This window comes from Schistocerca americana, chromosome 3 (assembly GCF_021461395.2).
Source record: "Schistocerca americana isolate TAMUIC-IGC-003095 chromosome 3, iqSchAmer2.1, whole genome shotgun sequence".
Classification (NCBI taxonomy): domain Eukaryota; kingdom Metazoa; phylum Arthropoda; class Insecta; order Orthoptera; family Acrididae; genus Schistocerca; species Schistocerca americana.
In genome coordinates this window covers 33,330,971-33,475,149 of record NC_060121.1, presented here as the reverse complement: position 1 = coordinate 33,475,149, position 144,179 = coordinate 33,330,971, and positions in this window count along the sequence as shown.

Here is a 144,179-nt window from a genome sequence, read left to right as displayed (position 1 = left end):
ACAAGAGAAGTGACTCTTCTTACTGTGTATGTTTTGAACCATTCCTGTGACACTAGTTATGGATTCCGATGCTTCACTTCATGTTTACTGTATAACTCTGACCTTCTTATTGACGAGGAAACACAGAAATTGCATCGGAATTAAATACAAAAGGCACAATGCCGACTTAAGTACAAGAAAACTTACTTTTCTTACTGTCTTTGTTTTGAACCGTTCCTGTGACACTAGTTACAGATTCCGATCCTTCACTTAAGGTTCACTGTATCCCTCTGACCTCCATATTGACGATGAAACACAGAAATTGCATCGGAATTAAATACAAAAGGCACAATGCCGACTTGAGTACAAGACAACTGACTCTTCTTACTGTTTATGTTTGAACCATTCCAGTGACACTAGTTATAGATTCCGAAGCTTCACTTCAGGTTTACTGTATCCCTCTGACCTTCTTATTGACGATGAAACACAGAAATTGCATCCGAATTATATACAAAAGACACAATGCCAACTTAAGTACAGGGAAACTGACTCTTCTTACTGTCTATGTTTTGAACCATTCCTGTGACACTAGTTATAGATTCCGAAGCTTCACTTCAGGTTTACTGTATCCTTCTGACATTCTTATTGACGAGGAAACACAGAAATTGCATCGGAATTAAATACAAAAGGCACAATGCCACTAAAGTACAAGAAAACTGACTCTTCTTACTGTTTATGTTTTGAACCATTCCTGTGACACTAGTTATAGATTTCGATGCTTCACTTCAGGTTTACTGTATCCTTCTGACCTTCTTATTGACGATGAAACACAGAAATTGCATCGGAATTAAATACAAAAGGCACAATGCCGACTCAAGTACAAGAAGACTAGCTCTTCTTACTGTCTATGTTTTGAACCATTCCTGTGAGACAGGTTTTAGATTCCGATGCTTCACTTCAGGTTTACTGTATCCCTTGGACCTTCGTATTGACAACGAAACAAAGAAATTGCATCGGAATTAAATACAAATGCACAATATCGTCTAAAGTTCAAGAAAACTGACCCTTCTTACTGTCTATGTTTGAACCACTCCTGTGACACTAGATATGGATTCCGATCCTTCACTTCAGGTTTACTGTATCACTCTGACCTCCCTATTGACGATGAAACACAGAAATTGCATCGGAATTTAATACAAAAGGCACAATGCCGACTTAAGTACAAGGAAACTCACTCATCCTACTGTCTATGTTTGAACAATTCCTGTGACACTAGTTATAGATGTCGATGCTTCACTTCAGGTTTACTGTTTCCCTCTGACGTTTTTATTGACGATGAAACACAGAAATTGCATCGGAATTAAATACAAAAGGCACAATGCCGAATTAAGTACAAGAGAAGTGACTCTTCTTACTGTGTATGTTTTTAACCAATCCAGTGACACTAGTTATGGATTCCGATGCTTCACTTCAGGTTTACTGTATAACTCTGACCTTCTTATTGACGATGAAACACAGAAATTGCATCGGAATTAAATATAAAAGGCACATTGCCGACTTAAGTACAAGAAAGCCGACTCTTCTTACAGACTATGTTTTGAAGACTGGCTCTTCTTACTGTCTATGTTTTGAACTTTTACTGTGAGACCGGTTTTAGATTTCGATGCTTCACTTCAGGTTTACTGAATTTCTCTGACATTTTAATTGACGATGAAACACAGAGATTGCATCGGGATTAAATACCAAAGGTACAATGCCGACTTAAGTACAAGGAAACGGACTCTTCTTACTTTCTATGTTTTGAACCATTCCTGTGACACTAGTTATAGATTCCGATGCTTTACTTCAGGTTTACTCTATCCCTCTGACCCTCTTATTGACGATGAAACACAGAAAGTGCATCGGAATGAAACTCAAAAGGCACAATGCCGACTTCAATTCAAGAAAACGGACTCTTCTTACTGTCTATGTTTTGAACCATTCCAGTGACACTAGTTATACATTCCGATGCTTCACTTCAGGTTTACTGTATCCCTCTCACCTTCTTATTGACGATGAAACACAGAAATTGCATCGGAATTAAATACAAAAGGCACAATGCCGACTCGAGTACAGGATGACTGGCTCTTCTTACTGTCTATGTTTTGAACCATTCCTGTGACACTAGTTATAGATTCCGATGCTTCACTTCAGGTTTACTGTATCCCTCTGAGCTCCTTATTGACGATGAAACTCAGATATTGCATCGGATTTAAATACAAAAGGCACAATGCCGACTTAAGTACAAGAAAACTGACTCTTCTTACTGTCTATGTTTTGAACCTTTCCTGTGAGACAGGTTTTCGATTCCGATGCTACACTTCAGGTTTACTGTATCCTTTGGACCTTCTTATTGATGACGAATCAAAGAAATTGCATCGGAATTAAATACAAATGCACAATATCGACTAAGTTCAAGAAACTGACACTTCTTACTGTCTATGTTTGGAACCATTCCTGTGACACTAGTTACAGATTCCTATGCTTCACTTTAGGTTTACTGTATCCCTCTCACCTTCTTATTGACGATGAAACAGAGAAATTGCATCGGAAATAAATACAAAAGGCACAATGCCGACTCAAGTACAGGAAGACTGGCTCTTCTTACTGTCTATGTTTTGAACCATTCCTGTGACACTAGTTATAGATTCCGATGCTTCACTTCAGGTTTACTGTATCCCGTGAACCTTCTTATTGACGACGAAACGCAGAAATTGCATCGGAACTGAATACAAAAGACACAATGCCGACTTAAGTACAAGAAAACTGACACTTCTTACTGTCTATGCTTTGAACCATTCCTGTGACACTAGTTATACATTCCGATGCTTCACTTCAGCTTTACTGTATCCCTCTGACCTTTGTATTGACGATAAAACACAGATATTGCATCGGAATTAAATACAAAAGGCACCATGCCGATTCAAGTACAAGAAGACTGGCTCTTCTTACTGTCTATGATTTGAACCTTTCCTCTGAGACCGGTTTAAGATTCCGATGCTTCAATTAAGGTTTACTGTATCCCTCTGACCTTCTTAATGACGATGAAACATAGAAATTGCATCGGGTGTTAAATACAAAAGGCACAATGCCGACATAAGTACAAGAAAACGGACTCTTCTTACCGTCTATGTTTTGAACCATTCCTGTGACACTAGTTATAGATTCCGATGCTTCACGTCAGGTTTACAGTACCCCTCTGACCTTCTTATTGACGATGAAACACAGTAAGTGCATCGGAACTAAACTCAAAAGGCACAATGCCGACTTAAGTACAAGAAAACTTACTTTTCTTACTGTCTTTGTTTTGAACCATTCCTGTGACACTAGTTCTAGATTCCGATGCTTCACCTCAAGCTTACTGTATCCCTCTGACCTTCTTATTGACGATGAAACACAGAAATTGCATCGGCATTAAATACAAAAGGCACAAGGCCGACTTATGTACAAGAAAACTGATTCTTCTTACTGTGTAGGTTTTGAACCATTCCTGTGACACTAGTTATGGATTCCGATGCTTCACTTCAGGTTTACTGTATAACTCTGACCTTCTTACTGACGATGAAATACAGAAATTGCGTCGGAATTAAACTCAAAAGGCACAATGCCGACTTAAGTACAAGAAAACGGACTGTTCTTACTGTCTATGTTTTGAAACATTCCTGGGACACTAGTTATAGATTCCGATGCTTCACTTCAGGTTTACTGTATCCCTCTGACCTTCTTATTGACGATGAAACACAGAAATTGCATCGGAATTAAGTACAAAAGGCACAATGCCGACTCAAGTACAAGAAAAGTGGCTCTTCTTACGGTCTATGATTGAACCTTTCCTGTGAGACAGGTTTTAGATTCCGATGCTTCACTTCAGGTTTACTGTATCCCATGGACCTTATTATTGACGACGAAACAAAGAAATTGCATCGGAATTAAATACAAATGCACAATATCGACTTAAGTTCAAGAAAACTGACTCTTCTTACTGTCTAAGTTTGAACCGTTCCTGTGACACTAGTTACGGATTCCGATCCTTCACTTCTGGTTTACTGTATCCCTGTGACCTTCTTATTGACGATGAAACACAGAAATTGCATCGGAATTATATACAAAAGACACAATGCCAACTTATGTACAGGAAAACTACCTCTTCTTACTGTCTATGTTTTGAACCATTCCTGTGACACTAGTTATAGATTCCGATGCTTCACTTCAGGTTTACTGTATCCTTCTGACCTTCTTATTGACGAGGAAACACAGAAATTGCATCGGAATTAAATACAAAAGGCACAATGCCACTAAAGTACAAGAAAACTGACTCTTCTTACTGTTTATGTTTTGAACCATACCTGTGACACTAGTTATAGATTTCGATGCTTCACTTCAGGTTTACTGTATCCCTCTGACCTTCTTATTGACGATGAAACACAGAAATTGCATCGGAATTAAATACAAAAGGCACAATGCCGACTCAAGTACAAGAAGACTAGCTTTTCTTACTGTCTATGTTTTGAACCATTCCTGTGAGACAGGTTTTAGATTCCGATGCTTCACTTCAGGTTTACTGTATGCCTTGGACCTTCTTATTGACGATGAAACAAAGAAATTGCATCGGAATTAAATACAAATGCACAATATCGTCTTAAGTTCAAGAAAACTGACCCTTCTTACTGTCTATGTTTGAACCACTCCTGTGACACTAGATATGGATTCCGATCCTTCACTTCAGGTTTACTGTATCACTCTGACCTCCCTATTGACGATGAAACACAGAAATTGCATCGGAATTATATACAAAAGACATAATGCCGACTTAAGCACAAGAAAACTGACTCTTCTTACTGCCTATGTTTGAACCATTCCTGTGACACTAGTTATAGATGTCGATGCTTCACTTCAGGTTTACTGTTTCCCTCTGACGTTTTTATTGACGATGAAACACAGAAATTGCATCGGAATTAAATACAAAAGGCACAATGCCGAATTAAGTACAAGACAAGTGACTCTTCTTACTGTGTACGTTTTTAACCAATCCAGTGCCACTAGTTATGGATTCCGATGCTTCACTTCAGGTTTACTGTATAACTCCGACCTTCTTATAGACGATGAAACACAGAAATTGCATCGGAATTAAATCCAAAAGGCACATTGCCGACTTAAGTACAAGAAAACTGACTCTTCTTACAGACTATGTTTTGAACATTTCCTGTGACAATAGTTATGGATTCCGATGCTTCACTTCAGGTTTACTGTATAACTCTGACCTTCTTACTGACGATGAAATACAGAAATTGCGTCGGAATTAACCCTGCTGTTCTGTTCACTTTTACTTGACATATATACTGTTCGGGTCAATATGACCCGACATATCAAAATGCTTTAGAAACATAAATTTTGGTACAGTTTTAGCTATCGACATTGTTGTTCTATTCCAGTACCTTGTTAGTAATAATAATAATAATAATAATAATAATAATAATGGTAATAATAATAATAATAACAATGCATACAACTTTATTGAGGGATATTTTTCATTTAAATATGCACATAAATTTGAAACAACAGACAGTTTCCATTACAGGCATTCAACTTAGAAAGCACTACAGTTTTTCCATACTTCTATTCTTATTGTTGACAGTTTAGACGTAAGTATTGACATTTTCTAACAACAGACAGTTGTCATTACAGATATTCATCTTAGAGCACACTACAGTACAGAACACACTACAGTTTTTTTATTACATTCCAACATAGAAAGCACTACAACTTTAGAATCCTCTCTTCTTACTGATTGTAGTTTAGGCACAAGTATTCACATAAATTTGAAACAACAGAATTTTCAATACAATCATCTTATAAAATACTACAGTTCTTTTCTTACTGCTTGCACTGTGGACACAAGTAGGTTACATGTTTCTTGCAAATATGTTTACTACATTTTCCACACACCATGTTTGTTTTATTGTCATTACTTGATGGACAGAACTTACAGCGTGCACGTTTTGTAGATTTTCTTGTTGTTACCGATTCTGACACACCACCCACATCATTCGGGTTTTGGATGCTTGTGACCATTCTCAAAGAATCTTCTGTTCTTGGGAAATGCGTTCTTGATGCAATATGTTCTTTTATCAGTGACTTTCCAAGTTCCTCCAAGAATATTCTCCTTCTAGTCAATTTGCTTGCATTCCAATTAGGGTCAACCGAAATCCACAAAACGTATGCATTATAAGCAGAAACATCAAGAATATTGTAGAAAACTATCATTGGCCACCTATTACTTTTTCGTTTGCATGTATATGTACCTAATAACTGATCAAGCGTGTCTACAGCACCTTTGGTTGAATTATAGTCCAAAATCATTTTTGGCTTCTTATCAGCCCTGTCACTGATTTCCGCATCATGGTGGAGAGTGCTCATAAGTACAACATTCTTGTGTCTCTTAGGAATATAATTAACCACAGTAGTGTCATTTGTGAAGTAAAATGAAGAGCTGTGTACCTCCTTGTTGGTCATTTTGTGTGGAAGCTCCGGCTTATTTTTCCGTATAGTTCCCAACATAGTCAATTTCCTTTTCAGAAGCAGCTGCCCCAAATTGTACGACGTAAAAAAGTTGTCACACGTGATATTCTGACCACGTAACTCAGAAGTGAGATCAGATACCACCCTCATTCCCTGATTTCTTTCTGGTGCCGCTCCACTCACCTTTCCTGTATAAATTTGGGCTTTCAGTACGTATGAAGTTTTGCTGTCACACATGGTCCATATTTTGATCCCATATTTTGCCGGTTTACTTGGGATATACTGCTTGAATGGACAGCGACCTCTAAATGCTACTAACTGCTCGTCAACAGTAACATTTTCTCCTGGATTATACAGTTTAGGAAGGACCTCTACCCACTTCTCCCAAATACTACGAATTGCGGCAAGTTTGTCAGTACGTCGTCTTTCCTCTCTAGTAGATTTCTTGTCAAATCGCAGGACACGTGATATCTTACAGAATGTTTCATGAGACATGGTTGCTCGAAATATGTTTCGCCCAGTATCTTTATCCCACAAACTTTTTGTAGACTCCCCATGAGATCGATATACACCCGCTAGGAGTAAGAGTCCTAAGTATGCATGGAAAACAGAACCATCAATATCTGTCCACTGTTCACCATAAACTCGCTGCCCTTCAATATTTGTCATCTCTATTATTTCATTTTGAAGCGCTGTGTGAAATACTGCTTCAAATGAACATTTTACATCAGATATTCTGCTGACTGCATACCTGGTAACTCCTGGGGTACTCTTGATGATGTTCGAAGCTGGTAGGCGACCATGTTGTGCTGGTGGATGCAACTGCCATTCTATATTCCCATTTTTAGAAAGAAAAGTCTCTACACTATTTTGTATGGGCTGTGGACTGTCGTAACTGTCATCGGAACACTCGCTTTCAGATGCATTGCTGATGTGATCTTCAAACTCAGAAAGTGATCCTTCATCTGGTGAGGCATTTACTATTTCTTCCAACTCACGATCATTCAATGGTCTCATCGCCATGGTGTCACAAGTCAAACTGGGCAGAAACAAAGCATTCCAATTATTGAGAACTGCCAATTATTATTTCCTGGGGAAAGCAACAAACAAGCCCATTGTTGTGAACGCATGGAGCTTTAGGTGATTGTTGAGAGTAAGTTGGAATGATGCAGTCACTATTCCCACACAACACAACAAAAATAATTTTCGCCATTTCCAGATTTTAGAAATAAATACGAGTTACACTAAACATATTTGTGTCGGGTCATTATGACCCGAACATTACATATGCAACTATTACAGTTGAAGCCCAAACTTCTTAAACTTTTTTAAAACCTTTTAAAACACATGCTGCTCATCCATTTTCAGACAAAGTCACAAAGTTTCATAAATATATATTGGTATTTACATAATGTAAAATAACGTTCATATTCGTTTCGGGTCATATAGACCCGAACAGAACAGCAGGGTTAAACTCAAAAGGCACAATGCCGACTTAAGTACAAGAAAACGGACTGTTCTTACTGTCTATGTTTTGAAACATTCCTGGGACACTAGTTATAGATTCCGATGCTTCACTTCAGGTTTACTGTATCCCTCTGACCTTCTTATTGACGATGAAACACAGAAATTGCATCGGAATTAAGTACAAAAGGCACAATGCCGACTCAAGTACAAGAAAAGTGGCTCTTCTTACGGTCTATGATTGAACCTTTCCTGTGAGACAAGTTTTAGATTCCGATGCTTCACTTCAGGTTTACTGTATCCCATGGACCTTATTATTGACGACGAAACAAAGAAATTGCATCGGAATTAAATACAAATGCACAATATCGACTTAAGTTCAAGAAAACTGACTCTTCTTACTGTCTAAGTTTGAACCGTTCCTGTGACACTAGTTACAGATTCCGATCCTTCACTTCTGGTTTACTGTATCCCTGTGACCTTCTTATTGACGATGAAACACAGAAATTGCATCGGAATTATATACAAAAGACACAATGCCAACTTATGTACAGGAAAACTGACTCTTCTTACTGTCTATGTTTTGAACCATTCCTGTGACACTAGTTATAGATTCCGATGCTTCACTTCAGGTTTACTGTATCCTTCTGACCTTCTTATTGACGAGGAAACACAGAAATTGCTCCGGAATTAAATACAAAAGGCACAATGCCACTAAAGTACAAGAAAACTGACTCTTCTTACTGTTTATGTTTTGAACCATACCTGTGACACTAGTTATAGATTTCGATTCTTCACTTCAGGTTTACTGTATCCCTCTGACCTTCTTATTGACGATGAAACACAGAAATTGCATCGGAATTAAATACAAAAGGCACAATGCCGACTCAAGTACAAGAAGACTAGCTCTTCTTACTGTCTATGTTTTGAACCATTCCTGTGAGACAGGTTTTAGATTCCGATGCTTCACTTCAGGTTTACTGTATCCCTTGGACCTTCTTATTGACGATGAAACAAAGAAATTGCATCGGAATTAAATGCAAATGCACAATATCGTCTTAAGTTCAAGAAAACTGACCCTTCTTACTGTCTATGTTTGAACCACTCCTGTGACACTAGATATGGATTCCGATCCTTCACTTCAGGTTTACTGTATCACTCTGACCTCCCTATTGACGATGAAACACAGAAATTGCATCGGAATTATATACAAAAGGCACAATGCCGACTCAAGAACAAGAAGAATGGCTCTTCTTACTGTCTATGTTTTGAACCGTTCCTGTGAGACAGGTTTTCGATTCCGATGCTACACTTCAGGTTTACTGTATCCCTTGGACATTCTCATTAAAGACGAAACACAGAAATTGCATCGGAATTAAATACAAAAGGCACAATGCCGAATTAATTACAAGATATCAGACTCATCTTACTGTCTATGTTTGAACCATTCCTGTGACACTAGTTATAGATTCCGATGCTTCACTTCAGGTTTACTGTATCCCTGTGATCTCCGTATTGACGATGAAACACAGAAATGGCTTCGGAATTAAATACAAAAGGCACATTACCGAATTAAGTACAAGAATCCTGACTCTTCTTACTGTCTATGCTTTGAACCATTGCAGTGACACTAGTTATACATTCCGATGCTTCACTTCAGGTTTACTGTATCCCTCTCACCTTCTTATTGACGATGAAACACAGAAATTGCATCGGAATTAAATACAAAAGGCACAATGCCGACTCAAGTACAAGAAAACTGACTCTTCTTACTGTCTATGTTTTGAACCTTTCCTGTGAGACAGGTTTTCGATTCCGATGCTACACTTCAGGTTTACTGTATCCCTTGGACCTTCTTATTGATGACGAATCAAAGAAATTGCATCGGAATTAAATACAAATGCACAATATCGACTAAGTTCAAGAAACTGACTCTTCTTACTGTCTATGTTTGGAACCATTCCTGTGACACTAGTTATAGATTCCTATGCTTCACTTCAGGTTTACTGTATCCCTCTCACCTTCTTATTGACGATGAAACATAGAAATTGCATCGGAAATAAATACAAAAGGCACAATGCCGACTCAACTACAGGAAGACTGGCTCTTCTTACTGTCTATGTTTTGAACCATTCCTGTGACACTAGTTATAGATTCCGATGCTTCACTTCAGGTTTACTGTATCCCGTGAACCTTCTTATTGACGACGAAATGCAGAAATTGCATCGGAACTGAATACAAAAGACACAATGCCGACTTAAGTACAAGAAAACTGACACTTCTTACTGTCTATGCTTTGAACCATTCCTGTGACACTAGTTATACATTCCGATGCTTCACTTCAGCTTTACTGTATCCCTCTGACCTTTGTACTGACGATAAAACACAGATATTGCATCGGAATAAAATACAAAAGGCACCATGCCGACTCAAGTACAAGAAGACTGGCTCTTCTTACTGTCTATGTTTTGAACCTTTCCTCTGAGACCGGTTTAAGATTCCGATGCTTCAATTAAGGTTTACTGTATCCCTCTGACCTTCTTAATGACGATGAAACATAGAAATTGCATCGGGTATTAAATACAAAAGGCACAATGCCGACATAAGTACAAGAAAACGGACTCTTCTTGCCGTCTATGTTTTGAACCATTCCTGTGACACTAGTTATAAATTCCGATGCTTCACGTCAGGTTTACAGTATCCCTCTGACCTTCTTATTGACGATGAAACACAGTAAGTGCATCGGAACTAAACTCAAAAGGCACAATGCCGACATAGGTACAAGAAAACGGAATCTTCTTACTGTGTTTGTTTTGAACCATTCCTGTGACACAAGTTATAGATTTCGATGCTTCACTTCAGGTTTACTGTACCCCTCCGACCTTCTTATTGACGATGAAACACAGAAATTGCATCGGAATTAAATACAAAAAGCACAATGCCGACTCAATTACAAGAAGACTGGCCCTTCTTACTGTCGATGATTTGAACCTTTCCTGTGAGACAGGTTTTAGATTCCAATGCTTCACTTCAGGTTTGCTGTATCCGTTGGACCTTCTTATTGACGACGAAACACAGAAATTGCATCGGAATTAAATACAAATGCACAATATCAACTTAAGTTCAAGAAAACTGACTCTTACAACTGTCTATGTTTGAACCATTCCTGTGACACTAGTTATAGATACTGATGCTTCACTTCAGGTTAACTGTATCCCTCTGACCTTCTTATTGACGATGAAACACAGAAATAGCATCGGAATTATATACAAAAGGCACAATGCCGACTCAAGTACAAGAAGACTGGTTCTTCTTACTGTCTGTGTTATGAACCGTTCCTAGGAGCCCGGTTTTAGTTTCCGATGCATCACTTCAGGGTTACTGTACCCCTTGGACAATCTCATTGACGACGAAACACAGATATTGCATCAGAATTAAATACAAAAGGCACAATGCCGACTTAAGTACAAGAAAGCTGACTCTTCTTACTGTCTATGTTTTGAACCATTCCTGTGTCACTAGTTATAGATTCCGATGGTTCACTTCAAGCTTACTGTATCCCTCTGACCTTCTTATTGACGATGAAGCACAGAAATTGCATCGGAAGTAAATACAAAAGGCACAATGCCGACTTAAGTACAAGAAATCGGAGTCTTCTTACTGTCTATGCTTTGAACCATACCTGTGACACTAGTAATAGATTCCGATGCATCACTTTACGTTTACTGTATCCCTCTTACCTTCTTATTGACGTTGAAACACAGATATTGCATCGGAATTAAATACAAAAGGCACAATGCCGACTCAAGTACAAGCAGACGGGCTCTTCTTACTGTCTATGATTTGAACCTTTCCTTTGAGACAGGTTTTGGATTCCGATACTTCACTTCAGGTTTACTGTATCCCTTGGACCTTCTTATTGACAAGGAAACACAGAAATTGCATCGGATTTAAATACAAATACTCAATATCGACTTAAGTTCAAGAAAACTGACTCTTCTTACTGTCTATGTTTGAACAATTCCTGTGGCACTAGTTATAGATTCCGATGCTTCACTTCAGGTTTACTGAATCCCTCTGACCTCCTTAAAGACGATGAAACACAGAAATTGCTTCGGAATTAAATACAAAAGGCACAATGCCGACTTAAGTACAAGAAAACTGACTCTTCATACTGTTTATGTTTTGAACCATTCCTGTGACACTAGTTATAGATTCCGATGCTTCACTTCCGGTTTACTGTATCCCTCAGACCTTCTTATTGACGATGAAACACAGAAATTGCACTTTAATTAAATACAAAAGGCACAATGCCGACTTAAGTACAAGAAGACTGACTCTTCCTACTGTCTATGGTATGAACCATTCCTGTGACACTAGTTATAGATTCCGATGCTTCACTTCCGGTTTACTGTATCCCTCTGACCTTCTTATTGACGATGAAACACAGATATTGCATCGATATTATATACAAAAGGCACAATGCCGACTCAAGTACAAGAAGACTGGCTCTTCTTACTGTCTATGTTTTGAACCGTTCCTGTGAGCCCGGTTTTAGATTCCGATGCTTCACTTCAGGTTTACTGTATCCATTGTACATTCTCATTGACGACGAAACACAAAAATTGCATCGGAATAAAATACAAATAGCACAATGCAGACTTAAGTACAATAAAACTGACTCTTCTTACTTTCTATGTTTTGAACCATTCCTGTGACACTAGTTATAGATTCCGATGCTTTACTTCAGGTTTACTGTATCCCTCTGACCTATGTATTGACGATGAAACACAGAAATTGCGTCAGAATTAAATACAAAAGGCACAATGCCGACTTAAGTACAAGAAAGCTGACTCTTCTTACTGTCTATGGTTTGAACCATTCCTGTGACACTAGTTATAGATTCCGATGCTTCACTTCTCGGTTACTGTATCCCTCTGACCTTCTTATTGACGAAGAAACACAGAAATTGCATCGGAATTAAAAACAAAAGACACAATGATGACTCAAGTAAAAGAAGACTGGCTCTTCTTACTGTCTATATTTTGAACCTTTCCTGTGAGGCAGGTTTTAGATTCCGATGCTTCACTTCAGGTTTACTGTATCCCTTGTACCTTCTTATTGACGACGAAACACAGAAATTGCATCGGAATTAAATACAAATGCACAATATCTACTTAAGATCAAAGAAACTGACTCTTTTTACTGTCTACGTTTGAATCATTCCTGTGACACGAGTTATAGATTCCGATGCTTCACTGCAGGTTTACTGAATCCCTCCGACCTCCTTATTGACGATGAAACACAGAAATTGCATCGGAATTAAATACAAAATGCACAATGCCGACTTAAGTACAAGAAAACTGACTCTTCTTACTGTTTATGTTTTGATCCATTCCTGTTACACTAGTTATAGATTCCGAAGCTTCACTTCAGGTTTACTGTATCCCACTGACCTTCTTATTGACGATGAAACACAGAAATTGCATCGGAATTAAATACAAAAGGCACAATGCCGACTTAAGTACAAGATAACTGACCCTTCTTACTGTCTATGATTTGAACCATTCCTGTGACACTAGTTATGGATTCCGATGCTTCACTTCAGGTTTACTGTATCCCTCTGACCTTCGTATTGACGATGAGATACAGAAATTGCATCGGAATTAAATACAAAAGATACAATGCCGACTCAAGTACACGAAGACGGGCTCCTCTTACTGTCTATGATTAGAACTGTTCCTGTGAGCCCGGTTTTAGATTCCGATGCCTCACTTCAGGTTAACTGTAACCCTTGGACAATCTCATTGACGACGAAACACAGAAATTGCATCGGAATTAAATACAAAAGGCACAATGCCGACTTAAGTACAAGAAAACTGACTCTTCTTACTGTCTAAGTTTGAACCATTCCTGGGACACTAGTTATAGATTCTGGTGCTTTACTTCAGGTTTACTGTATCCCTCTGACCTCCTTATTGACGATGAAACACAGAAATTGCATCGGAATTAAATACAAAATACACAATTCCGAATTAAGTACAAGAAAACTGACTCTTCTTACTGTCTATGTTTTGAACCATTCCTGTGACACTAGGTATTGATTTTGATGCTTCACTTCAGGTTTACTGTATCCCTCTGACCTCCTTATTGACGATGAAACACAGAAATTGCATCGGAATTAAATACAAAAGGCACTATGCCGACTTAAGTACAAGAAAACTGACACTTCTTACTGTCTATGTTTTGAACCATTCCTGTGACACTAGTTATTGATTTCGATGCTTCACTTCAGGTTAAGTGTATCCCTCAGACCTTCGTATCGACGATAAAACACAGAAATTGCATCGGAATTAAATACAAAAGGCACAATGCCGACTCAAGTACAAGAAGACTGGATCTTCTTACTGTCTATGTCTTGAACCTTTCCTGTGAGACCGGTTTAAGATTCCGATGCTTCACTTCAGGTTTACTGTATCCCTCTGACCTTCTTAGTGACGATGAAACATAGAAATTGCATCGGGTGTTAAATACAAAATTCACAATGCCGACATAAGTACAAGAAAACGCACTCTTCCTACCGTCTATGATTTGAACCATTCCTGTGACACTAGTTATAGATTCCGATGCTTCACTTCAGGTTCACTGTATCCCTCGGACCTTCTTATTGACGATGAAACACAGATATTGCATCGGAATTAAATACAAAAGGCACAATGCCGACTTAAGTACAAGTAAACTGACTCTTCTTACTGTTTATGATTTGAACCATTCCTGTGACACTAGTTATAGATTTCGATACTACACTTCAGGTTTACTGTATCCCTCTGACCTTCTTATTGACGATGAAACACAGAAATTGCATCGGAATTATATACAAAAGGCACAATGCCGACTCAAGTACAAGAAGACTAGTTCTTCTTACTGTCTGTGTTTTGAACCGTTCCTGTGAGCCCGGTTTTAGTTTCCGACGCATCACTTCAGGTATACTGTACCCCTTGGACATTCTCATTGACGACGAAACACAGAAACTGCATCAGAACTAAATACAAAAGGCACAATGCCGGCTTAAGTACAAGAAAGCTGACTCTTCTTACTGTCTATGTTTTGAACCATTCCTGTGTCACTAGTTATAGATTCCGATGGTTCACTTCAAGCTTACTGTATCCCTCTGACCTTCTTATTGACGATGAAAAACAGAAATAGCATCGGAATTAAATACAAAATGCACAATGCCGACTTAAGAACAAGAAAATGGAGTCTTCTTACTGTCTATGCTTTGAACCATACCTGTGACACTAGTTATAGATTTTGATGCTTCACTTTACGTGTACTGTATCCCTCTGACCTTCTTATTGACGATGAAACACAGAAATTGCAACGGAATTAAATACAAATGCCACAATGCCGACTCAAGTACAAGAAGACTGGCTCTTCTTACTGTCTATGTTTTGAACCTTTCCTGTGACACTAGTTGTAGATTCCGATGCTTCACTTCAGGTGACTGTATCCCTCTGACCTTCATATTGACGATGAAACACAGAAATTGCATCGGAAATAAATACAAAAGGTACAATGCCGACTTAAGTACAAGAAAACTGACTCTTCTTACTGTCTATGTTTTGAATCATTCCTGTGACACTAGTTGTAGATTCCGATGTTCACTTCAGGTTTACTGTATCCCTTGGACCTTCTTATTGACGACGAAACACAGAAATTGCATCGGATTTAAATACAAATACTCAATATCGACTTAAGTTCAAGAAAACTGACTCTTCTTACTGTCTATGTTTGAACCATTCCTTTGACACTAGTTATAGATTCCGATGCTACACTTCAGGTTTACTGTATCCGTCTGACCTTCTTATTGACGATGAAACACAGATATTGTATCAATATTATATACAAATGATACAATGCCGACTCAAGTACAAGAAGACTTGCTCTTCTTACTGTCTATGTTGTGCACCGGTCCTGTGAGCCCGGTTTTAGATTCCGATGCATCACTTCAGGTTTACTGTATCCCTTGTACATTATCATTGACGACGAAACACAGAAATTGCATCGGAATAAAATGCAAAAAGCACAATGCAGTCTTGAGTACAATAAAACTGACTCTTCTTATTTTCTATGTTTTGAACCATTCCTGTGACACTAGTTATGGATTCCGATGCTTCACTTCAGGTTTACTGTATCCCTGTGACCTACGTATTGACGATGAAACAAAGAAATTGCATCAGAATTAAATACAAAAGGCACAATGCCGACTTAAGTACAAGAAAACTGACTCTTCTTACTGTCTATGCTTTGAACCATTCCTGTGACACTAGTTATAGATTCCGATGCTTCACTTCACGGTTACTGTTTCTCTCTGACCTTCTTATTGACGATGAAACACAGAAATTGCATCGGAATTAAATACAAAAGGCACAATGCCGACTCAAGTACAAGAAGACTAGCTCTTCTTACTGTCTATGCTTTGAACCTTTCCTGTGAGACAGGTTTTAGATTCCGATGCTTCACTTCAGGTTTACTGTATCCCTTGTACCTTCTTATTGACGACGAAACACAGAAATTGCATCGTAATTAAATACAAATACACAATACTACTTAAGTACAAGAAAACTGACTCTTCTTACTGTCTATGTTTGAATCATTCCTGTGACACTAGTTATAGATTCCGATGCTTCACTGCAGGTTTACTGAATCCCTCTGACCTCCTTATTGACGATGAAACACCGAAATTGCATCGGAATTAAATACAAAATGCACAATGCCGACTTAAGTACAAGAAAACTGACTCTTCTTACTGTCTATGATTTGAACCATTCCTGTGACACTAGTTATAGTTTCCGGTGCTTCACTTCAGGTTTACTGTATCCCTCTGACCTTCTTATTGCCGATGAAAGACAGAAATTGCATCGGAATTATATACAAAAGGCACAATGCCGACTCAAGTACAAGAAGACTGGCTCTTCTTACTGTCTATGATTTGAACCGTTCCTGTGAGCCCGGTTTTAGATTCCGATGCTTCACTTCAGGTTTACTTTATCCCTTGGACACTCTCATTGACGACGAAACACAGAAATTGCATCGGAATTAAATACAAAAGGCACAATGCTGACTTATGTAGAAGAAAACTGACTCTTCTTACTGTCTATGTTTTGAACCATTCCTGTGACACTAGTTATAGATTCCGATGCTTCACTTCAGGATTACTGTATCCCTCTGACCTTCTTATTGACGACAAAACACAGAAATTGCATCGGAATTAAATACAAAAGGCACAATGCCGACTCAAGTACAAGCAGACGGGCTCTTCTTACTGTCTATGTTTTGAACCTTTCCTTTGAGACAGGTTTTGGATTCCGATTCTTCACTTCAGGTTTACTGTATCCCTTGGACCTTCTTATTGACAAGGAAACACAGAAATTGCATCGGATTTAAATACAAATACTCAATATCGACTTAAGTTCAAGAAAACTGACTCTTCTTACTGTCTATGTTTGAACAATTCCTGTGGCACTAGTTATAGATTCCGATGCTTCACTTCAGATTTACTGAATCCCTCTGACCTCCTTAAAGACGATGAAACACAGAAATTGCTTCGGAATTAAATACAAAAGGCACAATGCCGACTTAGATACAAGAAAACTGACTCTTCACACTGTTTATGTTTTGAACCATTCCTGTGACACTAGTTATAGATTCCGATGCTTCACTTCCGGTTTACTGTATCCCTCAGACCTTCTTATTGACGATGAAACACAGAAATTGCACTTTAATTAAATACAAAAGGCACAATGCCGACTTAAGTACAAGAAAGCTGACTCTTCTTACTGTCTATGGTTTGAACCATTCCTGTGACACTAGTTATAGATTCCGATGCTTCACTTCTCGGTTACTGTATCCCTCTGACCTTCTTATTGACGAAGAAACACAGAAATTGCATCGGAATTAAAAACAAAAGACACAATGATGACTCAAGTAAAAGAAGACTGGCTCTTCTTACTGTCTATATTTTGAACCTTTCCTGTGAGGCAGGTTTTAGATTCCGATGCTTCACTTCAGGTTTACTGTATCCCTTGTACCTTCTTATTGACGACGAAACACAGAAATTGCATCGGAATTAAATACAAATGCACAATATCTACTTAAGATCAAAGAAACTAACTCTTTTTACTGTCTATGTTTGAATCATTCCTGTGACACGAGTTATAGATTCCGATGCTTCACTGCAGGTTTACTGAATCCCTCCGACCTCCTTATTGACGATGAAACACAGAAATTGCATCGGAATTAAATACAAAATGCACAATGCCGACTTAAGTACAAGAAAACTGACTCTTCTTACTGTTTATGTTTTGATCCATTCCTGTTACACTAGTTATAGATTCCGAAGCTTCACTTCAGGTTTACTGTATCCCACTGACCTTCTTATTGACGATGAAACACAGAAATTGCATCGGAATTAAATACAAAAGGCACAATGCCGACTTAAGTACAAGATAACTGACCCTTCTTACTGTCTATGATTTGAACCATTCCTGTGACACTAGTTATGGATTCCGATGCTTCACTTCAGGTTTACTGCATCCCTCTGACCTTCTTATTGACGATGAGACACAGAAATTGCATCGGAATTAAATACAAAAGATACAATGCCGACTCAAGTACAAGAAGACGGGCTCCTCTTACTGTCTATGATTAGAACTGTTCCTGTGAGCCCGGTTTTAGATTCCGATGCCTCACTTCAGGTTAACTGTAACCCTTGGACAATCTCATTGACGACGAAACACAGAAATTGCATCGGAATTAAATACAAAAGGCACAATGCCGACTTAAGTACAAGAAAACTGACTCTTCTTACTGTCTAAGTTTGAACCATTCCTGTGACACTAGTTATAGATTCTGGTGCTTTACTTCAGGTTTACTGTATCCCTCTGACCTCCTTATTGACGATGAAACACCGAAATTGCATCGGAATTAAATACAAAATACACAATTCCGAATTAAGTACAAGAAAACTGACTCTTCTTACTGTCTATGTTTTGAACCATTCCTGTGACACTAGTTATTGATTTTGATGCTTCACTTCAGGTTTACTGTATCCCTCTGACCTCCTTATTGACGATGAAACACAGAAATTGCATCGGAATTAAATACAAAAGGCACTATGCCGACTTAAGTACAAGAAAACTGACTCTTCTTACTGTCTATGTTTTGAACCATTCCTGTGACACTAGTTATTGATTTCGATGCTTCACTTCAGGTTAAGTGTATCTCTCAGACCTTCGTATCGACGATAAAACACAGAAATTGCATCGGAATTAAATACAAAAGGCACAATGCCGACTCAAGTACAAGAAGACTGGCTCTTCTTACTGTCTATGTCTTGAACCTTTCCTGTGAGACCGGTTTAAGATTCCGATGCTTCACTTCAGGTTTACTGTATCCCTCTGACCTTCTTAGTGACGATGAAACATAGAAATTGCATCGGGTGTTAAATACAAAATTCACAATGCCGACATAAGTACAAGAAAACGGACTCTTCTTACCGTCTATGATTTGAACCATTCCTGTGACACTAGTTATAGATTCCGATGCTTCACTTCAGGTTCACTGTATCCCTCGGACCTTCTTATTGACGATGAAACACAGATATTGCATCGGAATTAAATACAAAAGGCACAATGCCGACTTAAGTACAAGTAAACTGGCTCTTCTTACTGTTTATGTTTTGAACCATTCCTGTGACACTAGTTATAGATTTCGATACTACACTTCAGGTTTACTGTATCCCTCTGACCTTCTTATTGACGATGAAACACAGAAATTGCATCGGAATTATATACAAAAGGCACAATGCCGACTCAAGTACAAGAAGACTAGTTCTTCTTACTGTCTGTGTTTTGAACCGTTCCTGTGAGCCCGGTTTTAGTTTCCGACGCATCACTTCAGATATACTGTACCCCTTGGACATTCTCATTGACGACGAAACACAGAAACTGCATCAGAACTAAATACAAAAGGCACAATGCCGGCTTAAGTACAAGAAAGCTGACTCTTCTTACTGTCTATGTTTTGAACCATTCCTGTGTCACTAGTTATAGATTCCGATGGTTCACTTCAAGCTTACTGTATCCCTCTGACCTTCTTATTGACGATGAAAAACAGAAATTGCATCGGAATTAAATACAAAAGGCACAATGCCGACTTAAGAACAAGAAAATGGAGTCTTCTTACTATCTATGCTTTGAACCATACCTGTGACACTAATTATAGATTTTGATGCTTCACTTTACGTGTACTGTATCCCTCTGACCTTCTTATTGACGATGAAACACAGAAATTGCAACGGAATTAAATACAAATGCCACAATGCCGACTCAAGTACAAGAAGACTGGCTCTTCTTACTGTCTATGTTTTGAACCTTTCCTGTGACACTAGTTGTAGATTCCGATGCTTCACTTCAGGTGACTGTATCCCTCTGACCTTCTTATTGACGATGAAACACAGAAATTGCATCGGAAATAAATACAAAAGGTACAATGCCGACTTAAGTACAAGAAAACTGACTCTTCTTACTGTCTATGTTTTAATCATTCCTGTGACACTAGTTGTAGATTCCGATGCTTCACTTCAGGTTTACTGTATCCCTTGGACCTTCTTATTGACGACGAAACACAGAAATTGCATCGGATTTAAATACAAATACTCAATATCGACTTAAGTTCAAGAAAACTGACTCTTCTTACTGTCTATGTTTGAACCATTCCTTTGACACCAGTTATAGATTCCGATGCTACACTTCAGGTTTACTGTATCCGTCTGACCTTCTTATTGACGATGAAACACAGATATTGTATCAGTATTATATACAAATGATACAATGCCGACTCAAGTACAAGAAGACTTGCTCTTCTTACTGTCTATGTTGTGAACCGATCCTGTGAGCCCGGTTTTAGATTCCGATGCATCACTTCAGGTTTACTGTATCCCTTGTACATTATCATTGACGACGAAACACAGAAATTGCATCGGAATAAAATACAAAGAGCATAATGCAGTCTTGAGTACAATAAAACTGACTCTTCTTATTTTCTATGTTTTGAACCATTCCTGTGACACTAGTTATGGATTCCGATGCTTCACTTCAGGTTTACTGTATCCCTGTGACCTACGTATTGACGATGAAACAAAGAAATTGCATCAGAATTAAATACAAAAGGCACAATGCCGACTTAAGTACAAGAAAACTGACTCTTCTTACTGTCTATGCTTTGAACCATTCCTGTGACACTAGTTATAGATTCCGATGCTTCACTTCACGGTTACTGTATCTCTCTGACCTTCTTATTGACGATGAAACACAGAAATTGCATCGGAATTAAATACAAAAGGCACAATGCCGACTCAAGTACAAGAAGACTAGCTCTTCTTACTGTCTATGCTTTGAACCTTTCCTGTGAGACAGGTTTTAGATTCCGATGCTTCACTTCAGGTTTACTGTATCCCTTGTACCTTCTTATTGACGACGAAACACAGAAATTGCATCGTAATTAAATACAAATACACAATACTACTTAAGTACAAGAAAACTGACTCTTCTTACTGTCTATGTTTGAATCATTCCTGTGACACTAGTTATAGATTCCGATGCTTCACTGCAGGTTTACTGAATCCCTCTGACCTCCTTATTGACGATGAAACACCGAAATTGCATCGGAATTAAATACAAAATGCACAATGCCGACTTAAGTACAAGAAAACTGACTCTACTTACTGTCTATGATTTGAACCATTCCTGTGACACTAGTTATAGTTTCCGGTGCTTCACTTCAGGTTTACTGTATCCCTCTGACCTTGTTATTGCCGATGAAAGACAGAAATTGCATCGGAATTATATACAAAAGGCACAATGCCGACACAAGTACAAGAAGACTGGCTCTTCTTACTGTCTATGATTTGAACCGTTCCTGTGAGCCCGGTTTTAGATTCCGATGCTTCACTTCAGGTTTACTTTATCCCTTGGACACTCTCATTGACGACGAAACACAGAAATTGCATCGGAATTAAATACAAAAGGCACAATGCTGACTTATGTAGAAGAAAACTGACTCTTCTTACTGTTCATGTTTTGAACCATTCCTGTGACACTAGTTATAGATTCCGATGCTTCACTTCAGGATTACTGTATCCCTCTGACCTTCTTATTGACGACAAAACACAGAAATTGCATCGGAATTAAATACAAAAGGCACAATGCCGACTCAAGTACAAGAAGACTGGCTTTTCTTACTGTCTATGTTTACACCTTACATGTGAGACCGGTTTTAGATTCCGATCCTTCACATCAGCTTTACTGTATCCCTCTGACCTTCTTATTGACGACGAAACATAGAATTGGCATCGGTTGTTAAATACAAAAGCAACAATGCCGACTTAAGTACAAGAAAACGGACACTTCTTACTGTTTATGTTTTGAACCATTCCTGTGACACTAGATATGGATTCCGATGCTTCACTTCAGGTTTACTGTATCCCTCTGACCCTCTTATTGACGATGAAACACAGAAAGTGCATCGGAATTACACTCAAAGGGCACAATGCCGGCATAAGTACAAGTAAACGGACTCTTCTTACTGTCTATGTTTTGAACCATTCCTGTGACACTAGTTATGGATGTCGATGCTTCACTTCAGGATTACTGTATCCCTCTGACCTTCGTATTGACGATGAAACACAGAAATTGCATCGGAATTAATTACAAAAGGCACAATGCCGACTCAAGTACAAGAAGACTGAGTCTTCTTACCGCATATGTTTTGAACCATTCCTGTAAGACCGGTTTTAGTTTCCGATGCTCCACTTCAGGTTTACTGTATCCCTTTGACCTTCTTATTGACGATGAAACACAGAAATTGCATCGGAATTAAGTACAAAAGGCACAATGCCGACTTAAGTACAAGAAAACTGAATCTTCTTACTATGTTTTGAACCATTCCTGTGACAAAAGTTTTAGATTCCGATGCTTCACTTCAGGTTTACTGTATTCCTCTGACCATCGTATTGACCATGAAACACAGAAATTGCATCGGAATTATATGCAAAAGGCACAATGCCGACGCATGTACAAGAAGACTGGCTCTTCATACTGTCTATGTTTTGAACCGTTCCTGTGAGCCCGGTTTTAAATTCCGATGCTGCACTTCAAGTTTACTGTATCCCTCTGACCTCCGTATTGACGATGAAACACAGAAATTGCATCGGAATTAAATAAAAATTCACAATGCCGAATTTAGTACCAGAATACTGACTCTTCCTACTGTCTATGTTTGGAACCACTCCTGTGACACTAGTTATAGATTCCGATGCTTCACTTCAGGTTTACTGTATTCCTCTGACCTTCGTATTGACATAATACACAGAAATTGCATCGGAATTAAATACAAAGGCACAATGCCGACTCAAGTTTAAGAAGACTGGCTCATCTTACTTTCTATATTTTGAACCTTTCATGTGAGACCGGTTTTAGTTTCCGATGCTTCACTTCAAGTTTACAGTATCCCTCTGACATTCATATTGACGATGAAACATAGATATTGCATCGGGTGTTAAATACAAGAGGCACAATGCCGACTTAAGTACAAGAAAACGGACTCTTCTTACTGTCTATGTTTTGAACCATTCCTGTGACACAAGTTATAGATTCCGATGCTTCACTTCAGGTTTACTGTATCCCTCTGACCTTCTTATTGACGATGAAACACAGAAAGTGCATCGGATTTAACCTCAAAAGGCACAATGCCGACATAAGTACAAGAAAACGGAATCTTCTTACTGTCTATGTTTTTGATCATTCCTGTGACCCAAGTTACAGATTTCGATGCTTTACATCAGGTTTACTGTATCCCTCTGACCTTCTTATTGACGATGAAACACAGAAATTGCATCGGAATTAAATACAAAAGGCACAATGCCGACTTAAGTACATGAAAACTGACTCTACTTACTGTCTATGTTTGAACCATTCCTGTGACACTAGTTATAAATTCCGATGCTTCGCTTCAGGTTAACTGTATCCCTCTGACCTTCTTATTGACGATGAAACATAGAAATTGCACCTTAATTAAATACAAAAGGCACAATGCCGACTTAAGTACAAGAAGACTGACTCTTCTTACTGTCTATTGTATGAACCATTCCTGTGACACTAGTTATAGATTCCGATGCTTCACTTCAGGTTTACTGTATCCCTATGACCTTCTTATTGACGATGAAACACAAATATTGCATCGGAATTAAATACAGAAGGCACAATGCCGACTTATGTACAAGAAAACTGACTCTTCTTACTGTCTATGTTTTGAGCCATTCCTGTGTCACTAGTTATAGATTCCGATGCTTCACTTCAGGTTTACTGTATCCCTCTGCCCTTCTTATTGACGATGAACCATAGAAATTGCATCGGGTGTTAAATACAAAAGGCACAATGCCGACTAAAGTACAAGAAAACGGACACTTCTTACTGTCTATGTTTTGAACCCTTCCTGTGACACTAGTTATAGATTCAGATTATTCACTTCAGGTTTACTGTATCCCTTGGAGCTTGTTATTGACGACGAAACGCAGAAATTGCATCGGAAGTAAATACAAATGCACAATATCGACTTAAGGTCAAGAAAACTGACTCTTCTTACTGTCTATGTTTGAACCGTTCCTGTAACACTAGTTATAAGTACCGATGCTTAACTTCGGGTTTACTGTAACCCTGTGACCTTCTTATTGACGATGAAACACAGAAATTGCATCTTAATTAAATACGAAAGGCACAATGCGACTTAAGTACAAGAAAACTGACTCTTCTTACTGTTTATGTTTTGAACCATTCCTGTGACACTAGTTATAGATTCCGATGCTTCACTTCAGGTTTACTGTATCCCTCTTACCTTCTTATTGACGATGAAACACAGATAGAGCATCGGATTTAGACTTAATAGGCACAATGCCGACTCAAGTACAAGAAGACTGGCTCTTCTTACTGTCTATGTTTTGAACCGTTCCTGTGAGCCCGTTTTTAGATTCCGATGCTTCATCTCAGGTTCACTGTATCCCTTGGTGATTCTCATTGACGACGAAACACAGTATTTGCATCGGAATTAAATACAAAATACACAATGCCGACTTAAGTACAAGAAAACTGACTCTTCTTACTGTCTAAGTTTGAACCATTCGTGTGACACTAGTTATAGATTCCGATGCTTCACTTCAGGTTTACTGTATCCCTCTGACCTCCGTATTGACGATGAAACACAAAAATTGCATCGGAATTAAATACAAAAGGCACAATGCCGAATTAAGTACCAGAAAACAGACTCTTCTTACTGTCTATGTTTTGATCCATTCCTGTGACACTAGTTATAGATTCCAATGCTTCACTTCAGGTTTACTGTAACCCTCTGACCTTCTTATTGACGATGAAACACAGAAATTGCATCGGAATTAAATACAAAATGCACAGTGCCGAATGAAGTACAAGAAAACTGACTCTTCTAACTGTCTACGTTTGAACCGTTCCTGTGACACTAGTTATAGATTCCGATGCTTCACTTCAGGTTTACTGTATCCCTATGACCTTCTTATTGACGATGAAACACAGAAATTGTATCGGAATTACATACAAAAGGCACAATGCCGACTCAAGTACAAGAAGACTGGCTCCTCTTACTGTCTATGTTTTGAACCGTTCCTGTGAGCCCGGTTTTAGATTCCGTTGCTTCACTTCAGGTTTACTGTATCCCTTGGACATTCTCGTTGACGACGAAACACAGAAATTGCATCGGAATTAAATACAAAAGGCACAATGCCTACTTAAGTACAAGAAAACTGACTCTTCTTACTTTCTATGTTTTGAAGCATTCCTGTGACACTAGTTATAGATTCCGATGCTTCACTTCAAGTTAACTGTGTCCCTCTGACCTATTTATTGACGATGAAACACAAAAATTGCATCAGAATTAAATACAAAAGGCACAATGCCCACTCAAGTACGAGAAGACTGGCTCATCTCACTGTCTATGTTTAAACCATTCCTATGACACTAGTTATAGATTCCGATGCTTCAATTTAGGTTTACTGTATCCCTCTGACCTTCTTATTGACGATGAAACACAAATATTGCATCGGAATTAAATACAGAAGGCACAATGCCGACTTATGTACAAGAAAACTGACTCTTCTTACTGTCTATGTTTTGAACCATTCCTGTGTCACTAGTTATAGATTCCGATGCTTCACTTCAGGTTTACTGTATCCCTCTGCCCTTCTTATTGACGATGAAACATAGAAATTGCATCGGGTGTTAAATACAAAAGGCACAATGCCGACTAAAGTACAAGAAAACGGACACTTCTTACTGTCTATGTTTTGAACCCTTCCTGTGACACTAGTTATAGATTCCGATTATTCACTTCAGGTTTACTGTATCCCTTGGAGCTTGTTATTGACGACGAAACGCAGAAATTGCATCGGAAGTAAATACAAATGCACAATATCGACTTAAGTTCAAGAAAACTGACTCTTCTTACTGTCTATGTTTGAACCGTTCCTGTAACACTAGTTATAGATACCGATGCTTAACTTCGGGTTTACTGTAACCCTGTGACCTTCTTATTGACGATGAAACACAGAAATTGCATCTTAATTAAATACGAAAGGCACAATGCGACTTAAGTACAAGAAAACTGACTCTTCTTACTGTTTATTTTTTGAACCATTCCTGTGACACTAGTTACAGATTCCGATGCTTCACTTCAGGTTTACTGTATCCCTCTTACCTTCTTATTGACGATGAAACACAGATAGAGCATCGGAATTAGACTTAAAAGGCACAATGCCGACTCAAGTACAAGAAGACTGGCTCTTCTTACTGTCTATGTTTTGAACCGTTCCTGTGAGCCCGTTTTTAGATTCCGATGCTTCATCTCAGGTTCACTGTATCCCTTGGTGATTCTCATTGACGATGAAACACAGAATTTGCATCTGAATTAAATACAAAATACACAATGCCGACTTAAGTACAAGAAAACTGACTCTTCTTACTGTCTAAGTTTGAACCATTCGTGTGACACTAGTTATAGATTCCGATGCTTCACTTCAGGTTTACTGTATCCCTCTGACCTCCGTATTGACGATGAAACACAAAAATTGCATCGGAATTAAATACAAAAGGCACAATGCCGAATTAAGTACCAGAAAACAGACTCTTCTTACTGTCTATGTTTTGATCCATTCCTGTGACACTAGTTATAAATTCCAATGCTTCACTTCAGGTTTACTGTAACCCTCTGACCTTCTTATTGACGATGAAACACAGAAATTGCATCGGAATTAAATACAAAATGCACAGTGCCGAATGAAGTACAAGAAAACTGACTCTTCTTACTGTCTACGTTTGAACCGTTCCTGTGACACTAGTTATAGATACCGATGCTTAACTTCAGGTTTACTGTATCCCTGTGACCTTCTTATTGACGATGAAACACAGAAATTGCATCTTAATTAAATACAAAAGGCACAATGCGACTTAAGTACAAGAAAACTGACTCTTCTTACTGTTTATTTTTTGAACCATTCCTGTGACACTACTTACAGATTCCGATGCTTCACTTCAGGTTTACTGTATCCCTCTTACCTTCTTATTGACGATGAAACACAGATAGAGCATCGGAATTAGACTTAAAAGGCACAATGAGGACTCAAGTACAAGAAGACTGGCTCTTCTTACTGTCTATGTTTTGAACCGTTCCTGTGAGCCCGTTTTTAGATTCCGATGCTTCATCTCAGGTTTACTGTATCCCTTGGTGATTCTCATTGACGACGAAACACAGAATTTGCATCGGAATTAAATACAAAGTTGACAATGCCGACTTAAGTACAAGAAAACTGACTCTTCTTACTGTCTATGTTTAAACCATTCGTGTGACACTAGTTATAGATTCCGATGCTTCACTTCAGGTTTACTGTATTCCTGTGACCTCCGTATTGACGATGAAACACAAAAATTGCATCGGAATTAAATACAAAAGGCACAATGCCGAATTAAGTACCAGAAAACAGACTCTTCTTACTGTCTATGTTTTGATCCATTCCTGTGACACTAGTTATAGATTCCGATGCTTCACTTCAGGTTTACTGTAACCCTCTGACCTTCTTATTGAGGATGAGACACAGAAATTGCATCGGAATTAAATACAAAATGCACAGTGCCAAATGAAGTACAAGAAAACTGACTCTTCTTAATGTCTATGTTTTGAACCATTCCTGTGACACTAGTTATAGATTCCAATGCTTCACTTCAGGTTTACTGTATCCCTCTGACCTTCGTATTGACGATAAAACACAGAAATTGTATCGGAATCAAATACAAAAGGCACAATGCCGACTCAAGTACAAGAAGACTAGCTCTTCTTACTGTCTATGCTTTGAGCCTTTCCTGTGAGACCGGGTTTAGATTCCGATGCTTCACTTCAGGTTTACTGTATCCCTTGTACCTTCTTATTGATGACGAAACACAGAAATTGCATCGGAATTAAATACAAATGCACAATATCGCCTTAGGTTCAAGAAAACTGACTCTTCTTACTGTCTATGTTTGAACCATTCATGTCACACTAGTTATGGATACCGATGCTTCACTTCAGGTTTACTGTATCCCTCTGACCTTCTTATTGACGATGAAACACAGAAATAGCATCGGAAATCAACACAAAAGGCACAATGCCGACTTAAGTACAAGAAAACTGACTATTATTACTGTTTATATTCTGAACCACTCCTGTGACGCTGGTAATTGATTCCAATGCTTCACTTCAGGTTTACTGTATCCCTCTGACCTTCTTATTGACGATGAAACACAGAAATTGCACCTTAATTAAATACAAAAGGCACAATGCCGACTTAAGTACAAGAAGACTGACTCTTCTTACTGTCTATGGTATGAACCATTCCTGTGACACTAGTTATAGATTCCGATGCTTCAATTTTGGTTTACTGTATCCCTCTGACCTTCTTAATGGCGATGAAACACAAATATTGCATCGGAATGAAATGCAGAAGGCACATTGCCGACTTAAGTACAAGAAAACTGGCTCTTCTTACTGTCTATGATTTGAACCTTTCCTGTGAGACCGGTTTTAGATTCCGATGCTTCACCTCAGGTTTACTGTATCCCTCTGAGCTTCTTATTGACGATGAAACATAGAAATTGCATCGGGTGTTAAATACAAAAGGCACAATGCCGACTCAAGTACAAGAAGACTGGCTCTTCTTACTGTCTATGTTTTGAACCGTTCCTGTGAGCCCGTTTTTAGATTCCGATGCTTCATCTCAGGTTTACTGTATCCCTTGGTGATTCTCATTGACGACGAAACACAGAATTTGCATCGGAATTAAATACAAAGTTGACAATGCCGACTTAAGTACAAGAAAACTGACTCTTCTTACTGTCTATGTTTAAACCATTCGTGTGACACTAGTTATAGATTCCGATGCTTCACTTCAGGTTTACTGTATCCCTGTGACCTCCGTATTGACGATGAAACACAAAAATTGCATCGGAATTAAATACAAAAGGCACTATGCCGACTTAAGTACAAGAAAACTGACTCTTCTTACTGTCTATGTTTTGAACCATTCCTGTGACACTAGTTATTGATTTCGATGCTTCACTTCAGGTTAAGTGTATCCCTCAGACCTTCGTATCGACGATAAAACACAGAAATTGCATCGGAATTAAATACAAAAGGCACAATGCCGACTCAAGTACAAGAAGACTGGCTCTTCTTACTGTCTATGTCTTGAACCTTTCCTGTGAGACCGGTTTAAGATTCCGATGCTTCACTTCAGGTTTACTGTATCCCTCTGACCTTCTTAGTGCCGATGAAACATAGAAATTGCATCGGGTGTTAAATACAAAATTCACAATGCCGACATAAGTACAAGAAAGCGGACTCTTCTTACCGTTTATGATTTGAACCATTCCTGTGACACTAGTTATAGATTCCGATGCTTCACTTCAGGTTCACTGTATCCCTCGGACCTTCTTATTGACGATGAAACACAGATATTGCATCGGAATTAAATACAAAAGGCACAATGCCGACTTAAGTACAAGTAAACTGACTCTTCTTACTGTTTATGTTTTGAACCATTCCTGTGACACTAGTTATAGATTTCGATACTACACTTTAGGTTTACTGTATCCCTCTGACCTTCTTATTGACGATGAAACACAGAAATTGCATCGGAATTATATACAAAAGGCACAATGCCGACTCAAGTACAAGAAGACTAGTTCTTCTTACTGTCTGTGTTTTGAACCGTTCCTGTGAGCCCGGTTTTAGTTTCCGACGCATCACTTCAGGTATACTGTACCCCTTGGACATTCTCATTGACGACGAAACACAGAAACTGCATCAGAACTAAATACAAAAGGCACAATGCCGGCTTAAGTACAAGAAAGCTGACTCTTCTTACTGTCTATGTTTTGAACCATTCCTGTGTCACTAGTTATAGATTCCGATGGTTCACTTCAAGCTTACTGTATCCCTCTGACCTTCTTATTGACGATGAAAAACAGAAATTGCATCGGAATTAAATACAAAAGGCACAATGCCGACTTAAGAACAAGAAAATGGAGTCTTCTTACTGTCTATGCTTTGAACCATACCTGTGACACTAGTTATAGATTTTGATGCTTCACTTTACGTGTACTGTATCCCTCTGACCTTCTTATTGACGATGAAACACAGAAATTGCAACGGAATTAAATACAAATGCCACAATGCCGACTCAAGTACAAGAAGACTGGCTCTTCTTACTGTCTATGTTTTGAACCTTTCCTGTGACACTAGTTGTAGATTCCGATGCTTCACTTCAGGTGACTGTATCCCTCTGACCTTCTTATTGACGATGAAACACAGAAATTGCATCCGAAATAAATACAAAAGGTACAATGCCGACTTAAGTACAAGAAAACTGACTCTTCTTACTGTCTATGTTTTGAATCATTCCTGTGACACTAGTTGTAGATTCCGATGCTTCACTTCAGGTTTACTGCATCCCTTGGACCTTCTTATTGACGACGAAACACAGAAATTGCATCGGATGTAAATACAAATACTCAATATCGACTTAAGTTCAAGAAAACTGACTCTTCTTACTGTCTATGTTTGAATCATTCCTGTGACACTAGTTATAGATTCCGATGCCTCACTGCAGGTTTACTGAATCCCTCTGACCTCCTTATTGACGATGAAACACCGAAATTGCATCGGAATTAAATACAAAATGCACAATGCCGACTTAAGTACAAGAAAACTGACTCTTCTTACTGTCTATGATTTGAACCATTCCTGTGACACTAGTTATAGATTCCGATGCTTCACTTCACGGTTACTGTATCTCTCTGACCTTCTTATTGACGATGAAACACAGAAATTGCATCGGAATTAAATACAAAAGGCACAATGCCGACTCAAGTACAAGAAGACTAGCTCTTCTTACTGTCTATGCTTTGAACCTTTCCTGTGAGACAGGTTTTAGATTCCGATGCTTCACTTCAGGTTTACTGTATCCCTTGTACCTTCTTATTGACGACGAAACACAGAAATTGCATCGTAATTAAATACAAATACACAATACTACTTAAGTACAAGAAAACTGACTCTTCTCACTGTCTATGTTTGAATCATTCCTGTGACACTAGTTATAGATTCCGATGCCTCACTGCAGGTTTACTGAATCCCTCTGACCTCCTTATTGACGATGAAACACCGAAATTGCATCGGAATTAAATACAAAATGCACAATGCCGACTTAAGTACAAGAAAACTGACTCTTCTTACTGTCTATGATTTGAACCATTCCTGTGACACTAGTTATAGTTTCCGGTGCTTCACTTGTGGTTTACTGTATCCCTCTGACCTTCTTATTGCCGATGAAAGACAGAAATTGCATCGGAATTATATACAAAAGGCACAATGCCGACTCAAGTACAAGAAGACTGGCTCTTCTTACTGTCTATGATTTGAACCGTTCCTGTGAGCCCGGTTTTAGATTCCGATGCTTCACTTCAGGTTTACTTTATCCCTTGGACACTCTCATTGACGACGAAACACAGAAATTGCGTCGGAATTAAATACAAAAGGCACAATGCTGACTTATGTAGAAGAAAACTGTCTCTTCTTACTGTCTATGTTTTGAACCATTCCTGTGACACTAGTTATAGATTCCGATGCTTCACTTCAGGATTACTGTATCCCTCTGACCTTCGTATTGACGACAAAACACAGAAATTGCATCGGAATTAAATACAAAAGGCACAATGCCGACTCAAGTACAAGAAGACTGGCTTTTCTTACTGTCTATGTTCACACCTTTCATGTGAGACCGGTTTTAGATTCCGATCCTTCACATCAGCTTTACTGTATCCCTCTGACCTTCTTATTGACGACGAAACATAGAATTGGCATCGGTTGTTAAATACAAAAGCAACAATGCCGACTTAAGTACAAGAAAACGGACACTTCTTACTGTATATGTTTTGAACCATTCCTTTGACACTAGTTATGGATTCCGATGCTTCACTTCAGGTTTACTGTATCCCTCTGACCCTCTTATTGACGATGAAACACAGAAAGTGCATCGGAATTACACTCAAAGGGCACAATGCCGGCATAAGTACAAGTAAAGGACTCTTCTTACTGTCTATGTTTTGAACCATTCCTGTGACACTAGTTATGGATGTCGATGCTTCACTTCAGGATTACTGTATCCCTCTGACCTTCGTATTGACGATGAAACACAGAAATTGCATCGGAATTAATTACAAAAGGCACAATGCCGACTCAAGTACAAGAAGACTGAGTCTTCTTACCGCATATGTTTTGAACCATTCCTGTAAGACCGGTTTTAGTTTCCGATGCTCCACTTCAGGTTTACTGTATCCCTTTGACCTTCTTATTGACGATGAAACACAGAAATTGCATCGGAATTAAGTACAAAAGGCACAATGCCGACTTAAGTACAAGAAAACTGAATCTTCTTACTATGTTTTGAACCATTCCTGTGACAAAAGTTTTAGATTCCGATGCTTCACTTCAGGTTTACTGTATTCCTCTGACCATCGTATTGACCATGAAACACAGAAATTGCATTGGAATTATATACAAAAGGCACAATGCCGACGCATGTACAAGAAGACTGGCTCTTCATACTGTCTATGTTTTGAACCGTTCCTGTGAGCCCGGTTTTAAATTCCGATGCTGCACTTCAAGTTTACTGTATCCCTCTGACCTCCGTATTGACGATGAAACACAGAAATTGCATCGGAATTAAATAAAAATTCACAATGCCGAATTTAGTACCAGAATACTGACTCTTCCTACTGTCTATGTTTGGAACCACTCCTGTGACACTAGTTATAGATTCCGATGCTTCACTTCAGGTTTACTGTATTCCTCTGACCTTCGTATTGACATAATACACAGAAATTGCATCGGAATTAAATACAAAGGCACAATGCCGACTCAAGTTTAAGAAGACTGGCTCATCTTACTTTCTATATTTTGAACCTTTCCTGTGAGACCGGTTTTAGTTTCCGATGCTTCACTTCAAGTTTACTGTATCCCTCTGACCTTCATATTGACGATGAAACATAGATATTGCATCGGGTGTTAAATACAAGAGGCACAATGCCGACTTAAGTACAAGAAAACGGACTCTTCTTACTGTCTATGTTTTGAACCATTCCTGTGACACAAGTTATAGATTCCGATGCTTCACTTCAGGTTTACTGTATCCCTCTGACCTTCTTATTGACGATGAAACACAGAAAGTGCATCGGATTTAACCTCAAAAGGCACAATGCCGACATAAGTACAAGAAAACGGAATCTTCTTACTGTCTATGTTTTTGATCATTCCTGTGACCCAAGTTACAGATTTCGATGCTTTACTTCAGGTTTACTGTATCCCTCTGACCTTCTTATTGACGATGATAGACAGAAATTGCATCGGAATTAAATACAAAAGGCACAATGCCGACTCAAGTACAAGAAGACTGGCTCTTCTTACTGTCTATGATTTGAACCTTAGCTGTGAGACAGGTTTTAGATTCCGATGCTTCACTTCAGGTTCACTGTATCCCTTGGACCTTCTTATTGACGATGAAACACAGAAATTGCATCGGAATTAAATACAAAAGGCACAATGCCGACTTAAGTACATGAAAACTGACTCTACTTACTGTCTATGTTTGAACCATTCCTGTGACACTAGTTATAGATACCGATGCTTTACTTCAGGTTTACTGTATCCCTCTGACCTTCTTATTGACGATGAAACACAGATATTGCATCGGAATTAAATACAAAAGGCACAATGCCGATATAAGTACAAGAAAACTGACTCTTATTACTGTTTATGCTTTGAACCACTCCTGTGACACTAGTTATAGATTCCGATGCTTCGCTTCAGGTTAACTGTATCCCTCTGACCTTCTTATTGACGATGAAACACAGAAACTGCACCTTAATTAAATACAAAAGGCACAATGCCGACTCAAGTACAAGAAGACTGGCTCTTCTTACTGTCTATGATTTGAACCTTAGCTGTGAGACAGGTTTTAGATTCCGATGCTTCACTTCAGGTTCACTGTATCCCTTGGACCTTCTTATTGACGATGAAACACAGAAATTGCATCGGAATTAAATACAAAAGGCACAATGCCGACTCAAGTACAAGAAGACTGGCTCCTCTTACTGTCTATGTTTTGAACCGTTCCTGTGAGCCCGGTTTTAGATTCCGTTGCTTCACTTCAGGTTTACTGTAACCCTCTGACCTTCTTATTGACGATGAAACATAAATATTGCATCGGAATTAAATACAGAAGGCACAATGCCGACTTATGTACAAGAAAACTGACTCTTCTTACTGTCTATGTTTTGAACCATTCCTGTGTCACTAGTTATAGATTCCGATGCTTCACTTCAGGTTTACTGTATCCCTCTGCCCTTCTTATTGACGATGAAACATAGAAATTGCATCGGGTGTTAAATACAAAAGGCACAATGCCGACTAAAGTACAAGAAAACGGACACTTCTTACTGTCTATGTTTTGAACCCTTCCTGTGACACTAGTTATAGATTCCGATTATTCACTTCAGGTTTACTGTATCTCTTGGAGCTTGTTATTGACGACGAAACGCAGAAATTGCATCGGAAGTAAATACAAATGCACAATATCGACTTAAGTTCAAGAAAACTGACTCTTCTTACTGTCTATGTTTGAACCGTTCCTGTAACACTAGTTATAGATACCGATGCTTAACTTCGGGTTTACTGTAACCCTTGTGACCTTCTTATTGACGATGAAACACAGAAATTGCATCTTAATTAAATACGAAAGGCACAATGCGACTTAAGTACAAGAAAACTGACTCTTCTTACTGTTTATGTTTTGAAACATTCCTGTGACACTAGTTATAGATTCCGATGCTTCACTTCAGGTTTACTGTATCCCTCTTACCTTCTTATTGACGATGAAACGCAGATAGAGCATCGGATTTAGACTTAATAGGCACAATGCCGACTCAAGTACAAGAAGACTGGCTCTTCTTACTGTCTATGTTTTGAACCGTTCCTGTGAGCCCGTTTTTAGATTCCGATGCTTCATCTCAGGTTCACTGTATCCCTTGGTGATTCTCATTGACGACGAAACACAGAATTTGCATCGGAATTAAATACAAAATACACAATGCCGACTTAAGTACAAGAAAACTGACTCTTCTTACTGTCTAAGTTTGAACCATTCGTGTGAAACTAGTTATAGATTCCGATGCTTCACTTCAGGTATACTGTATCCCTCTGACCTCCGTATTGACGATGAAACACAAAAATTGCATCGGAATTAAATACAAAAGGCACAATGCCGAATTAAGTACCAGAAAACAGACTCTTCTTACTGTCTATGTTTTGATCCATTCCTGTGACACTAGTTATAGATTCCAATGCTTCACTTCAGGTTTACTGTAACCCTCTGACCTTCTTATTGACGATGAAACACAGAAATTGCATCGGAATGAAATACAAAATGCACAGTGCCGAATGAAGTACAAGAAAACTGACTCTTCTTACTGTCTACGTTTGAACCGTTCCTGTGACCCTAGTTATAGATTCCGATGCTTCACTTCGGGTTTACTGTATCCCTATGACCTTCTTATTGACGATGAAACACAGAAATTGTATCGGAATTACATACAAAAGGCACAATGCCGACTCAAGTACAAGAAGACTGGCTCCTCTTACTGTCTATGTTTTGAACCGTTCCTGTGAGCCCGGTTTTAGATTCCGTTGCTTCACTTCAGGTTTACTGTATCCCTTGGACATTCTCGTTGACGACGAAACACAGAAATTGCATCGGAATTAAATACAAAAGGCACAATGCCGACTTAAGTACAAGAAAACTGACTCTTCTAACTTTCTATGTTTTGAAGCATTCCTGTGACACTAGTTATAGATTCCGATGCTTCACTTCAAGTTTACTGTGTCCCTCTGACCTATTTATTGACGATGAAACACAAAAATTGCATCAGAATTAAATACAAAAGGCACAATGCCCACTCAAGTACGAGAAGACTGGCTCATCTCACTGTCTATGTTTAAACCATTCCTATGACACTAGTTATAGATTCCGATGCTTCAATTTAGGTTTACTGTATCCCTCTTACCTACTTATTGACGATGAAACACAAATATTGCATCGGAATTAAATACAGAAGGCACAATGCCGACTTATGTACAAGAAAACTGACTCTTCTTACTGTCTATGTTTTGAACCATTCCTGTGTCACTAGTTATAGATTCCGATGCTTCACTTCAGGTTTACTGTATCCCTCTGCCCTTCTTATTGACGATGAAACATAGAAATTGCATCGGGTGTTAAATACAAAAGGCACAATGCCGACTAAAGTACAAGAAAACGGACACTTCTTACTGTCTATGTTTTGAACCCTTCCTGTGACACTAGTTATAGATTCCGATTATTCACTTCAGGTTTACTGTATCCCTTGGAGCTTGTTATTGACGACGAAACGCAGAAATTGCATCGGAAGTAAATAAAAATGCACAATATCGACTTAAGTTCAAGAAAACTGACTCTTCTTACTGTCTATGTTTGAACCGTTCCTGTAACACTAGTTATAGATACCGATGCTTAACTTCGGGTTTACTGTAACCCTGTGACCTTCTTATTGACGATGAAACACAGAAATTGCATCTTAATTAAATACGAAAGGCACAATGCGACTTAAGTACAAGAAAACTGACTCTTCTTACTGTTTATGTTTTGAACCATTCCTGTGACACTAGTTATAGATTCCGATGCTTCACTTCAGGTTTACTGTATCCCTCTTACCTTCTTATTGACGATGAAACACAGATAGAGCATCGGAATTAGACTTAAAAGGCACAATGCCGACTCAAGTACAAGAAGACTGGCTCTTCTTACTGTCTATGTTTTGAACCGTTCCTGTGAGCCCGTTTTTAGATTCCGATGCTTCATCTCAGGTTTACTGTATCCCTTGGTGATTCTCATTGACGACGAAACACAGAATTTGCATCGGAATTAAATACAAAGTTGACAATGCCGACTTAAGTACAAGAAAACTGACTCTTCTTACTGTCTATGTTTAAACCATTCGTGTGACACTAGTTATAGATTCCGATGCTTCACTTCAGGTTTACTGTATCCCTGTGACCTCCGTATTGACGATGAAACACAAAAATTGCATCGGAATTAAATACAAAAGGCACAATGCCGAATTAAGTACCAGAAAACAGACTCTTCTTACTGTCTATGTTTTGATCCATTCCTGTGACACTAGTTATAGATTCCGATGCTTCACTTCAGGTTTACTGTAACCCTCTGACCTTCTTATTGACGATGAGACACAGAAATTGCATCGGAATTAAATACAAAATGCACAGTGCCAAATGAAGTACAAGAAAACTGACTCTTCTTAATGTCTATGTTTTGAACCATTCCTGTGACACTAGTTATAGATTCCAATGCTTCACTTCAGGTTTACTGTATCCCTCTGACCTTCGTATTGACGATAAAACACAGAAATTGTATCGGAATCAAATACAAAAGGCACAATGCCGACTCAAGTACAAGAAGACTAGCTCTTCTTACTGTCTATGCTTTGAGCCTTCCTGTGAGACCGGGTTTAGATTCCGATGCTTCACTTCAGGTTTACTGTATCCCTTGGACCTTCTTATTGATGACGAAACACAGAAATTGCATCGGAATTAAATACAAATGCACAATATCGACTTAGGTTCAAGAAAACTGACTCTTCTTACTGTCTATGTTTGAACCATTCATGTCACACTAGTTATGGATACCGATGCTTCACTTCAGGTTTACTGTATCCCTCTGACCTTCTTATTGACGATGAAACACAGAAATAGCATCGGAATTAAACACAAAAGGCACAATGCCGACTTAAGTACAAGAAAACTGACTATTATTACTGTTTATTTTCTGAACCACTCCTGTGACGCTGGTAATTGATTCCTATGCTTCACTTCAGGTTTACTGTATCCCTCTGACCTTCTTATTGACGATGAAACACAGAAATTGCACCTTAATTATATACAAAAGGCACAATGCCGACTTAAGTACAAGAAGACTGACTCTTCTTAATGTCTATGGTATGAACCATTCCTGTGACACTAGTTATAGATTCCGATGCTTCAATTTTGGTTTACTGTATCCCTCTGACCTTCTTAATGGCGATGAAACACAAATATTGCATCGGAATGAAATACAGAAGGCACATTGCCGACTTAAGTACAAGAAAACTGGCTCTTCTTACTGTCTATGATTTGAACCTTTCCTGTGAGACCGGTTTTAGATTCCGATGCTTCAGCTCAGGTTTACTGTATCCCTCTGAGCTTCTTATTGACGATGAAACATAGAAATTGCATCGGGTGTTAAATACAAAAGGCACAATGCCGACTTAAGTACAAGAAGACTGACTCTTCTTACTGTCTATGGTATGAACCATTCCTGTGACACTAGTTATAGATTCCGATGCTTCACTTCAGGTTCACTGTATCCCTATGACCTTCTTATTGACGATGAAACACAAATATTGCATCGGAATTAAATACAGAAGGCACAATGCCGACTTAAGTGCAAGAAAACAGACTCTTCTTACTGTCTATGTTTTGAACCATTCCTGTGTCACTAGTTATGGATTCCGATGCTTCACTTCAGGTTTACTGTATCCCTCTGACCTTCTGATTGACGATGAAACATAGATATTGCATTGGGTGTTAAATACAAAAGGCACAATGCCGACTTAAGTACTAGAAGACTGACTCTTATTACTGTCTATGTTTTAACCATTCCTGTGACACTAGTTATAGATTCCGATGCTTCACTTCAGGTTTACAGTATCAATCTGACCTCCGTATTGACGATGAAACACAGAAATTGCATCGTAATTAAATACAAAAGGCACAATGCCGAATTAAGTACCAGAAAACTGACTCTTCTTACTGTCTATGCTTTGAACCATTCCTGCGACACTAGTTATAGATTCCGATGCTTCACTTCAGGTTTACTGTATCCCTCTGACCTTCTTATAGACGATGGAACACAGAAATTGCATCGGAATTAGATACAAATGGCACAATGCCGACTAAAGTATAAGATGACTGGCTCTTCTTAATGTCTATGTTTTGAACCGTTCCTGTGAGCCCGGTTTTAGATTTCGATGCATCACATCAGGTTTAATGTATCCCTTGGACATTCTCATTGATGACGAAACACAGAAATTGCATCGGAATTAAATACAAAAGGCGCAATGCCGACTTAGGTACAAGAAAACTGACTCTTCTTACTGTCTATGTTTTGAACCATTCCTGTGACACTAGTTACAGATACCGATGCTTCACTTCAGGTTTACTGTATTCCTCTGACCTTCTTATAGACGATGAAACACAGAAATTGCATCGGAATTATATACAAATGGCACAATGCTGACTCAAGTATAAGATGACTGGCTCTTCTTACTGTCTATGTTTTGAACCGTTCCTGTGAGCCCGGTTTTAGATTTCGATGCATCACATCAGGTTTACTGTATCCCTTGGACATTCTCATTGACGACGAAACACAGAAATTGCATCGGAATTAAATACAAAAGGCGCAATGCCGACTTAAGTACAAGTAAACTGACTCTTCTTATTTTCTATGTTTTGAACCATTCCTGTGACACTAGTTATAGATTCCGGAGCTTCACTTCAGGTTTACTGTATTCCTCTGACCTATTTATTGACGATGAAACACAGAAATTGCTTCAGAATTAAGTACATAAGGCACAATGCCCACTCAAGTACAAGAAGACTTTCTCTTCTCACTGTCTATGTTTTAAACCATTCCTCTTACTCTAGTTATAGATTCCGATGCTTCAATTTAGGTTTACTGTATCCCTCTGACCTTCTTATTGACGATGAAACACAAATATTGCATCGGAATTAAATGCAAAATGCACAATGCCGACTTAAGTACAATTAAACTGACTCTTCTTACTTTCTATGTTTTGAACCATTCCTGTGACACTAGTTATAGATTCCGGAGCTTCACTTCTGGTTTACTGTATTCCTCTGACCTTCGTATTGACGATAAACCACAGAAATTGCATCGGAATTAAATACAAACGGCACAATGCCGACTCAAGTACAAGAAGACTGGCTCTTCTTCCTGTCTATGTTTTGAACCTTTCCTGTGAGACCGGTTTTAGATTCTGATGCTTCACTTCAGGTTTACTGTATCCCTCTGACCTTCTTATTGACGATGAAACATAGAAATTGCATCGGGTGTTAAATACAAAAGGCACAATGCCGACTTAAGTACAAGAAAACGGTTTCTTCTTACTGTCTATGTTTTGAACCATTCCTGTGACACTATTTATAGATTCCGATGCTTCACTTCAGGTTTACTGTATCCCTCTGTTCTTCTTATTGACGATGAAACACAGAAAGTGTATCGGAATTAAACTCAAAAGGCACAATGCCGACATAAGTACAAGAAAACGGAATCTTGTTACTGTCTATGCTTTTAATCATTCCTGTGACACAAGTTATAGATTTCGATGCTTCACTTTAAGTTTACTGTATCCCTCTGACCTTCTTATTGACGATGAAACACAGAAATTGCATCGGAATTAAATACAAAAGGCACAATGCCGACTCAAGTACAAGAAAACTGACTCTTATTACTGTATATGTTTTGAACCATTCCTGTGACACTAGTTATAGATTCCGATGCTTCACTTCAGGTTTACTGTATCCCTCTGACAGTCTTATTGACGATGAAACACAGAAATTGCATCGGAATTAAATACAAAAAGCACAATGCCGACTTAAGTACAAGAAAACTGACTCTTCTTACTGTCTATGTTTTGAACCATTCCTGTGACACTAGTTACAGATACCGATGCTTCACTTCAGGCTTACTGTATCCCTCTGACCTTCTTATAGACGATGAAACACAGAAATTGCATCGGAATTATATACAAATGGCACAATGCCGACTCATGTATAAGATGATTGGCTCTTCTTACTGTCTATGTTTTGAACCGTTCCTGTGAGCCCGGTTTTAGATTTCGATGCATCACATCAGGTTTACTGCATCCCTTGGACATTCTCATTGACGACGAAACACAGAAATTGCATCGGAATTAAATACAAAAGGCGCAATGCCGACTTAAGTACAAGTAAACTGACTCTTCTTATTTTCTGTGCTTTGAACCATTCCTGTGACAGTAGTTATAGATTCCGGAGCTTCACTTCAGGTTTACTGTATTCCTCTGACCTATTTATTGACGATGAAACACAGAAATTGCTTCAGAATTAAGTACATAAGGCACAATGCCCACTAAAGTACAAGAAGACTGGCTCTTCTCACTGTCTATGATTTAAACCATTCCTCTGACTCTAGTTATAAATTCCGATGCTTCAATTTAGGTTTACTGTATCCCTCTGACCTTGTTATTGACGATGAAACACAAATATTGCATCGGAATTAATTGCTAAATCCACAATGCCGACTCAAGTACAACAAGACTGGCTCTTCTTGCTGTCTATGTTTTGAACCTTTCCTGTGAGACCGGTTTTAGATTCCGATGCTTCACTTCAGGTTTACTGTATCCCTTGGACCTTCTTATTGACGACGAAACACAGAAATTGCATCGGTATTAAAGACAAATGCACAATATCGACTTAAGTTCAAGATAACTGGCTCTTCTTACTGTCTATGTTTGAACCATTCCAGTGACACTAGTTATAGATACCGATGCTTCACTTCAGGATTACTGTATCCCTCTGGTCTTCTTACTGACGATGAAACACAGAAATTGCACCTTAATTAAATAAAAAATGCACAATGCCGACTTAAGTACAAGAAGACTGACTCTTCTTACTGTCTATGTTTGAACCATTCCTGTGACACTAGGTATAGATACCGATGCTTCACTTCAGGTTTACTGTATCTCTCTGACCTTCTTATTGACGATGAAACATAGAAATTGCGTCGGGTGTTAAATACAAAAGGCGCAATGCCGACTTAAGTAAAAGAAATCGGACTCTTGTTACCGTCTATGCTTTGAACAATTCCTCTGACACTAGTTATAGATTCCGATGCTTCGCTTCAGGTTTACTGTATCCCTCTGACCTTCTTATTGACGATGAAACACACAAAGTGCATCGGAATTAAACTCAAAAGGCACAATGCCGACATAAGTACGAGAAAACGGAATCTTCTTACAGTCTTTGTTTTTAATCATTCCTGTGACACAAGTTATAGATTTCGAAGCTTCACTTCCGGTTTACTGTATCCCTCTGACCCTCTTATTGACAATGAAACACAGAAATTGCATCGGAACAAAATACAAAAGGCACAATGCCGACTCAATTACAAGAAGATTGGCTCTTCTTACTGTCTATGATTTGAACATTTCCTGTGAGACAGGTTTTAGATACCGATGCTTCACTTCAGGTTTACTGTATCCCTTGGACGTTCTTATTGACGACGAAACACAGAAATTGCATCGGAATTAAACTCAAACGGCACAATGCCGACATAAGTACAAGAAAACGGAATCTTCTTACTGTCTATGCTTTTAATCATTCCTCTGACACTAGTTATATATTCCGATCCTTCACTTCAGGTTTACTGTATCCCCCTGACCTTCATATTGACGATGAAACACAGAAATTGCGCCTTAATTAAATACAAAAGGCACAATGCCGACTTAAGTACAAGAATACTGACTCTTCTTACTGTCTATGGTATGAACCATTCCTGTGACACTAGTTATAGATTCCGATGCCGCACTTCAGGTTTACTGTATCCCTCTGACCTTCTTATTGACGATGAAACACAGAAATTGCATCGGAATTAAATACAAAAGGCACAATGCCGACTAAAGTACAAGAAAACTGACTCTTCTTACTGTCTATGTTCTGAACCATTCCTGTGACACTAGTTATAGATACCGATGCTTCACTTCAGATTTACTGTATCCCTCTGACCTTCTTAATGACGATGAAACACAGAAATAGCATTGGAATTTTATACAAAAGGCACAATGCCGACTCAAGTATAAGAAGACTGACTCTTCTTACTGTCTATGTTTTGAACCGTTCCTGTGAGCCCGGTTTTAGATTCCGATGCTTCACTTCAGGTTTACTGTATCCCTTGGACATTCTCATTGACGACGAAACACAGATATTGCATCGGAATTAAATACAAAAGGCACAATGCCGACTTAAGTACAAGAAAACTGACTCTTCTTACTTTCTATGTTTTGAACCATTCCTGTGACACTAGTTATGGACTCCGATGCTTCACTTCAGATTTACTGTATACCTCTGACCTTCTTATTGACGATGAAACACAGAAATTGCATCGGAATTAAATACAAAAGGCACAATGCGACTTAAGTACAAGAAAACTGACTCTTCTTACTGTTTAGGTTTTGAACCATTCCTGTGACACTAGTTATAGATTCCGATGCTTCACTTGATTTTTACTGTATCCCTCTGACCTTCTTATTGACACTGAAACACAGAAATTGCATCGGAATTAAATACAAAATGCACAATGCCGACTTAAGTACAAGAAAACCGATTCTTCTTACTGACTATGTTTTGAAACATTCCTGTGACACTAGTTACAGATTCCGATGCTTCACTTCAGGTTTACTGTATCCCTCTGACCTTCTTATCGACGATGAAACACAGAAATTGCATCTGAATTAAATACAAAAGGCACAATGCGACTTAAGTACAAGAAAACTGACTCAACTTACTGTTTATGTTTTGAACCATTCCTGTGACACTAGTTATAGATTCCGATGCTTCACTTGATTTTTACTGTATACCTCTGACCTTCTTATTGACGATGAAACACAGAAATTGCATCGGAATTAAATACAAAAGGCACAATGCGACGTAAGTACAAGAAAACTGACTCTTCTTACAGTTTATGTTTTGAACCATTCCTGTGACACTAGTTACAGATTCCGATGCTTCACTTCAGGTTTATTGTATCCCTTGGACATTCTCATAGACGACGAAACACAGAAATTGCATCGGAATTAAATACAAAAGGCACAATGCCGACTTAAGTACAAGAAAACTGACTCTTCTTACTTTCTATGTTTTGAACTATTCCTGTGACACTAGTTATAGACTCCGATGCTTCACTTCAGGTTTCTGTATCCCTCTGACCTATTTATAGACGATGAAACACAGAAATTGCATCATAATTAAATACAAAAGGCACAATGCCCACTCAAGTACAAGAAGACTGGCTCTTCTTACAGTCTATGCTTTAAACCATTCCTCTGACCCTAGTTATAGATTCCGATGCTTCAATTTAGGTTTACTGTATCCCTCTGACCTTCTTATTGACGATGAAACACAGAAATTGCACCTTAATTAAATGCAAAAGGCACAATGCCGACTCAAGTACAAGAAGACTGGCTCTCATTACTATGTATGTATTGAACCTTCTCTGTGATACCGGTTTTAGATTCCGATGCCTCACTTCAGGTTTACTGTATCCCTCTGACATTCTTATTGACGATGAAACATAGAAATTGCATCGGGATTAAATACAAAATGCACAATGCGGACTTAAGTACAAGAAAACGGACTCTTCATACTGTCTATGTTCTGAACCATTCCTGTGACACTAGTTATAGATTCCGATGCTTCACTTCAAGTTAACTGTATCCCTCTGACCTTCTTATTGACGATGAAACACAGAAAGAGCATCGGAATTAGACTCCAAAGGCACAATGCCGACTTAAGTACAAGAAAACTGACTGTAATAACTGTTTATGCTATGAACCATTCCTGTGACACTAGTTATAGATTCCAATGCTTCACTTGAGGTTTACTGTATCCCTCTGACCGTCATGTTGACGATGAAACACAGAAATTGTACCTTATTTTACATACAAAAGGCACAATGCCGACATAAGTGCTAGAATACTGACTCTTCTTACTGTCTATGTTTTGAACCATTCCTGTGACACTAGTTATAGATTCCGATGCTTCACTTCAGGTTTACTGTATCCCTCTGACCTTCTTATTGACGATGAAACACAGAAATTGCATCGGAAATAAATACAAAAGGCACAATGCCGACTCAAGTACAAGAAGACTGGCTCATCTCACTGTCTATGTTTTGAAGCTTTCCTGTGAGACCGGTTTTAGTTTCCGATGCTTCACTTCAGGTTTACTGTATCCCTCTGACATTCTTATTGACGATGAAACATAGAAATTGCAGCGGGTGTTAAATACAAAAGGCACAATGCCGACTTAAGTACAAGAAAACGGACTCTTCTTACTGTCTATGTTTTGAACCATTCCTCTGACACTAGTTATAGATTCCGTTGCCTCACTTCAGGTTTACTGCATCCCTCTGAAATTCTTATTGACGATGAAACACAGAAAGTGCATCGGAATTAAACTCAAAAGGCACAATGACGACATAAGTACAAGAAAACGGAATCTTCTTACTGTCTATGTTTTTAATCATTCCTGTGACACAAGTTATAGATTTCGAAGCTTCACTTCCGGTTTAATGTATCCCTCTGACCTTCGTATTGACAATGAAACACAGAAATTGCATCGGAATTATATACAAAAGGCACAATGCCGACTCAGGTACAAGAAGACTGGCTCTTCTTACTGTCTATGTTTTGATCCGTTCCTGTGACCCCGGTTTTAGATTCCGATGCTTCACTTCAGGTTTATTGTATCCCTTGGACATTCTCATAGACGACGAAACACAGAAATTGCATCGGAATTAAATACAAAAGGCACAACGCCGAATTAAGTACAAGAATACTGACACTTCTTACTGTCTATGTTTGAACCATTCCTGTGACACTAGTTTTAGATTCTGATGCTTCACTTCAGGTTTACTGTATCCCTCTGACCTCCGTATTGACGATGAAACACAGAAATTGCACCGTAATTAAATACAAAAAGCACAATGCCGACTTAAGTACAAGAAAACTGACTCTTCTTACTTTCTATGTCTTGAACTATTCCTGTGACACTAGTTATAGACACCGATGCTTCACTTCAGGTTTCTGTATCCCTCTGACCTATTTATTGACGATGAAACACAGAAATTGCATCAGAATTAAATACAAAAGGCACAATGCCCACTCAAGTACATGAAGACTGGCTCTTCTTACTGTCTATGATTTAAACCATTCCTCTGACCCTAGTTATAGATTCCGTAGCTTCAATTATAGGTTTACTGTATCCCTCTGACCTTCTTATTGACGATGAAACACAGAAATTGAACCTTAATTAACTACAAAAGGCACAATGCCGACTCAAGTACAAGAAGACTGGCTCTTCTTACTATGTATGTATTGAACCATCCCTGTGATACCGGTTTTAGATTCCGATGCCTCACTTCAGGTTTACTGTATGCCTCTGACATTCTTATTGACGATGAATCATAGAAATTGCATCGGGATTAAATTCAAAATGCACAATGCCGACTTAAGTACAAGAAAACGGACTCTTCCTACTGTCTATGATTTGAACCATTCCTGTGACACTAGTTATAGATACCGATGCTTCACTTCAGATTTACTGTATCCCTCTGACCTTCTTAATGACGATGAAACACAGAAATAGCATTGGAATTTTATACAAAAGGCACAATGCCGACTCAAGTATAAGAAGACTGACTCTTCTTACTGTCTATGTTTTGAACCGTTCCTGTGAGCCCGGTTTTAGATTCCGATGCATCACTTCAGGTTTACTGTATCCCTTGGACATTCTCATTGACGACGAAACACAGAAATTGCATCGGAATTAAATACAAAAGGCACAATGCCGACTTATGTACAAGAAAACTGACACTTCTTACTGTCTATGTTTTGAATCGTTCCTGTGACACTAGTTATAGACTCCGATGCTTCACTTCAGGTTTACTGTATCCCTCTGACCTATTTATTGACGATGAAACACAGAAATTGCATCATAATTAAATACAAAAGGCACAATGCCCACTCAAGTACAAGAAGACTGGCTCTTCTTACAGTCTATGCTTTAAACCATTCCTCTGGCCCTAGTTATAGATTCCGATGCTTCAATTTAGGTTTACTGTATCCCTCTGACCTTCTTATTGACGATGAAACACAGAAATTGCACCTTAATTAAATACAAAAGGCACAATGCCGACTCAAGTACAAGAAGACTGGCTCTTATTACTGTGTATGTATTGAACCTTCTCTGTGATACCGGTTTTAGATTCCGATGCCTCACTTCAGGTTTACTGTATCCCTCTGACATTCTTATTGACGATGAAACATAGAAATTGCATCGGGATTAAATACAAAATGCACAATGCGGACTTAAGTACAAGAAAACGGACTCTTCATACTTTCTATGTTTTGAACCATTCCTGTGACACTAGTTATAGATTCCGATGCTTCACTTCAAGTTAACTGTATCCCTCTGACCTTCTTATTGACGATGAAACACAGAAAGAGCATCGGAATTAGACTCCAAAGGCACAATGCCGACTTAAGTACAAGAAAACTGACTGTAATTACTGTTTATGTTTTGAACCATTCCTGTGACACTAGTTATAGATTCCAATGCTTCACTTGAGGTTTACTGTATCCCTCTGACCGTCATATTGACGGTGAAACACAGAAATTGTACCTTATTTTACATACAAAAGGCACAATGCCGACATAAGTGCTAGAATACTGGTTCTTCTTACTGTCTATGTTTTCAACCATTCCTGTGACACTAGTTATAGATTCCGATGCTTCACTTCAGGTTTACTGTATCCCTCTGACCTTCTTACTGACGATGTAACACAGAAATTGCATCGGAAATAAATACAAAAGGCACAATGCCGACTCAAGTACAAGAAGACTGGCTCATCTCACTGTCTATGTTTTGAACCTTTCCTGTGAGACCGGTTTTGGATTCCGATGCTTCACTTCAGGTTTACTGTAACCCTCTGACATTCTTATTGACGATGAAACATAGAAATTGCAGCGGGTGTTAAATACAAAAGGCACAATGCCGACTTAAGTACAAGAAAACGGACTCTTCTTACTGTCTATGTTTTGAACCATTCCTCTGACACTAGTTATAGATTCCGTTGCTTCACTTCAGGTTTACTGCATCCCTCTGAAATTCTTATTGACGATGAAACACAGAAAGTGCATCGGAATTAAACTCAAAAGGCACAATGACGACATAAGTACAAGAAAACGGAATCTTCTTACTGTCTATGTTTTTAATCATTCCTGTGACACAAGTTATAGATTTCGAAGCTTCACTTCCGGTTTAATGTATATCTCTGACCTTCGTATTGACAATTAAACACAGAAATTGCATCGGACTTAAATACAAAAGGCACAATGCCGACTCAAGTACAAGAAGATTGGCCGTTCTCACTGTCTATGATTTGAACCTTTCCTGTGAGACAGGTTTTAGATTCCGATTCTTCACTTCAGGTTTACTGTAACCCTCTGACATTCTTATTGACGATGAAACATAGAAATTGCATCGGGTGTAAAATACAAAAGGCACAATGCCGACTTAAGTACAAGAAAACGGACTCTTCTTACTGTCTATGTTTTGAACCATTCCTCTGACACTAGTTATAGATTCCGTTGCTTCACTTCAGGTTTACTGCATCCCTCTGACCTTCTTATTAACGATGAAACACAGAAAGTGCATCGGAATTAAACTCAAAAGGCACATTGCCGACATAAGTACAAGAAAACGGAATCTTCTTACTGTCTATGCTTTAATCATTCCTGTGACACAAGTTATAGATCTCGAAGCTTCACTTCCGGTTTACTGTATCCCTCTGACCTTCTTATTGACGATGAAACACAGAAATTGGTCGGAATTGTATACAAAAGGCACAATGCCGACTCAAGTACAAGAAGACTGGCTCTTCTTACTGTCTATGTTTTGAACCGTTCCTGTGAGCCCGGTTTTAGATTCCGATGCATCACTCCAGGTTAATTGTATCCCTTGGACATTTCATAGACGACGAAACACAGAAATTGCATCGGAATGAAATACAAAAGGCACAATGCCGACTTAAGTACAAGAATACTGACACTTCTTACTGTCTATGATTTGAACCTTTCCTGTGGGACAGGTTTCAGATTCCGATGCTTCACTTCAGGTTTACTGTGCCCCTTGGACGTTCTTATTGACGACGAAACACAGAAATTGCATCGAAATTGAATACAAATGCACAATATCGACTTAAGTTCAAGACAACTGACTCTTCTTACTTTCTATGTTTCGAACCATTCCTGTGACACTAGTTATGGACTCCGATGCTTCACTTTAGGTTTACTGTATCCCTCTGACCTGTTTATTGACGATGAAACACAGAAATTGCATCAGATTTAAATACAAATGACACAATGCCGACATAAGTACAAGAAAACGGAATCTTCTTACTGTCTATGTTTTTAATCATTCCTGTGACACAAGTTATGGATTTCGGAGCTTCACTTCCGGTTTACTGTATCCCTCTGACCTTCTTATTGACGATGAAACACAGAAATTGGTCGGAATTGTATACAAAAGGCACAATGCCGACTCAAGTACAAGAAGACTGGCTCTTCTTACTGTCTATGTTTTGAACCGTTCCCGTGAGCCCGGTTTTAGATTCCGATGCTTCACTTCAGGTTTATTGTATCCCTTGGACATTTCATAGACGACGAAATACAGAAATTGCATCGGAATTAAATACAAAAGGCACAATGCCGACTTACGTACAAGAATACTGACAATTCTTACTGTCTATGTTTGAACCATTCCTGTGACACTAGTTATAGATTCCGATGCTTCACCTCAGGTTCACTGTATCCCTCTGACCTCCGTATTGACGATGAAACACAGAAATTGCATCGGAATTAAATTCAAAAGGCACAATGCCGACTTAAGTACAAGAAAACTGACACTTCTTACTGTCTATGATTTGAACCTTTCCTGTGGGACAGGTTTCAGATTCCGATGCTTCACTTCAGGTTTACTGTGCCCCTTGGACGTTCTTATTGACGACGAAACACAGAAATTGCATCGAAATTGAATACAAATGCACAATATCGACTTAAGTTCAAGACAACTGACTCTTCTTACTTTCTATGTTTCGAACCATTCCTGTGACACTAGTTATGGACTCCGATGCTTCACTTTAGGTTTACTGTATCCCTCTGACCTGTTTATTGACGATGAAACACAGAAATTGCATCAGATTTAAATACAAATGACACAATGCCGACATAAGTACAAGAAAACGGAATCTTCTTACTGTCTATGTTTTTAATCATTCCTGTGACACAAGTTATGGATTTCGGAGCTTCACTTCCGGTTTACTGTATCCCTCTGACCTTCTTATTGACGATGAAACACAGAAATTGGTCGGAATTGTATACAAAAGGCACAATGCCGACTCAAGTACAAGAAGACTGGCTCTTCTTACTGTCTATGTTTTGAACCGTTCCCGTGAGCCCGGTTTTAGATTCCGATGCTTCACTTCAGGTTTATTGTATCCCTTGGACATTTCATAGACGACGAAATACAGAAATTGCATCGGAATTAAATACAAAAGGCACAATGCCGACTTACGTACAAGAATACTGACAATTCTTACTGTCTATGTTTGAACCATTCCTGTGACACTAGTTATAGATTCCGATGCTTCACCTCAGGTTCACTGTATCCCTCTGACCTCCGTATTGACGATGAAACACAGAAATTGCATCGGAATTAAATTCAAAAGGCACAATGCCGACTTAAGTACAAGAAAACTGACTCTTCTTACTTTCTATGCTTTGAACTATTCCTGTGACACTAGTTATAGACTCCGATGCTTCACTTCAGGTTTCTGTATCCCTCTGACCTATTTATTGACGATGAAACACAGATATTGCATCAGAATTAAATACAAAAGGCACAATGCCCACTCAAGTACAAGAGGACTGGCTCTTCTTACTGTCTATGTTTGAACCATTCCTGTGACACTAGTTATAGATTCCGATGCTTCACCTCAGGTTTACTGTATCCCTTGGACCTTCATATTGACGATGAAACACAGAAATTGCATCGGAATTAAATACAAAAACTCACAATGCCGACTTATGTTCAAGAAAACTGACACTTCTTACTGTCTATGTTTTGAATCGTTCCTGTGAGCCCGATTTTAGATTCCGATGCTTCACTTAAGGTTTACTGTATCCCTTGGACATTCTCATTGACGACGAAACACAGAAATTGCATCGGAATTAAATACAAAAGGCACAATGCCGACTTAAGTACAAGAAAACTAACTCTTCTTACTTTCTATGTTTTGACCCATTCCTGTGACATTAGTTATAGATTCCGATGCTTCACTTCAGGTTTACTGTATCCCTCTGACCGTCTTATTGACGATGAAACACAGAAATTGCATCGAAATTAAATACAAAAATCGCAATGCTGACTTAAGTACAAGAAAACAGACTCTTCTTACTGTCTATGTTTTGAACCATTCCTGTGACACTAGTTATAGATACCGATGCTTCACTTCAGGTTTACTGTATCCCTCTTACCTTCTTAATGACGATGAAACACAGAAATTGCATCGGAATTTTATACAAAAGGCACAATGCCAACTCAAGTATAAGAAGACTGGCTCTTCTTATTGTCTATAATTTCAACCGTTCCTGTGAGCCCGGTTTTAGATTCCGATGCTTCACTTCAGGTTTACTGTAACCCTCTGACATTCTTATTGACGATGAAACATAGAAATTGCATCGGGTGTTAAATACAAAAGGCACAATGCCGACTTAAGTACAAGAAAACTGACTCTTCTTACGGTCTATGTTTTGAACCATTCCTCTGACACTAGTTATAGAATCAGATGCTTCACTTCAGGTTTACTGTATCCCTCTGACCTTCTTATTGACGATGAAACACAGAAATTGCATCGGAATTAAATCCAAAAGGCACAATGCCGACTTAAGTACAAGAAAACTGACTCTTACTACTGTTTATGTTTTGAACCATTCCTGTGACACTAGTTATAGATTCCGATGCTTCGCTTCAGGTTTACTGTATCCCTCTGACCTTCTTATTGACGATGAAACACTGAAATTGCATCGGAATTAAATACAAAAGGCACAATGCCGACTTAAGTACAAGAAAACTGACTCTTCTTACTGTCTATGTTTTGAACCATTCCTGTGACACTAGTTATAGATACTGATGCTTCACTTCAGGTTTACTGTATCCCTCTGACCTTCTTAATGACGATGAAACACAGAAATTAGATCGGAATTTTATACAAAAGGCACAATGCCGACTCAAGTATAAGAAGTGTGGCTCTTCTTACTGTCTATGTTTTGAACCGTTCCTGTGAGCCCGGTTTTAGATTCCGATGCTTCACTTCAGGTTTACTGTATCCCTTGGACATTCTCATTGACGACGAAACACAGAAATTGCATCGGAATTAAATACAAAAGGCACAATGCCGACTTAAGTACAAGAAAACTGACTCTTCTTACTTTCTATGCTTTGAACCATCCCTGTGACACTAGTTATGGACTCCGATTCTTCACTTCAGGTTTACTGTATCCCTCTGACCTTATTGACGATGAAACACAAATATTGCATCGGAATTAAATACAGAAGGAACAATGCCGACTAAAGTACAAGAAAACTGACTCTTCTTACTGTCTATGTTTTGAACCATTCCTGTGTCACTAGTTATAGATTCCGATGCTTCAATTCAGGTTTACTGTATCCCTCTGACCTTCTTATTGACGAAGAAACACATAAATTGCATCGGAATTAAATACAAATGTACAATATCGACTTAAGTTCAAGAAAACTGACTCTTCTTACTGGCTATGTTAAAACCATTCCTGTGACACTAGTTTTAGATACCGATGCTTCACTTCAGGTTTACTGTATCCCTTGGACATTCTCATTGACAACGAAACACAGAAATTGCATTGGAATTAAATACAAAAGGCACAATGCCGACTTATGTACAAGAAAACTGCCTCTTCTTACTTTCTACGTTTGGAACCATTCCTGTGACACTAGTTATGGACTCCGATGCTTCACTTCAGGTTTACTGTATCCCTCTGACCTATTTATTGACGATGAAACACAGAAATTGCATCAGAATTAAATACAAATGGCACAATGCCCACTCAAGTACAAGAAGACTAGCTCTTCTTTCTGTCTATGTTTTGAACTTTTCTGTGAGACAGGTTTTAGATTCCGATGCTTCACTTCAGGTTCACTGTAACCCTCTGACCTTCTTATTGACGATGAAACACAGAAAGAGCTTAGGAATTAGACTCCAAAGGCACAATGCCGACTTAAGTACAAGAAAACTGACTCTCATTACTGTTTATGTTTTGAACCATTCCAGTGACACTAGTTACAGATTCCGATGCTTCACTTCAGGTTTACTGTATCCCTCTGACCTTCTTATTGACGATGAAACACAGAAATTTCATCGGAAATAAATACAAAAGGCACAATGAAGACTCAAGTACAAGAAGACTGGCTCATCTTACTGTCTATGTTTTGAACCTTTCCTGTGAGACCGGTTTTAGATTCCGATGCTTCACTTCAGGTTTACTGTAACCCTCTGACATTCTTATTGACGATGAAACATAGAAATTGCATCGGGTGTAAAATACGAAAGGCACAATGCCGACTTAAGTACAAGAAAACGGACTCTTCTTACTGTCTATGTTTTGAACCATTCCTCTGACACTAGTTATAGATTCCGTTGCTTCACTTCATGTTTACTGCATCCCTCTGACCTTCTTATTGACGATGAAACACAGAAAGTGCATCGGAATTAAACTCAAAAGGCACATTGCCGACATAAGTACAAGAAAACGGAATCTTCTTACTGTCTATGCTTTAATCATTCCTGTGACACAAGTTATAGATCTCGAAGCTTCACTTCCGGTTTACTGTATCCCTCTGACCTTCTTATTGACGATGAAGCACAGAAATTGGTCGGAATTGTATACTAAAGGCACAATGCCGACTCAAGTACAAGAAGACTGGCTCTTCTAACTGTCTATGTTTTGAACCGTTCCTGTGAGCCCGGTTTTAGATTCCGATGCTTCACTTCAGGTTTATTGTATCCCTTGGACATTTCATAGACGACGAAACACAGAAAGGCACAATGCCGACTTAAGTACAAGAATACTGACACTTCTTACTGTCTATGATTTGAACCTTTCCTGTGGGACAGGTTTCAGATTCCGATGCTTCACTTCAGGTTTACTGTGCCCCTTGGACGTTCTTATTGACGACGAAACACAGAAATTGCATCGGAATTAAATACAAATGCACAATATCGACTTAAGTTCAAGACAACTGACTCTTCTTACTTTCTATGTTTCGAACCATTCCTGTGACACTAGTTATGGACTCCGATGCTTCACTTTAGGTTTACTGTATCCCTCTGACCTGTTTATTGACGATGAAACACAGAAATTGCATCAGAATTAAATACAAATGGCACAATGCCGACATAAGTACAAGAAAACGGAATCTTCTTACTGTCTATGGTTTTAATCATTCCTGTGACACAAGTTATAGATTTCGGAGCTTCACTTCCGGTTTACTGTATCCCTCTGACCTTCTTATTGACGATGAAACACAGAAATTGGTCGCAATTGTATACAAAAGGCACAATGCCGACTCAAGTACAAGAAGACTGGCTCTTCTTACTGTCTATGTTTTGAACCGTTCCTGTGAGCCCGGTTTTAGATTCCGATGCTTCACTTCAGGTTTATTGTATCCCTTGGACATTTCATAGAAGACGAAACACAGAAATTGCATCGGAATTAAATACAAAAGGCACAATGCCGACTTACGTACAAGAATACTGACACTTCTTACTGTCTATGTTTGAACCATTCCTGTGACACTAGTTATAGATTCCGATGCTTCACCTCAGGTTTACTGTATCCCTCTGACCTCCGTATTGACGATGAAACACAGAAATTGCATCGGAATTAAATACAAAAGGCACAATGCCGACTTAAGTACAAGAAAACTGACTCTTCTTACTTTCTATGCTTTGAACTATTCCTGTGACACTAGTTATAGACTCCGATGCTTCACTTCAGGTTTCTGTATCCCTCTGACCTATTTATTGACGATGAAACACAGATATTGCATCAGAATTAAATACAAAAGGCACAATGCCCACTCAAGTACAAGAGGACTGGCTCTTCTTACTGTCTATGTTTGAACCATTCCTGTGACACTAGTTATAGATTCCGATGCTTCACCTCAGGTTTACTGTATCCCTTGGACCTTCATATTGACGATGAAACACAGAAATTGCATCGGAATTAAATACAAAAGGCACAATGCCGACTTATGTTCAAGAAAACTGACACTTCTTACTGTCTATGTTTTGAATCGTTCCTGTGAGCCCGATTTTAGATTCCGATGCTTCACTTAAGGTTTACTGTATCCCTTGGACATTCTTATTGACGACGAAACACAGAAATTGCATCGGAATTAAACACAAAAGGCACAATGCCGACTTAAGTACAAGAAAACTAACTCCTCTTACTTTCTATGTTTTGACCCATTCCTGTGACATTAGTTATAGATTCCGATGCTTCACTTCAGGTTTACTGTATCCCTCTGACCGTCTTATTGACGATGAAACACAGAAATTGCATCGAAATTAAATACAAAAATCGCAATGCTGACTTAAGTACAAGAAAACAGACTCTTCTTACTGTCTAAGTTATGAACCATTCCTGTGACACTAGTTATAGATACCGATGCTTCAATTCAGGTTTACTGTATCCCTCTTACCTTCTTAATGACGATGAAACACAGAAATTGCATCGGAATTTTATACAAAAGGCACAATGCCAACTCAAGTATAAGAAGACTGGCTCTTCTTATTGTCTATAATTTCAACCGTTCCTGTGAGCCCGGTTTTAGATTCCGATGCTTCACTTCAGGTTTACTGTAACCCTCTGACATTCTTATTGACGATGAAACATAGAAATTGCATCGGGTGTTAAATACAAAAGGCACAATGCCGACTTAAGTACAAGAAAACTGACTCTTCTTACGGTCTATGTTTTGAACCATTCCTCTGACACTAGTTATAGATTCCGATGCTTCACTTCAGGTTTACTGTATCCCTCTGACTTTCTTATTGACGATGAAACACAGAAATTGCATCGGAATTAAATACAAAAGGCACAATGCCGACTTAAGTACAAGAAAACTGACTCTTACTACTGTTTATGTTTTGAACCACTCCTGTGACACTAGTTATAGATTCCGATGCTTCGCTTCAGGTTTACTGTATCCCTCTGACCTTCTTATTGACGATGAAACACTGAAATTGTATCGGAATTAATTACAAAAGGCACAATGCCGACTTAAGTACAAGAAAACTGACTCTTCTTACTGTCTATGTTTTGAACCATTCCTGTGACACTAGTTATAGATACTGATGCTTCACTTCAGGTTTAGTGTATCCCTCTGACCTTCTTAATGACGATGAAACACAGAAATTGGATCGGAATTTTATACAAAAGGCACAATGCCGACTCAAGTATAAGAAGACTGGCTCTTCTTACTGTCTATGTTTTGAACCGTTCCTGTGAGCCCGGTTTTAGATTCCGATGCTTCACTTCAGGTTTACTGTATCCCTTGGACATTCTCATTGACGACGAAACACAGAAATTGCATCGGAATTAAATACAAAAGGCACAATGCCGACTTAAGTACAAGAAAACTGACTCTTCTTACTTTCTATGTTTTGAACCATCCCTGTGACACTAGTTATGGACTCCGATTCTTCACTTCAGGTTTACTGTATCCCTCTGACCTTATTGACGATGAAACACAAATATTGCATCGGAATTAAATACAGAAGGAACAATGCCGACTAAAGTACAAGAAAACTGACTCTTCTTACTATGTTTTGAACCTTTCCTGTGTCACTAGTTATAGATTCCGATGCTTCAATTCAGGTTTACTGTATCCCTCTGACCTTCTTATTGACGAAGAAACACATAAATTGCATCGGAATTAAATACAAATGTACAATATCGACTTAAGTTCAAGAAAACTGACTCTTCTTACTGGCTATGTTAAAACCATTCCTGTGACACTAGTTTTAGATACCGATGCTTCACTTCAGGTTTACTGTATCAATCTGACCTTCTTATTGACGATGAAACAGAAAAATTGCATCGGAATTAAATACAAAATGCACAATGACGACTTAAGTACAAGAAAACGGACTCTTCCTACTGTCTATGTTTTGAACTATTCCTGTGACACTAGTTATAGATTCCGATGCTTTACTTCAGGTTAACTGTATCCCTCTGACCATCTTATTGACGATGAAACACAGAAAGAGCATCGGAATTAGACTCCAAAGGCACAATGCTGACTTAAGTACAAGAAAACTGACTCTTCTTACATTCCATGTTTTGAACTATTCCTGTGACACTAGTTATAGACTCCGATGCTTCACTTCAGGTTTCTGTATCCCTCTGACCTATTTATTGACGATGAAACACAGAAATTGCATCAGAATTAAATACAAAAGGCACAATGCCCACTCAAGTACATGAAGACTGGCTCTTCTTACTGTCTATGTTTGAACCATTCCTGTGACACTAGTTATAGATTCCGATGCTTCACCTCAGGTTTACTGTATCCCTTGGACCTTCGTATTGACGATGAAACACAGAAATTGCATCGGAATTAAATACAAAAGGCACAATGCCGACTTAAGTACAAGAAAACTGACTCTTCTTATTTTCTATGCTTTCAACCATTCCTGTGACACTAGTTATAGACTCCGATGCTTCACTTCAGGTTTACTGTATCCCTCTGACCTATTTATTGACGATGAAACACAGAAATTGCATCATAATTAAATACAAAAGGCACAATGCCATCTCAAGTACAAGAAGACTGGCTCTTCTTACTGTCTATGCTTTAAACCATTCCTCTGACCCTAGTTATAGATTCCGATGCTTCAATTTAGGTTTACTGTATCCCTCTGACCTTCTTATTGACGATGAAACACAGAAATTGCACCTTAATTAAATACAAAAGGCACAATGCCGACTCAAGTACAAGAAGACTGGCTCTTCTTACTGTGTATGTATTGAACCTTCCCTGTGATACCGGTTTTAGATTCCGATGCCTCACTTCAGGTTTACTGTATCCCTCTGACATTCTTATTGACGATGAACCATAGAAATTGCATCGGGATTAAATACAAAATGCACAATGCCGACTTAAGTACAAGAAAACGGACTCTTCCTACTGTCTATGATTTGAACCATTCCTGTGACACTAGTTATAGATTCCGATGCTTCACTTCAGGTTAACTGTATCCCTCTGACCTTCTTGATGACGATGAAACACAGAAAGAGCATCGGAATTAGACTCCAAAGGCACAATGCCGACTTAAGTACAAGAAAACTGACTCTAATTACTGTTTATGTTTTGAACCATTCCTGTGACACTAGTTACAGATTCCGATGCTTCACTTCAGGTTTACTGTATCCCTCTGACCGTCATATTGACGATGAAACACAGAAACTGCACCTTAATTACATACAAAAGGCACAATGCCGACTTAAGTACAAGAATACTGACTCTTCTTACTGTCTATGATTTGAACCTTTCCTGTGGGACAGGTTTTAGATTCCGATGCTTCACTTCAGGTTTATTGTATCCCTTGGACATTCTCATAGACGACGAAACACATTAATTGCATCGGAATTAAATGCAAAAGGCACAACCCCGACTTAAGTACAAGAATACTGACACTTCTTACTGTCTATGTTTGAACCATTCCTGTGACACTAGTTATAGATTCCGATGCTTCACTTCAGGTTTACTGTATCCCCCTGATTTCCGTATTGACGATGAAACACAGAAATTGCATCGGAATTAAATACAAAAGGCACAATGCCGACTTAAGTACAAGAAAACTGACTCTTCTTACTTTCTATGTTTTGAACCATTCCTGTGACACTACTTATAGACTCCGATGCTTCACTTCAGGTTTACTGTATCCCTCTGACCTATTTATTGACGATGAATTACAGAAATTGCATCATAATTAAATACAAAAGGCACAATGCCCACTCAAGTACAAGAAGACTGGCTCTTCTTACTGTCTATGCTTTAAACCATTCCTCTGACCCTAGTTATAGATTCCGATGCTTCAATTTAGGTTTACTGTATCCCTCTGACCTTCTTATTGAAGATGAAACACAGAAATTGCACCTCAATTAAATACAAAAGGCACAATGCCGACTCAAGTACAAGAAGACTGGCTCTTCTTACTGTGTATGAATTGAACCTTCCCTGTGATATCGGTTTTAGATTCCGATGCCTCACTTCAGGTTTACTGTATCCCACTGACATTCTTATTGACGATGAAACATAGAAATTGCATCGGGATTAAATACAAAATGCACAATGCCGACTTAAGTACAAGAAAACGGACTGTTCCTACTGTCTATGTTTTGAACCATTCCTGTGACACTAGTTATAGATTTCGATGCTTCACTTCAGGTTAACTGTATCACTCTGACCTTCTTATTAAGGATGTAACACAGAAAGAGCATCGGAATTAGACTCCAAAGGCACAATGCCGACTTAAGTACAAGAAAACTGACTCTAATTACTGTTTATGCTTTGAACCATTCCTGTGACACTAGTTATAGATTCCGATGCTTCACTTCAGGATTACTGTATCCCTCTGACCGTCATATTGACGATGAAACACAGTAATTGCACCTTAATTACATACAAAAGGCACAATGCCGACTTAAGTACAAGAATACTGACTCTTCTTACTGTCTATGTTTAGAACCATTCCTGTGGCACTAGTTATAGATTCCGATGCTTCACTTCAGGTTTACTGTATCCCTCTGAACTTCTTATTGACGATGAAACACAGAAATTGCATCGGAAATAAATACAAAAGGCACAATGCCGACTCAAGTACAAGAAGACTGGCTCATCTTACTGTCTATGTTTTGAACCTTTCCTGTGAGACCGGTTTTAGATTCCGATGCTTCACTTCAGGTTTACTGTAACCCTCTGACATTCTTATTGACGCTGAAACATAGAAATTGCATCGGGTGTTAAATACAAAAGGCACAATGCCGACTTAAGTACAAGAAAACGGACTCTTCTTACTGTCTATGTTTTGAACCATTCCTCTGACACTAGTTATAGATTCCGTTGCTTGACTTCAGGTTTACTGCATCCCTCTGACCTTCTTATTGACGATGAAACACAGAAAGTGCATCGGAATTAACTCAAAAGGCACAATGCCGACATAAGTACAAGAAAACGGAATCTTCTTACTGGCTGTGTTTTTAATCATTCCTGTGACACAAGTTATAGATTTCGAAGCTTCACTTCCGGTTTACTGTATCCCTCTGACCTTCTTATTGACAATGAAACACAGAAGTGGCATCGGAATTAAATACAAAAGGCACAATGCCGACTTAAGTACAAGAAAACGGGCTCTTCTTACTGTTTATGTTTTGAACCATTCCTGTGACACTAGTTATAGATACTGATGCTTCACTTCAGGTTTACTGTTTCCCTCTGACCTTCTTAATGACGATGAAACACAGAAATTGCATCGGAATTTTATACAAAAGGCACAATGCCGACTCAAGTATAAGAAGACTGGCTCTTCTTACTGTCTATGTTTTGAACCGATCCTGTGAGCCCGGTTTTAGATTCCTATGCTTCACTTCAGGTTTACTGTATCCCTTGGTCAATCTCATTGACGACGAAACACAGAAATTGCATCGGAATTAAATACAAAAGTCACAATGCCGACTTAAGTACAAGAAAACTGACTCTTCTTACTTTCTATGCTTTGAACCATCCCTGTGACACTAGTTATGGACTCCGATGCTTCACTTCAGGTTTACTGTATCCCTCTGACCTTCTTATTGATGATGAAACACAAATATTGTATCGGAATTAAATACAGAAAGCACAATGCCGACTAAAGTACATGAAAACTGACTTTTCTTACTGTCTATGTTTTGAACCATTCCTGTGTCACTAGTTATAGATTCCGATGCTTCAATTCAGGTTTACTGTATCCCTCTGACCTTTTTATTGACGAAGAAACACATAAATTGCATCGGAATTAAATACAAATGTACAATATCGACTTAAGTTCAAGAAAACTGACTCTTCTTACTGGCTATGTTTAAACCATTCCTGTGACACTAGTTTTAGATACCAATGCTTCACTTCAGGTTTACTGTATACCTCTGACCTTCTTATTGACGATGAAACAGAGAAATTGCATCGGAATTATATACAAAAGGCACAATGCGACATAAGTACAAGAGAACTGACTCTTCTTACTGTTTATGTTTTGAACCATTCCTGTGACACTAGTTATAGATTCCGAGGCATCACTTCAATTTTACTGTATCCCTCTGACCTTCTTATTGACAATGAAACACAGAAATTGCATCGGAATTAAATTCTAAAGGCACAATGCCGACTTAAGTACAAGAAAACTGACTCTTCTTACTTTCTATGTTTTGAACCATCCCTGTGACACTAGTTATTGACTCCGATGCTTCACTTCAGGTTTACTGTCTCCCTCTGACCTTCTTAATGACGATGAAACACAGAAATTGCATCGGAATTTTATACAAAAGCACAACGCCGACTCAAGTATAAGAGGACTGGCTCTTCTTACTGTCTATGTTTTGAACCGTTCCTGTGAGCCCGGTTTTAGATTCCGATGCTTCAATTTAGGTTTACTGTATCCCTCTGACCTTCTTATTGACGATGAAACACAGAAATTGCATCGGAATTAAATACAGAAGGCACAATGCCGACTAAAGTACAAGAAAACTGACTCTTCTTACTGTCTATGTTTTGAACCATTCCTGTGTCACTAGTTATAGATTCCAATGCTTCAATTCAGGTTTACTGTATCCCTCTGACCTTCTTATTAACGAAGAAACACATAAATTGCATCGGAATTAAAAACAAATGTACAATATCGACTTAAGTTAAAGAAATCTGACTCTTCTTACTGGCTATGTTTAAACCATTAATGTGACACTAGTTTTAGATACCGATGCTTCACTTAAGGTTTACTGTATCCCTCTGACCTTCTTATTGGCGATGAAACAGAGAAATTGCATCGGAATTAAATACAAAAGGCACAATGCGACTTAAGTACAAGAAAACTGACTCTTCTTACTGTTTATGTTTTGAACCATTCCTGTGACACTAGTTATAGATTACGATGCTTCACTTCAATTTTACTGTATCCCTCTGACCTTCTTATTGACAATGAAACACAGAAATTGCATCGGAATTAAATACAAAAGGCACAATGCCGACTTAAGTACAAGAAAACTAACTCTTCTTACTGTCTATGTTTTGAACCATTCCTGTGACACTAGTTGTAGATTCCGATGCTTCACTTCAGGTTTACTGTATCCCTCTGACCTTCTTATTGACGATGAAACACAGAAATTGCATCGGAATTAAATGCAAAAGGCACAATGCCGACTTAAGTACAAGAAAACTGACTCTTCTTACTGACTATGTTTTGAACCATTCCTGTGACAATAGTTATAGATTCCGATGCTTCACTTCAGGTTTACAGTATCCCACTGACCTTCTTATTGACGATGAAACACAGAAATTGCATCGGAATTATATACAAAAGGCACAATGCCGACTCAAGTACAGGAAGACTGGCTCTTCTTACTGTCTATGTTGTAAACCGTTCCTGTGAGCCCGGTTTTAGATTCCGATGCTTCACTTCAGGTTTACTGTATCCCTTGGACATTCTCATAGACGACGAAACACAGAAATTGAATCGGAATTAAATACAAAAGGCACAATGCCGACTTAAGTACAAGAAAACTGACACTTCTTACTGCCTATGTTTGAACCATCCCTGTGACTCTAGTTATAGATTCCGATGCTTCACTTCAGGCTTACTGTATCCTTCTGACCTTCGTATTGACGATGAAACACAGAAATTGCATCGGATTTAAATACAAAAGGCACAGTGCCTATTTATGTAAAAGAAAACTGACTCGTCTTACTGTCTATGTTTTGAACCATTCCTGTGACACTAGTTATAGATTCCGATGCTTCAGCTCAGGTTTACTGTATCCCTCTGACCGTCTTATTGACGATGAAACACAGAAATTGCATCGGAATTATATACAAAAGGCACAATGCCGACTTAAGTACAAGAAAACTGACTCTTCTTACTTTCTATGATTTGAACCATTCCTGTGACACTAGTTATAGATTCCGATGCTTCACCTCAGGTTTTCTGTGTCCCTCTGACCTCCGTATTGACGATGAAACACAGAAATTGCATCGGAATTAAATACAAAAGGCACAATGCCGACTTAAGTACAAGAAAACTGACTCTTCTTACTTTCTATGCTTTGAACTATTCCTGTGACACTAGTTATAGGCTCCGATGCTTTACTTCAGGTTTACTGTATCCCTTGGACCTTCTTATTGACGATGAAACACAGAAATTGCATCGGAATTAAATACAAAAGGCACAATGCCGACTTAAGTACAAGAAAACTAACTCTTCTTACTTTCTATGTTTGAACCATTCCTGTGACACTACTTATAGACTCCGATGCTTCACTTCAGGTTTACTGTATCCCTCTGACCTATTTATTGACGATGAAACACAGAAATTGCATCATAATTAAATACAAAAGGCACAATTCCCACTCAAGTACAAGAAGACTGGCTCTTCTTACTGTGTATGTATTGAACCTTCCCTGTGATATCGGTTTTAGATTCCGATGCCTCACTTCAGGTTTACTGTATCCCTCTGACATTCTTATTGACGATGAAACATAGAAATTGCATCGGGATTAAATACAAAATGCACAATGCCGACTTAAGTACAAGAAAACGGACTATTCCTACTGTCTATGTTTTGAACCATTCCTGTGACACTAGTTATAGATTCCGATGCTTCACTTCAGGTTAACTGTATCCCTCTGACCTTCTTATTGACGATGAAACACAGAAAGAGCATCGGAATTAGACTCCAAAGGCACAATGCCGACTTAAGTACAAGAAAACTGACTATAATTACTGTTTATAATTTGAAAAATTCCTGTGACACTAGTCATAGATTAAGATGCTTCACTTCAGGTTTACTGTATCCCTCTGACCGTCATATTGACGATGAAACACAGAAATTGCACCTTAATTACATACAAAAGGCACAATTCCGACATAAGTACAAGAATACTGACTCTTCTTACTGTCTATGTTTTGAACCATTCCTGTGACTCTAGTTATAGATTCCGATGCTTCACTTCAGGTTTACTGTATCCCTCTGACCTTCTTATTGACGATGAAACACAGAAATTGCATCGGAAATAAATACAAAAGGCACAATGCCGACTCAAGTACAAGAAGACTGGCTCATCTTACTGTCTATGTTTTGAACCTTTCCTGTGAGACCGGTTTTAGATTCCGATGCTTCACTTCAGGTTTACTGTAACCCTCTGACATTCTTATTGACGATGAAACATAGAAATTGCATCGGGTGTTAAACACAAATTCACAATGCCGACTTAAGTACAAGAAAACGGTCTCTTCTTACTGTCTATGTTTTGAACCATTCCTCTGACTCTAGTTATAGATTCCGTTGCTTCACTTCAGGTTTACTGCATCCCTCTGACCTTCTTATTGACGATGAAACACAGAAAGTGCATCGGCATTAAACTCAAAAAGCACAATGCCGACATAGGTACAAGAAAACGGAATCTTCTTACTGTCTATGTTTTTAATCATTCCTGTGACACAAGTTATAGATTTCTAAGCTTCACTTTCGGTTTACTGTATCCCTCTGACCTTCTTATTGACAATGATACACAGAAATTGCATCGGAATTAAATACAAAAGGCACAATGTCGACTCAAGTACAAGAAGATTGGCCCTTCTTACTGTCTATGATTTGAACCTTTCTTGTGAGACAGGTTTTAGATTCCGATGCTTCACTTCAGGTTTACTGTGCCCCTTGGACGTTCTTTTTGACGACGAAACACAGAAATTGCATCGGAATTAAATACAAATGCACAATACCGACTTAAGTTCAAGAAAACTGACTCTTCTTACTTTCTATGCTTCGATCCATTCCTGTGACACTAGTTATGGACACCGATGCTTCACTTCAGGTTTACTGTATCCCTCTGACCTTCTTATTGACGATGAAACACAGAAATTGCATCGGAATTAAATACAAAAGGCACAATGCCGACTTAAGTACAAGAAAACTGACTCTTATTACTGTTTATGTTTTGAACCGTTCCTGTGACACTAGTTATGGATTCTGATGCTTCTCTTCAGGTTTACTGTATCCCTCTGACCTTCATATTGACGATGAAACACAGAAATTGCACCTTAATTAAATACAAAAGGCACAATGCCGACTTAAGTACAAGAATACTGACTCTTCTTACTGTCTATGGTATGAACCATTCCTGTGACACTAGTTATAGATTCCGATGCCGCACTTCAGGTTTACTGTATCCCTCTGACCTTCTTATTGACGATGAAACACAGAAATTGCATCGGAATTAAATACAAAAGGCACAATGCCGACTTAAGTACATGAAAACTGACTCCTCTTACTTTCTATGCTTTGAACTATTCCTGTGACACTAGTTATAGACTCCGATGCTTCACTTCAGGTTTCTGTATCCCTCTGACCTATTTATTGACGATGAAACACAGAAATTGCATCATAATTAAATACAAAAGGCACAATTCCCACTCAAGTACAAGAAGACTGGCCCTTCTTACTGTGTATGTATTGAACCTTCCCTGTGATATCGGTTTTAGATTCCGATGCCTCACTTCAGGTTTACTGTATCCCTCTGACTTTCTTATTGACGATGAAACATAGAAATTGCATCGGGATTAAATACAAAATGCACAATGCCGACTTAAGTACAAGAAAACGGACTATTCCTACTGTCTATGTTTTGAACCATTCCTGTGACACTAGTTATAGATTCCGATGCTTCACTTCAGGTTAACTGTATCCCTCTGACCTTCTTATTGACGAAGAAACACAGAAAGAGCATCGGAATTAGACTCCAAAGGCACAATGCCGACTTAAGTACAAGAAAACTGACTATAATTACTGTTTATAATTTGAAAAATTCCTGTGACACCAGTCATAGATTTCGATGCTTCACTTCAGGTTTACTGTATCCCTCTGACCGTCATATTGACGATGAAACACAGAAATTGCACCTTAATTACATACAAAAGGCACAATTCCGACATAAGTACAAGAATACTGACTCTTCTTACTGTCTATGTTTTGAACCATTCCTGTGACTCTAGTTATAGATTCCGATGCTTCACTTCAGGTTTACTGTATCCCTCTGACCTTCTTATTGACGATGAAACACAGAAATTGCATCGGAAATAAATACAAAAGGCACAATGCCGACTCAAGTACAAGAAGACTGGCTCATCTTACTGTCTATGTTTTGAACCTTTCCTGTGAGACCGGTTTTAGATTCCGATGCTTCACTTCAGGTTTACTGTAACCCTCTGACATTCTTATTGACGATGAAACATAGAAATTGCATCGGGTGTTAAACACAAATTCACAATGCCGACTTAAGTACAAGAAAACGGACTCTTCTTACTGTCTATGTTTTGAACCATTCCTCTGACTCTAGTTATAGATTCCGTTGCTTCACTTCAGGTTTACTGCATCCCTCTGACCTTCTTATTGACGATGAAACACAGAAAGTGCATCGGCATTAAACTCAAAAAGCACAATGCCGACATAGGTACAAGAAAACGGAATCTTCTTACTGTCTATGTTTTTAATCATTCCTGTGACACTAGTTATAGATTTCTAAGCTTCACTTTCGGTTTACTGTATCCCACTGACCTTTTTATTGACAATGTTACACAGAAATTGCATCGGAATTAAATACAAAAGGCACAATGTCGACTCAAGTACAAGAAGATTGGCCCTTCTTACTGTCTATGATTTGAACCTTTCTTGTGAGACAGGTTTTAGATTCCGATGCTTCACTTCAGGTTTACTGTGCCCCTTGGACGTTCTTTTTGACGACGAAACACAGAAATTGCATCGGAATTAAATACAAATGCACAATACCGACTTAAGTTCAAGAAAACTGACTCTTCTTACTTTCTATGTTTCGATCCATTCCTGTGACACTAGTTATGGACACCGATGCTTCACTTCAGGTTTACTATATCCCTCTTACCTTCTTATTGACGATGAAACACAGAAATTGCATCGGAATTAAATACAAAAGGCACAATGCCGACTTAAGTACAAGAAAACTGACTCTTATTACTGTTTATGTTTTGAACCGTTCCTGTGACACTAGTTATGGATTCTGATGCTTCTCTTCAGGTTTACTGTATCCCTCTGACCTTCATATTGACGATGAAACACAGAAATTGCACCTTAATTAAATACAAAAGGCACAATGCCGACTTAAGTACAAGAATACTGACTCATCTTACTGTCTATGGTATGAACCATTCCTGTGACACTAGTTATAGATTCCGATGCCGCACTTCAGGTTTACTGTATCCCTCTGACCTTCTTATTGACGATGAAACACAGAAATTGCATCGGAATTAAATACAAAAGGCACAATGCCGACTTAAGTACATGAAAACTGACTCTTCTTACTTTCTATGCTTTGAACTATTCCTGTGACACTAGTTATAGACTCCGATGCTTCACTTCTGGTTTCTGTATCCCTCTGACCTATTTATTGACGATGAAACACAGAAATTGCATCATAATTAAATACAAAAGGCACAATTCCCACTCAAGTACAAGAAGACTGGCTCTTCTTACTGTCTATGCTTTAAACCATTCCTCTGACCCTAGTTATAGATTGCGATGCTTCAATTTAGGTTTACTGTATCCCTCTGACCTTCTTATTGACGATGAAACACAGTAATTGCACCTTATATAAATACAAAAGGCACAATGCCGACTCAAGTACAAGAAGACTGGCTCTTCTTACTGTGTATGTACTGAACCTTCCCTGTGATATCGGTTTTAGATTCCGATGCCTCACTTCAGGTTTACTGTATCCCTCTGACATTCTTATTGACGATGAAACATAGAAATTGCATCGGGATTAAATACAAAATGCACAATGCCGACTTAAGTACAAGAAAACGGACTATTCCTACTGTCTATGTTTTGAACCATTCCTGTGACACTAGTTATAGATTCCGATGCTTCACTTCAGGTTAACTGTATCCCTCTGACCTTCTTATTGACGATGAAACACAGAAAGAGCATCGGAATTAGACTCCAAAGGCACAATGCCGACTTAAGTACAAGAAAACTGACTCTAATTACTGTTTATAATTTGAAAAATTCCTGTGACACTAGTCATAGATTTCGATGCTTCACTTCTGGTTTACTGTATCCCTCTGACCGTCATATTGACGATGAAACACAGAAATTGCACCTTAATTACATACAAAAGGCACAATGCGCGCATAAGTACAAGAATACTGACTCTTCTTACTGTCTATGTTTTGAACCATTCCTGTGACTCTAGTTATAGATTCCGATGCTTCACTTCAGGTTTACTGTATCCCTCTGACCTTCTTATTGACGATGAAACACAGAAATTGCATCGGAAATAAATACAAAAGGCACAATGCCGCCTTAAGTACAAGACGACTGGCTCTTCTTACTGTCTATGTTTTGAACCATTCCTCTGACTCTAGTTATAGATTCCGTTGCTTCACTTCAGGTTTACTGCATCCCTCTGACCTTCTTATTGACGATGAAACACAGAAAGTGCATCGGCATTAAACTCAAAAAGCACAATGCCGACATAGGTACAAGAAAACGGAATCTTCTTACTGTCTATGTTTTTAATCATTCCTGTGACACAAGTTATAGATTTCTAAGCTTCACTTTTGGTTTACTGTATCCCTCTGACCTTCTTATTGACAATGAAACACAGAAATTGCATCGGAATTAAATACAAAAGGCACAATGTCGACTCAAGTACAAGAAGATTGGCCCTTCTTACTGTCTATGATTTGAACCTTTCTTGTGAGACAGGTTTTAGATTCCGATGCTTCACTTCAGGTTTACTGTGCCCCTTGGACGTTCTTTTTGACGACGAAACACAGAAATTGCATCGGAATTAAAAACAAATGCACAATACCGACTTAAGTTCAAGAAAACTGACTCTTCTTACTTTCTATGTTTCGATCCATTCCTGTGACACTAGTTATGGACTCCGATGCTTCACTTCAGGTTTACTGTATCCCTCTGACCTTCTTATTGACGATGAAACACAGAAATTGCATCGGAATTAAATACAAAAGGCACAATGGCGACTTAAGTACAAGAAAACTGACTCTTATTACTGTTTATGTTTTGAACCGCTCCTGTGACACTAGTTATGGATTCTGATGCTTCTCTTCAGGTTTACTGTATCCCTCTGACCTTCATATTGACGATGAAACACAGAAATTGCACCTTAATTAAATACAAAAGGCACAATGCCGACTTAAGTACAAGAATACTGACTCTTCTTACTGTCTATGGTATGAACCATTCCTGTGACACTAGTTATAGATTCCGATGCCTTACTTCAGGTTTACTGTATCCCTCTGACCTTCTTATTGACGATGAAACACAGAAATTGCATCGGAATTAAATACAAAAGGCACAATGCCGATTTAAGTACAAGAAAACTGACTCTTCTTACTTTCTATGCTTTGAACTATTCCTGTGACACTAGTTATAGACTCCGATGCTTCACTTCAGGTTTCTGTATCCCTCTGACCTATTTATTGACGATGAAACACAGATATTGCATCAGAATTAAATACTAAAGGCACAATGCCCACTCAAGTACAAGAAGACTGGCTCTTCTTACTGTCTATGTTTGAACCGTTCCTCTGACACTAGTTATAGATTCCGATGCTTCACCTCAGGTTTACTGTATCCCTTGGACCTTCTTATTGACGATGAAACACAGAAATTCCATCGGAATTAAATACAAAAGGCACAATGCCGACTTATGTACAGGAAAACTGACACTTCTTACTGGCTATGTTTTGAATCGTTCCTGTGAGCCCGGTTTTAGATTCCGATGCTTCACTTAAGGTTTACTGTAGCCCTTGGACATTCTCATTGACGAAGAAACACAGAAATTGCATCGGAATTGAATACAAAAGGCACAATGCCGACTTAAGTACAAGAAAACTAACTCTTCTTACTTTCTATGTATTGAACCGCTCCTGTGACACTAGTTATGGATTCTGAGGCTTCTCTTCAGGTTTACTGTATCCCTCTGACCTTCTTATTGACGATGAAACACAGAAATTGCATCGGAATTAAATACAAATGGCATAATGCCGACTTAAGTACAAGAAAACTGACTCTTCTTACTGTCTATGTTTTGAACCATTCCTGTGACACTAGTTATAGACACCGATTCTTCACCTCAGGTTTACTGTATCCCTCTTACCTTCTTAATGACGATGAAACACTGAAATTGCATCGGAATTTTATACAAAAGGCACAATGCCAACTCAAGTATATGAAGACTGGCTCTTCTTACTGTCTATAATTTGAACCTTTCCTGTGAGCCCGGTTTTAGATTCCGATGCTTCACTTCAGGTTTACTGTATCCCTTGGACATTCTCATTGACGACGAAACACAGAAATTGCATCGGAATTAAGTACAAAAGGCACAATGCCGACTTAACTACAAGAAAACTGACTCTTCTGACTCTCTATGTTTCGAACCATTCCTGTGACACTAGTTATGGACTCCGATGCTTCACTTCAGGTTTACTGTATCCCTCTGACCTATTTATTGACGATGAAACACAGAAATTGCATCAGAATTAAATACAAATGGCACAATGCCCACTCAAGTACAAGAAGACTAGCTCTTCTTTCTGTCTATGTTTTTAACTTTCCTGTGAGACCGGTTTTAGATTCCGATGCTTCACTTCAGGTTTACTGTAACCCTCTGACATTCTTATTGACGATGAAACAAAGAAATTGCATCGGGTGTTAAATACAAAAGGCACAATGCCGACTTAAGTACAAGAAAACGGACTCTTCTTACTGTCTATGTTTTGAACCATTCCTCTGACACTAGTTATAGATTCCGTTGCTTCACTTCAGGTTTACTGCATCCCTCTGACCTTCTTATTGACGATGAAACACAGAAAGTGCATCGGAATTAAACTCAAAAGGCACAATGCAGACATAAGTACAAGAAAACGGAATCTTCTTACTGTCTATGTTTTTAATCATTCCTGTGAGACAAGTTATAGATTTCGAAGCTTCACTTCCGGTTTACTGCATCCCTCTGACCTTCATATTGACAATGAAACACAGAAATTGCATCGGAATTATATACAAAAGGCACAATGCCGACTCAAGTACAAGAAGATTGGCCCTTCTTACTGTCTATGATTTGAACCTTTCCTGTGAGACAGGTTTTAGATTCCGATGCTTCACTTCAGGTTTACTGTGCCCCTTAGACGTTCTTATTGACGACGAAACACAGAAATTGCATCGGATTAAATACAAATGCACAATATCGACTTAAGTTCGAGAAAACTGACTCTTCTTACTTTCTATGTTTCGAACCATTCCTGTGACACTAGTTATGGACTCCGATGCTTCACTTCAGGTTTACTGTATCCCTCTGACCTATTTATTGACGACGAAACACAGAAATTGCATCATAATTAAATACAAATGGCACAATGCCGACATAAGTACAAGAAAATGGAATCTTCTTACTGTGTGTGTTTTAATCATTCCTGTGACACAAGTTATAGATTTCGAAGCTTCACTTCCGGTTCACTGTATCCCTCTGACCTTCTTATTGACGATGATACACAGAAATTGCATCGGAATTATATACAAAAGGCACAATGCCGACTCAAGTACAAGAAGACTGGCTCTTCTTACTCTCTATGTTTTGAACCGTTCCTGTGAGCCCGGTTTTAGATTCCGATGCTTCACTTCAGGTTTATTGTATCCCTTGGACATTCTATTAGACGACGAAACACAGAAATTGCATCGGAATTAAATACAAAAGGCACAATCCCGACTTAAGTACAAGAATACTGACACTTCTTACTGTCTATGTTTGAACCATTCCTGTGACACTAGTTATAGATTCCGATGCTTCACTTCAGGTTTACTGTATCCCTCTGACCTCCGTATTGACGATGAAACACAGAAATTGCATCGGAATTAAATACAAAAGGCACAATGCCGACTTAAGTACAAGAATACTGAATCTTCTTACTGTCTATGTTTTGAACCATTCCTGTGACACTAGTTATAGATTCCGATGCTTCACTTCAGGTTTACTGTATCCCTCTGAACTTCTTATTGACGATGAAACACAGAAATTGCATCGGAAATAAATACAAAAGGCACAATGCCGACTCAAGTACAAGAAGACTGGCTCATCTTACTGTCTATGGTTTGAACCTTTCCTGTGAGACCGGGTTTAGATTCCGATGCTTCACTTCAGGTTTACTGTAACCCTCTGACATTCTTATTGACGATGAAACATAGAAATTGCATCGGGTGTTAAATACAAAAGGCACAATGCCGACTTAAGTACAAGAAAACGGACTCTTCTTACTTTCTATGTTTCGAACCGTTCCTGTGACACTAGTTATGGACTCCGATGCTTCACTTCAGGTTTACTGTATCCCTCTGACCTTCATATTGACGATGAAACACAGAAATTGCACCTTAATTAAATACAAAAGGCACAATGCTGATTTAAGTACAAGAATACTGACTCTTCTTACTGTCCATGGTATGAACCATTCCTGTGACACTAGTTATAGAACCCGATGCCGCACATCAGCTTTACTGTATCCCTCTGACCTTCTTATTGACGATGAAACACAGAAATTGCATTGGAATGAAATACAAAAGGCACAATGCCGACTTAAGTACAAGAAAACTGACTCTTACTACTGTTTATGTTTTGAACCATTCCTGTGACACTAGTTATAGATTCCGATGCTTCACTTCAGGTTTACTGTATCCCTCTGACCTTCATATTGATGATGAAACACAGAAATTGCACCTTAAGTAAATACAAAAGGCACAATGCCGACTTAAGTACAAGAATCCTGACTCTTCTTACTGTCTATGGTATGAACCATTCCTGTGACACTAGTTATAGATTCCGATGCCGCACTTCAGGTTTACTGTATCCCTCGGACCTTATTATTGACGATGAAACACAGAAATTGGATCGGAATTAAATACAAAAGCACAATGGCGACTTAAGTACAAGAAAACTGACTCTTCTTACTGTCTATGTTTTGAACCATTCCTGTGACACTAGTTATAGATACTGATGCGTCACTTCAGGTTTACTGTTTCCCTCTGACCTTCTTAATGACGATGACACACAGAAATTGCATCGGAATTTTATACAAAAGGCACAATTCCGACTCAAGTATAAGTAGACTGGCTCTTCTTACTGTCTATGTTTTGAACCGATCCTGTGAGCCCGGTTTTAGATTCCGATGCTTCACTTCAGGTTTACTGTATCCCTTGGACATTCTCATTGACGACGAAACACAGAAATTGCATCGGAATTAAATACAAAAGGCACAATGCCGACTTAAGTACAAGAAAACTGACTCTTCTTACTTTCTATGTTTTGAACCATCCCTGTGACACTAGTTATGGACTCCGATGCTTCACTTCAGGTTTACTGTATCCCTCTGACCTTCTTATTGACGATGAAACACAAATATTGTATCGGAATTAAATACAGAAGCCACAATGCCGACTAAAGTACAAGAAAACTGACTCTTCTTACTGTCTACGTTTTGAACCATTCCTGTGTCACTAGTTATAGATTCCGATGCTTCAATTCAGGTTTACTGTATCCCTCTGACCTTTTTATTGACGAAGAAACACATAAATTGCATCGGAATTAAATACAAATGTACAATATCGACTTAAGTTCAAGAAAACTGACTCTTCTTACTGGCTATGTTTAAACCATTCCTGTGACACTAGTTTTAGATACCAATGCTTCACTTCAGGTTTACTGTATCCCTCTGACCTTCTTATTGACGATGAAACAGAGAAATTGCATCGGAATTAAATACAAAAGGCACAATGCGACTTAAGTACAAGAGAACTGACTCTTCTTACTGTTTATGTTTTGAACCATTCCTGTGACACTAGTTATAGATTCCGATGCATCACTTCAATTTTACTGTATCCCTCTGACCTTCTTATTGACAATGAAACACAGAAATTGCATCGGAATTAAATTCAAAAGGCACAATGCCGACTTAAGTACAAGAAAACGGACTCTTCTTACTTTCTATGTTTTGAACCATCCCTGTGACACTAGTTATGGACTCCGATGCTTCATTTCAGGTTTACTGTCTCCCTCTGACCTTCTTAATGACGATGAAACACAGAAATTGCATCGGAATTTTATACAAAAGGCACAACGCCGACTTAAGTATAACAAGACTGGCTCTTCTTACTGTCTATGTTTTGAACCGTTCCTGTGAGCCCGGTTTTAGATTCCGATGCTTCAATTTAGGTTTACTGTATCCCTCTGACCTTATTATTGACGATGAAACACAGAAATAGCATCGGAATTAAATACAGAAGGCACAATGCCGACTAAAGTACAAGAAAACTGACTCTTCTTACTGTCTATGTTTTGAACCATTCCTGTGTCACTAGTTATAGATTCCAATGCTTCAATTCAGGTTTACTGTATCCCTCTGACCTTCTTATTAACGAAGAAACACATAAATTGCATCGGAATTAAAAACGAATGTACAATATCGACTTAAGTTAAAGAAAACTGACTCTTCTTACTGGCTATGTTTAAACCATTCCTGTGACACTAGTTTTAGATACCGATGCTTCACTTCAGGTTTACTGTATCCCTCAGACCTTCTTATTGGCGATGAAACAGAGAAATTGCATCGGAATTAAATACAAAAGGCACAATGCGACTTAAGTACAAGAAAACTGACTCTTCTTACTGTTTATGTTTTGAACCATTCCTGTGACACTAGTTATAGATTCCGATGCTGCACTTCAATTTTACTGTATCCCTCTGACCTTCTTATTGACAATGAGACACAGAAATTGCATCGGAATTAAATACAAAAGGCACAATGCGACTTAAGTACAAGAAAACTGACTCTTCTTACTGTTTATGTTTTGAACCATTCCTGTGACACTAGTTATAGATTCCGATGCTGCACTTCAATTTTACTGTATCCCTCTGACCTTCTTATTGACGATGAAACACAGAAATTGCATCGGAATTAAATACAAAAGGCACAATGCCGACATAAGTACAAGAAAACTGACTCTTCTTACTGACTATGTTTTGAACCTATCCTGTGACAATAGTTATAGATTCCGATGCTTCACTTCAGGTTTACAGTATCCCTCTGACCTTCTTATTGACGAAGAAACACAGAAATTGCATCAGAATTATATACAAAAGGCACAATGCCGACTCAAGTACAAGAAGACTGGCTCTTCTTACTGTCTATGTTTTGAACCGTTCCTGTGAGCCCGGTTTTAGATTCCGATGCTTCACTTCAGGTTAACTGTATCCCTTGGACATTCTCATTGACGACGAAACACAGATATTGCATCGGAATTAAATACAAATGGCACAATGCCGACCTAAGTACAAGAAAACTGACTCTTCTTACTTTCTATGTTTTGAACCATTCCTGTGACACTAGTTATAGACTCCGATGCTTCACTTCAGGTTTACTGTATCCCTCTGACCTATTTATTGACGATGAAACACAGAAATTGCATCAGAATTAATTACAAAAGGCACAATGCCCACTCAAGTACAAGAAGACTGGCTCTTCTTACTGTCTATGTTTTAAACCATTCCTCTGACTCTAGTTATAGATTTCGATGCTTCAATTTAGGTTTACTGTATCCCTCTGACCTTCTTATTGACGATGAAACACAAATATTGCATCGGAATTAAATACAGAAGGCACAATGCCGACTTAAGTACAAGAAAACTGACTCTTCTTACTGTCTATGTTTTGAACCATTCCTGCGTCACTAGTTGAAGATTCCGATGCCTCACTTCAGTTTTACTGTATCCCTCTGACATTCTTATTGACGATGAAACACACAAATTGCATCGGCATTAAATACAAAAGGCACAATGCCGACTTAAGTACAAGAAAACTGACTCTTCTTACTTTCTATGTTTTGAACCATCCCTGTGACACTAGTTATGGACTCCGATGCTTCACTTCAGGTTTACTGTATCCCTCTGACCTTCTTAATGACGATGAAACACAGAAATTGCATCGGAATTTTATACAAAAGGCACAATGCCGACTCAATTATAAGAAGACTGGCTCTTCTTACTGTCAATGTTTTGAACCGTTCCTGTGAGCCCGGTTTTAGGTTCCGATGCTTCACTTCAGGTTTACTGTATCCCTTGGTCATTCTCATTGACGATGAAACACAGAAATTGCATCGGAATTAAATACAAAAGGCACAATGCCGACTTAAGTACAAGAAAACAGACTCTTCTTACTTTCTATGTTTTGAACCATCCCTGTGACACTAGTTATGGACTCCGATGCTTCACGTCAGGTTTACTGTATCCCTCTGACCTTCTTATTGACGATGAAACACAAATATTGCATCGGAATTAAATACAGAAGGCACAATGCCGACTAAAGTACAAGAAAACTGACTCTACTGACTGTCTATGTTTTCAACCATTCCTGTGTCACTAGTTATAGATTCCGATGCTTCAATTCAGGTTTACTTTATCACTCTGACCTTCTTATTAACGAAGAAACACATAAATTGCATCGGAATTAAAAACAAATGTACAATATCGACTTAAGTTCAAGAAAACTGACTCTTCTTACTGGCTATGTTTAAACCATTCCTGTGACACTAGTTTTCGATACCGATGCTTCACTTCAGGTTTACTGTATCCCTCTGACCTTCTTATTGGCGATGAAACAGAGAAATTGCATCGGAATTAAATACAAAAGGCACAATGCGACATAAGTACAAGAAAACTGACTCTTCTTACTTTCTATGTTTTGAACCATTCCTGTGACACTAGTTATAGATTCCGATGCTTCACTTCAATTTTACTGTATCCCTCTGACCTTCTTATTGACAATGAAACACAGAAATTGCATCGGAATTAAATACAAAAGGCACAATGCCGACCTAAGTATAAGAAAACTGACTCTTCTTACTTTCTATGTTTTGAACCATTCCTGTGACACTAGTTATAGACTCCGATGCTTCACTCCAGGTTTACTGTATCCCTCTGACCTATTTATTGACGATGAAACACAGAAATTGCATCAGAATTAATTACAAATGGCACAATGACCACTCAAGTACAAGAAGACTGGCTCTTCTTACTGTCTATGTTTTAAACCATTCCTCTGAATCTAGTTATAGATTCCGATGCTTCAATTTAGGTTTACTGTATCCCTCTGACCTTCTTATTGACGATGAAACACAAATATTGCATCGGAATTAAATACAAAATTCACAATGCCGACTTAAGTACAAGGAAACTGACTCTTCTTAGTGTCTATGTTTTGAACCATTCCTGTGTCACTAGTTGAAGATTCCGATGCCTCACTTCAGGTTTACTGTAGCCCTCTGACATTCTTATTGACGATGAAACACACAAATTGCATCGGAATTAAATACAAAAGGCACAATGCCGACTTAAGTACAAGAAAACTGGCTCTTCTTACTGTCTATGTTTTGAACCGTTCCTGTGAGCCCGGTTTTAGATTCCGATGCTTCACTTCAGTTTTACTGTATCCCTTGGACATTCTAATTGATGACGAAACACAGAAATTGCATCGGAATTATATACAAAAGGCACAATGCCGACTTAAGTATAAGAAAACTGACTCTTCTTACTTTCTATGTTTTGAACCATCCCTGTGACACTAGTTATGGACTCCGATGCTTCACTTCAGGTTCACTGTATCCCTCTGACCTTCTTAATGACGATGAAACACAGAAATTGCATCGGAATTTTATACAAAAGGCACAATGCCGGCTCAAGTATAAGAAGACTGGCTCTTCTTACTGTCAATGTTTTGAACCGTTCCTGTGAGCCCGGTTTTAGATTCCGATGCTTCACTTCAGGTTTACTGTATCCCTTGGACATTCTCATTGACGTCGAAACACAGAAATTGCATCGGAATTGAATACAAAAGGCACAATGCCGACTTAAGTACAAGAAAACCAACTCTTCTTACTTTCTATGTTTTGAACCATCCCTGTGACACTAGTTATGGACTCCGATGCTTCACTTCAGGTTTACTGTATCCCTCTGACCTTCTTATTGACGATGAAACACAAATATTGCATCGGAATTAAATACAGAAGGCACAATGCCGACTAAAGTACAAGAAAACTGGCTCTTCTTACTGTCTATGTTTTGAACCGTTCCTGTGAGCCCGGTTTTAGATTCCGATGCTTCACTTCAGGTTTACTGTATCCCTTGGACATTCTAATTGACGACGAAACACAGAAATTGCATCGGAATTAAATACAAAAGGCACAATGCCGACAAGTACAAGAAAACTGACTCTTCTTACTGTCTATGTTTTGAATCATTCCTGTGACACTAGTTGTAGATTCCGATCCTTCACTACAGGTTTACTGTATCCCTCTGACCTTCTTATTGACGATGAAACACAGAAATTGCATCGGAATTAAATACAAAAGGCACAATGCCGACTTAAGTGCAAGAAAACTGACTCTTCTTACTGACTATGTTTTGAACCATTCCTGTGACAATAGTTATAGATTCCGATGCTTCACTTCAGGTTTACTGTATCCTTATGACCTTCTTATTGACGATGAAACACAGAAATTGCATCGGAATTATATACAAAAGGCACAATGACGACTTAAGTACAAGAAAACTGACTCTTCTTACTTTCTATGTTTTGAACCATCCCTGTGACACTAGTTATGGACTCCGATGCTTCACTTCAGGTTTACTGTATCCCTCGGACCTTCTTAATGACGATGAAACACAGAAATTGCATCGGAATTTTATACAAATGGCACAATGCCGACTCAAGTATAAGAAGACTGGCTCTTCTTACTGTCAATGTTTTGAACCGTTCCTGTGACCCCGGTTTTAGATTCCGATGCTTCACTTCAGGTTTACTGTATCCCTTGGACATTCTCATTGACGACGAAACACAGAAATTGCATCGGAATTAAATACAAAAGGCACAATGCCGACTTAAGTACAAGAAAACAGACTCTTCTTATTTTCTATGCTTTGAACCATCCCTGTGACACTAGTTATGGACTCCGATGCTTCACTTCAGGTTTACTGTATCCCTCTGACCTTCTTATTGACGATGAAACACAATTATTGCATCGGAATTAAATACAGAAGGCACAATGCCGACTAAAGTACAAGAAAACTGACTCTTCTTACTGTCTATGTTTTCAACCATTCCTGTGTCACTAGTTATAGATTCCGATGCTCCAATTCAGGTTTACTTTGTCCCTCTGACCTTCTTATTAACGAAGAAACACATAAATTGCATCGGAATTAAAAACAAATGTACAATATCGACTTAAGTTCAAGAAAACTGACTCTTCTTACTGGCTATGTTTAAACCATTCCTGTGACACTAGTTTTCGATACCGATGCTTCACTTCAGGTTTACTGTATCCCTCTGACCTTCTTATTGGCGATGAAACAGAGAAATTGCATCGAAATTAAATACAAAAGGCACAATGCGACATAAGTACAAGAAAACTGACTCTTCTTACTGTTTATGTTTTGAACCATTCCTGTGACACTAGTTATAGATTCCGATGCTTCACTTCAATTTTACTGTATCCCTCTGACCTTCTTATTGACAATGAAACACAGAAATTGCATCGGAATTAAATACAAAAGGCACAATGCCGACTTAAGTACAAGAAAACTGACTCTTCTTACTGTCTATGTTTTGAACCATTCCTGTGACACTAGTTGTAGATTCCGATGCTTCACTTCAGGTTTACTGTATCCCTCTGACCATCTTATTGACGATGAAACACAGAAAGAGCATTGGACTTAGACTCAAAAGGCACAATGCCGACTTAAGTACAAGAAAACTGACTCTTAATACTGTTTATGTTTTGAACAATTCCTGTGACACTAGTTATGGATTCCGATGCTTCACTTCAGGTTTACTGTATCCCTCTGACCTTCATATTGACGATGAAACACAGAAATTGCACCTTAAGTAGATACAAATGGCACAATGCCGGCTTAAGTACAAGAATACTGACTCTTCTTACTGTCTATGGTATGATCCATTCCTGTGACACTAGTCATAGATTCCGAAACCGCACTTCAGGTTTACTGTATCCCTCTGACTTTCTTATTGACGATGAAACACAGAAATTGCATCGGAATTAAATACAAAAGGCACAATGCCGACTTATGTACAAGAAAACTGGCCCTTCTTACTGTCTATGTTTTGAACCGTTCCTGTGAGCCCGGTTTTAGATTCCGATGCTTCACTTCAGGTTTACTGTATCCCTTGGACATTCTAATTGACGACGAAACACAGAAATTGCATCGGAATTAAATACAAAAGGTAAAATGCCGACTAAAGTACAAGAAGACTGGCTCTTCTTACTGTCTATGTTTTAAACCATTCCTCTGACTCTAGTTATAGATTCCGATGCTTCAATTTAGGTTTACTGTATGCCTCTGACCTTCTTATTGACGATGAAACACAAATATTGAATCGGAATTAAATACAGAAGGCACAATGCCGACTTAAGTACAAGAAAACTGACTCTTCTTACTGTCTATGTTTTGAACCATTCCTGTGTCATTAGTTATAGATTCCGATGCTTTACTTCAGGTTTACTGTATCCCTCTCACCTTCTTATTGACGATAAAACACAGGAATTGCATCGGAATTAAATACAAAAGGCACAATGTCGACTCAAGTACAGGAAGACTGGTTCTTCTTACGGTCTATGTTTTGAACCTTTCGTGAGAGACAGGTTTTAGTTTCCGATGCTTCCCTTCAGGTTTACTGTATCCCTTGGACCTTCTTATTGACGACGAAACGTAGAAATTGCATCGGAATTAAATACAAATGCACAATATCGACTTAAGTTCAAGAAAACTGACTCTTCTTACTGGCATTGTTTGAACCATTCCTGTGACACTAGTTTTAGATACCGATACTTCACTTCAGGTTTACTGTATCTCTCTGACCATCTTATTGACGATGAAACACAGAAATTGCATAGGAATTAAATACAAAAGGCACAATGCGACTTAAGTACAAGAAAACTGACTCTTCTTACTTTCTATGTTTTGAACCATTCCTGTGACACTAGTTATAGACTCCAATGCTTCACTTCAGGTCTACTGTATGCCTCTGACCTATTTATTGACGATGAAACACAGAAAGAGCATCGGAATTAGACTCAAAAGGCACAATGCCGACTTAAGTTCAAGAAAGTTGACTCTTCTTACTGTCTATGATTTGAACCATTCCTGTGACACTAGTTATAGATTTCGATGCTTCACTTCAGGTTTACTGTATCCTTCTGATCTTCTTATTGTCGATGAAACACAGAAATTGCATCGGAATTAAATACAAAAGGCACAATGCCGACTCAAGTGCAAGAAGACTAGCTCTTATTACTGTCTATGTTTTGAACCTTTCCTGTGAGACGGGTTTAGATTCCGATGCTTCACTTCAGGTTTACTGTATACGATGGACATTCTTATTGACGACGACATACAGAAATTGCATCGGAATTAAATACAAAAGGCACAATACTGACTTAAGTACAAGAAAACCGACTCTTCTTACTGCCTACGTTTTGAACCATTCCTGTGACACTAGTTATAGATTCCGATGCTTCACTCCAGTTACACTGTATCCCTCTGACCTTCTTATTGACGATGAAACACAGAAATTGCATCGCAATTAAATACAAAAGGCACAATGCCGACTTAAGTACAAGATAACTGACTCTTCTTACTGTCTATGTTTTGAACCATTCCTGTGCCTTCAGGTTTATTGTATCCCTTGGTCATTCCTATTGACGACGAAACACAGAAATTGCATCGGAACTAAATACAAAAGGCATAATGCCGTCTTAAGTATAGGAAAACTGACTGCTCTTACTGTCTATGTTTTAAACCTTTCCTGTGAGACCGGCTTTAGATTCCAATGCTTCACTTCAGGTTTACTGTATACGATAGACCTTCTTATTGACGATGAAATACAGAAATTGCATCGGAATTAAATACAAAAGGCACAATACCGACTTAAGTAGAAGACAACTGACTCTTCTTACTGTCTGTGTTTGAACCATTCCTGTGCCACTAGTTATAGATTCCGATGCTTCACTTCAGGTTTACTGTATCCCTCTGACCTTCTTATTGACGATGAAACACAGTAATTGCATCGGAATTAAATACAAAAGGCACAATGCCGACTCAAGTACAAGAAGACTGACTCTTCTTACTGTCTATGTTTTGAACCATTCCTGTGACACTAGTTATATAATCCGATGCTTCACTTCAGGTTTACTGTATCCCTCTGACCTTCTTATTAACGATGAAAACCAGAAATTGCATCGGAATTAAATACAAAAGGCACAATGCCGACCTAAGTACAAGAAAACTGACTCTTCTTACTGTCTATGTTGTGAACCATTCCTGTGACACTAGTTATGGAATCTTACTGTCTATGTTTTAAACCATTCCTGTGAAACTAGTTATAGATTCCGATGCTTCACTTTAGGTTTACTGTATCCCTCTAACCTTCTTATTGACGAGGAAACACAGAAATTGCATCGGAATTAAATACAAAAGGCACAATGCAGACTCAAGTACAAGAGGACTGGCTCTTCTTACTGTCTATGTTTTGAACCTTTCCTTTGAGCCCGATTCTAGATTCCGATGCTTCACTTTAGGTTTATTGTATCCCTTGGACATTCCTATTGACGACGAAACACAGATATTGCATCGGAATTAAATACAAAAGGCACAATGCCGACTTAAGTACAAGATAACTGACTCTTCTTACTGTCTATGTTCTGAACCATTCCTGTGACTTCAGGTTTATTGTATCCCTTGGTCATTCCTATTGACGACGAAACACAGAAATTGCATCGGAATTAAATAGAAAAGGCATAATGCCGACTTAAGTATAGGAAAACTGACTGTTCTTACTGTCTATGGTTTGAACCTTTCCTGTGAGACCGGTTTTAGATTCCGATGCTTCACTTCAGGTTTACTGTATACGATAGACCTTCTTATTGGCGATGAAATACAGAAATTGCATCGGAATTAAATACAAAACTCACAATACCGACTTAAGTACAAGAAAACTGACTCTTCTTACTGTCTGTGTTTTGAACCATTCCTGTGCCACTAGTTATAGATTCCGATGCTTGACTTCAGGTTTATTGTATCCATTGGACATTCCTATTGACCACGAAACACAGAAATGGCATCGGAATTAAATACAAAAGGCACAATGCCAACTTAAGTACAAGACAACTGACTCTTCTTACTGTCTATGTTTTGAACCATTCCTGTGACTTCAGGTTTATTGTATCCCTTGGTCATTCCTATTGACGACGAAACACAGAAATTGCATCGGAATTAAATACAAAAGGCACAATGCCGACTTAAGTACAAGAAAACTGACTCTTCTTACTGTCTATGTTTTGAACCTTTCCTGTGAGACCGGGTTTAGATTCCGATGCTCCACTTCAGGTTTACTGTATACGATAGACCTTCTTATTGACGACGAAATACAGAAATTGCATCGGAATTAAATACAAATGGCACAATACTGACTTAAGTACAAGATAACTGACACTTCTTACTGTCAATGTTTTGAACCATTTCAGTGACACTAGTTATGGATTCCGATGCTTCACTTAAGGTATACTGAATCCTTCTGACCTTCTTATTGATGATGAAATACAGAAATTGCATCAGAATTAAATACAAATGGCACCATGTCGACATAAGTACAAGAAAACTGACTCTTCTCACTGTCTATGTTTTGAACCATTCCTGTGAAACTAGTTATAGATTCCGATGCTTCACTTCAGGTTTACTGTATCCCTCTGACCTTCTTATTGACGATGAAACACAGAAATTGCATCGGAATTAATTACAAAAGGCACAATGCCGACTCAAGTACCAGAAGACTGGCTCTTCTTACTGTCTATGTTTTGAACCTTTTCTTTGAGCCCGATTTTAGATTCCGATGCTTCACTTCTGGTTTCTTGTATCCCTTGGACATTCCTATTGACGACGAAACACAGAAATTGCATCGGAATTAAATACAAAAGGCACAATGCCGACTTAAGTACAAGAAATCTGACTCTTATTACTGTCTATGTTTTGAACCATTCCTGTGAAACTAGTTATCGATTCCGATGCTTCACTTCAGGTTTACTGTGTCCCTCTGACCTCCTTATTGACGATGAAACACAGAAATTGCATCGGAATTAAATACAAAAGGCACAATGCCGACTCAAGTACAAGAAGACTCTCCCTTCTTACTGTCTATGTTTTGAACCTTTCCTTTGAGCCCGATTTTAGATTCCGATGCTTCACTTCAGGTTTACCGTATGCCTTGGACATACCTATTGACCACGAAACACAGAAATTGCATCGGGATTAAATACAAAAGGCACAATGCCGCTTTAAGTACAAGAAAACTGACTCTTCTTACTGTCTATGTTTGAACCATTCCTGTGACACTAGTTATAGTTTCCGATGCTTCACTTCAGGTTTACTGTATCCCTCTGACCTTCTTATTGACGATGAAACACAGAAATTGCAATGGAATTACATACAAAAGGCACAATGCCGACTCAAGTACAAGAAGACTGGCTCTTCTTACTGTCTATGTTTTGAACCTTTCCTTTGAGCCCGATTTTAGATTCCGATGCTTCATTTCAGGTTTACTCTATCCCTTGGACATTCCTATTGACGACGAAACACAGAAATTGCATCGGAATTAAATAAAAAAGGCACAATGCCGACTTAAGTACAAGAAAACTGACTCTACTTACTGTCTATGTTTTGAACCACTCCTGTGACACGAGTTATAGATTCCGATGCTTCACTTCAGGGTTACTGCATCCGTCTGACCTTCTTATTGTCGATGAAACACAGAAATTGCATCGGAATTAAATACAAAACGCACAATGCCGACTCAAGTACAAGAAGACTTGCCCTTCTTACTGTCTATGTTTTGAACCTCCCCTTTGAGCCCGATTTTAGATTCCGATGCTTCACTTCAGGTTTACCGTATGCCTAGGACATTCCTAATGACGACGAAACACAGAAATTGCATCGGAATTAAATACAAAAGGCACAATGCCGACTTAAGTACAAGAAAGCTGACTCTTCTTACTGTCTATGTTTTGAACCATTCCTGTGACACTAGTTATAGATTCCGATGCTTCACTTCAGGTTTACTGTATTCCTCTGACCTTCTTATTGACGATGAAGCACAGAAATTGCATCGGAATTAAATACAAAAGGCACAATGCCGACTCAAGTACAAGAAGACTGGCTCTTCTTACTGTCTATGTTTTGAAGCTTTCCTTTGAGCCCGATTTTGGATTCCGATGCTTCATTTCAGGTTTACTGTATCCCTTGGACATTCCTATTGACGACGAAACACAGAAATTGCATCGGAATTAAATAAAAAAGGCACAATGCCGACATAAGTACAAGAAACTGACTCGTCTTACTGTCTATGTTTTGAACCACTCCTGTGACACTAGTTATAGATTCCGATGCTTCACTTCAGGTTTACTGTATCCCTCTGACCTTCTTATTGACGATGAAACACAGAAATTGCATCGGAATTAAATACAAAAGGCACAATGCCGACTCAAGTACAAGAAGACTGGCTCTTCTTACTGTCTATGTTTTGAACCATTCCTTTGAGCCCGATTTTAGATTCCGATGCTTCAATTCAGGTTTACTGTATCCCTTGGACATTCCTATTGACGACGAAGCACAGAAATTGCATCGGAATTAAATACAAAAGGCACAATGCCAACTTAAGTACAAGAAAACTGACTCTTCTTACTGTCTATGTTTTCAACCATTCCTGTGACACTAGCTATAGATTCCGATGCTTCACTTTAGGTTTACTGTATCCCTCTGTCCTTCTTATTGACGATGAAACACAGAAACTGCATCGGAATTAAAAACAAAAGGCACAATGCCGATCTAAGTACAAGAAAAATGACTCTTCTTACTGTCTATGTTTTGAACCACTCCTATGAAACTAGTTATAGATTCCGATAATTCTCTTCAGGTTAACTATATCCCTCTGACCTTCTAATTGACGATGAAACACAGAAATTGCATCAGAATTAAATACAAAGGGCACAATGCCGACTCAAGTAGAAGACTGGCTCTTCTTACTGTCTATGTTTTGAAACTTTCCTTTGAGCCCGATTTTAGATTCCGATGCTTCACTTCAGGTTTACTGTATCCCTTGGACATTCCTATTGGCGACGAAACACTGAAATTGCATTGGAATTAAATACAAAAGGCACAATGCCAACTTAGGTACAAGAAAGCTGACTCTTCTTACTGTCTTTGTTTTGAACGATTCCTGTGACACTAGTTATAGACTCCGATGCTTCACTTCAGTTTTACTGTATCCCTCTGACCTTATTATTGACGATGAAACACAGAAATTGCATCGGAATTAAATACATAAGGCACAATGCCGACTCAAGTACAAGAAGACTGGCTCTTCTTACTGTCAATTTTTTGAACCTTGTCTTTGAGCCCGATTTTAGATTCTGATGCTTCACTTCAGGTTTACTGTATCCCTTGGACATTCCTATTGACGACGAAACACAGAAATTGCATCAGAATTAAATAGAAAAGGCACAATGCCGACTTAAGTACTAGAAAACTGACTCTTCTTACTGTCTATGTTTTGAACCATTCCTGTGACACTAGTTATAGATTCCGATGCTTCATTTCAGGTTTACTGTATTCCTCTGACCTTACTATTGACGATGAAGCACAGAAATTGCATCGGAATTAAATACAAAAGGCACAATGCCGATTCAAGTACAAGAAGACTGGCTCTTCTTACTGTCTATGTTTTGAACCATTCCTTTGAGCCCGATTTTGGATTCCGATGCTTCATTTCAGGTTTACTGTATCCCTTGGACATTCCTATTGACGACGAAACACAGAAATTGCTACGGAATTAAATAAAAAAGGCACAATGCCGACATAAGTACAAGAAAACTGACTCTTCTTACTGTCTATGTTTTGAACCATTCCTGTGACACTAGTTATAGATTCCGATCCTTCACTTCAGGTTTACTGTCTCCCTCTGACCTTCTTATTGACGATGAAACACAGAAATTGCATCGGAATTAAATACAATAGGCACAATGCCGACTCAAGTACAAGAAGACTGGCTCTTCTTACTGTCTATGTTTTGAACCATTCCTTTGAGCCCAATTTTAGATTCCGATGCTTCACTTCAGGTTTACTGTATCCCTTGGACATTCCTATTGACGACGAAACACAGAAATTGCATCGGAATAAATACAAAAGGCACAATGCCGACTTAAGTACAAGAAAACTGACTCCTCTTACTGTCTATATTTGAACCATTTCTGTGACACTAGTTATTGATTCCGATGCTTCACTTCAGGTATACTGTATCCCTCTGTTCTTCTTATTGATGATGCAACACAGAAATTGCATCGGAATTAAATACAAAAGGCACAATGCCGACTTAAATACAAGAAAACTGTCTCTTCTAATTGTCTATGTTTGAACCATTTCTGTGACACTAATTATAGATTCCAATGCTTCACTTCAGGTTTACTGTATCCCTCTAAAATTCTTACTGACGATCAAACACAGAAATTTCACGGGGAATTAAATAAAAAAGGCACAATGCCGACTCAAGTACAACAAGACTGGCTCGTCTTACTGTCTATGTTTTGAACCATTCCTCTGACACTAGTTATAGATTCCGATGCTTCACTTCAGGTTTACTGTATCCCTTGGACATTCCTATTGACGACGAAACACAGAAATTGCATCGGAATTAAATACAAAAGGCACAATGCCGACTTAAGTACAAGAGAACTGACTCTTCTTACTGTCTATGTTTTGAACCATTCCTGTGACACTAGTTATAGATTCCAATGCTTCACTTTGGGTTTACTGTATCCCTCTGACCTTCTTATTGACGATGAAACACAGAAATTGCAACGGAATTAAATACAAAAGGTACAATGCCGACTTAACTACAAGAAAACTGACTCTTCTTACTGTCTATGTTTTGAACCTTTCCTTTGAGCCCGATTTTAGATTCCGATGCTTCATTTCAGGTTTACTCTATCCCTTGGACATTCCTATTGACGACGAAACACAGAAATTGCATCGGAATTAAATAAAAAAGGCACAATGCCGACTTAAGTACAAGAAAACTGACTCTTCTTACTGTCTATGTTTTGAACCACTCCTGTGACACGAGTTATAGATTCCGATGCTTCACTTCAGGGTTACTGCATCCGTCTGACCTTCTTATTGACGATGAACACAGAAATTGCATCGGAATTAAATACAAAAGGCACAATGCTGACTCAAGTACAAGAAGACTTGCCCTTCTTACTGTCTATGTTTTGAACCTCTCCTTTGAGCCCGATTTTAGATTCCGATGCTTCACTTCAGGTTTACCGTATGCCTAGGACATTCCTAATGACGACGAAACACAGAAATTGCATCGGAATTAAATACAAAAGGCACAATGCCGACTTAAGTACAAGAAAGCTGACTCTTCTTACTGTCTATGTTTTGAACCATTCCTGTGACACTAGTTATAGATTCCGATGCTTCACTTCAGGTTTACTGTATTCCTCTGACCTTCTTATTGACGATGAAGCACAGAAATTGCATCGGAATTAAATACAAAAGGCACAATGCCGACTCAAGTACAAGAAGACTGGCTCTTCTTACTGTCTATGTTTTGAAGCTTTCCTTTGAGCCCGATTTTGGATTCCGATGCTTCATTTCAGGTTTACTGTATCCCTTGGACATTCCTATTGACGACAAAACACAGAAATTGCATCGGAATTAAATAAAAAAGGCACAATGCCGACATAAGTACAAGAAACTGACTCGTCTTACTGTCTATGTTTTGAACCATTCCTGTGACACTAGTTATAGATTCCGATGCTTCACTTCAGGTTTACTGTATAGCTCTGACCTTCTTATTGACGATGAAACACAGAAATTGCATCGGAATTAAATACAAAAGGCACAATGCCGACTCAAGTACAAGAAGACTGGCTCTTCTTACTGTCTATGTTTTGAACCATTCCTTTGAGCCAATTTTAGATTCCGATGCTTCAATTCAGGTTTACTGTATCCCTTGGACATTCCTATTGACGACGCAGCACAGAAATTGCATCGGAATTAAATACAAAAGGCACAATGCCAACTTAAGTACAAGAAAACTGACTCTTCTTACTGTCTATGTTTTCAACCATTCCTGTGACACTAGCTATAGATTCCGATGCTTCACTTTAAGTTTACTGTATCCCTCTGTCCTTCTTATTGACGATGAAACACAGAAACTGCATCGGAATTAAATACAAAAGGCACAATGCCGATCTAAGTACAAGAAAAATGACTCTTCTTACTGTCTATGTTTTGAACCATTCCTATGAAACTAGTTATAGATTCCGATAATTCTCTTCAGGTTAACTATATCCCTCTGACCTTCTAATTGACGATGAAACAAAGAAATTGCATCGGAATTAAATAAAAAAGGCACAATGCCGACTTAAGTACAAGAAAACTGACTCTTCTTACTGTCTATGTTTTGAACCATTCCTGTGACACTAGTTATGGATTCCGTTGCTACACTTCAGGTATACTGTATCCCTCTGACCTTCTTATTGACGATGAAACACAGAAATTGTATCGGAATTAAATACAAAAGGCACAATGCCGACTCAAGTACAAGAAGAATGGCTCTTCTTACTGTCTATGTTTTGAACCTTTCCTTTGAGCCCGATATTAGAATACGATGCATCACCTCAGGTTTACTGTATGCCTTGCACATTCCTATTGACGACGAAACACAGATATAGCATCGGAATTGAATACAAAAGGCACAATGCCGACTTATGTACAAGAAAACTGACTCTTCTTACTGTTTATGATTTGAACCATTCCTGTGACGCTAGTTACAGTTTCTGATGCTTCACTTCAGGTTTACTGTATCCCTCTGACCTTCTTATTGACGATGAAACACAGAAATTGCATCGGAATTAAATACAAAAGGCACAATGCCGACTCAAGTACAAGAAGACTGGCTCTTCTTACTGTCTATGTTTTGAACCTTTCCTTTGTGCCCGATTTTAGATTCCGATGTTTCACTTCAGGTTTACCGTATGCCTTGGACATACCTATTGACCACGAAACACAGAAATTGCATCGGAATTAAATACAAAAGGCACAATGCCGCCTTAAGTACAAGAAAACTGACTCTTCTTACTGTCTATGTTTGAACCATCCCTGTGACACTAGTTATAGATTCCGATGCTTCACTTCAGGTTTACTTTATCCCTCTGACCTTCTTATTGACGATGAACACAGAAATTGCAACGGAATTAAATACAAAAGGCACAATGCCGACTCAAGTACAAGAAGACTCGCTCTTCTTACTGTCTATGTTTTGAACCTTTCCTTTGAGCCCGATTTTAGATTCCGATGCTTCATTTCAGGTTTACTCTATCCCTTGGACATTCCTATTGACGACGAAGCACAGAAATTGCATCGGAATTAAATAGAAAAGGCACAATGCCGACTTAAGTACTAGAAAACTGACTCTTCTTACTGTCTATGTTTTGAACCATTCCTGTGACACTAGTAATAGATTCCGATGCTTCATTTCAGGTTTACTGTATTCCTCTGACCTTCTTATTGACGATGAAGCACAGAAATTGCATCGGAATTAAATACAAAAGGCACAATGCCGATTCAAGTACAAGAAGACTGGCTCTTCTTACTGTCTATGATTTGAACCTTTCCTTTGAGCCCGATTTTGGATTCCGATGCTTCATTTCAGGTTTACTGTATCCCTTGGACATTCCTATTGACGACGAAACACAGAAATTGCTATGGAATTAAATAAAAAAGGCACAATGCCGACATAAGTACAAGAAAACTGACTCTTCTTACTGTCTATGTTTTGAACCATTCCTGTGACACTAGTTATAGATTCCGATCCTTCACATCAGGTTTACTGTCTCCCTCTGACCTTCTTATTGACGATGAAACACAGAAATTGCATCGGAATTAAATACAATAGGCACAATGCCGACTCAAGTACAAGAAGACTGGCTCTTCTTACTGTCTATGTTTTGAACCATTCCTTTGAGCCCGATTTTAGATTCCGATGCTTCACTTCAGGTTTACTGTATCCCTCTAAAATTCTTACTGACGATCAAACACAGAAATTTCATGGGAATTAAATAAAAAAAGCACAATGCCGACTCAAGTACAACAAGACTGGCTCGTCTTACTGTCTATATTTGAACCATTCCTCTGACACTAGTTATAGATTCCGATGCTTCACTTCAGGTTTACTGTATCCCTTGGACATTCCTTTTGACGACGAAACACAGAAATTGCATCGGAATTAAATACAAAAGGCACAATGCCGACTTAAGTACAGGAGAACTGACTCTTCTTACTGTCTATGTTTTGAACCATTCCTGTGACACTAGTTATAGATTCCAATGCTTCACTTTGGGTTTACTGTATCCCTCTGACCTTCTTATTGACGATGAAACACAGAAATTGCATCGGAATTAAATACAAAAGGTACAATGCCGACTTAACTACAAGAAAACTGACCCTTCTTACTGTCTATGTTTGAACCATTCCTGTGACACTAGTTATAGATTCCGAAACTTCACCACTGGTTTACTGTATCCCTTGGATATTCTCATTGACGACGAAACACAGAAATTGCATCGGAATTAAATACAAAAGGCAGAATGCCGACTTAAGTACAAAAGAACTGACTCTTTATACTGTCTATGCCTGAACCATTCCTGTGACACCAGTTATAGATTCCGATGCTTCACTTTAGGTTTGCTGTATCCCTCTGACCTTTTTTTTGACGATAAAACACAGAAATTGCATCGGAATTAAATACAAAGAGCACAATGCCGACTCAAGTACAAGAAGACTGGCTCTTCTTACTGTCTATGATTTGAACCATTCCAGTGAGACCGGTTTTAGATGCCGATGCTTTACTTCGGGTTTACTGTATCCCTCTGACATTCTTATTGACGATGAAACATAGAAATTGCATCGGGATTAAATACAAAAGGCACAATGCCGACTTAAGTACCAGAAAACTGACTCTTCTTACTGTCTATGTTTTGAACCATTCCAGTGACACTAGTTATTGATTCCGATGCTTCACTTCAGGTTTACAGTATCCCTCTGACCTTCTTATTGATGATGAAACACAGAAATAGCATCGGAATTAAATACAAAAGGCACAATTACGAGTTAAGTACAAGGAAACTGACTCTTCTTACTGTCTATGTTTTGAACCATTCCTGTCTAACTAGTTATAGATTCCGATGCTTCACTTCAGGTTTACTGTATCCCTCAGACATTCTTATTGACGATGAAACACAGAAATTGCTTCGGAATTAAATACAAAAAGCACAATGCCGACTCAAGTACAAGAAGACTGGCTCTTCTTACTGTCTATGTTTTGAACCATTCCTGTGACACTAGTTATAGATTCTGATGCTTCAATTGAGGTCTACTGTAACCCGTGGACTTTCTTATTGACGACGTAACGCAGAAATTGCATCGGAATTGAACACAAAAGGCACAATGCCGACTTAAGTACAAGAAAACTGGCACTTCTTACTGTCTATGTTTTAAACCATTCCTGTGACACTAGTTACAGATTCCGAAGCTTTACTTCAGGTTTACTGTATCCCTCTGACCTTCTTATTGACGATGAAACACAGAAGATGCATCGGAATTAAATACAAAAGGCTCAATGCCGACTTAAGTACAAGAAAACTGACTCTTCTTACTGTCTATGGTTTGAACCACTCTTGTGACACTAGTTATAGATTCCGAAGCTTCACTTCAGGTTTACTGTATCCCTCTGACCTTCTTATTGACGATGAAACACAGAAGATGCATCGGAATTAAATACAAAAGGCACAATGCCGACTTAAGTACAAGAAAACTGACTCTTCTTACTGTCTATGTTTTGAACCATTCCTGTGACACTAGTTATAGATTCCGATGCTTCACTTCAGGTTTAATGTATCCCTCTGACCTCCTTATTGACGATCAAACACAGAAATTGCATCTTAATAACATACAAAAGGCACAATGCCGACTTAAGTACAAGAAGACTGACTCTTCTTACTGTCTATGTTTTGAACCACTCCTGTGAAACTAGTTATAGATTCCGATGCTTCACTTCAGGATTACTGGATCCCTCTCACCTTCTCATTGACGATGAAACACAGAAATTGCATCTTAATTAAATACAAAAGGCACAATGCCGACTTAAGTACAAGAAGACTGGCTCTTCTTACTGTCTATGGTTTGAACCATTCCTTTGACACTAGTTATAGATTCAGATGCTTCACTTCAGGTGTACTGTATCCAGCTGACCTTCTTATTGACGACGAAACACAGAAATTGCATCGGAATTAAATACAAAAGGCACAATGCCGACTTAAGTACAAGAAAACTGACTCATCTAACTATCTATATTTTGAACCATTCCTGCGCAACTAGCTATAGATTCCGATGCTTAACCTCAGGTCTACTGTATCCCTCTGACCCTCTTATTGACGATAAAACAAAGAAATTGCATCGGAATTAAGTACAAAAGGCACAATGCTGACTCAAGTACAAGAAGGCTGGCTCTTCTTACTGTCTATGGTTTGAACCTTTCCTTTGAGCCCGATTTTAGATTCCGATGCTTCACTTCAATTTTACTGTATCCCTTGGACATTTCTATTGACGACGAAACACAGAAATTGCATCGGAATTAAATACAAAAGGCACAGTGCCGAATTAAGTACAAGAATACTGACTCCTCTTACTGTCTATGTTTTGAACCATTCCTGTGACGCTAGTTATAGATTCTGATGCTTCACTTCAGGTTTACTGTATCCCTCTGTCCTTCTTATTGACGATGAAACACAGAAATTGCATCGGAATTAAATACAAAATGCACAATGCCGACTCAAGTACAAGAAGACTGGCTCTTCTTACTGTCTATGTTTTGAACCTTTCCTTTGAGCCCGATTTTAGATTCCGATGCTTCACTTCAGGTTTACTGTATCCCTTGGACATTCCTATTGACGACGAAACACAGAAATTGCATCGGAATTAAATACAAAAGGCACAATGCCGACTTAAGTACAAGAAAACTGACTCTTATTACTGTCTATATTTGAACCATTCCTGTGAAACTAGTTATAGATTCCGATGCTTCACTTCAGGTTTTCTGTATCCCTCTGACCTTCTTATTGACGATGAAACACAGAAATTGCTTCGGAATTAAATACAAAAGGCACAATGCCGACTCAAGTAAAGAAGACTGGCTCTTCTTACTGTCTATGTTTTGATCCTTTCCGTTGAGCCCGATTTTAGAATCCGATGCCTCACTTCAGGTTTACTCTATCCCATGGACATTCCTATTGACGACGAAACACAGAAATTGCATCGGAGTTAAATGCAAAAGGCACAATGCCGACTCAAGTACCAGAAAAATGACTCTTCTTACTGTCTATGTTTTGAACCATTCCTGTGACGCTAGTTATAGATTCCGATGCTTCACTTCAGGTTTACTGTATCCCTCTGACCTTCTTATTGACGATGAAACACAGAAATTGCATCGGAATGAAAAACAAAAGGCACAATGCCGACTCAAGTACAAGAAGAATGGCTCTTCTTACTGTCTATGTTTTGAACCATTCCTGTGACACTAGTTATAGATTCCGATGCTTCACTTCAGGTTTACTGTATCCCTCCGACCTTCTTATTGTCGATGAAACACAGAAGTTGCATCGGAATTAAATACAAAAGGCTCAATCCCGACTTAAGTACAAGAAAACTGACACTTCTTACTGTCTATCTTTTGAACCACTCCCGTGAAACTAGTTATAGATTCCGATGCTTCACTTCAGGATTACTGGATCCCTCTGACCTTCATATTGACGATGAAAAACAGAAATTGCATCTTAATTAAATACAAAACGCACAATGCCGACTTAAGTACAAGAAGACTGACTCTTCTTACTGTCTATGGTTTGAACCATTCCTGTGACACTAGTTATAGATTCAGATGCTTCACTTCAGGTATACTGTATCCAGCTGACCTTCTTATTGATGATGAAGCACAGACATTGCATCGGAGTTAAATACAAAAGGCACAATGCCGACTTAAGTACAAGAAGACTGACACTTCTTACTGTCTATATTTTGAACCATTACTGTGACACTAGTTATAGATTCCGATGCTTCACTACAGGTTTACTGTATCCCTCTGACCTCCTTATTGACGATGAAACACAGAAATTGCATCTTAATAACATGCAAAAGGCTCAATGCCGACTTAAGTACAAGAAGACTGACTCTCCTTATTGTCTATGTTAGAACCATTCCTGTGACACTAGTTATAGATTCCGATGCTTCACTTCAGGTTTACTGTATCCCACTGACCTTCATATTGACGATCAAACACAGAAATTTCATCGGAATTAAATACAAAAGGCTCAATGCCGACATAAGTACAAGAAAACTGACTCTTCTTACTGTCTATGGTTTGAACCACTCCTGTGAAACTAGTTATAGATTCCGATGCTTCACTTCAGGATTACTGGATCCCTCTGACCTTCTTATTGACGATGAAACACAGAAATTGCATCTCAATTAAATACAAAAGGCACAATGCCGACTTAAGTACAAGGAGACTGACTCTTCTTACTGTCTATGGTTGGAACCATTCCTGTGACACTAGTTATAGATTCAGATGCTTCACCTCAGGTATACTGTATCCAGCTGACCTTCTTATTGATGATGAAGCACAGATATTGCATCGGAGTTAAATACAAAAGGCACAATGCCGACTTCAGTACAAGAAAACTGATTCTTCTTATTGTCTATGTTTTGAACCACTCCTGTGAAACTAGTTATAGATTCCGATGCTTCACGTCAGGATTACTGGATCCCTCTGACCTTCTTATTGACGATGAAACACAGAAATTGCATCTTAATTAAGTACAAAAGGCACAATGCCGTCTTAAGTACAAGAAGACTGACTCTTCTTACTGTCTATGGTTTGAACCATTCCTGTGGCACTAGTTATAGATTGAGGTGCTTCACTTCAGGTATACTGTATCCAGCTGACCTTCTTATTGATGATGAAGCACAGACATTGCATCGGAGTTAAATACAAAAGGCACAATGCCGACTTCAGTACAAGAAAACTGATTCTTCTTATTGTCTATGTTTTGAACCACTCCTGTGAAACTAGTTATAGATTCCGATGCTTCACTTCAGGTTTAATGTATCCCTCTGACCTCCTTATTGACGATGAAACACAGAAATTGCATCTTAGTAACATACAAAAGGCACAATGCCGACTTAAGTACAGGAAGACTGACTCTGCTTATTGTCTATGTTTGAACCATTCCTGTGACACTAGTTATAGAGTCCGATGCTTCACTTCAGGTTTACTGTATTCCTCTGACCTTCTTATTGACGATCAAACACAGATATTTCATCGGAATTAAATACAAAAGGCACAATGCCGACTTAAGTACAAGAAGACTGGCTCTTCTTACTGTCTATGTTTTGAACCATTCCTGTGACACTAGTTATAGATTCAGATGCTTCACTACAGGTGTACTGTATCCAGCTGACCTTCTTATTGACGACAAAACACAGAAATTGCATCGGAATTAAATACAAAAGGCACAATGCCGACTTAAGTACAAGAAAACTGACTCATCTAACTATCTATATTTTGAACCATTCCTGCGCAACTAGCTATAGATTCCGATGCTTAACTTCAGGTCTACTGTATCCCTCTGACCCTCTTATTGACGATAAAACAAAGAAATTGCATCGGAATTAAGTACAAAAGGCACAATGCTGACTCAAGTACAAGAAGGCTGGCTCTTCTTACTGTCTATGTTTTGAACCTTTCCTTTGAGCCCGATTTTAGATTCCGATGCTTCACTTCAATTTTACTGTATCCCTTGGACATTTCTATTGACGACGAAACACAGAAATTGCATTGGAATTAAATACAAAAGGCACAATGCCGAATTAAGTACAGGAATACTGACTCCTCTTACTGTCTATGTTTTGAACCATTCCTGTGACGCTAGTTATAGATTCTGATGCTTCACTTCAGGTTTACTGTATCCCTCTGTCCTTCTTATTGACGATGAAACACAGAAATTGCATCGGAATTAAATACAAAATGCACAATGCCGACTCAAGTACAAGAAGACTGGCTCTTCTTACTGTCTATGTTTTGAACCTTTCCTTTGAGCCCGATTTTAGATACCGATGCTTCACTTCAGGTTTACTGTATCCCTTGGACATTCCTATTGACGACGAAACACAGAAATTGCATCGGAATTAAATACAAAAGCCACAATGCCGACTTAAGTACAAGAAAACTGACTCTTCTTACTGTCTATGTTTTGAACCATTCCAGTGACACTAGTTATAGATTCCGATGCTTCACTTCAGGTTTACTGTATCACTCTGACCTTCTTATTGATGATGAAACACAGAAATTGCATCGGAATTAAATACAAAAGGCACAATGCCGACTTAAGTACAAGAAAACTGACTCTTCTTACTGTCTATGTTTGAACCATTCCTGTGAATCTAGTTATAGATTCCGATGCTTCACTTCAGGTTTTCTGTATCCCTCTGACCTTCTTATTGACGATGAAACACAGAAATTGCTTCGGAATTAAATACAAAAGGCACAATGCCGACTCAAGTACCAGAAAAATGACTCTTCTTACTGTCTATGTTTTGAACCATTCCTGTGACACTAGTTATAGATTCCGATGCTTCACTTCAGGTTTACTGTAACCCGTGGACTTTCTTATTGACGACGAAACGCCTAAATTGCATCTTAATTGAACACAAAAGGCACAATGCCGAATTAAGTACAAGAAAACTGACACTTCTTACTGTCTATGTTTTAAACCATTCCTGTGACAATAGTTATAGATTCCGAAGCTTCACTTCAGGTTTTCTGTATCCCTCCGACCTTCTTATTGTCGATGAAACACAGAAGTTGCATCGGAATTAAATACAAAAGGCTCAATCCCGACTTAAGTACAAGAAAACTGACACTTCTTACTGTCTATCTTTTGAACCACTCCTGTGAAACTAGTTATAGATTCCGATGCTTCACTTCAGGATTACTGGATCCCTCTGACCTTCATATTGACGATGAAACACAGAAATTGCATCTTAATTAAATACAAAACGCACAATGCTGACTTAAGTACAAGAAGACAGACTCTTCTTACTGTCTATGGTTTGAACCATTCCTGTGACACTAGTTATAGATTCAGATGCTTCACTTCAGGTATACTGTATCCAGCTGACCTTCTTATTGATGATGAAGCACAGACATTGCATCGGAGTTAAATACAAAAGGCACAATGCCGACTTAAGTACAAGAAGACTGACTCTTCTTACTGTCTATATTTTGAACCATTACTGTGACACTAGTTATGGATTCCGATGCTTCACTACAGGTTTACTGTATCCCTCTGACCTCCTTATTGACGATGAAACACAGAAATTGCATCTTAATAACATGCAAAAGGCTCAATGCCGACTTAAGTACAAGAAGACTGACTCTCCTTATTGTCTATGTTAGAACCATTCCTGTGACACTAGTTATAGATTCCGATGCTTCACTTCAGGTTTACTGTATCCCACTGACCTTCATATTGACGATAAAACACAGAAATTTCATCGGAATTAAATACAAAAGGCACAATGCCGACTCAAGTACAAGAAGACTGGCTCTTCTTACTGTCTATGTTTTGAACCATTCCTGTGACACTAGTTATAGATTCCGATGCTTCACTTCAGGTTTACTGTATCCCTCTGACCTTCTTATTGATGATGAAACACAGAAATTGCATCGGAATTAAATACAAAAGGCACAATGCCGACTAAAGTACAAGAAAACTGACTCTTCTTACTGTCTATGATTTGAACCATTCCTGTAAGACTAGTTATAGATTCCGATGCTTCACTTCAGGTTTACTGGATCCCTCTGACCTTCTTATTGACGATGAAACACAGAAATTGCTTCGGAATTAAATACAAAAGGCACAATGCCGACTCAAGATAAAAAGACTGGCTCTTCTCACTGTCTATGTTTTGAACCTTTCCTTTGAGCCCGATTTTAGATTCCGATGCTTCACTTCAGGTTTACTGTATCCCTTGGACATTCCTATTGACGACGAAACACAGAAATTGCATCGGAATTAAATACAAAAGCCACAATGCCGACGTAAGTACAAGAAAACTGTCTCTTCTTACTGTCTATGTTTTGAACCATTCCAGTGACACTAGTTACAGATTCCGATGCTTCACTTCAGGTTTAATGTATCACTCTGACCATCTTATTGATGATGAAACACAGAAATTGCATCGGAATTAAATACAAAAAGCACAATGCCGACTCAAGTAAAGAAGACTGGCTCTTCTTACTGGCTATGTTTTGATCCTTTCCGTTGAGCCCGATTTTAGAATCCGATGCCTCACTTCAGGTTTACTGTACCCCATGGACATTCCTGTTGACGACGAAACACAGAAATTGCATCGCAATTAAATGCAAAAGGCACAATGCCGACTCAAGTACCAGAAAAATGACTCTTCTTACTGCCTATGTTTTGAACCATTCCTGTGACACTAGTTATAGATTCCGATGCTTCACTTCAGGTTTACTGTATCCCTCTGACCTTCTTATTGACGATGAAACACAGAAAATGCATCGGAATTAAATACAAAAGGCACAATGCCGACTCAAGTACAAGAAGACTGGCTCTTCTTACTGCCTATGGTTTGAATTATTCCTGTGACACTAGTTATAGATTCCGATGCATCACTTCAGGTTTACTGTATCCCGTGGACCTTCTTATTGCCGACGAAACGCAAAAATTGCATCGGAATTGAATACAAAAGGCACAATGCCGACTTAAGTACAAGAAAACTGATACTTCTTACTGTCTACGTTTTAAACCAATCCTGTGATACTTGTTATATATTCAGAAGCTTCACTTCCGGTTTACTGTATCCCTCTGACCTCCTTATTGATGATGAAACACAGAAATTGCATCGGAATTAAATACAAAAGGCACAATGCCGACTTAAGTACAAGAAAACTGACTCTTCTTACTGTCTATGTTTGAACCATTCCTGTGAATCTAGTTATAGATTCCGATGCTTCACTTCAGGTTTTCTGTATCCCTCTGACCTTCTTATTGACGATGAAACAAAGAAATTGCTTCGGAATTAAATACAAAAGGCACAATGCCGACTCAAGTACCAGAAAAATGACTCTTCTTACTGTCTATGTTTTGAACCATTCCTGTGACACTGGTTATAGATTCCGATGCTTCACTTCAGGTTTACTGTAACCCGTGGACTTTCTTATTGACGACGAAACGCCTAAATTGCATCTTAATTGAACACAAAAGGCACAATGCCGAATTAAGTACAAGAAAACTGACACTTCTTACTGTCTATGTTTTAAACCATTCCTGTGACAATAGTTATAGATTCCGAAGCTTCACTTCAGGTTTTCTGTATCCCTCCGACCTTCTTATTGTCGATGAAACACAGAAGTTGCATCGGAATTAAATACAAAAGGCTCAATCCCGACTTAAGTACAAGAAAACTGACACTTCTTACTGTCTATCTTTTGAACCACTCCTGTGAAACTAGTTATAGATTCCGATGCTTCACTTCAGGATTACTGGATCCCTCTGACCTTCATATTGACGATGAAACACAGAAATTGCATCTTAATTAAATACAAAACGCACAATGCTGACTTAAGTACAAGAAGACTGACTCTTCTTACTGTCTATATTTTGAACCATTACTGTGACACTAGTTATGGATTCCGATGCTTCACTACAGGTTTACTGTATCCCTCTGACCTCCTTATTGACGATGAAACACAGAAATTGCATCTTAATAACATGCAAAAGGCTCAATGCCGACTCAAGTACAAGAAGACTGACTCTCCTTATTGTCTATGTTAGAACCATTCCTGTGACACTAGTTATAGATTCCGATGCTTCACTTCAGGTTTACTGTATCCCACTGACCTTCATATTGACGATAAAACACAGAAATTTCATCGGAATTAAATACAAAAGGCACAATGCCGACTCAAGTACAAGAAGACTGGCTCTTCTTACTGTCTATGTTTTGAACCATTCCTGTGACACTAGTTATAGATTCCGATGCTTCACTTCAGGTTTACTGTATCCCTCTGACCTTCTTATTGATGATGAAACACAGAAATTGCATCGGAATTAAATACAAAAGGCACAATGCCGACTAAAGTACAAGAAAACTGACTCTTCTTACTGTCTATGATTTGAACCATTCCTGTAAGACTAGTTATAGATTCCGATGCTTCACTTCAGGTTTACTGGATCCCTCTGACCTTCTTATTGACGATGAAACACAGAAATTGCTTCGGAATTAAATACAAAAGGCACAATGCCGACTCAAGATAAAAAGACTGGCTCTTCTCACTGTCTATGTTTTGAACCTTTCCTTTGAGCCCGATTTTAGATTCCGATGCTTCACTTCAGGTTTACTGTATCCCTTGGACATTCCTATTGACGACGAAACACAGAAATTGCATCGGAATTAAATACAAAAGCCACAATGCCGACGTAAGTACAAGAAAACTGTCTCTTCTTACTGTCTATGTTTTGAACCATTCCAGTGACACTCGTTATAGATTCCGATGCTTCACTTCAGGTTTAATGTATCACTCTGACCATCTTATTGATGATGAAACACAGAAATTGCATCGGAATTAAATACAAAAAGCACAATGCCGACTCAAGTAAAGAAGACTGGCTCTTCTTACTGTCTATGTTTTGATCCTTTCCGTTGAGCCCGATTTTAGAATCCGATGCCTCACTTCAAGTTTACTGTACCCCATGGACATTCCTGTTGACGACGAAACACAGAAATTGCATCGGAATTAAATGCAAAAGGCACAATGCCGACTCAAGTACCAGAAAAATGACTCTTCTTACTGCCTATGTTTTGAACCATTTCTGTGACACTAGTTATAGATTCCGATGCTTCACTTCAGGTTTACTGTATCCCTCTGACCTTCTTATTGACGATGAAACACAGAAAATGCATCGGAATTAAATACAAAAGGCACAATGCCGACTCAAGTACAAGAAGACCGGCTCTTCTTACTGCCTATGGTTTGAATTATTCCTGTGACACTAGTTATTTATTCCGATGCATCACTTCAGGTTTACTGTATCCCGTGGACCTTCTTATTGCCGACGAAACGCAAAAATTGCATCGGATTTGAATACAAAAGGCACAATGCCGACTTAAGTACAAGAAAACTGACACTTCTTACTGTCTACGTTTTAAACCAATCCTGTGATACTTGTTACATATTCAGAAGCTTCACTTCCGGTTTACTGTATCCCTCTGACCTTCTTATTGACGATAAAACACAGAAATTGCATCGGAATAAATACAAAAGGCACAATACCGACCCAAGTACAAGAAGACTGGCTCTTCTTACTGTCTATGTTTTGAACCATTCCTGTGACACTAGTTATAGATTCCGATGCATCACATCAGGTTTACTGTATCCCGTGGACCTTCTTATTGACGACGAAACGCAGAACTTTCATCTGAATTGAATACTAAAGGCACAATGCCGAGTTAAGTACAAAAACACTGACTCTTCTTACTGTCTATGTTTTGAACCATTCCTGTGACACTAGTTACAGATTCCGATGCTTCACTTCAGGTTTACTGTATCCCTCTGACCTTCTTATTGACGATGAAACACAGAAATTGCATCGGAATTAAATACAAAAGGCACAATGCCTACTTAAGTACAATAAAACTGACTCTTCTTACTGTCTATGTTTTGAACCATTCCTGTGAAACTAGTTATAGATTCCGACGCTTCACTTCAGGTTTACTGTATCCCTCTGACCTCCTTGTTGGCGATGAAACACAGAAATTGCTTCGGAATTAAATACAAAAGGCAAAATGCAAAAGGCACAATGACGACTCAAGTACTAGAAGACTGGCTCTTCTTACTGTCTATGTTTTGAACCTTTCCTTTGATCCCGATTTTAGAATCCAATGCCTCACTTCAGGTTTACTGTATCCCTTGGACATTCCTATTGACGACGAAACACGGAAATTGCATCGGAATTAAATACAAAAGGCACAATGTCGACTTAAGTACAAGAAAACTGACTCTACTTACTGTCTATGCTTTGAACCTTTCCTGAGAGACAGGTTTTAGATTACGATGCTACACTTCAGGTTTACTGTATTCCATGGACCTTCTTATTGACGACGAAACACAGAAATTGCATCGGAATTAAATACTAAAGGCACAACACCGACTTAAGTACAAGAAAACTGACTCTTCTAACTATCTATGTTTTAAACCATTCCTGTGACACTAGTTATAGATTCCGATGCTTCACTTCATTTTTACTGTATCCCGTGGACCTTCTTATTGGCGACGAAAGGCAGAAATTGCATCGGAACTGAATACAAAAGGCACAATGCCGACTTAAAAACAAGAAAACTGACTCTTCTTACTGTTTATGTTTTGAGCCATTCCTGTGACACTAGTTATGGATTCCGATGCTTCACTTCAGGTTTACTGTATCCCTCTGACTTTCTTATTGACGATGTAACACAGAAATTGCATCGCAATTAAATACAAAAGGCACAATGCCGACTTAAGTACAAGGAAACTCGATCATCTTACTGTCTATGTTTGAACCAATCCTGTGACACCTGTTATAGATTCCGATTCTTCACTTCAGGTTTACTGTATCCCTCTGACCTTCTTATTGACGATGAAACACAGAAATTGCATCGGAATTAAATACAAAAGGCCCAATGCCGACTCATGTACAAGAAGACTGGCTCTTCCTACTGTCTATGTTTTTAACCAATCCTGTGACACTAGTTATAGATTCCGATGCTTCACTTCATTTTTACTGTATCCCGTGGACCTTCTTATTGGCGACGAAAGGCAGAAATTGCATCGGAATTGAATACAAAAGGCACAATGCCGACTTAAAAACAAGAAAACTGACTCTTCTTACTGTTATATTTTGAACCATTACTGTGACACTAGTCATAGATTCCGATGCTTCACTTTAGGTTTACTGTATCCCTATGACATTCTTATTGACGATGAAACACTGAAATTGCATCGGAATTAAATACAAAAGGCACAATGCCGACTTAAGTACAAGGAAACAGACTCTTCTTACCGTCTATGTTTTGAACCGTTCCTGTGACACTAGTTATAGATTCCGATGCTTCACTTCAGGTTTACTGTATCCCTCTGTCCGTCTTATTGACGATGAAACACAGAAATTGCATCGGAATTAAATACAAAAGGCACAATGCCGACTTAAGTACAATAAAACTGACTCTTCTTACTGTCTATGTTTTGAACCATACCTGTGAAACTAGTTATAGATTCCGATGCTACACTTCAGGTTTACTGTATCCCTCTGACCTTCTTGTTGGCGATGAAACACAGAAATTGCTTCGGAATTAAATACAAAAGGCACAATGCCGACTCAAGTACAAGAAGACTGGCTCTTCTTACTGTCTATGTTTTGAACCTTTCCTTTGAGAACGGTTTTAGAATCCGATGCCTCACTTCAGGTTTACTGTATCTCTTGGACATTCCTATTGACGACGAAACACAGAAATTGCATCGGAATTAAATACAAAAGGCACAATGCCGACTTAAGTACAAGAAAACTGACTCTTCTTACTGTCTATGTTTTGAACCATTCCTGTGACACTAGTTATAGATTCCGAAGCTTCACTTCAGGTTTACTGTATCCCTCTGACATTCTTATTGACGATGAAACACAGAAATTGCATCGGAATTAAATAGAAAAGGCACAATGCCGACTTAAGTACAAGAAAACTGACTCTTCTTAGTGTCTATGCTTTGAACCATTCCTGTGACACTAGTTATAGATTCCGATCCTTCACTTCAGGTTTACTATATCCCTCTGACGTTCTTGTTGACGATGAAACACAGAAATTGCATCGGAATTAAATACAAAAGGCACAATGCCGACTTAAGTACAAGGAAACTCACTCATCCTACTGTCTATGTTTGAACCATTCCTGTGACACTAGTTATAGATTCCGATGCTTCACTTCAGGTTTACTGTATCCCTCTGACCTTCTTATTGACGATGAAACACAGAAATTGCATCGGAATTATATACAAAAGGCACAATGCCAACTCAAGTACAAGAAAACTGACACTTATTACTTTCTATGTTTTGAACCATTCCTATGACACTACTTATACTTTCCGATGCTCATTTCAGGTTTACTGTATCCCTCTGACCTTCTTATTGACGATGAAACACAGAAATTGCATCGGAATTAAATAGAAAAGGCACAATGCCGACTCAAGTACAAGAAGACTGGCTCTTCTTACTCTCTATGTTTTGAACCACTCCTGTGACACTAGTTATAGATTCCGATGCTTCACTTCTTGTTTACTGTATCCCGTGGACCTACTTATTGACGACGAAACGCAGAAATTGCATCGGAATTGAATAAAAAAGGCACAATGCCGACTTAAGTTCAAGAAAACTAACTCTTCTTACTGTCTATGTTTTGAACCGTTGCTGTGAAACTAGTTATAGATTCCGATGCTTAACTTCAGGTCTACTGTATCCCTCCGACCTTCTTATTGACGATGAAGCACAGAAATTGCATCGGAATTAAATACAAAAGGCACAATGCTGACTCAAGTACAAGAAGACTGGCTCTTCTTACTGTCTATGGTTTGAACCTTTCCTTTGAGCCCGATTTTAGATTCCGATGCTTCACTTCAATTTTACTGTATCCCTTGGACGTTTCTATTGACGACGAAACACAGAAATTGCATCGGAATTAAATACAAAAGGCACAATGCTGACTCAAGTACAAGAAGACTGGCTGTTCTCTTGTCTACGTTTTGAACCATTCCTGTGACACTAGTTATAGATTCCGATGCTTCACTTCAATTTTACTGTAACCCGTGGACTTTCTTATTGACGACGAAACGCAGAAATTGCATCGGAATTGAACACAAAAGGCACAATGCCGACTTAAGTACAAGAAAACTGACACTCGTTACTCTCTATGTTTTAAACCATTCCTGTTACACTAGTTATAGATTCCGAAGCTTCACTTCAGGTTTACTGTATCCCTCTGACCTTCTTATTGACGATGATACACAGAAGTTGCATCGGAATTAAATACAAAAGGCTCAATGCCGACTTAAGTAAAAGAAAACTGACTCTTCTTACTGTCTATGATTTGAACCACTCCTGTGAAACTAGTTATAGATTCCGATGCTTCACTTCAGGATTACTGGATCCCTCTGACCTTCTTATTGACGATGAAACACAGAAATTGCATCTTAATTAAATACAAAAGGCACAATGCCGACTTAAGTACAAGAAGACTGACTCTTCATACTGTCTATGGTTTGAACCATTCCTGTGACACTAGTTATAGATTCAGATGCTTCACTTCAGGTATACTGTATCCAGCTGACCTTCTTATTGATGATGAAGCACAGACAATGCATCGGAGTTAAATACAAAAGGCACAATGCCGACTTAAGTACAAGAAGAAAGACTCTTCTTACTGTCTATGTTTTGAACCATTCCTGTGACACTAGTTATAGATTCCGATGCCTCACTTCAGGTTTACTGTATCCCTCTGACCTCCTTATTGACGATGAAACACAGAAATTGCATCTTAATAAAATACAAAAGGCACAATGCCGACTTAAGTACAAGAAGACTGACTCTTCTTATTGTCTATGTTTGAACCATTCCTGTGACACTAATTATAGATTCCGATGCTTCACTTCAGGTTTACTGTATCCCTCTAACCTTCTTACTGACGATCAAACACAGAAATTTCATGGGAATTAAATAAAAAAGGCACAATGCCGACTCAAGTACAACAAGACTGGCTCGTCTTACTGTCTATGTTTTGAACCATTCCTCTGACACTAGTTATAGATTCCGATGCTTCACTGCAGGTTTAATGTATCACTTGGACATTCCTATTGTCGACGAAACTCAGAAATTGCATCGGAATTAAATACAAAGGGCACAATGCCGACTTAAGTACAAGAAAACTGACTCTTCTAACTGTCTATGATTTGAACCATTCCTGTGACACTAGTTATAGATTCCGATGCTTCACTTCGGGTTTACTGTATCCCTCTGACCTTCTTATTGACGATGAAACACGGAAATTGCATCGGAATTAAATACAAAAGGCATAATGCCGACTCAAGTACAAGAAGACTGGCTCTTCTTACTGTCTATGCTTTGAACCTTTCCTTTGAGCACGATTTTAGATTCCGATGCTTCACTTCAGGTTTACTGTATACCTTGGACATTCCTATTGACGACGAAACACAGAAACTGCATCGGAATTAAATACAAAAGGCACAATGCCGACTTAAGTACAAGAAAACTGACTCTTCTTACTGTCTATGTGTTGAACCATTCCTGTGACATTAGTTATAGATTCCGATGCTTCACTTCAGGTTTACTGTATCCCTCTGACCTTCTTATTGATGATGAAACACAGAAATTGCATTGAAATTAAATACAAAAGGCACAATGCCGACTAAAGTACAAGAAAACTGACTCTTCTTACTGTCTATGATTTGAGCCATTCCTGTAAAACTAGTTATAGATTCCGATGCTTCACTTCAGGTTTACTGTTTCCCTCTGACCTTCTTATTGACGATGAAACACAGAAATTGCTTCGGAATTAAATACAAAAGGCACAATGCCGACTCAAGTACAAGAAGACTGGCTCTTCTTACTGTCTATGTTTTAACCTTTCCTTTGAGCCCGACTTTAGAATACGATGCCTCACTTCAGGTTTACTGTATCCCTTGGACATTCCTATTGACGAAGAAACACAGAAATTGCATCGGAATTAAATACAAAAGGCACAATACCGACTTAAGTACAAGAAAACTGACTCTTCTAACCATCTATGTTTTGAACCATTCCTGTGCCACTAGCTATAGATTCCGATGCTTCACTTCAGGTTTACTGTATCCCTCTGACTTTCTTATTGACGATGAAACACAGAAATTGCATTGGATATAAATACAAAAGGCACAATGCCGACTTAAGTACAAGGAAACTCGATCATCTTACTGTCTATGTTTGAACCATTCCTGTGACACTAGTTATAGATTCCGATTCTTCACTTCAGGTTTACTGTATCCCTCTGACCTTCTTATTGACGATGAAACACAGAAATTGCATCGGAATTAAATACAAAAGGCACAATGCCGTCTCATGTACAAGAAGACTGGCTCTTCCTACTGTCTCTGTTTTGAACCAATCCTGTGACACTAGTTATCGATTCCGATGCTTCACTTTAGGTTTACTGTATCCCTGTGACATTCATATTGACGATGAAACACGAAATTGCATCGGTATTAAATACAAATGACACAATGCCGACTTAAGTACAAGGAAACAGACTCTTCTTACTGTCTATGTTTTGAACCATTCCTGTGACACTAGTTATACATTCCGATGCTTCACTTCAGGATTACTGTATCCCTCTGACCTTCTTATTGACGATGAAACACAGAAAATGCATCGGAATTAAATACAAAAGGCACAATGCCGAATCAAGTACAAGAAGACTGGCTCCTCTTACTGACTATGTTTTGAACCATTCCTGTGACACTAGTTATAGATTCCGATGCATCACTTCAGGTTTACTGTATCCCGTGGACCTTCTTATTGACGACGAAGCGCAGAAATTGCATCGGAATTGAATACAAAAGGCACAATGCACACTTAAGTACAAGAAAACGGACACTTCTTACTGTCTACGTTTTAAACCAATCCTGTGACACTTGTTATAGATTCAGAAGCTTCACTTCACGTTTACTGTATCCCTCTGACCTTCTTATTGACGATGAAACACAGAAATTGCATCGGAATTAAATGCAAAAGGCTCAATGCCGACTTAAGTATAAGAAAACTGACTCTTCTTACTGTCTATGTTTTGAACCATTCCTGTGACACTAGTTACAGATTCCGATGCTTCACTTCAGGTTTACTGTATCCCTCTTACCTCCTTATTGACGATGAAACACAGAAATTGCATCGGAATTAAATACAAAGGGCACAATGCCGACTTAAGTACAATAAAACCAACTCTTCTTACTTTCTATGTTTGAACCATTCCTGAGAAACTAGTTATAGATTCCGATGCTACACTTCAGGTTACTGTATCCCTCTGACCATCTTGTTGGCGATAAAACACAGAAATTGCTTCGGAATTAAATACAAAAGGCACAATGCCGTCTCAAATACAAGCAGACTGGCTCTTCTTACTGTCTATGTTTTTAACCTTTCCATTGAGAACGGTTTTAGAATCCGATGCCTCACTTCAGGTTTACTGTATACCTTGGACATTCCTATTGACGACGAAACACAGAGATTGCATCGGAATTAAATACAAAAGGCACAATGCCGGCTTACGTACAAGAAAACTGACTCTTCTTACTGTCTATGTTCTGAACCATTCCTGTGACACTAGTTATTGATTCCGAAGCTTCACTTCAGGTTTACTGTATCCCTCTGACATTCTTATTGACGATGAAACACAGAAATTGCATCGGAATTAAATACAAAAGGCACAATGCCGACTTAAGTACAAGGAAACTCACTCATCTTACTGTCTATGTTTGAACCATTCCTGTGACACTACTTATAGATTCCGATGCTTCTTTTCAGGTTTACTATATCCCTCTGACGTTCTTATTGACGATGAAACACAGAAATTGCATCGGAATTAAATACAAAAGGCACAATGCCGACTCAAGTACAAGAAGACTGGCTCTTCTTACTGTCTATGTTTTGAACCATTCCTGTGACACTAGTTATAGATTCCGATGCTTCACTTCATTTTTACTGTATCCCGTGGACCTTCTTATTGGCGACGAAACGCAGAAATTGCATCGGAATTGAATACAAAAGGCACAATGCCGACTTAAGAACAAGAAAACTGACACTTCTTACTGTCTATGTTTTAAACCATTCCTGTGACACTAGTTATAGATTCCGAAGCTTCACTTCAGGTTTACTGTATCCCTCTGACGATCTTATTGACGATGAAACACAGAAATTGCATCGGAATTAAATACAAAATCTCAATGCCGACTGAAGTACAAGAAAACTGACTCTTCTTACTGTCTATGTTTTGAACCATTCCTGTGACACTAGTTATAGATTCCGATGCTTCACTTCAGGTTTACTGTATCCCTCTGACATTCTTATTGACGATGAAACACAGAAATTGCATCGGAATTAAATACAAAAGGCACAATGCCGGATTAAGTACAGGGAAACTCACTCTTCTTACTGTCTATGTTTGAATTATTCCTGTGACACTAGTTATAGATTCCGATGCTTCACTTCAGGTTTACTGTATCCCTCTGACCGTCTTATTGACGATGAAACACAGTAATTGCTTCGGAATTAAATACAAAAGGCACAATGCCGACTCAAGTACAAGAAGACTGGCTCTTCTTACTGTCTATGCTTTGAACCATTCCTGTGACACTAGTTATAGATTCCGATGCTTCACCTCCGGTTTACTGTATCCCTTGAACGTTTATACTGACGACGAAACACAGAAATTGCATCGGAATTAAATACAAAAGGCACAATACCGACTCAAGTACAAGAAGTCTGGCTCTTCTTACTGTCTTTGTTTTGAACCATTCCTGTGATACCGGATTTAGATTCCGATGCTTCACTTCAGGTTTATTGCATCCCTTGGACCTTCTTAATGACGAGAAATACAGAAATTGCATCGGTATTAAATAGAAAAGGCACAATGCCGAATTAAGTACAAGAAATCTGACTCTTCTTCCTGTCTTTGTTTTGAACCATAACTGTGACACTAGTTATAGAGTCCGAAGCTTCACATCAGGTTTACTGTATCCAGCTGACCTTCCTATTGACGATTAAACACAGAAATTGCATCGGAATTAAATACAAAAGGCACAATGCCGACTTAAGTACAAGTAGAATTACTCTTCTTACTGTCTATGTTTTGAACCATTCCTGTGACACTAGTTATAGATTCCGATGCTTCACTTCAGGTTTATTGTATCCCTCTGGCGTCCTTTTTGACGATGAAACACAGATTTTGTATAGGAATTAAATACAAAAGGCACAATGCCGACTTAAGTACAAGAAATCTGACTCTTCTTCCTGTCTTTGTTTTGAACCATAACTGTGACACTAGTTATAGAGTCCGAAGCTTCACATCAGGTTTACTGTATCCAGCTGACCTTCCTATTGACGATTAAACACAGAAATTGCATCGGAAATAAATACAAAAAGCACAATGCCGACTCAAGTACAAGAAGTCTGGCTCTTCTTACTGTCTTTGTTTTGAACCATTCCTGTGATACCGAATTTAGATTCCGATGCTTCACTTCAGGTTTATTGCATTCCTTGGAACTTCTTAATGACGAGAAACACAGAAATTTCATCGGAATTAAATAGAAAAGGCACAATGCCGAATTAAGTACAAGAAAACTGACTCTTCTTCCTGTCTATGTTTTGAACCATAACTGTGACACTAGTTATAGATTCCGATGCTTCACATCAGGTTTACTGTATCCAGCTGACCTTCCTATTGACGATCAAACACAGAAATTGCATCGGAATTAAATACAAAAGGCACAATGCCGACTCAAGTACAAGAAGACTGGCTCTTCTTACTGTCTATGTTTGAACCATTCCTGTGCCACTAGTTATAGATTCCGATGCCTCACTTCAGGTTTACTGTATCCCTCTGACCTTCTTATAGACGATGATACACAGAAATTGCATCGGAACTATATACAAAATGCGCATTGCCGACTTAAGTACAGGAAGACTGACTCTTCTTACTGTCTATGATTTGAACCATTCCTGTGACACTAGTTATAGAATCCGATGCTTCACTTCAGGTGTACTGTATCCCTCTGTCCTTCTTATTGACGATGAAACACAGAAATTACATCTTAATTAAATACAAAAGGCACAAAGCGACTTAAGTACAAGAAGACTGACTCATCTTACTGTCTATGGTTTGAACCATTCCTGTGACCCTTGTTATAGATTCAGATGCTTCACTTCAGGTTTACTGTATCCAGTGGACCTTCTTATTGGCGACGAAACGCAGAAATTCCATCGGAATTGAATACAAAAGGCACAATGCCGACTTAAGTACAAGAAATCTGACTCTTCTTACTGTCTATGGTTTGAACCATTCCTGTGACACTAGTTATAGATTCCGATGCTTCACATTATGTTTGCTGTATCCCTCTGACCTTCTTATTAACGATGAAACACAGAAATTTCATCGGAATTAAATACAAAAGGCTCAATGCCGACTTAAGTACAAGAAATCTGACTCTTCTTACTGTGTATGTTTTGAACCATTCCTGTGACACTAGTTATAGATTCCGATGCTTCACTTTAGGTTTACTGTATCCCGCGGACCTTCTTATTGACGACGAAACGCAGAAATTGCATCGGAATTGAATACAAAAGGCACAATGCCGACTTAAGTACAAGAAAACTGACACTTCTTACTGTCTATGATTTGAACCATTCCTGTGACACTAGTTATAGATTCCGATGCTTTACTTCAGGTTTACTGTATCCCTCTTACACTCTTATTGACGATGAAACCAGAAATTGCATCGGAATTAAATATAAAAGCCACAATGCCGACTTAAGTACAAGAAAACTGACTCTTCCTACTGTTTATGTTTTCAACCATTCCTGTGACACTAGTTATAGAATCCGATGCTTCACTGCAGGTTTACTGTACCCTCTGACCTTCTTATTGACGATCAAACACAGAAATTGCATCGGAATTAAATACAAAATGCACAATGCCGACTCAAGTACAAGAAAACTGACTCTTCATACAGTCTATGTTTTGAACCATTCCTGTGACACTAGTTATAGATTCCGATGCTTCACTTCAGGTTTACTGTATCCCTTGGACATTCCTATTGACGACGAAACACAGAAATTGCATCGGATTTAAATACAAAAGGCACAATGCCGACTTAAGTACAAGAAAACTGACTCTTCTTACTGTCTATGTTTTCAACCATTCGAGTGACACTAGTTATAGATTCCGATGCTTCACTTCAGGTTTACTGTATCCCACTGACCTTCTTATTCATGAGGAAACACAGAAATTGCATCGGAATTAAATACAAAAGGCACAATGCCGACATAAGTACAAGAAAACTGACTCTTCTTACTGTCTATGTTTTGAACCATCCCTGTGAAACTAGTTATAGATTCCGATGCTTCACATCGGGTTTTCTGTATCCCTCTGACCTTCTTATTGACGATGAAACACAGAAATTGCATCGGAATTAAATACAAAAGGCACAATGCCGACTCAAGTACAAGAAGACTGGCTCTTCTTACTCTCTATGTTTTGAACCATTCCTGTGACACTAGTTATAGATTCCGATGCTTCACTTCAGATTTACTGTATCCCGTGGACCTACTTATTGACGACGAAACGCAGAAATTGCATCGGAATTGAATAAAAAAGGCACAATGCCGACTTAAGTTCAAGAAAACTGACTCTTCTTACTGTCTATGTTTTGAACCGTTCCTGTGAAACTAGTTATAGATTCCGATGCTTAACTTCAGGTCTACTGTATCCCTCTGACCTTCTTATTGACGAAGAAGCACAGAAATTGCATCGGAATTAAATACAAAAGGCACAATGCCGAATGAAGTACAAGAATACTGACTCTTCTTACTGTCTGTGTATTGAACCATTCCTGTGACACTAGTTATAGATTCTGATGCTTCACTTCAGGTTTACTGTATCCCTCTGACCTTCTTATTGACGATGAAACACAGAAATTGCATCGGAATTAAATACAAAATGCACAATGCCGACTCAAGCACAAGAAAACCTACTCTTCATACTGTCTACGTTTTGAACCATTCCTGTGACACTAGTTAAAGATTCCGATGCTTCACTTCAGGTTTACTGTATCCCTTGGACATTCCTATTGACGACGAAACACAGAAGTTACATCTTAATTAAATACAAAAGGCACAAAGCCGACTTATGTACAAGAAGACTGACTCATCTTACTGTCTATGATTTGAACCTTTCCTGTGACCCTTGTTATAGATTCAGATGCTTCACTTCAGGTTTACTGTATCCCACTGACCTTCTTATTCATGATGAAACACAGAAATTGCATCGGAATTAAATACAAAGGGCACAATGCCGACTTAAGTACAAGAGAACTGACTCTTCTTACTGACTATGTTTTGAATCATTCCTGTGAAAGAATTGCATCGGAATTAAATGCAAAAGGCACAATGCCGACTTAAGTACCAGAAAACTGACTCTTCTTACTGTCTATGTTTTCAAACATTCCTGTGACACTAGTTATAGATTCCGATGCTTCACTTCAGGTTCACTGTATCCCTCTGACCTTCTTATTGATGATGAAACACAGAAATTGCATCGGAATTAAATACAAAAGGCAGAATGCCGAATGAAGTACAAGAATACTGACTCTTCTTTCTGTCTATGTATTGAACCATTCCTGTGACACTAGTTATAGATTCTGATGCTTCACTTCAGGTTTACTGTATCCCTCTGACCTTCTTATTGACGATGAAACACAGGAATTGCATCGGAATTAAATACAAAATGCACAATGCCGACTCAAGTACAAGAAAACTGACTCTTCATACTGTCTATGTTTGAACCATTCCTGTGACACTAGTTTTAGATTCCGATGCTTCACCTCAGGTTTACTGTATACCTTGGACATTCCTATTGACGACGAAACACAGAAATTGCATCGGAATTAAATACAATAGGCACAATGCCGACTTAAGTACAAGAAAACTGACTCTTCTTACTGTCTATGTTTTGAACCATTCGAGTGACACTAGTTATAGATTCCGATGCTTCACTTCAGGTTTACTGTATCCCACTGACCTTATTCATGATGAAACACAGAAATTGCATCGGAATTAAATACAAAAGGCACAATGCCGACTTAAGTACAAGAGAACTGACTCTTCTTACTGACTATGATTTGAATCATTCCTGTGAAACTAGTTATACATTCCGATGCTTCACTTCAGGTTTACTGTATGCATCTGACCTTCTTATTGACGATGAAACACAGAAATTGCTTCCGAATTAAATACAATAGGCACAATGCCGACTTAAGTACAAGAAAACTGACTCTTCTTACTGTCTATGTTTTGAACCATTCGAGTGACACTAGTTATAGATTCTGATGCTTCACTTCAGGTTTACTGTATCCCTCTGACCTTCTTATTGACGATGAAGCACAGAAATTGCATCGGAATTAAATACAAAAGGCACAATGCTGACTCAAGTACAAGAAGACTGGCGCTTCTTACTGTCTATTTTGTGAACCTTTCCTTTGAGCCCGATTTTAGATTCCGATGCTTCACTTCAATTTTACTGTATCCCTTGGACGTTTGTATTGACGACGAAACACAGAAATTGGATCGGAATTAAATACAAAAGGCACAATGCCGACTTAAGAACAAGAAAATGGAGTCTTCTTACTGTCTATGTATTGAACCATTCCTGTGACACTAGTTATTGATTCTGATGCTTCACTTCAGGTTTACTGTATCCCTCTGACCTTCTTATTGACGATGAAACACAGAAATTGCATCGGAATTAAATACAAAATGCACAATGCCGACTCAAGTACAAGAAAACTGACTCTTCATACTGTCTATGTTTGAACCATTCCTGTGACACTAGTTATAGATTCCGATGCTTCACTTCAGGTTTACTGTATACCTTGGACATTCCTATTGACGACGAAACACAGAAATTGCATCGGAATTAAATACAATAGGCACAATGCCGACTTAAGTACAAGAAAACTGCCTCTTCTTACTGTCTATGTTTTGAACCATTCGAGTGACACTAGTTATAGATTCCGATGCTTCACTTCAGGTTTGCTGTATCCCACTGACCTTCTTAATCATGATGCAACACAGAAATTGCATCGGAATTAAATACAAAAGGCACAATGCCGACTTAAGTACAAGGGAACTGAATCTTCTTACTGACTATGTTTTGAATCATTCCTGTGAAACTAGTTATAGATTCCGATGCTTCACTTCAGGTTTACTGTATCCCTCTGACCTTCTTATTGACGATGAAACACAGAAATTGCATCCGAATTAAATACAAAAGGCACAATGCCGACTCAAAACAAGAAGACTGGCCCCTCTTACTGTCTATGTTTTGATCCTTTCCTTTGAGCCCGATTTTAGAATCCGATGCCTCTCTTCAGGTTTACTGTATCCCTTGGACATTCCTATTGACGACGAAACACAGAAATTGCATCGGAATTAAATGCAAATGGCACAATGCCGACTTAAGTACCAGAAAACTGACTCTTCTTACTGTCTATGTTTTCAACCATTCCTGTGACACTAGTTATAGATTCCGATGCTTTACTTCGGGTTTACTGTATCCCTCTGACCTTCTTATTGACGATGAAACACAGAAATTGCATCGGAATTAAATACAAAAATCACAATGCCGACTCAAGTACAAGAAGACTGGCTCTTCTTACTGCCTACGCTTTGAACCTTTCCTTTGAGCCCGATTTTATATTCCGATGCTTCACTTCAGGTTTACTGTATACCTTGGACATTCCTATTGACGACGAAACACAGAAACTGCATCGGAATTAAATAGAAAAGGCACAATGCCGACTTAAGTACAAGATTACTGACTCCTCTTACTGTCTATGTGTTGAACCATTCCTGTGACACCAGTTACAGATTCCGATGCTTCACTTCAGGTTTACTGTATCCCTCTGACCTTCTTATTGATGATGAATCACAGAAATTGCATCGGAATTAAATACAAAAGGCACAATGCCGACTAAAGTACAAGAAAACTGACTCTTCTTACTGTCTATGATTTGAACCATTCCTATAAAACTAGTTATAGATTCCGATGCTTCACTTCAGGTTTACTGTATCCCTCCGACCTTCTTATTGACGATGAAACACAGAAATTGATCCGGAATTAAATACAAATGGCACAATGCCGACTCAAGTACAAGAAGACTGGCTCTTCTTACTGTCTATGTTTCAACCTTTCCTTTGAGCCCGATTTTAGAATACGATGACTCACTTCAGGTTTACTGTATCGCTTGGACATTCCTATTGACGAAGAAACACAGAAATTGCATCGGAATTAAATACAAAAGGCACAATACCGACTTAAGTACAAGAAAACTGACTCTTCTAACCATCTATGTTTTGAACCATTCCTGTGCCACTAGCTATAGATTCCGATGCTTCACTTCAGGTTTACTGTATCCCTCTGACTTTCTTATTGACGATGAAACACAGAAATTGCATTGGAATTAAATACAAAAGGCACAATGCCGACTTAAGTACAAGGAAACTCGATCATCTTACTGTCTATGTATGAACCATTCCTGTGACACTAGTTATAGATTCCGATTCCTCACTTCAGGTTTACTGTATAACTCTGACCTTCTTATTGACGATGAAACACAGAAATTGCATCGGAATTAAATACAAAAGGCTCAATGCCGACTTAAGTACAAGAAAACTGACTCTTCTTATTGTTTATGTTTTGAACCATTCCTGTGACACTAGTTATAGATTCCGAAGCTTCACTTCAGGTGTACTGTATCCCTGTGACATTCGTATTGACGATGAAACGCAAAATTGCATCGGTATTAAATACAAAAGACACAATGCCGACTTAAGTACAAGGAAACAGACTCTTCTTACTGTCTATGTTTTGAATCATTCCTGTGACACCAGTTATAGATTCCGATGCTTCACTTCATTTTTACTGTATCCCGTGGACCTTCTTATTGGCGACGAAACGCAGAAATTGCATCGGAATTGAATACAAAAGGCACAATGCCGACTTAAGTACAAGAAAACTGACTCTTCTTACAGTCTATGATTTGAACCATTCCTGTGAAACTAGTTATAGATTCCCATGCTTCACTTCAGGTTTACTGTATCCCTCTGACCTTCTTATTGACGATGTACCACAGAAATTGCATCGGAATTAAATACAAAGGGCACAATGCCGACTCAAGGACAGGAAGACTGGCTCATCTTACTGTCAATGATTTGAACCTTTCCTTTGAGCCCGATTTTAGATTCCGATGCTTCACTTCCGGTTTACTGTATCCCTTGGACGTTTCTATTGACGACGAAACACAGATATTGCATCGGAATTAAATACAAAAGGCACAATGCCGACTGAAGTACAGGAAAACTGACTCTTCTTACTGTCTATGTTTTGAACCATTCCTGTGACACTAGTTATAGATTCCGATGCTTCACTTCAGGTTTACTGTATCCCTCTGACATTCTTATTGACGATGAAACACAGAAATTGCATCGGAATTAAATACAAAAGGCACAATGCCGAATTAAGTACATGGAAACTCACTCTTCTTACTGTCTATGTTTGAATTATTCCTGTGACACTAGTTATAGATTCCGATGCTTCACTTCAGGTTTACTGTATCCCTCTGACCTTCTTATTGACGATGAAACACAGTAATTGCTTCGGAATTAAATACAAAAGGCACAATGCCGACTCAAGTACAAGAAGACTGGCTCTTCTTACTGTCTATGTTTTAACCATTCCTGTGACACTAGTTATAGATTCCGATGCATCACTTCAGGTTTACTGTATCCCTCTGACCTTCTTATTGACGATGTAACACAGAAATTGCATCGGAATAAAAATACAAAAGGCTCAATGCCGACTTAAGTACAAGAAAACTGACTCTTCTCACAATTTATGATTTGAACCATTCCTGTGAAACTAGTTATAGATTCCGATGCTTCACTTTAGGTTTACTGTACCCCCTGACCTTCTTATTGACGATGAAACGCAGAAATTGCATCGGAATTAAATAGAAAAGGCACAATGCCGACTTAAGTACAAGAAGACTGACTCTTCTTACTGTCTATGGTTTGAACCATTCCTGTGACACTAGTTATAGATTCAGATGCTTCACTTCAGGTATACTGTATCCAGCTGACCTTCTTATTGATGATGAAGCACAGACATTGCATCGGAGTTAAATACAAAAGGCACAATGCCGACTTAAGTACAAGAAGACAGACTCTTCTTACTGTCTATGTTTTGAACCATTCCTGTGACACTAGTTATAGATTCCGATGCCTCACTTCAGGTTTACTGTATCCCTCTGGCCTCCTTATTGACGATGAAACACAGAGATTGCATCTTAATGAAATACAAAAGGCACAGTAACGACTTAAGTACAAGAAGACTGACTCTTCTTATTGTCTATGTTTGAACCTTTCCTGTGACACTAGTTATAGATTCCGATGCTTCACTTCCGGTTTACTGTATCCCTCTGACCTTCTTACTGACGATCAAACACAGAAATTTCATCAGAATTAAATAAAAAAGGCACAATGCCGACTCAAGTACAACAAGACTGGCTCGTCTTACTGTCTATAATTTGAACCATTCCTGTGACACTTGTTATAGATTCCGATGCTTCACTTCAGGTTTAATGTATCACTTGGACATTCCTATTGTCGACGAAACTCAGAAATTGCATCGGAATTAAATACAAAAGGCACAATGCCGACTTAAGTACAAGAAAACTGACTCTTCTAACTGTCTATGTTTTGAACCATTCCTGTGACGCTAGTTATAGATTCCGATGCTTCACTTCGGGTTTACTGTATCCCTCTGACCTTCTTATTGACGATGAAACACAGAAATTGCATCGGAATTAAATACAAAAATCACAATGCCGACTCAAGTACAAGAAGACTGGCTCTTCTTACTGCCTACGCTTTGAACCTTTCCTTTGAGCCCGATTTTAGATTCCGATTCTTCACTTCAGGTTTACTGTATACCTTGGACATTCCTATTGACGACGAAACACAGAAACTGCATCGGAATTAAATAGAAAAGGCACAATGCCGACTTAAGTACAAGATTACTGACTCCTCTTACTGTCTATGTGTTGAACCATTCCTGTGACACTAGTTATAGATTCCGATGCTTCACTTCAGGTTTACTGTATCCCTCTGACCTTCTTATTGATGATGAAACACAGAAATTGCATCGGAATTAAATACAAAAGGCACAATGCCGACTAAAGTACAAGAAAACTAACTCTACTTACTGTCTATGATTTGAACCATTCCTATAAAACTAGTTATAGATTCCGATGCTTCACTTCAGGTTTACTGTATCCCTCTGACCTTCTTATTGACGATGAAACACAGAAATTGCTTCGGAATTAAATACAAAAGGCACAATGCCGACTCAAGTACAAGTAGACTGGCTCTTTTTACTGTCTATGTTTTAACCTTTCCTTTGAGCCCGATTTTAGAATACGATGACTCACTTCAGGTTTACTGTATCCCTTGGACATTCCTATTGACGAAGAAACACAGAAATTGCATCGGAATTAAATACAAAAGGCACAATACCGACTTAAGTACAAGAAAACTGACTCTTCTAACCATCTATGTTTTGAACCATTCCTGTGCCACTAGCTATAGATTCCGATGCTTCACTTCAGGTTTACTGTATCCCTCTGACTTTCTTATTGACGATGAAACACAGAAATTGCATTGGAATTAAATACAAAAGGCACAATGCCGACTTAAGTACAAGGAAACTCGATCATCTTACTGTCTATGTATGAACCATTCCTTTGACACTAGTTATAGATTCCGATTCATCACTTCAGGTTTACTGTATCCCTCTGACATTCTTATTGACGATGAATCACAGAAATTGGATGGGAATTAAATACAAAAGGCACAATGCCGTCTCATGTACAAGAAGACTGGCTCTTCCTACTGTCTAAGTTTTGAACCAATCCTGTGACACTAGTTATCGATTCCGATGTTTCACTTTAGGTTTACTGTATCCCTCTGACCTTCTTATTGACGATGAAACACAGAAATTGCATCGGAATTAAACACAAAAGGCTCAATGCCGACTTAAGTGCAGGAAAACTGACTCTTCTTATTGTTTATGTTTTGAACCATTCCTGTGACACTAGTTATAGATTCCGAAGCTTCACTTTAGGTTTACTGTATCCCTGTGACATTCTTATTGACGATGAAACACAAAATTGCATCGGTATTAAATACAAAAGACACAATGCCGACTTAAGTACAAGGAAACAGACTCTTCTTACTTTCTATGTTTTGAACCAATACTGTGACACCAGTTATAGATTCCGATGCTTCAATTCATTTTTACTGTATCCTGTGGACCTTCTTATTGGCGACGAAACGCAGAAATTGCATCGGAATTGAATACAAAAGGCACAATGCCGACTTAAGAACAAGAAAACTGACACTTCTTACTGTCTATGTTTTAAACCATTCCTGTGACACTAGTTATAGATTCCGAAGCTTCACTTCAGGTTTACTGTATCCCTCTGACCATCTTATTGACGATGAAACACAGAAATTGCATCGGAATTAAATACGAAAGTCTCATTGCCGACTTAAGTACAAGAAAACTGACTCTTCTTACTGTTTATGCTTTGAACCATTCCTGTGACACTAGTTATAGATTCCGATGCTTCACTTTAGGTTTACTGTATCCCTCTGACCTTCTTATTGACGATGAAACACAGAAAATGCATCGGAATTAAATACAAAAGGCACAATGACAACTTAAGTACAAGAAAACTAACCCTTCTTACTGTCTATGATTTGAACCATTCTTGTGACACTAGTTACAGATTCAGATGCTTCACTTTAGGTTTACTGTTTCCTTCCGACCTTCTTATTGATGATGAAAGACAGAAATTGTATGGTAAATAAATACAAAAGGCACAATGCCGACTTAAGTACAAGAAAACTGACTCTTCTTACTGTCTCTGATTTGAACCATTCCTGTGAAACTAGTTATAGATTCCAATGCTTCACTTCAGGTTTACTGTATCCCTCTGACCTTCTTATTGACGATGTATCACAGAAACTGCATCGGAATTAAATACAAAGCGCACAATGCCGACTCAAGGACAGGAAGACTGGCTCATCTTACTGTCAATGATTTGAACCTTTCCTTTGAGCCCGATTTTAGATTCCGATGCATCACTTCCGGTTTACTGTATCCCTTGGACGTTTCTATTGACGACGAAACACAGAAATTGCATCGGAATTAAATACAAAAGGCACAATGCCGACTGAAGTACAAGAAAACTGACTCTTCTTACTGTCTATGTTTGAACCATTCCTGTGGCACTAGTTATAGATTCCGATGCTTCACTTCAGGTTTACTGTATCCCTCTGACATTCTTATTGACGATGAAACACAGAAATTGCATCGGAATTAATTACAAAAGGCACAATGCCGAATTAAGTACAAGGAAACTCACTCTTCTTACTGTCTATGTTTGAATTATTCCTGTGACACTAGTTATAGATTCCGATGCTTCACTTCAGGTTTACTGTATCCCTCTGACCTTCGTATTGACGATGAAACACAGTAATTGCTTCGGAATTAAATACAAAAGGCACAATGCCGACTCAAGTACAAGAAGACTGGCTCTTCTTACTGTCTATGTTTTGAACCATTAGTGTGACACTAGTTATAGATTCCGTTGCTTCACTTCAGGTTTACTGTATCCCTCTGACCTTCTTATTGACGATGTAACACAGAAATTGCATCGGAATAAAAATTTAAAAGGCTCAATGCCGACTTAAGTACAAGAAAACTGACTCTTCTTACTATTTATGTTTCGAACCATTCCTGTGACACTAGTTATAGATTCCGATGCTTCACTTTAGGTTTACTGTACCCTCTGACCTTCTTATTGACGATGAAACACAGAAATTGCATCGGAATTAAATAGAAAAGGCACAATGCCGACTTAAGTACAAGAAAACTGACTCTTCTTACTGTCTATGCTTTGAACCATTCCTGTGACACTAGTTATAGATTCCGATGCTTCACTTCAGGTTTACTGTATCCCTCTGACCTTCTTATTGATGATGAAACACAGAAATTGCATGGGAATTGAATACAAATGGCACAATTCCGACTTAAGTACAAGAAAACTGACTCTTCTTACTGTCTATGTTTTGAACCATTCCTGTGACACTAGTTATAGATTCTGATACTTCACGTTAGGTTTACTGTACCCTCTGACCTTCTTATTGACGATGAAACACAGAAATTGCATCGGAATTAAATACAAAAGGCACAATGCCTACTCAAGTACAAGAAGACTGGCACATCTTACTGTCAATGATTTAAACCTTTCCTTTGAGCCCGATTCTAGATTCCGATGCTTCACCTCCGGTTTACTGTATCCCTTGGACGTTTCTATTGACGACGAAACACAGAAATTGCATCGGAATTTAATACAAAAGGCACAATGCCGACTCAAGTACAAGAAGTCTGGCTCTTCTTACTGTCTTTGTTTTGAACCATTCCTGTGATACCGGATTTAGATTCCGATGCTTCACTTCAGGTTTATTGCATCCCTTGGACCTTCTTAACGACGAGAAACACAGAAATTGCATCGGTATTAAATAGAAAAGGCACATTGCCGAATTAAGTACAAGAAAACTGACTCTTCTTCCTGTCTATGTTTTGAACCATAACTGTGACACTAGTTATAGATTCCGAAGCTTCACATCAGGTGTACTGTATCCAGCTGACCTTCCTATTGTCGATCAAACACAGAAATTGCATCGGAATTAAATACAAAAGGCACAATGCCGACTACAGTACAAGTAGAATTACTCTTCTTACTGTGTATGTTTTGAACCTTTCCTGTGACACTAGTTATAGATTCCGATGCTGCACGTTAGGTTTACTGTACCCTCTGACCTTCTTATTGACGATGAAACACAGAAATTGCATCGGAATTAAATGCAAAAGGCACAATGCCGACTCAAGTACAAGAAGACTGGCTCATCTTACTGTCAATGTTTTAAACCTTTCCTTTGAGGCCGATTTTAGATTCCGATGCTTCACCTCCGGTTTACTGTATCCCTTGGACGTTTCTATTGACGACGAAACACAGAAATTGCATCGGAATTAAATACAAAAGGCACAAGGCCGACTCAAGTACAAGAAGTCTGGCTCTTCTTACTGTCTTTGTTTTGAACCATTCCTGTGATACCGGATTTAGATTCCGATGCTTCACTTCAGGTTTATTGCATCCCTTGGACCTTCTTAATGACGAGAAACACAGAAATTGCATCGGAATTAAATAGAAAAGGCACAATGCCGAATTAAGTACAAGAAAACTGACTCTTCTTACGGTCTATGTTTTGAAATATTCCTGTGACACTAGTCATAGTTTCCGATGCATCACTTTAGGTATACTGTATCCCTCTGACCTTCTTATTGACGATGAAGCACAGAAATTGCATGAGAATTACATACAGAAGGCACAATGCCGATTTAAGTACAAGAAAACTGACTCTTCTTACTGTCTATGTTTTGAACCATTCCTGTGACACTAGTTATAGATTCCGATGCTGCACGTTAGGTTTACTGTACCCTCTGACCTTCTTATTGACGATGAAACACAGAAATTGCATCGGAATTAAATGCAAAAGGCACAATGCCGACTCAAGTAAAAGAAGACTGGCTCATCTTACTGTCAATGTTTTAAACCTTTCCTTTGAGCCCGATTTTAGATTCCGATGCTTCACCTCCGGTTTACTGTATCCCTTGGACGTTTCTATTGACGACGAAACACAGAAATTGCATCGGAATTAAATACAAAAGGCACAATGCCGACTCAAGTACAAGAAGTCTGGCTCTTCTTACTGTCTTTGTTTTGAACTATTCCTGTGATACCGGATTTAGATTCCGATGCTTCACTTCAGGTTTATTGCATCCCTTGGACCTTCTTAATGACGAGAAACACAGAAATTGCATCGGAATTAAATGGAAAAGGCGCAATGACGAATTAAGTACTAGAAAACTGACTCTTCTTCCTGTCTATGTTTCAAACCATAACTGTGACACTAGTTATAGATTCCGATGCTTAACATCAGGTTTACTGTATCCCGTGGACCTTCTTATTGGCGACGAAACGCAGAAATTCCATCGGAATTGAATACAAAAGGCACAATGCCGACTTAAGTACAAGAAAACTGACACATCTTACTGTCTATGATTTGAACCATTCCTGTGACACTAGTTATAGATTCCGATGCTTCACATTATGTTTGCTGTATCCCTCTGACCTTCTAATTGACGATGAAACACAGAAATTGCATCGGAATTAAATACAAAAGGCTCAATGCCGACTTAAGTACAAGAAATCTGACTCTTCTTACTGTGTATGTTTTGAACCATTCTTGTGGCACTAGTTATAGATTCCGATGCTTCACTTCAGGTTTACTGCATCCCGCGGACCTTCATATTGACGACGAAACGCAGAAATTGCATCGGAATTGAATACAAAAGGCACAATGGCGACTTAAGTACAAGAAAACTGACGCATCTTACTGTCTATGATTTGAACCATTCCTGTGACACTAGTTATAGATTCCGATGCTTTACTTCAGGTTTACTGTATCCCTCTGACACTCTTATTGACGATGAAACCAGAAATTGCATCGGAATTAAATATAAAAGCCACAATGCCGACTTAAGTACAAGAAAACTGACTCTTCCTACTGTTTATGTTTTGTACCATTCCTGTGACACTAGTTATAGAATCCGATGCTTCACTGTAGGTTTACTGTACCCTCTGACCTTCTTATTGACGATGAAACACAGAAATTGCATCGGAATTAAATACAAAAGGCACATTGCCGACTTAAGTACAAGAAAACTGACTCTTCTTACTGTCTATGCAGTGAACCATTCCTGTGACACTAGTTATAGATTCCGATGCTTCACTTCAGGTTTACTGTATCCCTCTGACCTTCTTATTGATGATGAAACACAGAAATTGCATGGGAATTAAATACAAAAGGCACAATGCCGACTCAAGTACAAGAAGTCTGGCTCTTCTTACTGTCTTTGTTTTGAACCATTCCTGTGATACCGGATTTAGATTCCGATGCTTCACTTCAGGTTTATTGCATCCCTTGGACCTTCTTAATGACGAGAAACACAGAAATTGCATCGGAATTAAATAGAAAAGGCACAATGCCGAATTAAGTACATGAAAACTGACTCTTCTTACGGTCTATGTTTTGAACCATTCCTGTGACACTAGTCATAGTTTCCGATGCATCACTTCAGGTATACTGTATCCCTCTGACCTTCTTATTGACGATGAAGCACAGAAATTGCATGAGAATTACATACAGAAGGCACAATGCCGATTTAAGCACAAGAAAACTGACTCTTCTTACTGTCTATGTTTTGAACCATTCCTGTGACACTAGTTATAGATTCCGATGCTGCACGTTAGGTTTACTGTACCCTCTGACCTTCTTATTGACGATGAAACACAGAAATTGCATCGGAATTAAATGCAAAAGGCACAATGCCGACTCAAGTACAAGAAGACTGGCTCATCTTACTGTCAATGTTTTAAACCTTTCCTTTGAGCCCGATTTTAGATTCCGATGCTTCACCTCCGGTTTACTGTATCCCTTGGACGTTTCTATTGACGACGAAACACAGAAATTGCATCGGAATTAAATACAAAAGGCACAATGCCGACTCAAGTACAAGAAGTCTGGCTCTTCTTACTGTCTTTGTTTTGAACTATTCCTGTGATACCGGATTTAGATTCCGATGCTTCACTTCAGGTTTATTGCATCCCTTGGACCTTCTTAATGACGAGAAACACAGAAATTGCATCGGAATTAAATGGAAAAGGCGCAATGACGAATTAAGTACTAGAAAACTGACTCTTCTTCCTGTCTATGTTTCAAACCATAACTGTGACACTAGTTATAGATTCCGATGCTTCACATCAGGTTTACTGTATCCAGCTGACCTTCCTATTGACGATCAAACACAGAAATTGCATCGGAATTAAATACAAAAGGCACAATGCCGACTTAAGTACAAGAAGACTTACTCTTCTTACTGTCTATGTTTTGAACCATTCCTGTGACACTAGTTATATATTCCGATGCTTCACTTCAGGTTTACTGTATCCCTCTGGCGTCCTTTTTGACGATGAAACACAGATTTTGTATCGGAATTAAATACAAAAGGCACAATGCCGACTTAAGTACATGAAAACTGACTCTTCTTACTGTCTATGTTTTGAACCGTTCCTGTGACACTAGTTATAGATTCCGATGCTTCACTTCAGGTTTACTGTATCCCTCTTACCTTCTTATTGACGAGAAAACACAGAAATTGCATCGGAATTAAATACAAAAGGCACAATGCCGACTCAAGTACAAGAAGACTGGCTCTTCTAACTGTCTATCTTTTGAACCTTTCCTGTGAGACCGGTTTTAGATTCCGATGCTTCACTTCATGTTTACTGTATCCCTTGGACCTTCGAATTGACGCCGAAACACACAAATTGCATCGGAATTAAATAGAATATGCACAATGCCGACTTAAGTACAAGAAAACTGACTCTTCTTACGGTCTATGTTTTGAACCATTCCTGTGACACTAGTCATAGATTCCGATGCATCACTCAGGTTTACTGTATCCCTCTGACCTTCTTATTGACGATGAAACACAGAAATTGCATCGGAATTACATACAGAAGGCACAATGCCGATTTAAGTACAAGATAACTGACTCTTCTTACTGTCTATGTTTTGAACCATTCCTGTGACACTAGTTATAGATTCCGATACTTCACTTCAGGTTTACTGTATCCCTCTGACCATCTTATTGACGATGCAAAACAGAAATTGCATCGGAATCAAACACAAAAGTCACAATGCCGACTCAAGTACAAGATGACTGGCTCTTCTTACTGCCTATGATTTGAACCATTCCTGTTACATTAGTTATAGAATCCGATGCTTCACTTCAGGTTTACTGTATCCCTCTGACCTTCTTATTGACGATGAAACACAGAAATTACATCTTAATTAAATACAAAAAACACAAAGCCGACTTAAGTACAAGAAGACTGACTCATCTTACTGTCTATGGTTTGAACCATTCCTGTGTCGCTTGTTATAGATTCAGATGCTTCACTTCAGGTTTACTGTATCCCGTGGACCTTCTTATTGGCGACGAAACGCAGAAATTCCATCGGAATTGAATACAAAAGGCACAATGCCGACTTAAGTACAAGAAATCTGACTCTTCTTACTGTGTACGTTTTGAACCATTCCTGTGACACTAGTTATAGATTCCGATGCTTCACATTATGTTTGCTGTATCCCTCTGACCTTCTAATTGACGATGAAACACAGAAATTGCATCGGAATTAAATACAAAAGGCTCAATGCCGACTTAAGTACAAGAAATCTGACTCTTCTTACTGTGTATGTTTTGAACCATTTTTGTGGCACTAGTTATAGATTCCGATGCTTCACTTCAGGTTTACTGCATCCCGCGGACCTTCATATTGACGACGAAACGCAGAAATTGCATCGGAATTGAATACAAAAGGCACAATGGCGACTTAAGTACAAGAAAACTGACACATCTTACTGTCTATGATTTGAACCATTCCTGTGACACTAGTTATAGATTCCGATGCTTTACTTCAGGTTTACTGTATCCCTCTGACACTCTTATTGACGATGAAACCAGAAACTGCATCGGAATTAAATATAAAAGCCACAATGCCGACTTAAGTACAAGAAAACTGACTCTTCCTACTGTTTATGTTTTGAACCATTCCTGTGACACTAGTTATAGAATCCGATGCTTCACTGTAGGTTTACTGTACCCTCTGACCTTCTTATTGACGATGAAACACAGAAATTGCATCGGAATTTAATGCAAAAGGCACATTGCCGACTTAAGTACAAGAAAACTGACTCTTCTTACTGTCTATGCAGTGAACCATTGCTGTGACACTAGTTATAGATTCCGATGCTTCACTTCAGGTTTACTGTATCCCTCTGACCTTCTTATTGATGATGAAACACAGAAATTGCATGGGAATTAAATACAAAAGGCACAATGCCGACTTAAGTACAAGAAAACTGACTCTTCTTACTGTCTATGTTTTGAACCATTCCTGTGACACTAGTTATAGATTCCGATGCTTCACTTTAGGTTTACTGTACCCTCTCACCTTCTTATTGACGATGAAACACAAAAATTGCATCGGAATTAAATACAAAAGTCACAATGCCGACTCAAGTACAAGAAGACTGGCTCATCTTACTGTCAATGTTTTAAACCTTTCCTTTGAGCCCGATTTTAGATTCCGATGCTTCACCTCCGGCTTACTGTATCCCTTGGACGTTTCTATTGACGACGAAACACAGAAATTGCATCGGAATTAAATACAAAAGGCACAATGCCGACTCAAGTACAAGAAGACTGGCTCTTCTTACTGTCTATGTTTTGAACCTTTCCTGTGAGACCGGTTTTAGATTCCGATGCTTCACTTCAGGTTTACTGTATCCCTGTGACATTCTTATTGACGATGAAACACAGAAATTGCTTCGGAATTATATACAAAAGGCACAATACCGACTTAAGTACAAGAAACCTGACTCTTATTACTGTCTATGTTTTGAACCATTCCTGTGACACTAGTTATAGATTCCGATGCTTCACTCCAGGTTTACTGTATCCCTCTGACATTCTTATTGACGATGAAACACAGAAATTGCTTCGGAATTACATACAAAAGGCACAATGCCGACTTAAGTACAAGAAAACTGACTCTTCTTACTGTCTATGACTTGAACCATTCCTGTGACACTAGTTATAGATTCCGATGCTTCCCTTCAGGTTTACTATATCCCTCTGACACTCTAATTGACGATGAAACACAGGAATTGCATCGGAATTAAATACAAAAGCCACAATGCCGACTTAAGTACAAGAAAACTGACTCTTCCTACTGTCTATGTTTTGAACCATTCCTGTGACACTAGTTATAGATTCCGATGCTTCACTTCAGGTTTACTGTATCCCTCTGACCTTCGTATTGAAGATGAAGCACAGAAATTGCATCAGAATTGAATGCAAAGCAGAATGCCGACTTAAGTACAAGAAGACTGACTCTTCTTAATGTCTATGTTTTGAACCATTCCTGTGACACTGGCTATAGATTCCGATGCTTCACTCAGGTTTACTGTATCCCTCTGACCTTCGTATTGACGATGAAACACAGAAATTGCATCGGAATTAAATACAAAAGGCACAATGCCGACTCAAGTACAAGAAGTATGGCTCTTCTTGCTGTCTTTGTTTTGAACAATTCCTGTGAGACCGGTTTTTGATTCCGATGCTTCACTTCAGGTTTACTGTATCCCTTGGACCTTCTTGATGACGAGAAACACAGAAATTGCATCGGAATTGAATAGAAAAGGCACAATGCCGACTTAAGTACAAGAAAACTGACTCTTCTTCCTGTCTATGTTTTGAACCATTCCTGTGACACTAGTTATAGATTCCGATGCTTCACATCAGGTTTACTGTATCCATCTGACCTTCTTATTGACGATGAAATACAGAAATTGCATCGGAATTAAATACAAAAGGCACAATGCCGACTTAAGTACAAGAAGACTTACTCTTCTTACTGTCTATGATTTGAACCATTCCTGTGACACTAGTTATAGATTCCGATGCTTCACTTCAAGTTAACTGTACCCTCTAACCTTCTTATTGACGATGAAACACAGAAATTGCATCGGAATTAAATACAAAAGGCCCATTGCCGACTTAAGTACAAGAAAACTGACTCTTCTTACTGTCTATGTTTTGAACAATTCCTGTGACACTAGTTATAGATTCCGATGCTTCACTTCAGGTTTACTGTATCCGTCAAACTTCTTATTGACGATAAAACACAGAAATTGCACCGGAATTAAATACAAAATGCACAATGCCGACTCAAGTACAAGAAGACTGGCTCTTCTTACAGGCTATGTTTTGAACCTTTCCTGTGAGACCGGTTTTAGATTCCGATGCTTCACTTCATGTTTACTGTATCCCTTGGACCTTCTTATTGACGCCGAAATACAGAAATTGCATCGGAATTAAATACAAAAGGCACAATGCCGACTCAAGTGCAAGAAGATTGGCTCTTCTTACTGTCTATGTTTTGAACCATTCCTGTGACATTAGCTATAGATTCCGATGCTTCACTTCAGGTTTACTGTATCCCTCTGACCTTCCAATAGACGATGAAACACAGAAATTGCATCGGAATTATATACAAAAGGCGCAAAGCCGACTTAAGTACAAGAAGACTGACTCTTCTTACTGTCTATGATTTGAACCATTCCTGTGACACTAGTTATGGATTCCGATGCTTCACTTCAGGTTTACTGTATCCCTCTGACCTACTTATTAACGATGAAACACAAAAATTGCATCTTAATTAAATACAAAAGATACAATGCCGACTTAAGTACAAGAAGACTGACACATCTTCCTGTCTATGGTTTGAACCATTCCTGTGACACTAGTTATAGATTCAGATGCTTCACCTCAGGTATACTGTATCCAGCTGACCTTCTTATTGTTGATGATGCACAGAAATTGCATCAGAGTTAATTACAAAAGGCACAATGCCAACTTAAGTATAAGAAGACTGACACATCTTACTGTCTATGTTTTGAACCATTCCTGTGACACTAGTTACAGATTCCGATGCTTCACTTCAGATTTACTGTATCCCACTGACCTTCTTATTGACGATGAAACACAAAAATTGCATCGGATTTAAAAACAAAAGGCACAATATTGACTTAAGTACAAGAAGACTGACTCTTCTTACTGACTATGAATTGAACCATTCCTGTGACACTAGTTACAGATTCCGATGCTTCACTTCAGTTTTACTGTATCCCACTGACCTTCTTATTGACGATGAAACACAGAAATTGCATCGGAATTAAATACAAAAGGCACAATACCGACTTAAGTACAAGAAGACTGACTCTTAATACTGTCTATGTTTTGAACCATTCCTGTGACACTAGTTTTAGATTCCGATGCTTCACTTCAGGGTAAATGTATCCCTCTGACCTCCTTATTGACGATGAAACACAGAAATTGCATCTTAATTAAATACAAAAGTACAATGCCGACTTAAGTAAAAGAAGACTGACTCTTCTTACGTTCTATGGTTTCAACCATTCCTGTGACGCTAGTTATAGATTTCGATGCTTCACTTCAGGTTTACTGTATCCCTCTGAAGCTCTTATAGACGATGAAATACAGAAATTGCATCAGAATTATATACAAAAGGCACAATGCCGACTTAAGTACAAGAAGACTGACTCTTCTTACTGTCTATGTTTTGAACCATTCCTGTGACACTAGCTATAGGTTCCGATGCTTCACTTCAGGTTTACTGTATCCCTCTGACCTTCTTATTGACGATGAAACACAGAAATTTGCATCTTAATTAAATACAAATGGCACAATGACGACTTAAGTACAAGAAGACTGACTCTTCTTACTGTCTCTGGTTTGAACCATACCTGTGACACTAATTATAGATTCAGATGCTTCACTTCAGGTATACTGTATCCAGCTGACCTTCTTATTAAAGATGAAGCACAGAAATTGCATCGGAGTTAAATACAAGAGGCACAATGCCGACATAAGTACAAGAAGACTGACTCTTCTTACTGCCTATGTTTTGAACCATTCCTGTGACACTAGTTATAGATTCCGAAGTTTCACTTCAGATTTACTGTATCCCTCTGACCGTCTTATTGACGATGAAACACAGGAATTGCATCGGAATTAAATGCAAAAGGCAAAATGCCGACATAAGCACAAGAAGACTGACCCTTCCTACTGTCTATGTTTTGAACCATTCCTGTGACACTAGTTGCAGATTCCGATGCTTCACTTCAGGTTTATAGTATCCCTCTGACTTCCTTATTGACGATGAAACACAGAAATTGCATCTTATTTAAATACAAACGGCACAATGCCGACTTAAGTACAAGAAGACTGGCTCTTCTTACCGCCTATGTTTTGAACCCTACCTGTGACGCTACCTATATATTCCGATGCTTCACTTCAGGTTTACTGTATCCCTCTGACGTTCTTATTGACGATGAAACACAGAAATTGCATCGGAATCAAACACAAAAGTCACAATGCCGACTCAAGTACAAGATGACTGGCTCTTCTTACTGCCTATGATTTGAACCATTCCTGTTACATTAGTTATAGAATCCGATGCTTCACTTCAGGTTTACTGTATCCCTCTGACCTTCTTATTGACGATGAAACACAGAAATTACATCTTAATTAAATACAAAAAACACAAAGCCGACTTAAGTACAAGAAGACTGACTCATCTTACTGTCTATGGTTTGAACCATTCCTGTGTCGCTTGTTATAGATTCAGATGCTTCACTTCAGGTTTACTGTATCCCGTGGACCTTCTTATTGGCGACGAAACGCAGAAATTCCATCGGAATTGAATACAAAAGGCACAATGCCGACTTAAGTACAAGAAATCTGACTCTTCTTACTGTGTACGTTTTGAACCATTCCTGTGACACTAGTTATAGATTCCGATGCTTCACATTATGTTTGCTGTATCCCTCTGACCTTCTAATTGACGATGAAACACAGAAATTGCATCGGAATTAAATACAAAAGGCTCAATGCCGACTTAAGTACAAGAAATCTGACTCTTCTTACTGTGTATGTTTTGAACCATTTTTGTGGCACTAGTTATAGATTCCGATGCTTCACTTCAGGTTTACTGCATCCCGCGGACCTTCATATTGACGACGAAACGCAGAAATTGCATCGGAATTGAATACAAAAGGCACAATGGCGACTTAAGTACAAGAAAACTGACACATCTTACTGTCTATGATTTGAACCATTCCTGTGACACTAGTTATAGATTCCGATGCTTTACTTCAGGTTTACTGTATCCCTCTGACACTCTTATTGACGATGAAACCAGAAACTGCATCGGAATTAAATATAAAAGCCACAATGCCGACTTAAGTACAAGAAAACTGACTCTTCCTACTGTTTATGTTTTGAACCATTCCTGTGACACTAGTTATAGAATCCGATGCTTCACTGTAGGTTTACTGTACCCTCTGACCTTCTTATTGACGATGAAACACAGAAATTGCATCGGAATTTAATGCAAAAGGCACATTGCCGACTTAAGTACAAGAAAACTGACTCTTCTTACTGTCTATGCAGTGAACCATTGCTGTGACACTAGTTATAGATTCCGATGCTTCACTTCAGGTTTACTGTATCCCTCTGACCTTCTTATTGATGATGAAACACAGAAATTGCATGGGAATTAAATACAAAAGGCACAATGCCGACTTAAGTACAAGAAAACTGACTCTTCTTACTGTCTATGTTTTGAACCATTCCTGTGACACTAGTTATAGATTCCGATGCTTCACTTTAGGTTTACTGTACCCTCTCACCTTCTTATTGACGATGAAACACAAAAATTGCATCGGAATTAAATACAAAAGTCACAATGCCGACTCAAGTACAAGAAGACTGGCTCATCTTACTGTCAATGTTTTAAACCTTTCCTTTGAGCCCGATTTTAGATTCCGATGCTTCACCTCCGGCTTACTGTATCCCTTGGACGTTTCTATTGACGACGAAACACAGAAATTGCATCGGAATTAAATACAAAAGGCACAATGCCGACTCAAGTACAAGAAGACTGGCTCTTCTTACTGTCTATGTTTTGAACCTTTCCTGTGAGACCGGTTTTAGATTCCGATGCTTCACTTCAGGTTTACTGTATCCCTGTGACATTCTTATTGACGATGAAACACAGAAATTGCTTCGGAATTATATACAAAAGGCACAATACCGACTTAAGTACAAGAAACCTGACTCTTATTACTGTCTATGTTTTGAACCATTCCTGTGACACTAGTTATAGATTCCGATGCTTCACTCCAGGTTTACTGTATCCCTCTGACATTCTTATTGACGATGAAACACAGAAATTGCTTCGGAATTACATACAAAAGGCACAATGCCGACTTAAGTACAAGAAAACTGACTCTTCTTACTGTCTATGACTTGAACCATTCCTGTGACACTAGTTATAGATTCCGATGCTTCCCTTCAGGTTTACTATATCCCTCTGACACTCTAATTGACGATGAAACACAGGAATTGCATCGGAATTAAATACAAAAGCCACAATGCCGACTTAAGTACAAGAAAACTGACTCTTCCTACTGTCTATGTTTTGAACCATTCCTGTGACACTAGTTATAGATTCCGATGCTTCACTTCAGGTTTACTGTATCCCTCTGACCTTCGTATTGAAGATGAAGCACAGAAATTGCATCAGAATTGAATGCAAAGCAGAATGCCGACTTAAGTACAAGAAGACTGACTCTTCTTAATGTCTATGTTTTGAACCATTCCTGTGACACTGGCTATAGATTCCGATGCTTCACTCAGGTTTACTGTATCCCTCTGACCTTCGTATTGACGATGAAACACAGAAATTGCATCGGAATTAAATACAAAAGGCACAATGCCGACTCAAGTACAAGAAGTATGGCTCTTCTTGCTGTCTTTGTTTTGAACAATTCCTGTGAGACCGGTTTTTGATTCCGATGCTTCACTTCAGGTTTACTGTATCCCTTGGACCTTCTTGATGACGAGAAACACAGAAATTGCATCGGAATTGAATAGAAAAGGCACAATGCCGACTTAAGTACAAGAAAACTGACTCTTCTTCCTGTCTATGTTTTGAACCATTCCTGTGACACTAGTTATAGATTCCGATGCTTCACATCAGGTTTACTGTATCCATCTGACCTTCTTATTGACGATGAAATACAGAAATTGCATCGGAATTAAATACAAAAGGCACAATGCCGACTTAAGTACAAGAAGACTTACTCTTCTTACTGTCTATGATTTGAACCATTCCTGTGACACTAGTTATAGATTCCGATGCTTCACTTCAAGTTAACTGTACCCTCTAACCTTCTTATTGACGATGAAACACAGAAATTGCATCGGAATTAAATACAAAAGGCCCATTGCCGACTTAAGTACAAGAAAACTGACTCTTCTTACTGTCTATGTTTTGAACAATTCCTGTGACACTAGTTATAGATTCCGATGCTTCACTTCAGGTTTACTGTATCCGTCAAACTTCTTATTGACGATAAAACACAGAAATTGCACCGGAATTAAATACAAAATGCACAATGCCGACTCAAGTACAAGAAGACTGGCTCTTCTTACAGGCTATGTTTTGAACCTTTCCTGTGAGACCGGTTTTAGATTCCGATGCTTCACTTCATGTTTACTGTATCCCTTGGACCTTCTTATTGACGCCGAAATACAGAAATTGCATCGGAATTAAATACAAAAGGCACAATGCCGACTCAAGTGCAAGAAGATTGGCTCTTCTTACTGTCTATGTTTTGAACCATTCCTGTGACATTAGCTATAGATTCCGATGCTTCACTTCAGGTTTACTGTATCCCTCTGACCTTCCAATAGACGATGAAACACAGAAATTGCATCGGAATTATATACAAAAGGCGCAAAGCCGACTTAAGTACAAGAAGACTGACTCTTCTTACTGTCTATGATTTGAACCATTCCTGTGACACTAGTTATGGATTCCGATGCTTCACTTCAGGTTTACTGTATCCCTCTGACCTACTTATTAACGATGAAACACAAAAATTGCATCTTAATTAAATACAAAAGATACAATGCCGACTTAAGTACAAGAAGACTGACACATCTTCCTGTCTATGGTTTGAACCATTCCTGTGACACTAGTTATAGATTCAGATGCTTCACCTCAGGTATACTGTATCCAGCTGACCTTCTTATTGTTGATGATGCACAGAAATTGCATCAGAGTTAATTACAAAAGGCACAATGCCAACTTAAGTATAAGAAGACTGACACATCTTACTGTCTATGTTTTGAACCATTCCTGTGACACTAGTTACAGATTCCGATGCTTCACTTCAGATTTACTGTATCCCACTGACCTTCTTATTGACGATGAAACACAAAAATTGCATCGGATTTAAAAACAAAAGGCACAATATTGACTTAAGTACAAGAAGACTGACTCTTCTTACTGACTATGAATTGAACCATTCCTGTGACACTAGTTACAGATTCCGATGCTTCACTTCAGTTTTACTGTATCCCACTGACCTTCTTATTGACGATGAAACACAGAAATTGCATCGGAATTAAATACAAAAGGCACAATACCGACTTAAGTACAAGAAGACTGACTCTTAATACTGTCTATGTTTTGAACCATTCCTGTGACACTAGTTTTAGATTCCGATGCTTCACTTCAGGGTAAATGTATCCCTCTGACCTCCTTATTGACGATGAAACACAGAAATTGCATCTTAATTAAATACAAAAGTACAATGCCGACTTAAGTAAAAGAAGACTGACTCTTCTTACGTTCTATGGTTTCAACCATTCCTGTGACGCTAGTTATAGATTTCGATGCTTCACTTCAGGTTTACTGTATCCCTCTGAAGCTCTTATAGACGATGAAATACAGAAATTGCATCAGAATTATATACAAAAGGCACAATGCCGACTTAAGTACAAGAAGACTGACTCTTCTTACTGTCTATGTTTTGAACCATTCCTGTGACACTAGCTATAGGTTCCGATGCTTCACTTCAGGTTTACTGTATCCCTCTGACCTTCTTATTGACGATGAAACACAGAAATTTGCATCTTAATTAAATACAAATGGCACAATGACGACTTAAGTACAAGAAGACTGACTCTTCTTACTGTCTCTGGTTTGAACCATACCTGTGACACTAATTATAGATTCAGATGCTTCACTTCAGGTATACTGTATCCAGCTGACCTTCTTATTAAAGATGAAGCACAGAAATTGCATCGGAGTTAAATACAAGAGGCACAATGCCGACATAAGTACAAGAAGACTGACTCTTCTTACTGCCTATGTTTTGAACCATTCCTGTGACACTAGTTATAGATTCCGAAGTTTCACTTCAGATTTACTGTATCCCTCTGACCGTCTTATTGACGATGAAACACAGGAATTGCATCGGAATTAAATGCAAAAGGCAAAATGCCGACATAAGCACAAGAAGACTGACCCTTCCTACTGTCTATGTTTTGAACCATTCCTGTGACACTAGTTGCAGATTCCGATGCTTCACTTCAGGTTTATAGTATCCCTCTGACTTCCTTATTGACGATGAAACACAGAAATTGCATCTTATTTAAATACAAACGGCACAATGCCGACTTAAGTACAAGAAGACTGGCTCTTCTTACCGCCTATGTTTTGAACCCTACCTGTGACGCTACCTATATATTCCGATGCTTCACTTCAGGTTTACTGTATCCCTCTGACGTTCTTATTGACGATGAAACACAGAAATTGCATCGGAATTAAATGCAAAAGGCCCAATGCCGACTTGAGTGCAAGAAGACTGACTCTTCCTTCTGTCTATGTTTCGAACCATTCCTGTGACACTAGTTTTAGATTCCGATGCTTCACTGCAGGTTAACTGTATCCCTCTGACCTCCTTATTGACGATGAAACGCAGAAATTGCATCTTAATTAAATACAAAAGGCGCAATGCCAACTTCAGTACAAGGAGACTGACTCATCTTACTGACTATGTTTTGAACCATTCCTGTGACACTAGTTATAGATTCCGATGCTTCACTTCTGGTTTACTGTATCCAGCTGACCTTCTTCTTGACGATGAAACACAGAAATTGCATCGGAATTATATACAAAAGGCACAATGCCGACTTAAGTACAAGAGGCTTGACTCTTCTTACTGTCTATGTTTTGAAGCATTCCTGTGACACTAGTTATAGATTCCGATGCTTCACTTCAAGCTTACTACATCCCTCTGACCTTCTTATCGACGGTAAAACACAGAAATTGCATCTTAATTAAATACAAAAGTACAATGCCGACTTAAGTAAAAGAAGACTGACTCTTCTTACTGTCTATGATTTGAACCATTCCTGTGACACTAATTATAGATTACGATGCTTCACTTCAGGTTTACTGTATCCCTCTGACCTTCGTATTGACGATGAAACACAGAAATTGCATCGGAATAAAAATACAAAAGGCACAATGCCGACTCAAGTACAAGAAGTATGGCTCTTCTTGCTGTCTTTGTTTTTAACAATTCCTGTGAGACCGGTTTTTGATTCCGATGCTTCACTTCAGGTTTACTGTATCCCTTGGACCTTCTTGATGACGAAAAACACAGAAATTGCATCGGAATTGAATAGAAAACTCACAATGCCGACTTAAGTACAAGAAAACTGACTCTTCTTCCTGTCTATGTTTTGAACCATTCCTGTGACACTAGTTATAGATTCCGATGCTTCACATCAGGTTTACTGTATCCGTCAAACTTCTTATTGACGATAAAACACAGAAATTGCATCGGAATTAAATACAAAATGCACAATGCCGACTCAAGTACAAGAAGACTGGCTCTTCTTACAGGCTATGTTTTGAACCTTTCCTGTGAGACCGGTTTTAGATTCCGATGCTTCACTTCATGTTTACTGTATCCCTTGGACCTTCTTATTGACGCCGAAATACAGAAATTGCATCGGAATTAAATACAAAAGGCACAATGCCGACTCAAGTACAAGAAGACTGGCTCTTCTTACTGTCTATGTTTTGAACCATTCCTGTGACATTAACTATAGATTCCGATGCTTCACTTCAGGTTTACTGTATCCCTCTGACCTTCCAATAGACGATAAAACACAGAAATTGCATCGGAATTATATACAAAAGGCGCAATGCCGACATAAGTACAAGAAGACTGACTCTTCTTACTGTCTATGATTTGAACCATTCCTGTGACACTAGTTATGGATTCCGATGCTTCACTTCAGGTTTACTGTACCCCTCTGACCTACTTATTAACGATGAAACACAAAAATTGCATCTTAATTAAATACAAAAGATACAATGCCGACTTAAGTACAAGAAGACTGACACATCTTCCTGGCTATGGTTTGAACCATTCCTGTGACACTAGTTATAGATTCAGATGCTTCACCTCAGGTATACTGTATCCAGCTGACCTTCTTATTGTTGATGATGCACAGAAATTGCATCAGAGTTAATTACAAAAGGCACAATGCCAACTTAAGTATAAGAAGACTGACACATCTTACTGTCTATGGTTTGAACCATTCCTGTGACACTAGTTACAGATTCCGATGCTTCACTTCAGATTTACTGTATCCCACTGACCTTCTTATTGACGATGAAACACAAAAATTGCATCGGATTTAAAAACAAAAGGCACAATATTGACTTAAGTACAAGAAGACTGACTCTTCTTACTGACTATGAATTGAACCAATCCTGTGACACTAGTTACAGATTCCGATGCTTCACTTCAGTTTTACTGTATCCCACTGACCTTCTTATTGACGATGAAACAAAGAAATTGCATCGGAATTAAATACAAAAGGCACAATACCGACTTAAGTACAAGAAGACTGACTCTTCCTACTGTCTATGTTTTGAACCATTCCTGTGACACTAGTTTTAGATTCCGATGCTTCACTTAAGGGTAACTGTATCCCTCTGACCTCCTTATTGACGATGAAACACAGAAATTGCATCTTAATTAAATACAAAAGTACAATGCCGACTTAAGTAAAAGAAGACTGACTCTTCTTACGTTCTATGGTTTCAACCATTCCTGTGACACTAGTTATAGTTTTCGATGCTTCACTTCAGGTTTACAGTATCCCTCTGAAACTCTTATAGACGATGAAACACAGAAATTGCATCAGAATTATATACAAAAGGCACAATGCCGACTTAAGTACAAGAAGACTGACTCTTCTTACTGTCTATGTTTTGAACCATTCCTGTGACACTAGCTATAGGTTCCGATGCTTCACTTCAGGTTTACTGTATCCCTCTGACCTTCTTATTGACGCTGAAACACAGAAATTTGCATCTTAATTAAATACAAATGGCACAATGACGACTTAAGTACAAGAAGACTGACTCTTCTTACTGTCTATGGTTTGAACCATACCTGTGACACTAATTATAGATTCAGATGCTTCACTTCAGGTATACTGTATCCAGCTGACCTTCTTATTAAAGATGAAGCACAGAAATTGCATCGGAGTTAAATACAAGAGGCACAATGCCGACATAAGTACAAGAAGACTGACTCTTCTTACTGCCTATGTTTTGAACCATTCCTGTGACACTAGTTATAGATTCCGATGTTTCACTTCAGATTTACTGTATCCCTCTGACCGTCTTATTGACGATGAAACACAGGAATTGCATCGGAATTAAATGCAAAAGGCAAAATGCCGACATAAGTACAAGAAGACTGACCCTTCCTAATGTCTATGTTTTGAACCATTCCTGTGACACTAGATGTAGATTCCGATGCTTCACTTCAGGTTTATAGTATCCCTCTGTCTTCCTTATTGACGATGAAACACAGAAATTGCATCTTATTTAAATACAAACGGCACAATGCCGACTTAAGTACAAGAAGACTGGCTCTTCTTACCGCCTATGTTTTGAACCCTTCCTGTGACGCTACCTATATATTTCGATGCTTCACTTCAGGTTTACTGTATCCCTCTGACGTTCTTATTGACGATGAAACACAGAAATTGCGTCGGAATTAAATGCAAAAGGCCCAATGCCGACTTGAGTGCAAGAAGACTGACTCTTCCTTCTGTCTATGTTTTGAACCATTCCTGTGACACTAGTTTTAGATTCCGATGCTTCACTGCAGGTTAACTGTATCCCTCTGACCTCCTTATTGACGATGAAACGCAGAAATTGCATCTTAATTAAATACAAAAGGCGCAATGCCAACTTAAGTACAAGGAGACTGACTCTTCTTACTGACTATGTTTTGAACCATTCCTGTGACACTAGTTATAGAATCCGATGCTTCACTTCCGGTTTATTGTATCCCTCTGACCTTCTAATTGACGATCAAACACAGAAATTTCATCGGAATTAAAAACAAAAGGCACAATGCCGACTCAAGTACAAGAAGGCTGGCTCTTCTTACTGCCTATGTTTTCAACCATTCCTGTAACACTAGTTATAGATTCCGATGCTTCACTTCTTGTTTACTGTATCCAGCTGACCTTCTTATTGACGATGAAACACAGAAATTGCATCGGAATTATATACAAAAGGCACAATGCCGACTTAAGTACAAGAGGCTTGACTCTTCTTACTGTCTATGTTTTGAAGCATTCCTGTGACACTAGTTATAGATTCCGATGCTTCACTTCAAGCTTACTACATCCCTCTGACCTTCTTATCGACGGTAAAACACAGAAATTGCATCTTAATTAAATACAAAAGTACAATGCCGACTTAAGTAAAAGAAGACTGACTCTTCTTACTGTCTATGGTTTGAACCATTCCTGTGACACTAATTATAGATTACGATGCTTCACTTCAGGTTTACTGTGTCCCACTGACCTTCTTACTGACGATCAAACACAGAAAATTCATCGGAATTAAATAAGAAAGGGCACAATGCCGACTTAAGTACAAGAAGACTGACTCTTCACCCTGTCTATGTTTTGAGCCATTCCTGTGACACTAGTTATAGATTCCGATGCTTCCCTTCAGGTTTACTGTATCCCTCTGACACTCTT